The 115,861-nt window shown below is 27.4% G+C and overlaps 6 protein-coding genes across 19 annotated transcripts; 1 reads left to right on the top strand and 5 right to left on the bottom strand.

Annotated features, from left to right (window-relative positions):
• Positions 1–7,703: 7,703 nt before the first annotated feature.
• LOC113555033 (nose resistant to fluoxetine protein 6-like) lies at positions 7,704–20,835 on the bottom strand. The gene is made up of 13 exons (XM_026959320.1): positions 20,342–20,835; positions 19,379–19,605; positions 18,146–18,363; positions 17,040–17,131; positions 16,696–16,889; positions 16,291–16,460; positions 15,993–16,161; positions 9,913–10,106; positions 9,421–9,562; positions 9,140–9,329; positions 8,873–9,015; positions 8,585–8,694; positions 7,704–8,362 (listed from the first exon to the last, which is right to left on the bottom strand). Exons 1-12 carry the CDS (start codon positions 20,616–20,618, stop codon positions 8,626–8,628), a joined length of 2,085 nt encoding a protein of 694 aa, XP_026815121.1. The 5' UTR covers positions 20,619–20,835; the 3' UTR covers positions 7,704–8,362; positions 8,585–8,625.
• A 4,664-nt stretch (positions 20,836–25,499) lies between these two features.
• LOC113555034 (nose resistant to fluoxetine protein 6-like) lies at positions 25,500–41,230 on the bottom strand. Of its 2 annotated transcripts, none has more exons than XM_026959321.1 (13): positions 40,800–41,230; positions 40,454–40,699; positions 34,006–34,226; positions 32,578–32,795; positions 31,647–31,738; positions 31,345–31,538; positions 29,759–29,928; positions 29,061–29,229; positions 28,683–28,876; positions 27,157–27,298; positions 26,884–27,073; positions 26,043–26,185; positions 25,500–25,627 (listed from the first exon to the last, which is right to left on the bottom strand). In XM_026959321.1, exons 2-13 carry the CDS (start codon positions 40,689–40,691, stop codon positions 25,523–25,525), a joined length of 2,076 nt encoding a protein of 691 aa, XP_026815122.1. In that variant the 5' UTR covers positions 40,692–40,699; positions 40,800–41,230; the 3' UTR covers positions 25,500–25,522. The 2 variants fall into 2 exon arrangements, with proteins under 2 accessions (XP_026815122.1, XP_026815123.1); XM_026959322.1 differs by having other exon boundaries at positions 40,819–41,230.
• Positions 41,231–43,480: 2,250 nt separating this feature from the next.
• On the bottom strand, positions 43,481–58,107 carry LOC113555032 (nose resistant to fluoxetine protein 6-like). Of its 5 annotated transcripts, none has more exons than XM_026959318.1 (16): positions 57,954–58,057; positions 57,491–57,613; positions 55,488–55,605; positions 54,674–55,410; positions 51,424–51,644; positions 50,242–50,459; positions 49,881–49,981; positions 49,573–49,766; positions 47,997–48,160; positions 46,538–46,706; positions 46,074–46,267; positions 45,565–45,706; positions 45,287–45,476; positions 44,229–44,371; positions 44,029–44,138; positions 43,809–43,947 (listed from the first exon to the last, which is right to left on the bottom strand). In XM_026959318.1, exons 4-16 carry the CDS (start codon positions 55,083–55,085, stop codon positions 43,911–43,913), a joined length of 2,295 nt encoding a protein of 764 aa, XP_026815119.1. In that variant the 5' UTR covers positions 55,086–55,410; positions 55,488–55,605; positions 57,491–57,613; positions 57,954–58,057; the 3' UTR covers positions 43,809–43,910. The 5 variants fall into 5 exon arrangements, with proteins under 5 accessions (XP_026815116.1, XP_026815119.1, XP_026815118.1 ...); XM_026959317.1 differs by having other exon boundaries at positions 57,491–57,598; positions 57,954–58,041; XM_026959315.1 differs by lacking the exons at positions 43,809–43,947; positions 55,488–55,605 and adding an exon at positions 43,481–43,655 and having other exon boundaries at positions 54,674–55,201; positions 57,491–57,804; positions 57,954–58,107.
• A 4,821-nt stretch (positions 58,108–62,928) lies between these two features.
• LOC113551257 (acyl-CoA synthetase family member 2, mitochondrial-like) lies at positions 62,929–75,182 on the bottom strand. Of its 4 annotated transcripts, none has more exons than XM_026953390.1 (15): positions 74,964–75,182; positions 74,834–74,907; positions 74,644–74,740; positions 73,401–73,590; positions 73,083–73,211; positions 71,852–72,075; positions 69,934–70,036; positions 69,298–69,402; positions 69,042–69,196; positions 68,580–68,754; positions 68,359–68,466; positions 67,893–68,041; positions 66,092–66,233; positions 63,404–63,514; positions 63,197–63,325 (listed from the first exon to the last, which is right to left on the bottom strand). In XM_026953390.1, exons 3-15 carry the CDS (start codon positions 74,712–74,714, stop codon positions 63,197–63,199), a joined length of 1,791 nt encoding a protein of 596 aa, XP_026809191.1. In that variant the 5' UTR covers positions 74,715–74,740; positions 74,834–74,907; positions 74,964–75,182. The 4 variants fall into 4 exon arrangements, with proteins under 4 accessions (XP_026809194.1, XP_026809193.1, XP_026809191.1 ...); XM_026953391.1 differs by having other exon boundaries at positions 74,978–75,182; XM_026953393.1 differs by having other exon boundaries at positions 62,929–63,325; positions 63,400–63,514; positions 74,834–75,181.
• Positions 75,183–80,176: 4,994 nt separating this feature from the next.
• Positions 80,177–98,064, bottom strand: LOC113551258 (acyl-CoA synthetase family member 2, mitochondrial-like). 5 transcript variants are annotated; one of them, XM_026953396.1, is made up of 16 exons: positions 97,912–98,047; positions 95,797–95,958; positions 89,273–89,345; positions 89,103–89,193; positions 87,509–87,698; positions 86,053–86,181; positions 85,204–85,427; positions 85,031–85,133; positions 84,176–84,280; positions 83,932–84,086; positions 83,470–83,644; positions 83,229–83,336; positions 82,763–82,911; positions 82,063–82,204; positions 81,088–81,198; positions 80,881–81,009 (listed from the first exon to the last, which is right to left on the bottom strand). In XM_026953396.1, the coding sequence occupies exons 4-16, from the start codon at positions 89,168–89,170 to the stop codon at positions 80,881–80,883; spliced, it is 1,788 nt and encodes a 595-aa protein (XP_026809197.1). In that variant the 5' UTR covers positions 89,171–89,193; positions 89,273–89,345; positions 95,797–95,958; positions 97,912–98,047. The 5 variants fall into 5 exon arrangements, with proteins under 5 accessions (XP_026809196.1, XP_026809197.1, XP_026809198.1 ...); XM_026953397.1 differs by having other exon boundaries at positions 95,877–95,958; XM_026953395.1 differs by lacking the exons at positions 95,797–95,958; positions 97,912–98,047 and adding an exon at positions 92,633–92,788 and having other exon boundaries at positions 80,177–81,009.
• A 4,146-nt stretch (positions 98,065–102,210) lies between these two features.
• On the top strand, positions 102,211–115,520 carry LOC113550940 (serine/threonine-protein phosphatase 6 regulatory ankyrin repeat subunit A). 2 transcript variants are annotated; one of them, XM_026952905.1, is made up of 27 exons: positions 102,211–102,358; positions 104,428–104,615; positions 106,061–106,162; positions 106,517–106,618; positions 106,702–106,818; positions 106,909–107,109; positions 107,204–107,309; positions 107,485–107,780; positions 107,879–107,972; positions 108,104–108,312; positions 108,419–108,682; positions 109,802–110,065; positions 110,141–110,247; positions 110,325–110,571; positions 110,648–110,854; positions 110,927–111,071; positions 111,148–111,347; positions 111,457–111,654; positions 111,727–111,933; positions 112,007–112,138; positions 113,426–113,632; positions 113,695–113,955; positions 114,023–114,431; positions 114,512–114,726; positions 114,846–114,981; positions 115,048–115,176; positions 115,258–115,520. In XM_026952905.1, exons 1-27 carry the CDS (start codon positions 102,211–102,213, stop codon positions 115,518–115,520), a joined length of 5,154 nt encoding a protein of 1,717 aa, XP_026808706.1. The 2 variants fall into 2 exon arrangements, with proteins under 2 accessions (XP_026808706.1, XP_026808705.1); XM_026952904.1 differs by having other exon boundaries at positions 114,846–115,176.
• Positions 115,521–115,861: the final 341 nt, after the last annotated feature.

Genomic DNA, 115,861 nt, shown 5'->3' with positions numbered 1-115,861 from the left:
GCACAAATTACTTCCGGTATAAAATTTGTAAACCATGAATTGTTACATACTATACTTATGTGCACTTGTTTTTTATAATTGTTTTTCTTGTTCAGTAACAGCTTGTGTTTAATGATGGTATACGTAGCGTATCTATAGGGAATAGGCGAACAGGTGCTGAATTCGCAGAACAGATGGAATCCTTTGGGCTTCCAGTTAATAATTTAGTCACACACTCACATCGATGTTTAAATTTATATACGAGTAAATGTTTATGTTTTGGTTCTACGATTCAACTTAGTGAAATGGGACCCACTCACTGCAGTGATCAGAATGAACGAACAGCTGACGAGAACATAAACGTAAATATTTTCATACTTGCCTAAGATAATATATGATAGCTTACAAATGTATTAGGTTTATTGAAATAAATAAATAATTATTTAATATATTTAATAAATGCTTATTTAATGTTTTAATATGTACGGTGTATAGCACAAGGGCGTCTCTGGCCCTGTTTTCAGGGGGGGGGGGGGCGACTTTTACACAATTTAAAAAAAAAAAAAACAATAATATAAGTATAATCAATTTATTAAATTCTAATTTATAAGTGAACATAGTAATTAGTAACTTATTGCTGGTCAAGTCATTTTGATCTGCAAATTTCATTCTTACAAATTATTTATAGGTAAAAAAAAGATACAAATATGTAACCTTTAGTTAATAATCATAATAATAATAAAAAAATCTAATTATAATATTTTAATTAAGCCCCCAAGTAATTATTTATTTTTATTCTATAAAACAAATTCTTTAAAGCGTTTGTGTTCTGCAAACCGATCTATTATTTTCCATGCATCTAATTCTATATCGCGATGTACATGCAACAGTGCAACTGTTTTCGTTTATTCATTTTAAAAACGTACCTATATTATTGGCATTCACAAAAAACTTATTAGTCTATATAATATTAACCAATAACTACATTGTAATACACAACCGTCAACAGCGTTAACCAGATGATAAACGAAAAATATAAACTGTATGATAAATTGATAACCACTAATCACAATTACAATCACGATATTTCTAACCGTCATAGACCAGCTTCTGTTAACCATAGACTTCTCACTGTCTAGAGCGATAAACAAAATTTAAAATTATTTAACTATATATTCTGTGTACATTTTGTGTATCATAATTCATAAGTCGTCATATTATTACGAAAATATTAAAATAATAAAAAGAAAAAAACAGAGGCTCAGGGGGGGGGGCGATCGCCTCATCGCCCCCCCCCCCAAAAAAAAAATACGCCCTTGGTATAGCATTTCTTTTATGTAATTAACAATTATATAAAGCATAAGTAAAAACTTAATACTTACTCTTATATATAGTTATATTATATAACTCATATAATATATAAAGGAGAAAATGTATCATTAGGTATATATTGTATTCATTAGCAGCTTCCTTAAAATGTATTTACTTTTATGAAAAATATTCTTTTTTGCATAAGTACAATGAATACATAATCTAAACATAATTTTGAAAAAAAAAATATATTGTTTATTGTTCTTTTTTAATTTTCTACTGTTTTAACTTTTAGATGGTAGCATACTTTATAAGTAATAAAATGTTTGATGAGCGTAAAGTGGAGTGCCCAGAGACGAGTAGTATGATTATATGGTGAGTAGGCATCTAACAAGATGTTGGTATTCCAATAACTCCACTCGACTAAACTTTTAAAATAATAATCATTCAAAATTCAATTTGTGTACCTATAGATAATAGATATCGAAGTTCTATAAAAATGCATCGGAATATTAAAACAAAATGTATGTATTACACATTATCTATTATCATTCAAAAAAGTAATAATAACCTAGAAATTAGGAATAACAATAGGTAAATTATAATAAAATATATTATATAACCTATGATAAACTTTTTTCAATTCATATAATAATAATCAGTAATTATTCGGTCCAGATATTATTTTCCGGGATATAAGTTCCGTTAAAATATACAATATTTTGATTTCAGTTAAATACGATCTGGATAAATAGGTACGTTCCGTGATTAAACGGTCCGGACAAATACTTTCCGGAGTAATATCGTAAGAAATTGTAGTTATGTCAATATTTATTTTGTTTTAAAAATTTAAAAAATTGAATAAACATTCTCTTAAATAAAAAAAAATATATAGTAAAATCCTAACATGATCATTATCGTCAACAAATGAGAAGAATTTTCTTAAATAAAAGTATTTTACTGTATTCATTCGACTGGGAGCGGCGGCGCGCTCCTGTAATCCGGCTGCTCGGAGGTCGGATTGCGTGGATGGTTTGAGGTGGGGACAACTGTGGCAGGTCGATCCGCGTTGAACGGACGTCCGCGCTAAGCTTGTCGTCAATATGGGTCTAGCGGGGTAGCCCGCTGGACCCAGGTTAGCTAAGGAGAGGCGGACCGGGCCAGGGGGGAAACCCAGCAGCCAAAAGTCTCCGCGGTGAGCAGTAGTGGGATAGCGTCTGCGAGTAGAACACCTGTTTGGCAGCCCCGTTATACAATCAGACCGCAATCTAAATTTTTTGCATTTTTTTTACGGTTATTTTTTTTGCATTTTTGCGCTTCTTTTTCTTTCTAATTTATTAATAATAAATACAAAAAATATTAAAAACCGGTGAATTTTCATTGTGTAAATAAATTAGTAAATACTAAACGAATTAACAATATTAGCTGTACAATGATTCATCATATTTTTATAAGAAATTTATATAAATTTAATACCTAATAAAATTAAACATATTATTATTTACGTCTATAGTAATATAGTACCACGTATAGTTATTATTAATTTATTGTTGAATTTGCTTCCAATAATAATTATAGTTTTATAAATAGTATATTATGATTCTATAATACTTTAATATTTATCTACAAAAAATGTTTAATACATCCACTATTGCTCGTGGAGCCATTATTTAAAATTCAATAGCTTATTATCATAATAATGATAAGGAGTTAGTAAGTTAATAACAATATTTTAAATCAATTATAAAACTGTACTAATTCGAAGTGAAATGAGTGTTCATTACAAATATATAATATGTTTTTCAAACACTAACAGTGTTAAATTTGCAATATATTTATAATTGTAGATAGATAGAGATAGATACATAGCTTATTAATTTTTATGGTAATTTCTACCATATGAAAAACCATTATATGTAAAACTAGTGAAAAATTGTTAAATCTATAAAGACCTAGGTATACTATATAGTTTTAAAAATAAATTAAAATTTAACACATCCATTACAGCAGTGACCTAATAAATAATTGAAAAGAAATAAAAGAAAACAACACCAAGTACAATTCCAATAATGATGAATAAAAAATACATGACGTTTGGTGTATCACTCAGCATCTGAAAATGCTTGTATGGTGAAAACTATCTGAATAACTTAAAATGAACTGTTAAATAAACAATAATAAAAGGCAATTGTTTATTTTATCCATAGATACCTACCAATATACCATAGGGCATAGAGATTAATTTACTACCCTTAGAAGATAATTTAAATTTACATACCTATTTAAAAAGGGTGGGCAAGTGGGTATCGCTCTGCTGTATAATAGACACGGAGAGTAGGTTACTCTCCCTGTAACCTGTAAATGTGTTAAATTTGAATGCAATAACAGGTATCATTGTATACAAAAAACGATTCTGAACGGAAATGATTTGTCCGTCTAGGATAATTAGTAGGATATATTATATTATTAGTAATAATTTATTACCTATATATTTAAATTGTAACATATCGTTATTTTACGCGATTCCGTAAAAAATTAAATTTCATACGCTCATAAAATTTTTCTATAATGACGCTAGAATTTTCTTTTACAGTTATTCGAAGGAAAATTTATGAATAGCCTTGCGTTAGGATTTTTAACCTTAGGTATAAATTATAAAAAATGTTATAAATAAACTTCAAAATTCCTTGCAAATTTTCGCGATTTTGACATACATTTGAACATTAAATGCTTATCAACAAAAATTGTGACCTAACGATTTTTCATTTTTTTTATTACGATAAGTACAACTTATAATAAATCTTGTGTTAAATTTTAAAGATTTTTTGGATTGCCAAATTTTTTTTATCGGCATTTCGAAATATTTTGAAAATTTAATCTTTAATAGATAACGCTAATATAATTTGGTGAAAATTTCAAGTATTTACAATGGTTCGTTTTTGAGTTACAGAAAAATAAAAAAATCGATTTTGTCGAAAACTGGTTGCGTAGAAGTTTCCGTTTTTTTCGTTACTTTTTTAGGGTTGTTCCTAACGCTTTTGAAAACAACTGGTCAACTGGGAATTTTTTACTTATGACCCCTACTTAAGTACCAACTAGATGAATTTTAATTTTTAAACAGAGGCTGAAATTAAAAATCAAAGCACTATTACTACTTCAAAACGTGATGACATACACAAAAATAAAAAAATAAAAAATAAACACACATCATTATAAAATCAATACATTTTTTACTCCGTTGAAAATCTAAAATTATATTTTTTATTGTTCATGCATTTTTGTACACAATCAAGTACCTATAAAATAAATATAAGTATCAAAACATAATAAATTAATAATAATAAAAAAAATAACGGTTTAACAACAACATATTCCATGCATAATATCTCATTACTACTAAAGGAGTATAAGCGGTAATTATGAGTATTTAAAAAAGTAATAAATAGTAAAAGTGTCTGTCAGTACGCGTTAAACTTTGATTTTAAAGTTGATATATACCTAATGATTTATTATAAAATCGACATGAGCATGTTTTTGTAACACTAGTATGTATGTATGGGAAGGAGAGCGTTTATGAGTCCATACATAAGGTTCCTGGAAAAATAAAAATAAAAAAATAGAATGGTTTTATTTATGATGATGAAAATGTCTACGGGAATAATGATTACGCGTGGTAAAAGCTTTTACAGTATGATAAATTTCACAACAGCCATAATTTGATGTGTTTTATATAGGTATATATATATATATATATATATATATATATATATATATATGTATATAAATATAAAATAATGTATAATATGTGTGATGACGATGCGGCGGTCAGACACGCGTGTCTATTATTATTAATATTATTGTTAGGTTTAATTACGTTGTGCATGCACTACACCAATAGCAGTGCAGTAAATACTATATTTACTATGTACATAATATTATAATATATTGTCTAGGAACCTACCGAGTAGAAAAAAAATTGTAGTCACGCGCGTCAATGTAATCCGTATAAAGCATTTTTACCGCGCGCACACCATTATACACATAAACATGTTATTATCGAAAAAAGGTTAACTTGATTTATGATTTTTTTTTTAGGTTTTCAACACGAAAATGAAACGCGCTTCAAAAAACACAACCACACTTTAAGGGGATTAGAAGCGGCTTTTCTGTTTTTGTTTAACACACGTGCTGTATAGCAATTTAGAAATGTTCTATTTTAAACATACATATCGCTGTAGTGCAGCATATCTCAAACAGTGGAACGTAAATTAAAAATACTATTTACTACCTACATATAGTTATTATATTAGATAAAATAATATAATAATTCTTATGAATTTATAAGATATTATATCTAGCGCGAAGCTAAGTAAAAAAATAAGAACGTAGCTGCCACAATCAAGTATAAAAACAAGAGTCAGCGTGTCCCATTGCAAAACCGTATTAGTTTCGCATGCTCACGAATTGCATCCCGAAATTCCTTATCTATCATATGAATTGCATCCCGGCAATATTTAAAGACTATACGAATTTCGTTCCACCATAAAAACGTATTTTATACAGACTTAATACTGTTAATAGCAAATTATGACTATCGGTAGGTTAAAAATATTGATTTTTGTCATTTTTATACAATTAGAAATAAGTAAAAAAAAAAATGTGTAAATTTGAATTATAGGAGTGTAATATAATAATTGAAATAATAAAATAGTTATAAATATAAAATTAAAAAATTAAAAATCTAGTAAAAATTTGAGTGGAAAACTTAACATTTTTTTTTATTCTTGATTCACACTCAATCCAACCGTTTGAATTTTCCCACACCAACTTTGACCTAAATGAAATCTATATCTTTTCATTCCAATTGTTGGTCACACGATTAATAATGATGAGTGAATTGCTTTTTCAAAATCGGTAAATAGGTATTATTTTAAGTGAAAATTTATATTATTTTTTATTTAATTCAGATTTGAGATTTGTAAATGGTTTAGTATAAGTATCTATATTTTTACTATGAAGTAAAAAAAATACTAATGGTACCTATATAATTATTATTTTTCAAACCATTGTAAAAAATTGTGTAAATAATTTTGGACAACTTTTAATGGACGCAATTTATATAGTCAATAAGATAAAGCGAGACGCAATTCGTGTAAACACTTATCAATTTTTTTATTTCGGGATGCAATTCGCGTGTAGCCGTTAATCTTTGTTAAATCATTGATCAGCTTTAAAAGCGGAAGTGGTAAATTGAGTCCCAAATAATAATATTTTCCGAAAGAATAATTTATAAATAACGACGATATACCTACTTCAAAATAAAGTCTCTACATTCAATGAGTACTGTATATTGACTAAAGTTACAAATTAGTCATTATCGATTACCGATTTGCTTACTTAAATACATTTAAATAGATATATTATACATAAAAATATGTGAAAAGAGGTAGATAATTAAATTGAAAAAAATAACAATAGAAAACAATTTTTTTTGAGACAAGAAATGTTGAAATATTAAAATAAAAATATTTCAATGTTTGAATTTGTTAAGAATATATCAAATAAACTTTTTCCATGTATATAATAACAATAAATAGTAATGAATAAAAAAAAAATTTAACTTGAATTTGTATATTATATATTTAATTAATTGTAATCTTAATGTACAACTCGATGTGAATTATATTAGATATTAAAAGCAAAAAAGCATATTTTGTTAAATACTATGCCAGTTATGTTAACATAACAGATAGTACTTTAAGGCTGTAAAAGTGAGAAGGAAAATGTGCTGTTTTAAAAACTAAACCTATTATAACCAGGAACTCAGTTTACCTTATACCTTTTTAAATCCGGGACTCAGTTTACCACAAAAACAGTATTTCGGACTCAATTTCCCTAGCCCCTTTAAAAGGCTAACGACTGAACATTATATATAGGTTATATGAGGTAATATAAATCAATCACAAATATTGTGCAAATGGGAATAAATGACTCCGTGAGCAGATTGGTTGGTAACTTAGAAATAACAGCTTACAAGTTAACAACCATAAATATTCAATAACTTTTATATATATATATATATATGACGTAGATAAATAATCCTCACCCCACCATACCTTATATATCTTCAATTATTACTCAAATTGTTGCAGTGGTGGTAACAGTGTACGAAGAGTGACGACGCGTTATATAGATGCGACGACCGATAAACGATGACCACAGCGACCAACCATTTAGTTATTTACTTACAAACTGTTAATCTAAATATTTATGTCGTTGTAAAAAATACGTTGTAAAACCTAGAATGTGACTAATGTTATTGTTTATGTTTAGCGTTTGTCATTGTTTTGACATTAAATTAATATAATGCAACGGCGTTAAGCCTTTAACTTATAAAAAAAAAAAATTCAGTATGAAATTAAGTGTACTTTATTGAAAATATATAATGATAAAAAAGATTTAACAAAAAAAACTTACAATAATAAGTTTAGGGGCTAAATAAAAGTAGGATTACAAAAACAAATACATATTTCCGTGTGTTAATGTGTTATATTAAATAGTTTATGTATCATAGCTATAACAAAAAAATTAACAACAAGTGTTAAGTATAAATACTATAAAGAAAAACCCGTTAAAAGATGCGATGTACCCATTATATGAAAACTAAGTAGAATGCCATTTTGTAATATTACAAACACTAATAACGACAAATAAGATTATTTTTAAAGTTAAACACTGACAATATATTTCTTACATGACAAGAAGTGTATAGACAAATATATACCAGTAACTATCAGAATAAATGCAACTTTTATGATTTTTTTCTTTATTTTCCGCCCTTGCACCTGTTAGGTTATTTTTATATTTTAATTTCTAAGGAAGTTATGATCAATATGGTACTGCTATGTGTCAGTAATATAGATATAATACAGGTATAACGCTTTCATAATAATTAATTCAATCCACTACCTATTGTAAGTAAGATTAATCTTCTTTAACAGTATTACTGTTGCTGATAGTTGTTGGTTTTCCAATCGGTGATCCAAAATTGATCGACGAGTTTTTATTTTTCCTAGAGTATATCAAAAGAAAAAGAAAAATTTTAATATTTTATTACTTACTCTAAATAATATAATATTGTAGTTATACTAAAAATGATGGTTTATCACATTATTATAACAAACAATCGTTCATTGGTCATAGGACACAATCATCTAATATAGTATTGATTTAACGGTCTAAATCATTTTAACGACCAATTACAAAGTTTTTAAAATCACTAATAATAATTTACCTTTGAGAAAAAAGTCTTTTAGTCAATTTCACAAACGGTTCTTAAACTATCAAATATATGATAATGGCCACCACATAACATTTGAATAAATCATAGAGCCAAGCTTCAAACTAAAATACCATAAAATCAAAGATTATATACTTTCATAATAATAAATATAATATTTATTCGTCGAGAGTTTTCAACAAGAGACGTGACAATTACAATAAATTTTAATTTTTTACAATGGACATTGTTGTGATGTTTATCATGTACGTGGAGTATAATATTACTAATATTAGTGTTTACCAAATATTTTGCCGACATATGAATGGGTAACCTTTGTGAACTTTGAGATGTATGTATAACAGTGATGTTCAACAACATAACGGTATACGTGAGTTTCCCCATAAATACAGTGAATCTATTGTTAAATACATTATTGAGAAAACCTGTATAAAAATGAAATAGCCATACATTAATAAAGCCCCATTGATGTCTATCATTGGGATAATTAATATTTAAATTGGTTATGCTGAGACATGTGAATTGTGATACCTTATCCGATTTACTCACCGTAACCAGATGTGAAATAGCTTAATGTCATCCAAATACCTTTTACTGCCCACGTACAATGACAGAGAGTCGAATACAAGGCATGTTCCAGTGGATAATAAGGTCTGTTTCTCGTATAGAATACAGCACCGTAAAACTGAACCCAAAAACCAAACGTCCAAATAGCAAACAATCCACTGTGGACTACTATCTATACACGATACATAAACAATACATAACAATTCTATATTTCAATAAAAATACCATTAAATTAAATTTATAAAATACACAATAACACTTACTTGTGAGAATTTAACATTTTTTCTTTTGAATTTTTCGACTACTATGCTCGTAGCTAAGCCACTGAAAAATGGTGTTGCCCTCATGTAACTTGGTCGGTACGACTTGTTTAACGATAGAATATTTCTCATGTACAGTAGATATCTATAAACGTTATATTATTATTATGTTATATACAAATAATATACACATCCACACACACAAATATATATATATATATATTATATTATGAATATGTCGTATTTTTATTATTTATTATTGAAAATTTTATAATTAAATAATAAAAGGCGTTTTAGCTAAGCCAAAGATTGTCATTACTAATAATTATAATAATTTGTGTCCTCGATCATTTATAAATTAAACTTGTAAAAAAGCACTCAAAATGTTGGACTTTATCAAGAGAATAGGTACTAAATAAAGATTTTTTTGGTCATTCGATTTTTTGAACTATTCTATTAAACGTTTGAATTGTCATTTTCAAATTCTTAACTTACTGTACTGGAAATTTATGTATTCCATCTCGTCCTGTCAAAAGCGTGATTATGAACGGCACGGATATCGACAGACCAATTATAGTGCCCAGCAATGCAATTCCTTTTTTTTGATTCTTCGTTAAAATGTAAACGACGATAACTCCGATTATAAAAAACTGCATATCACACGACAAGTGCCAACTCATATATAGGCACTACAATAGCAATAAATATAAAGTTAGTCAACAAAAAATTGGAATTTTATCAATCATATTATTGATGTATAATTATTAATTATTTATAGTTATAATTTTATTCATACATAGTGGTGTATATATTAGTTGAAATTATGGTGTTAAAAATTTACGTGCATGAAATGTATCATATCGAAATAAAAAACAAAAATATGTAACAATGCAAATGTGTATAATAATTTTAAATATAGTTTTATTACACATCTAGCGATAGCAGTTGTTCGATATACGCGTTTTTGCGCTCTTATTAATTAATGATCTCGCTAATTAATTTTAAAATCTATTATAAAATAGCACGAGCTATATCATGGTACGTATGATCGAAATTCGAATTGTTGTGTATGTTAAAATAACATAACAATCAGTATTCCTCAAGCTTCTACGAATCGAAGTGAAAGGATCACACCAGTGTAATTTTTTTTTCTTTTTTCAAAAATTATTACTACTACCAACACATCTGGCGTAATCGATACGTCGTTCCTATCGCTGCCGCCAAAATAAGCCTAATTACTTGTGTACGCTATCGCGTATTAACGTCTGTTAAGAAATCCAATAGCAAAAGAAATCACTCTACCTCTTCTGAACCACCAACTTCACCAACTATTTAACCAAAAAGTCAAAAAAATAAAAATAAATGTTTGCATCGCAAAATCGTTATGGAGTTCTTAGACAAGATAAAAATCTACCTACAAATTCCTCCACACTCCTTACATAACAAATTGACATTGACACTGACTCTAACATCCAGAAAAAAACCACTTCCTCCAATTTTTGTAAAAGGAGTTGAGGACTTTTCTGAACTATGCGCTAGGCTAATTGAAATAATTGGTATGGATAACTTTATCTGTAAATCTCCTGCAGATAGACTAAAAATACAAATTTTAAACTCGGAATCACACAGAACTCTAATTCGTTTCTTTAAGGACGAATACGAGGTTAGGTTAGGACGAAAACGCGGAATATAATACTTATCAGCTTAGAGAGAATAAACCTTTAAGAATTGTTATACGTAACTTACATTATTCCACACCAATTAAAAATATCAAAGAAGAACTGGAGTTTAGACTATTTAAGGTTAGACAAGTAACCAATGTACTTTTCACAAAGTAAACAAAAATCCTCTTCCTTCATCTTACTTCTTACTTATCAAACACAAATCTCACAGATAGCTCAATTAAAATATGCTATGGATCTGCCACGTCTGAAATATCAAGTATAAATGCCGGAGTTATTCAAGGTGGTATTTTTTCTCCATTACTCTTTAATATCTTCGTCCCTGATCAACTCACATCACCAAACACCTCAGTTGTAGACTATGCTGATGATAAAGCGATTATCTCGATTAATCAAGACCCATTCTTGGCCTCTTTATATTTGCAAACTCATCTGGAGCTAATGGAAAACTGGTATATTAAATGGAAATTTAAAGTTAATCAAAGTTAATCAGTACACACTACTTTCACACTTAAGCAAACCCTTAGTCCAAATGTACTACTCTACGGTACCCCTATCCCTTCATTGTCCACAGTAAAATACCTTGGTATAACGCTTGATAAATGTTTAACTTGGGCCCAACACATACGTGAAAAAAGACTATCCCTAAACAATAGGCTACGTATGCTTAAATATTTAATTGGTAACAAGGTCACCCCTGTCAATATTAAACTTCTTACGTACAAATCCTTATTAAAACCCATGTGGACATACGGGCTCCAGCTATGGGGAAATGCTAAAAAGTCCAATCTAAATAAGATACAACTTTTCAAAACATGACATTAAGAAAAATAGTAAATGCTTTTCCATATATATCATACTTTACTCTACACATAGATTGTAACCAAAAAACTATTCATGACGAAGCCAAACGTTTCTATAGACAATTTCATCACCGTCTTTCTACTCATTCAAATGCTCTCATCAAGAATTTATCATCCCTCACAATCCCAGGTGGCTCTCCAAGGTAACTTAAACGTAATTGGTGTAGAAACCTATTACGATAAAATAAAAAAAAACAATTAATGAAACTAAATAAATTCTTCAGGATTTAATTCAAACTGAAAGTGTCATCACTGGGTGGCTTCTTTCCCCAAATTATGTACTTCATGCTCTATTATTTTTTTTCTCTTTATATCTTATAGCACATATATTTATTATATCCACGTCATGATGTAGATTGTATATTTTCTTGCAAAAAAAAATAAATAAAAAAAAAATAGTTTTATTACGAATGGAAAGATATAGTTTAGTTAAATGGAGATGAACAAAAATTTAGATTTAGACAAAAACATTTTGAAGTAAAAAGAAAAAGGTACACGATATTGCGATATAATTAGTTATAATTATCTATGAACACTATAGTTCATATAATGAAGTTACAGTGCTATAGATATTTTTGTATGAACATACATTATTTCAATCGATTAAATTTTGCGACACAAACATTGACCACCCCCAACTATTAAATTTTAATTTCTGTTGAGCTTATATGTATATGTTACGGGAAAAAGTCGAAATCGGGCAAACCTCAGAAATGCTCGAGCAAAACGCGAATTGCCCACAATCCTTGGGCAAAATGTCATATTTCGGCTTTTGATCGGGCAAACCTAGTTATGACCAACCTCATTTGGGAAAATCCGCCAAAACCGTAGAGTTTTAAATACGTTCGCTAATATTATATACAAATAATTATAAAATAAATATTATTATACAAATATAATTGAATTAACTTAATTAATACATTTAAATCTCACTTGAGCCAAACTGTAGCGTTTTAAATAACCACTAATATTAAATACAAAAAAATAATAATCATAAAATATTATACAGATATAATTGAATACACTTAAATAATAATAAAAATATAATGATATTAAGCACTCGTATAAAAATAAACATATAATAATATTAGGTACTCTTATAATGTTAAAATAAATAATTAATAAAAAATATTGTACAGATATAATTGAATATAATAATAAAAATATAATATTTTTGTTTATTTGTTTCTATACATATTAGAACCATGGCATTTAGAACTACACAAAATATTTTGTTGTTTACATTTGCATCGTCTCGTAGTGCACTTAGTTTTGCAAGAACAAAAAATAAACCCTTGTCCTCCAGTTAATGAATTTGAGTACTAGCAGTCCTCAGTGGTATTTCGATATTCGGTACATAATTTCTACTAATAAATTGTTCCTTGCATTGAAATATTTGGATTCTGGCATAAAGTGATTACAAAATTCTATTTTTGGTTCCTATTTTATAGAATCCATCATCAGTAACACTTAATATAACACCTAACACATTATTTGCATCGAATTTTCCTCTATCAACACAAGGCACTGGAATTTTTACTGTCGTTTCGACTGTTAGAGGTGGAAATTGATTTTCACTCAGTAATTTCATTTTTTTTGCTTGCGCAACTAAATCCATCAGTAGCCTTTTTCCGTGCTTTTTTAAAATTTGGTTTTTGTTCAGATAGGTTGACTAAAATTTTTTCATTTTCATTTAAAACCTCCACTTCATTTTCATTTTCAATTAATACCTCCATTTCATTTTCATTTTCATTTTCTACAAATTACTGTAAGTCATTTTCGTCATTTACATTATTAATTATATCATTGGGTAAAAATGACATTTTTAATTCAAGACCAACTTTTTTTCCAAACAGCTTCATATGGAGGTTGTTTGATGCCAGCATGATAAGCATTATTTTTGGCAAATTGACAAAATCTCAATCCTTCACTCCACTTTCTAGACTGATTTTCTTCCATCCAAGCATAAATGATTTTTTCGATATCCTGGTTAGCTCGCTCAACACTCCACTGACTTTGCGAATGACGTGGCTTCCTATATACAATTTTTAAACCATTCTACATTAGAACTAAATCATTTATAATATGATTCACAAACTCTCTACCATCGTCTGATTGTAGTATGCACGGAACTCCAAATATACAAAAAATATCTATAAGATTGTATGCAACTTTACTTACAGTTTTTGCATTCACTTTTTGTAATTTTTTTAAGTTTTAATTCAAATTTAGTTTTAAAATCAGACACACACATTTCGTTAGCTATTGCTAAAGACGTACTAATATAAGCTCACAAAAATACGAACTACAGTACAATATTGTACCATTTAGATAAGGTGTATATTGTGTACCTTTAATATAACGAGTTGATAAAATACAATAACAGCGATAAATTAATAAGATACGCGTGGTCATCTATAATCTTAATAAAATCGTACGATAAAAATTACTATTTGTATTTAATACATTTGTACGGTTTTACCCTTACGATAAAAGTCAGTATACGGTTTTGAGGTTTAAATGTATTAATTTTTTTCATTTTTTATTTTAACATTATAAGAGTACCTAATATTATTATATTATGTTTATTTTTTTTATTGTTTAAGTTTATTCAATTATATTTGTACAATAATACTTATTTTATAATTTTTAAATTTGTATATAATATTAGCGAACGTATTTAAAACTCTACGGTTTTATTTTTACGATAAAAGTCACTGACTTACTTACTTGATACGGTTTTGGCGGTTTTGCCCGAATGAGGTTGGTTGTAACTAGGTTTGCCCGGTCAAAAGCCGAAATATGACATTTTGCCCGAGGATTGTGGAAAATTTACGTTTTACCCGGGTATTTCTGAGGTTTGCCCGATTTCGGCTTTTGACCGTAACATATATATAACATTTTGAAAAATGGTCATGAAGACATTGACATGTAGTAATTTCAGCCAACATCACACTTTTATAAGATTTTGATTGTTAATAGTTGTGTTTTTTTATTTATCACTTTATCCGTAGGTAATAACATGCTGGGATATTTAGCACCTCCCCCCCGCAAAAAAAAAAATACGCCACTACCTATCACGATTTAACACATCATATTCAAATGCTATATATTCAAAACAGAGAGACGAACAGTAAGAATATCCAACATTATTTTTGAAGGTCTACACCTAGACTACTTAGAATAAATGATAACTGTTATTAATTTATTATTAAGTTTAAGTTTATTTATTAATTTTAACTGGTATGTATACAATGTAATTCAAGATCAAGTTCATCAAGTGTAAACATATTATGTAATTTATTTTTGCCAAAGGCTACACTTGCCGAGGCTTTATCTAATAATAAAAAAAATGTTAACAGGGCGATTCTTTTATCATGAACCGCTCATTATTTCAAAAAGTATTCATGTTTTTGAAAATATTTTTTACATTGTTTTAAGTTGTTAAAAAAATCAACATTTTTTTTAAAAAAAATTATATTTTTAAATATTTTTTACCCTTAGTTTGTTTTAAGTTTCTTACTTTTTTGAATGACAACATAGTTTTAGTTTCATATTCCAAGGAAGAATATTTTTCTGAATATTTTGATACATACAAATCAAATATAGGGTAAGTAGTTGATGAGTTATAAGTATTTAAAGTTTTGATGCATGGAGTTGAATGGTACGGAGATACCCCGCAAAATGTTTGACCACTACTCCGCTTGTCTAAACTTTAAATACGTATAACTCATAAACTACTTGCCCTAAATTATTCTGCTTTGGAATATGAAATCAAAACTATGTTATCATTCAAAAAAGTAAAAAACTTAAAAAAATATAAGGATAAAAAATATTTAAAAAAATATTTTTTTAATAAAAACGTTAATTTTTCAACAACTTGAAACTATGTAAAAAAATGTTTTCGAAAATATGAATACTTTTTGAAATAATGAGTGGTTCATGATAAAAGAATCACCCCGTATATATAATATAATTTTAGCTTATAAAAAAAAACCGTATTATTTTAGAATATAATAAATCGTATTACCTGATACTTGATGTCAACATAATTGCTTATAAACAACAGGTTCGTCCACCAATAGTTTTTACATATTTCTGCTTCCTCCCAGGTCTTTAACGGCCACAAAGGGCCGTCTCCGAGATGGGGTATTATATGTGCCGTTATTGCCATTATCGTGCAATAAGCCGGTAATAATCTATAACGATATGAGAGTTATTAAAAGTTTATTATATAGTGCTTCTTATAGTATATCTTATAAAATATAAATAATTATGGAAATTTAGAAAAATTATTTATACAAATATAAATATAATTTGAAAAAAACCTGAGAATTCGCTCAATGATTGGCATTAGAAGTGTTTTCCAAACCGATTCGTCCTTTGGTTTTCGAAATTTTCGAGAAAGGTTAATATACATGATAAAACCACTTATGAAAAAAAATGGATCAACGGCGTTAAAACTGGTCAAAATTATAGCTGGCCCGTTGAGATATATCTGTAATTTTTAACATAATTTAGTTAATTAAAGCATACAAAGGATTAAGTTGTAATTTTATTTATTTTAATTGGATGTGTACAAAATAGGTTTTTATACCAAGAGCATAAAGTAATCTAAGACACACTTTGCAAAAAAAAGTAAAAATAAGATTAGTATCTATTGCTAGTATGAAGTAAATTAAGCCAGGACATAATATATTATATTTTTATTAGCAATATATTTCTCAACTTACATTTTCCAAAAACTTAGAGTTACTAAAAGGATTTGACAACAAAAAAATGAATTTATGTGCATACACAACACAGAACGTCGTTATTGTTTTTGAGGTATAAAAATAATTTAATTCGTTATCTTTCTCGAATTTCAACAATGATTTGATTGATACAATAAATGAAAAATCGTATAAAAATGAATTAGGAACTTCACCTAAAAATAGATTTTAACAATTGTCAAATATCATAAATACTGCTATTTAATTTATGCCATTTGTACATATTATAAAAAATAAATAAATAGATTAAAATATAGAATAGAATAAACAATATATTATACGTAAATTATTCGTTTACTGCTCACCGTTTTTGTTTTTATTCTGTTGGTAAGATATTCTTATAAAATGATGCAACGTTACACCGCAACAAATCACAACGAGTAGTGAAAATATCCATCTAAAAATTTTTACCTACATGAAGTATTTTAAAACAAATATTTACATAAAATGTTCAATTAAGACTACTTTATATTATTCATATGAACATTTTACTAATAACGTGATTATCAGTATCACACAATACGAATTATTAGCTATAGAAATCACTATACTAAACAGGATGTAACGGATAGAACTGACTTTTGGAATAAATTTTGTTCTAATAAATGTATAATTTAATATTTTTTTATGTTTATTTTTTAGTACTGAAAATTAAAAATTAAATTTTGATTTACATTTTTTTGGATAAATTTATAATAGCCAATTTGTGAATCTGATGATAAGAACAATTTTTATTATAAAAAGATTTATTTAAGTCAAATTATTTATTTTTTAGAATTTTTTTAAAATATCAATATTTTTTGATTAAATTAATTTGGAACATAATAACTTATTTAAAAATATGATTTTTGATAATTTACTGACATAAGTATATTTCTTTAAATTTTTACCTACTCATCACATATAATATTAACAATTTTTGTCATACTTTAAAATGGCATAATTTTTATTTTGTGCCAAGTCTATCTATTCCACTCTGTGTATTATTTATATGAACATTTTGCTAATGACGTGGTTATCTGCAGTATAAAATAATATGAATTATTAAAATTACCTATATTACACTACAGTATAGCTATATATAAATCACTTATCTTAATGGATGTTGTGTGTTTAGGTGCTACGGTAGACTGTGTAATGTTATTTTCACCAGAAAAATAAAAAAGTGTATATCTATTATAGAAGGATCACAATTTTTATTTCATATACTATTGATAAATGATATTGAACGATGGAAATGTATTCGTTATTTAAAATACATATAAGGCAATGTCATGTAAAAGTTTTTACTGTTAACTTTGTAGTAAAATTTAATGGAGTTTAAATATAAAATAATTTTCTCCAACATTAGAATTTGACTACATTTATGATTAGTGACGGCATAAAATACAACAATAATAATATTTCTTACATGGTAACATAATACGATGTATCGTACGGAAACATATCTTCACGGACCCTACACATTATCGGGTCTACTTTGACGATAGTTTTGAAATGTTCGGGGTGAAACGCCTCATCAAATTCACTTTGTAGTGATGTCTGTAAATCTAATGCCGAACAAGTGTCTGGTATGCACATTCCCAATTTCAAAACGTTTCGTTGTATTTGATCCTGATAATCACCCCACTGCAATTTTTACCATACTATATAACTTAAAATATGTGTGAAAGTTTGATGTATAATTATTGAACTATAACAATTGACAATGGATAGAGTTATCTGGTTAAAAAGTCCAAGCTTAGTTTTTTAACTTAACTAATTAGTTAATTTTCTATTTTATTTAATAACTTAACCAATAAAAAAATCTTTAGTACAATTTTCAACAATTTTTTCATTGAAATTTAAACTTCATAGGTATTTGAAACAATATTTTTAGATTATTGTTAGAATATTTTTGACATTTCACGAATAACTTATAAAAATTCTTGTAAAATATTTTTAAGATTGTTGACTGAACATTATAACATTGTATATTTACAGAAAAGAAAACTATGATGAGATATTTTGGGTTAAATTTGTTAGTCTGAGGTGGGTATTAAAACTAGAAATACACTGCATTTTTAACTACGAAATAATTTTAAAATTTTCGTGATTTTGACGATATTCATAGAAATGTAAGCTCAATCACTTATAAAAAGTTGAATATGTATTTTAAACGTTACCAAAACATTAAACAGTTTCTACTCAGAAATGTTTTTTTTCATACATAATAATTTATTATTATTGAATTTTAATTTAAAACATCCATTACTGGTTATGGTAGTAACCTAATGGAAACTTTTTTTAAATTAAATTTAAAAGATAAACTATAAAAAAAAATGTATATATTTTAAAGAACTATTAGTTTATACATAATAACAAAAAAAAAAAATAATAATAATAAAACATTGTATAAGCCGATTAAATGATTTTTGTTAATGTTGTTGGTAATAATAAAGCAATAAAATATTTAAAAATATGCAAAACGAAATTACGTGTAATTAATGATTAATGTAAACAAATTCTATTCTTTTTATAATATAAGTTTCAATGAAACCCTACACTATCTAAAAAAATGGACAACAGTAAATAATAACTGATAAATAACCATGGTTTATTTTATGTAGACATATAGATAGGTTTTAAAACAACAATAACTTACTCCTAGAACGGTTTTCCAAGCATGGTTGATACCGAAATCGTCTAAATCTTCCGTTCTCTCGAAGCTGTAATTTCTGCCTGTCGGTGGAATTAGTTTTATTTCAGACAAACAGTACTGTCCTTTCACTGGATAACGTACTCCTAAATCAACACATTCGTCGTAGTCACCCATTTGATATGTGTTACCCACAAGTATGCCGACTGGATATCGGTTCCAGGATTCTCGCACTAAAATAAAAATAGATTTGTTGTTATGACCTGACACACTAAAATAAATCAATAATTTAAAGTTATTTAATACGAACTTTTTTCAAGGTTAAAAAAAATATAATATAAGATATCAAATAGTTATCAAATTTTTTTTAACACTATATGTCATAATGCCACTTCCCATATTAAGTACACTTTTTAAATGGTTCACTGGTAAATCTAAACATTTTATATTATGGTTCATAAGTGTACTTAAAATTTCGAAAATTCTGAATTTAAATATAATGTATTATATTATTATTATTATTGTTATTATTGAAAGATTGAATGGCGTAAGCATTCTTTTCAAATCACATCCACAATAATATCATAATATTATGTTATATTATATTCAAATCGGACGATCATAATGATTGCGTCGTCGGTCTTTGTCGTGTGTTACTCTACGAGCAGAGTTGAGCTTCATTCGAGTATAGTTTTGAAATTCGATTAATCATCTAGATAATATTTTATCCAATTCCGTGTATGAGATAGAGGCGTATTTACGTTGGACAGAGTATAGATAATTATTCGAAAACAATATTACTCGAATAAAAAATTATTCGTATGATTTTTTTTATAACCATCTAAATAAAATTATACTCGAATGAAGCTCAATTCGTCTCGTAGAATAACACACGACAAGGACTGACGATGCAATCATTATGGTCGTCCGATTTGAATATAGTATAACATAGTATTATGATAAACTCACTTCTGACGGCCCAACTGGTGTGATTGCGTAAATGTGTCTCGTACACTGCGGATTGGCGGCGACAATCCGTGCCAGGCGCTCGCCGCAAGGTGAAGTTGGCCAGTGCCCGGTAAAACATATCGGACACCCAAACATCGGGTATGAGATCGTCAACATTCTCCTCCGAGATAATATACTCACCGACGTTGGTTCTCGACTTACCTTCGGACGACTGCACCAGAACGATGTGCAATGCCGACACTAAGATAGCGATGGCTCGTATTGACAGCTCTGACATATTGTATAATATTCTATGAAAATACTCGACCGGACGATTTCAGAAAAGAAAACCAAATTATACATTACACACAAAATTACGATAGGGCACCGTTTTATCCTTGTTGTAGCACTTCAAAAAATGTGACGTATCAAAGAGGATCATTGGGTGGGACTGAAATTCTCGATATGAATATATGGTATGCATTATTTATAATATCACAAATCACAATCGTGATCTCGCGTCATAATATAATGCAAATTATTAGGAGGAATATGTTAGGTACTTATATTGACAATATTATGTTAATTACTGTTATAATGTAATATACATTATAATACAATGCATCACAGAACTAATTAAAACTCTGTATATGATTTGAATACAAACTTTTGTATAATTCAGTAAAATTAATTATAAATTTAATTGATGTTGTTTAAGTATTAAACATTTTTTTGTATTATTTGGGCTTACTTCAATTTGGTTTTAAATAACCTTAAAAACATAACAATTGTATAGTAGTCTTAAGTTCAATATAATATTTTGAAAGATTTGTTAAATGTTTACACATTATAAAAATTCGTATCGCGGAGTATGGACTATGTTTTCAATGAGGATTATTACATTTTTTTAATATTAATGATTTTTATTTTATGCACAGATTTAGTCTAAAATAGATTAAAGACCAATGTTAAATGCCAAAAATGTATAGACAATATTTTAATAATTACTTAAATATTTATACTTTTTGTTTTGTATAATCCATTGTTCTCTTCGTAATTTTTGTACAAAAATCTCAAAGTGCAATCATAATACATGCTTTTGATAGGTAAGTGTTCATACATGACCTCACTGTTATCTATTTTTTACAATATTTGATTATTGTGCTTCGTGTATCCTTTAAATATTTTTGGTAAGTAGATAACTATTTCTCCTCAAGCAATTGTTGATATGTTGTTTTTTATATGAAAACAAATAACTAAGTAAAAATGATTGAAAAATTAATATAACGCTTCTGATACGTTATTCATTTTCAATTATAAAATATCAAAAATCGATATTATTATAATGTTTTTTGTAAACGTTTAAATATACAGTTTTGATAAAATTCATATATTTTTTGTTTTTCAAACTAAAATTTAAAAATCTAATACAATGTTCATAATTAGTTTTTCAACCTATTTAAATATAAAAAAATATCTACTGAAAAGCCAAATTTATGGTAATTTAAAGAAATTTAAATTTAAACAAAATTACGTATTCTAACGACAAATAACGAAGATAATTAATAATTATTTTGTTATAAAAGTAAAATATTATTCACGAAGATTTAAACTTTTACATAGGTGTATCATTATATTTAATACACACGATGTTATTTTCAAATGTAATGTTTTTCCAAAAATAAATCTACTCTAATATTACTAATAGTAAAATAAATTACTTTCTTAATTAGAAATATGAAAAACATAACATGAAATGTTATTAGCGATTTAGGCTGATAAACTGTTTTCGTGTTTAATCGTTATTTGTACACAACAAAATATCATTGAGTAGGTACATCATAACGGTACACACTTGCTTACCTCTTTTTATTTTTAAATTATTTTATAATAATTACCAATATTGCTTAGTATTATTTTTAAATTGTATGTATTTTTATATCTATTGCATAGAACTATCATTTATAAATGATTAAATCAGAGCATATTTAAACATATAAAGTAGGTGGCATGAGTGCCACATTATGGTTAATGTATGTGCCTTGTGTCCATGCGGTCATGCCCCAATCCCGGAAGCACATAAATATTATTATTACTTCTTTATGGCTTATAGTGCTACATATTATTTTTCAATTGTGTGTATTTTTATATCTATTGCATAGATCTATCATTAATAAATGATTAAAACAGAGCATATTTAAACATATAAAGTAGGTGGCATGAGGGCCACCTTATGGTTAATGTATGTGCCTTGTGTCCATGCGGTCATGCCCCAATCCCGGGAGCACATAAATATTATTATTAGTTCTTTGTGGCTTATAGTGCTACCTAGTAAACACTTATTAAAATATAAATAGATATAGGAATAAATAGATCATAGACAAGTAGAAAATTTAGGTAGGTGCTGTATAATGAATGACGTATAATTTTACACGACGAATAATAAAAATTCTGAGCGAAGATAGTCTTTTAACTTTTACCAAGGTAAGAAGGTAACCAAACAATTATTTTTAATAATAATATTAAAATGTTAATGAGTTAACGAAATTTTTATTAGTTTTTCCCGATTATAAAAAAAAAATATTAATCATTTTAGTTGTCGACTTCCCAGAGGCCAAAAGTACTAATTAGATCCAATTTCACACAATAAACCTCCATCGACATTGATGATCTAAGCATTTTGTCTTTTAAAAAAGTGTTTCATACAAAAAATAAAAACAACACACATCATTTTCAAATCAATGATAATAAAAATTAACATTTGTTACTATAATTTTAATTTAAAATTACATTGATATTGAATAATAACTATTGCTGTATACTGAATATATTTATTTAAACATAATCACCTGCCGAATTTACTGTCTGCAGAATATACCATGTTTGGAATACATTCACTAATTAGTATGCAGCTATTGAATAATTGGTCATGGACCAATTGCTCTTCTTATATTTTAGGGTCAGTATACCAATTGTGCTTCTTATATTTTAGGAAAAGTTGTAAGAGTTTGGGTTTTTTAATGCCCAAAAACTACCTACGAACCAAGAGGAACACTTGATTCGTGACCTATAAGCCGTAACGCGTAAGGTCAAGTTGGTGGAACTTATATATATATAAAATATAAAATCCAAATTGTCCAGACATTGTTATAGAATGACCGGTCATAGTAAACAATTATTACTAACTGATTACTTTACCCGAAATTGATGGGTACTGTGCACAATGCCCGACTACCCCACTTTACCCGTAACATACACACACGAATATATATATATATACATATACATTTTATGTACGTACACCTGTACGATATATATAAGTTTATAGATTATTGTTAAATAAGAGAAAGAAAAACGTAGTAAGATTGTGAAAAAACGGGAAATTGTGATCATTTTATTGACAGAAACGGGGAGGGGGACAAAGTCGAGTATACATTACAAATATGACGACGACAGTGCAAGTGATGAATATGAGGTGTTGGCTACTTCGACCGCTACGGTCTCATACGGGTGTGCTTAGCTCATCATGCTATTGTGGTACATCAGCGAAAGTTGTGTGTTAGCAAAATAACCAAAATGTTTGAACAGATATTGCATAACAATTATGTTTATCATAATAATATTGAATTCACGAGTGTACGATAACATAGATTAATTATATATTGGATTTGGGAGGTTTGATAATATTTTAATAAAATAGCCTAAAATTCCGTGACGTTACAAAGTATAGCAATTGCACTCGTATAACACATAAATACTTGAAAACTAAAATTTATTTATTGATCAATTGATTACTGGTTAAAGTAACTGGGTATAATACATCGGGAAATCGGGAATTTTATGAAACGAACTATAATGTAATGTAACTGGTATTTAATTTTGAATAATTGACGATCAAAAGATAGGTAACTTTTACAATGCGAAAAAAATTATTTATTTATTTCTATTATATTATGTATTAACACTCACAAAAAAATCGGTAAATGATTTAATTTATTATATTATAAATAATAATTATTTCAAATAACTAATACATTTTCCTTCTGTATTGTAAATTGTTTTGAGTGCAATTGGTCGATCGATCCTAAAATGTTTAGAGCGCAATTAGTATATAAACAATTAATTTTAGTTTTTTTTGGTAAAGTGACTGATGAATAGTTCATCCCTCATCCCAAACAACCCTAAATCTATTTCAGCTTAGGTGTAATAGTGACTTGAAATTTTATTGAAAGGTTGATACTCGTGACACACGAATGCTTCGCTATTTCTTATTATCTATCATTATTTATTCCTATTCAATTTAGGTAGGTATTATCATGTATTAGTTATCTACATTTTTAAAAATGTTATCATTTTGTGATTTAAAAGTGATATAAAAAATTGGTAATTGGTAGTCACATATTTTATATTTTTTGCATGTGTGATTATTGAAGACATTTTAAAATTTTAATTTCAAGTCTACTAATAATGCAAAATGAGCTTGTATACAGAGAATGTGTACATAATATGTGTCATATACTTTATGATCAATTTTTATTATACATATTATATGATAATGTATTTAAATTAATGATAGAAAGCAAAATATTTTAAATAAAATAAAATTATACAAATAATAGTTTAGGTCAAACCAACTTAAAAAAGTGGTTAACAAAAAAATAAATAAACATGCAGTGTACAATGTAAACACTAGCTGTAAGTAATCAATTATTTTTTTTAATAACACTTAACTACAGTTGTTATAAATTAAATGTATATTTTTTCTTCAAAGGTTCAGTATTTATGATGAGATTTTCAATGTAGTGCTCCATTGAAACTGCGGTCATAGGTACTCTTCTAAATCTAAACAAATTTAGAAATGAAATACATATATTTTAATTATAATATAGATTATGTATTAAAATTAATTATTTTTTTTAATATAATGTAAAATAAAAATAAAATATATAGATGAAAAAAATATAAATAAAACAATTTTTAATGTATAGCAGGAATAATATTATTATAATACCTAGTACCAAGCAAATCGTGGGGATGGTCACTTTTATTCAAACAAATAAATATTTTTTACAAGAAATGGTCAATATCGACCGTTTTAGATTATTCAATTGATTTCAATGTATTTAAATTTTCAAACATTTTTGTACTTACCACGAACTAATTTATTTAAACATTATAAAACGATTATAATGTTTATTCTTGTTAAATCCATGGTTTAATCAGTTTAGCAAACGGCACTTCAACAACCAAGTGTAACGCTAAGCCCATCAGATAACTCTTAACTGTATCATATATCCAAGCATCGATCTAAAAATGAATGAATTTCATACCATAATATTGTAATAAGATACTTTTAATTAGTATTTAGATATAGATACAAATATATTTTTTAGACAGTATTTAAATACAGTTACAAATATCTTGGCCATGCGCCCCCCTTGGATACGCTACTGATTTAAATATAATAAGTAAATAATAATAGCTATGCATTTCATAACACATCAAGTTTAATAAAATGTATTTATTTTATTAAATAAATACATTTGAAAAAAATATAAGTTAATAAAAAAAAGTGTACTAGGTTTAATTTGTAAATATAAAATAAGCAATATCCTATGGATATTATGTATTATCCACCTTGTCACCCGTCAACAGCTAATAAACCTATAGTCAATAAATCATAATAGATAATAATAAAATCAACTCAACAATTTCAACTTACCACTGATTTTGTTGAGAAGTAAACAGGCAATCTTTGTGAACTTTGTGACATCATCATGACAGTGAGATTCACCAAAAAAACAGAGTACGAGAGTCTTCCCAAAATCACAGTTAGTTTATTGTTAAATAAGATTGTAAGGGGTCCTGTAAAAAATAAATAAATTGCCGGATATAAAGAATTTTAATGGTTAGCGAAGTATTGTATATTGATTTTACAACGATGTGTACTTTTATATTATTTTTGTGTCTTAAGACACTTTTTACAATAGAAAAATGCTCCAATTTTCAATTTCAAGAGAGATTTCTGAACTACTGGTATTAAATTGGATCTATAAAATTTGTACTTTTCGTTTCGTTTGGGATTTATTATGATCATATAATTACACTATAAAATAATACCAATACAACATTATTTAAAGACTTAAAGTATTTCATAAAGTTTATGTTATTTAGATGGTTTCTCCAAGTTATCATAGATGATGTAAACATAGAACTGTTATAACATTATAATAATATCAAATCTAAATTTTCATTGTGATTTTTTAATACTATGAGGCAAAAATTAAAGTTAATTAACATAATTATATATAACAAATAAAATAAATTATTCGTTTATAAAACAAGCTCACTCCTAACGAAAAATTTCCAAACTATTTTTGTTTTTTTGAGAATTTTCTAAAGAAAATACAAGTGATTATGACGAGGGGTAATATGGTTACGTAGGCGACAAACGAAATACCCGGAAGCTTTATTACCGAAAATAATAACCGAATTATTAAAATATTAGTCATATTAAATATTAAACTATCTAAAACCTATTTGTTTAATAAAGTTTATATTACCATATCCAGACGTAAAGTGGCAAACGGCAACCCAAATACTTGGTACCGTCCACGTACAATGACTGACAATTGAGTACAGAGCATGTTCCAATGGATAATAAGGTATCTGTCGAGTGTAGAATCTGGCACCGTAAAGCTGAACACAAATACAAATCATGAAAACAACGAATGTTCCGGAGTATACTGTCATCTATAAAAAAATCAATGAAATTCGATACACTTTATATCAAGAATCATAATGCGAACGCTTGTAAAGTAATTATATGATCTTACTTGTGAAAATTTAAACTTATTTTTCCTCAACTTGTCCACGATAAAGCCCGTGGCTAAACCACAGAAAAAAGGAGTTGCTCGCATGTAACTCAATCTATATGACTTATTTAAAGATATGAAAATTCTTAAATTTTCTAAAAATCTGAAATAAGTTTAATATTTAACAAATTAGTTACTACCTATTATATTAATTATAATTAAAACCAAAATACATTGGAACGTCTTGTTTTTAGTAATGTCTATATAAGATACAAATTTTTTTTAAACTGTTTTAAATTTAGTTTTGACAATAATAGTTCATTATATTAGTTATGACTTATAACATAAGTAATTTGTAAAATAAAATACATTTATTAATTATTAATTTAGAGTCATCAAACAACTAACCTAACAAACGATACTTTAAATTATATTTTATATTTGGTTTGTTATTTATATAGTTCCAGGTACAAATAAGAATTCTGTAGTTATTATTCTACAACGACAGCTAAATATATTTTTTTAATTTCAAGTGTTAGGTCTAAAATCCTAAATGATCTTAACTCTTAAACACATGTGCATGGAAAAAGAAATCCATGATTTCTAAATATTATACTTAATATTAAAAAATAATTTATATGATAGCACAAAGATATTGTTGTGAAGTTGTATATATAACGAAATATTATTTTGTACGGAGTGAGAGTCAATAAATGCTGATTCAACCGAAAATTAATAATGAAATTGTCGACGGCGATGACAAGAACGAAGCGATCGGACGACAGTCGTGGTGTGTTAATTTTAACATCTTTTAATTATTGTTTTCGTTGTGCTATTACATATTTATTTTGTTTCGATTAATAACTATTTGTTTTTTTTCTCATATCGAAGTATGCACGATGCACCAAAGCGTTTATGGCGAAGAAATACTTAAGTAAAAAATAGTAAGACACTATAATACTTTATTTCTCTACTAGTACTCATTATCGTGGTCAGTTGAGAAATAGTACGATTTTGTCAAGGTTAACGAGATCACGATTGTTGAGTAGGTAAGCGCTTACTGCTGGTATCAAACTACTTGTTTGACGATTTGGACCGAGATTCTTGAACTAAACGTCAAGCTATTGCATGATGTATAGAACAATGGGCGCTTGTATATTGCGCCCACATTGAACAGGTAGTAAAAAAACTATAGTAAATTGTGCCTTGGATTTTTTGGTTTCTAAAATAGGTATAGTAAATTTCGTCTATAGTTTAGAAATTATTTAACAATACAATGAAAACACTATTACTAGGGCTGAGTATGTGAAGATGATATCTCATTACTCATTACTATGCAGATAACTTGTAACTGTATTTTTTATTATTATTTACTATACAAATTAACCTAACAAAAAATATTTAAAACAACTGTTGTTAATCTCATAATATTTATATTTTTTTAAATTTTTATTAACTAATTTAATACGACAATACTATTAGTATTTATTTATAATTTCATGGAGTATTAAGTACCTATAATATTAATGATTGTAAATTTGACTTACGGAAGCTGCATTTTATCTATTCCGTCTATTTTTGATAAAATCGTTACTAGAAACGGTATGGTTATCGATAAACCCAGTATTGTACCTAGTAATCCGATTCCGTATTTGGTATTCTTCGTGTAAACGTAAAGGATTATGACTCCAATTATAAAAAACTGAACGTCACATAACACGTACCAGCTTACTATGAGGCACTGAATAATTATATTTAAACATATAAGTTAGAAATAAAGTACGAGTGCATAGAAATATAATAAATAAAACATAGGTAATATTATTAGTATTATACAAAAATGTCCGATTTATAATTTTCTTATTATTAAATATGTTAGTTCTATAGTCTATAATCGATTAAAGTAAATAATATGGTCGTCTTACTTCATATTTTATATCGACTAAATTGCTTATGAACAACAGATTGGTCCACCAATAATTTTTGCAAATTTCTGCTTCGTTCCATGTTTTCTGTGGCCACAGCGGTCCATCTCCAAGGTGGGGTACGATATGCGCAGTGATTGCCATCATTGCACAATACGCCGGTAACATTCTACAGAATGATTCAAGAATATTAATTTACAATATGTCAACTTAGCATTTTTAATAAGTAGATCTCGTACTATTCCCGGCCAATATATGAACAGTTCGAGTATTAAAATTATCATTAATAAAAATGCTCAAAATGTTGGGACATTGTGCACAGTGCCCGGGCATTGTATAATTTGTACAATTATGCTGTTATTTACACAAAATTATATGGTTTTCTTATTAAAATACACAGGCGTTCCTTTTTGAAGAAAAAAAATTATGATCACGTTATGTATAACAATATCCGGATTTCCTATTTTGCCCGTAACATGTACAGTATATAATATTATATATTATGTATATTATTATCTTATTAACGTTTTAGTAGGTTATTGGGTGATCTATTGAGTATAAAGAATGGTTTCTACAGTTTATTATATTCCACTAACTGCGCTCTATGTGTCACAAAAAAAAGTGATAATTTTGATTGTATGATTTTAGAACTACCTCATGTTATTTTTCTCCCATTTAAATTCATTATTGTTACTTACTTGGAAACTCGGTGGATAATAGGCGATGTGATTTTTTTCAAAATCGATCCGGATTTTACTTTTTGATATGACTTATAACAAGTTAGCTGCATTAGGACACCACTCATGAAAAAAAATGGGTCAACCAAATTCGTACTAGTCAATATAATATTTGGCCCGCTGAGATATATCTGTAATTTTTGAAATGATAAATTAATTATTTAATACGTTTATTTAAAATGTATTTACCAATTGTTTATTATAAAATATTTATTCGTGATCATATTTTATTTTTTTAATTAGTTTACGTCTAAGGATAATACGCTAAAATGTATTTATTTGAAAAATTATTATAGTATGCAATTTGGTGACAGAAATACCAGTTTAATTCATATTGAGAGAATTGTATTATTTAGATAATGTTTACATAAAAACTTTAAATGTATTACAGCGGCGATAGTGATGAAGAAAAAATCTGGGTAGATGTACGTAATAAATATCGTAAATTATATATATAGGCAGTACCTATGTCCTACATATTATTATGAAATAGACAAACATGGGAAAATATTTTAGTTGAACATGCAATGGAGTCGGCAGATAAAAATCTTTCTAACTGTAGATTACTTAATTGGTCAACGGACAACGGGGAGAATTCTTTTGCAGAATGATTAAATGTAATGATGTTTCTAATTTTCTATAAGTTACGGCAAAAATAGACTATCGGTTAATGTGATACGTTGTTAGTTATTACTTTTAATAATAATATACCTAATATTATTGTGGGATATGGCATATTTTAAGATAACTATTGTACAATTATCACATTATCACAATTCATGATCATACATGATATATAAGGTGTTAGTACTAATAACGAGGACACAGGTATGTTAGATGTAATTGCACTTTAAAACGCTCAAATAATAAATGTAAATGTAAGGTGACAGGGAAAAAATGTAATTATAAATGTTATTCCAATAATAATTGTACTAAAATAATTTTTAAATGTAATCATGATAAATGTTTAGTAGTGACACTTAAAAATTTTCTTTATTAATAATAACTATTTTATGTTCTTAATTTATTATAGTATTTATATTAATTAATGATCAAATTTTATAGAATTGCCCAATTATAATATAACTTAGGTGAAGTAGCAAAATAACTTCTGTGGCTTACATTTCCAAGATACACTAGGCTATTCTATATAATTCGGGCAATGTATAATTTTGTCTACATTGCTCATTAAAATAGGACTGTACCACAATGCAGATTGTCCGATAGTTCACTTTTCCGTAACATATATGTAATGTAAGTAAGACGTTCATCAAAATAATAATACGTAATGAATACTCCAAAATCCTTGTATAAAATAATTTGTTAATGTAGTAAAAATTATTTCGAATAACTCTCTTTGAAGATGCAGTTATTTAATTATAAAGTTCTTATGTTGGGACTACCATCGCCGGTTGGAACTTATACTGAAAAAGGTGATTAACTTTAACGAGGGCTCGTTGATTTCGGATTCAAATATGCCACGTAAATTTAATTCTAACATATTAATTTCTATTTAATTTTAATACATAAATAATTTTGTGACTTACGCTTTCAACAAGTTTGGGGTTACTCATAGGATTACCTAACAAATAAAATAATCTGTGACCCAATAAAACGGCCAACATCGTTAAAACTTTAAAACCATAAATTACGTTCAGTTCGTTGTCTTTATCGTATTTTAACAATGCTTTGATTGATTCAATAAAAGAAAATATTTTGCAAAATGAATTTAAACCTTCACCTGTTGATATAATAAAATAAATTACACACAATATGTACATTTTGTAAAAATAAACAAATAGTCAAACTAAAAATAAAAACAAATCAAATTGCAATTACGATCACTCACTGGTTTCTTTTGAATTTGTACAGTTTAATATTCTTATGAAATGATAGAAGGTTGTGCCGCAACAAATCAAAAATATCAGTAAAAACAACGTGCTGAAACAATATATTATTAATAACAAACAGTTTTAATCTTTTTAGTTTGTACGTATTAGTAATAAGCGGGAAGAGGAATAGTGGTTATTGTATATTTTGTTTAAAATTTGTTGTCATTCATTTTTATAATTTAATTACAAAACACATTGTTCTTATCTATTTCAAATTAAATATTTCTATGAGATCGGATAAAATTCGAAACGCGTTGTTCATTGTAGCATTCTGCGACGTGTAAATCAAATAACATTGTATATTATTAATTTACATATTAAAATTTACATTTTATGTTTATTTTATTATTATCGTTATGTGGTCAATTGTACGATACCGAACTTGATCATAGAGATCACCCATCACTAACTACATACATAAACATGTATAAACTGTTTTCTTCCGCTTTTAAGTGTCTCTCTTTTAAATTCTAGTTAGTTTATCTTCATTTCAGTCGCGTGGTTTATATATTTCGTAATAAGGATGTAAAATATGATTGCCTCGGGGCTTAAAATAATTTGGATATTTCATTAGAAGCACTAAATAATGGTTATCAATGATAACTTATCATAGTACTACAAATACATGGATGTTGGATGAGTGATTCAATTTTAACTTAACCACTAACCAGATTTGATTTTATTATACGCGGTTGCTAAAATTACTTTAAATATCAGCTATATTATTTAACATATTTTAAGAGAAAAATGATTAACTTAAAATTCAAATTTATAACATTAATATGAATTATAAATATCAAAATGTAAAACAGCATAATATGCATAATATTATTATACCTAAATAGCGAACTAAAATAAAATATGATATTATTAATATTGATGAATGACCTGGTCAAGTAGAACGGCGTGTCGTGAGGATACATGTCTCCTTTGACAGTGCACAGTATCGGATCTACTCTTACGACGGTTTTGAATTCCTCTGGCGCAAATACTGCGTCCAGTTTATTTTGCAACGATATTTGTAGATCTAATGCCGAACAAGAATTTGGAATACATATTCCTAAATTCAAACTGTTTCGTTGCACTTGGTCAGGATAATTGCCCCACTGAAATAGTAAAATAACCAAGTAATATGTAGGTATATTATATTTTCATATTTTAAATTAATATATTTAATTTATTAATTAATATTAATAATAAACAGGACATATTTATGCCTTTATGGTCTGCGTGAATAATTAATTTTCTAATATGACAACTATTATATTAGAGATCCAAAATTAAAATTATAAGTAACAAAAATAAAAAGTATTTCTTAGTCTACCTACAGTTTATCAAAATAAAAAATTAATTCGTTATTTTCTTATCTCTTAAAAAATGGAAATATTGAAATGTTCAATATTTTATTGGTATACGTTTAATATCTTATGGTAAAAGAACAAAGTGCATTGGTAAAATTTAAGTTCTATTGACTATCGCTAGTAAAGTAAAGTCCAATATTGGTAATAAAAATATATATAAAAAAACAAAATGCTCTAATTAAATTTAATGAAATAAATATTTATAAATCATTTTATTTTATTAATAAATAAAACTGTCTTAATAATTTGAAAAAACAAAAAACCAAATAAAAATTAAGGAAAAACTGGAATTTTTACACAAAATCAATTGTATTATTTTGTTCTAATTTAAAAACGAATAACTATGGATTATTGACTTCTCACCAAACACTTATAATAACATTTTCTATATTCATAATATAATTTTTGAAATATTTGATACATTTTGAGCAATCTATAGACAGTACATAAATTAAGTAATTTAAAGACATCGCAAGTAAAAATTATTGTTTAAAAAATAATATTAACATTTTAATAAATGTTTGTATTTTTTTTCCACCAATTATTTTTGAAAATAAATGATAATTAGTTTTGTTTTTTTAAATATGTTTATTATACTTTTTATTCATATAATATTTTAAATCCCGGTGCTTGTAATTAATTTTAATGTCTATATACAACACACTATTCGATGTAATAAATCGGTCAGTAATATATATCAATATTTTGCCATAAAACATTTGAAAGACCCTGTTGTGTCTAGTGTATTATATGATTTGGCTAGGCTATATTAGACGAATAACTAATATTATTTATGTAGGTACTATTCTATATATTTTATATTGATAGTATTAAAATCATATAATAGGTATATAAGGTGTAACAAGACTATTTAACAAATTTCCATTACAAATGTTACTATGTTTGTTAAATAGTCCTGATACACCCTATGTAATATTTTATTAGGTATACGTACTCCGAGTACTGTTTTCCACGCATTTTTGTTGCCGAAATCGTCTAGATCTTCCGTTCTGTTGAAATTGTAATCTCTACCCGTCGGAGGTATTAATTTTATTTCAGACAAACAATATTGTCCAATCACTGGATAACGTACGTCCACGCATTCGTCGTAATTTCCCATGTGGTATGTGTTGCCTGCTAGTATGCCGGTCGGATATCGGTTCCAGGACTCTGCCACTGTAAAATAACGGTTCACACTTCAAACACATGTATAATGTATATATATATACTATATTGGTAATATGATAGATTACGAGATAACTTAAAAGTTATTATATACATCATACGATGTTATTAATATAATAATGTTATGCAAATATAAGTGTCATAAACAGAAATTTTGTGAAATTGCTAAGAGTGGGGGGATTGAGCATTATATACTCATTATTATATCTTCCTATGGTTAGGTACTACTGTAATAGAGCTGCTTGCAAATATTAATTTACCTTAAAAATTTTAAAAGTATTTCTATTTTATTAGGTTATTAAATTAATTGAATTATAATCAATTTAATATCTGTTTAAACAAAAAAATCCAGATATATAACATAATCAGAATAAGATTATAAGACAGTGCCGTATTACCGCTTAGGCTGTTTAGGCTAAAGCCTAGGGCGGCAATTTTAATGGTCAAAACGAAATAGCTTCTTTTTTTTTTTGTGGTAAATTTATTTCAGCCTTTGGGCGGCAAAATCCTTAATCCGGCCCTGACATCAGACCAGAAAAAGAGAGCTTCACTTGAGGCCGAAATTATTGATAAAGTTAAGGCCGTCTAACTGTAGGTCAAGAATGCTGTAAGTAACAATTTCTGATATAATACGATAATTTATAAATTATTTTATATATCTATAAGGCTATAATTATTTGATACAATATAATATTTAAAAGCATAATATTATATTTTGTAAAAGTAAATTTAAAAAGAAAATTTATAATTTTTTTCAAAAAATATTGACCATATTTGAAGGCAAACCTGGTCCAAAATACTAAAATAAAATAATGCTAACTTCAACAATAGTATATTGTGCATTTATGCCTTTTACTTATTTTTAATTATCCTATAATTTTATGTAAAGGAAAATTATATGTGTATGTTTGTAAAAGTCTTATATTTCTAAAATCTCGAGAAATTTTTTTTTTTTATTTTTATTACTATCTATAACCGAAATATATCAACATATTACATAATGCTACGATAAATTTCAGAAATTTGTTTACAATTATTAAATTAATGTGTTATGAATTCACGGAAGATATGATGTGTGTTATGGTGTGGGAATGATGGGGAGTGAGACTTTGTTAATTAAAGAAGTTTGGGCAATCAGAAGGGGTTAAGGATAGGTTTTAATTCGTCGAGGAATTTGTTGATTATGTGAAGTGGTTGATCAGGTAATGCTGTGCTAGCTATGGTTTCGGCGTATGACGGTTTTTATTTTGAATTTGAGCTGGAGACTTAGTTTCGCTTTTTCGAGGTCTATCTTTGGTCTATTCTTTTGACACGGATTAATATGCCTTTGAAGGTTTTGTATCCTTAATAGTTGGCTATGTGATTTCGAATATATTTTGTACATTTTACGGGTTCCTACCGTTTTTAAATCAGTTGTCTGTGGCATGTTCTGATTCGCATTTCACGTAACGTCGATAATGGTGACAATAGTTTAGTATGTTTTTGAGCTGGTCTGATGTTAAAAAAAAAGGAAGTGGCAATTTGTTTATACGGTATGATATTTTTGAAATAATTATAACTTCATGCCCAAGATTACTTAGGCATTTTACGATTTCCACGTTTCGAGCGGAATAGTGGAGGTAGCATTAGAATGATTGGTAAGAACAGAGGAAATATAAATTATATTTGATATTTGTAAATTACGTCTACTAGATAAAATTTAACGGCCATGAACTTGGCTCGTGTGTTTGCCCGTACGATAAAATTAGCTCTATTCGTTTTGCATGTGATACCCTCTTGGCTCACCTGGCGAGTTAGATCTTGTTGAGTGTAACAAAATCGATTACGTTTTTTAAGACTATGTTTGGAAGTTTGTCATTACTTGGTTTTGATGAGATCTCGTTAGATATCGATGGTGATACGAGGTAAGTTTTAGTTTTGACAAAGACGCTGTTTTGTTCTTCCGTTGCTAATAGCTTAGAAAAAAGTTATAGGTTAGGTACTGTATATCCCGGCAATAAATTCGTAAAAAGTGACTGACAATTTTTAAAAATAATGTAAAATGCATTTAATAACTCTAAACGTTGTTTGAATTATTTAACATTGTATACCAAGAATAATAGGTACATAAGGGTATAATACCATAACAATATAGGTTAAAAGGATTAGAGGGTTACAATGATTTGAAAATATTTTATACAATTATTTTAAATCTATCATTTTATGATTAATAAAAACTTAGTGTACAATATATACTTACTAGATCCAATAATATGTTTTCTATAGTCTTATAAACCATTTTTAAGGACTATTATCCTTAGTAAATTATGTACATTTTAATAACCCAAAATTAACAGTTCGCGTTTTAATTAAGATTCATCAACATTTTCAAAAAAATCATCTACTTAACAATTTATAGTAAAAACAGTTGATTCAAACTTCCAACTCATTTAAAAAATATAAGTTTATATCGCCACAGGAAACTCTTAAAATGATATAAAAAGTCTAAATAGTTAAAAATATGGTATCAGTTTATAAGTATATACATTATATATATATAATTACCAGAATTCGAATGTATTCATTATTAAAAAAAAAAATAGTAATAATAAGCATGCTAAGTCATTGTAAAAAAGTGGTGTATTTACCAACTGAAAAATTATACACTGGAATTATATCAAACTGGTTTTACAGTATAAAAACAATCAAATTAATATACACATTTGCGTAGTGATCGGTGAATTTTTATGAATTACCAAGGACCATCGACCAACATGCAATTATGCACACGTCTAACGTTACATTAAAATCATAAAAAAAAGTATGAACTTTTTAACCTACGATTAAATTAAAAAATTAATTTCGATAATATATTATTATTTAAATTAAAACGCGATGAATCCAATCATCGTAATTTATTTTTCTATAATTTATTACACCGAAGAATTCTAATATATTTATTATTTATTTTATATTTATAATATTTATAATATGGGTACGGTAATCCCTTATTGTTCGCGGGGGTTACGTTCCAGCAAAGTTGCGCAGATACCGAAACCGCGGATCACGAGACTATATCGTTCAATCAGTTGGTTTGCCAAAGAAAAAACCTCATTAATAGATATCTATCTATCTGTGCATACAGTACATATAAACATAATTGTTTAATTATTCCTAACGATGTAATAACAATTATTTATAATTTTCTAAAATAAATTATCTACGGGGTTCGTAAAATAACAATAAAATGTCACCGTATTAATACAATTTTATCGCTGACTCTTCTGTATTTTATTTTCAATTTATTATATTGCATAATATTTCAAGCATGAAAATTGTATATTATAACTTGAGTGAGATCGTGAACCTATTTTCGGATTATAGAAAGTGATTGATTAGCCAAAAATATATATAGATACTGGATATATATTTTTGTTTTATAAGGTATTTAGTGTTTACAAATTTACAATATATTCACACGTAGAATAATAAACAAATGTGAAGAGAGCAGTTCGATTGCTGCTGGATATTATGTTCAATTTGAATTCAATGATAAATCATTATAGATATACATAAAAAAAAACACGATTTAAATTAAAAGAGAAAAATTTCCGAGAATAATTTGTTTTATTATTAGTTTTATAGTAATAGTTATATTCTTAATTTATATAATTTAATAGGTTGAATTTCTAATATTTCTAATATTATATTATTATATAAATTATAAGTCAATACCAACATGATTTTCCGTAGAATGGTGTTGTATATGTCATATAATTATAATAAATCTAAATACATATTCAGAAAATCATTCTGGTTAATAAAGTCCCATAAAATTCCAAAAAATGTTAAGTCCTCACCGTTTATATTCACTGAATTACAAAGTAACTAACATTTTTCGAAGACAAAATTATTATTTTTTGTTTAAATAAATACCAAATGAATACACAGAAAAGATAACTTTTTTGCAGTATAGTATAAATGTTGATTTTCCCTCATCATTGAATAAGTCAGTGTAATGCATCTGTTAAATTTTAATTAAATAATAAATCATTGCAAGGAAAACGATTCTGAACGAAGATGGAGATCTGTGAATCTTGTTATATTACCTACTAAGAAAGTAGGAGTAACTATGGCTATTATAATAATTTATTTTATTTCTAGTAATACGGTAAGTTGAATTTTCACAGAAAATATTGCATTTATTATATTAATTTATATTTACATCATTATGTACACATTCTAAGTATATTATATTTTATTATTATATACCTAAGTTTTGAGTAATACTACCAGACAACAGCAGGTACGATATGAATGAGTTCGTGTTATAAATAGATAATAGTATAAAATTAATCAAATATTTTTAATTTTTTTGATCGAGAAGAACATGTTTTATCAGCCTAAATAAATTTTAAAAAAAAACTAATCCAAAATTTAAAATGTCTATAAATATCCCAAAAAGCCCTAAAATAAGTTAATACAATGTATAAATTTAATATACAACATTAATATCATAGAAAAATATAGAAATGACACTCGATCAGCTAATCAGTTGTTTACTGAAGTTACGGAAACGTACTGCCGTAGCGTTAAGGCCATAATCGCCTAATTCGGCCAGACCACGCAGTGTCGTAAGCCTAATACATGCTATTAAATAAAATCTGCAAAGTTGTCATACTATTTTTGATTAAACTATTCACGGATGTATTTACTTTACGAATGTCAACAGCAACGAGTTTTAATGATCGAATACATTATACGATTCATATATTGTCCATTTTCTTACCAGGTGGTAGGTACCAAAAAAGTAATAAATACAGAAAATAGATTGCAGTGTTTTGAATTTTATATCACAAATATAACATAAAACGAATCCAAAATAAATATGACTTACAGTTAAAGAGAAAAAATAATCATTTTATAGTTATTATTACTAGCGGAAATCGATTTAGGATAACCGAATTAATTGATCGAAGACTAGCTGTTACGTATCGATCTAAGACCGTATAAAGGGCCCTCACGAATTGTCTCTCATCTGACCCTCAAATTTCCTTCCGTGAATTTTTTTAATAAGTTTACACGAATGACTTCCCGGTTTCTAAAATACCATTCCCTTTATACCATTGCTTCCTATGTTAGGCAGTGACCACCTTATAATGGAATCGCCTCCGATAACTTTAATTAATCGATTTAAATATAGGTTGTCTTACATATTATGGGAAATACTTATAAATTAAATAAACTAATAAACCGAGAAAATTGAGTCGATTGATTTAATGTCATTTAAGATTCCCTAAATGTTAATAAATTATAATAATATTTTATTAAATAGACCGACTCAGCAGTAATAATTAACAATAATAAAAATAATAAATAATCAATGCATAAAATAATTTAGATGAAATATTATTCAGTTTTACAGTCAAAAACGTAAGTTTGTAAAAATGATGGACTATAATCTTTAACTGATAATCAGTGATCGACAAGATTGTTGCATTCAACAATTTAATCGGTCTGGGAAATACTGTATATCTTAAAAATAATATTTTTGAACTTTACGAAAATCGATAGTACATGTAGCCGGAGGCAATTCAAATAAAAAAAGGTTACCTATTAAATTTGGGAGGTAATTCGAGTGTCGCCATACTAAATGAGTTGAGTCAGGTTAAAGAAGGTATTATTAGTAAAAAAATGTCATATATCGTCCTAAATAATATGGAATATACATAACACTTTTGATTTGAATGTTGTTATTTTAACAGTAATCAATAAAAATTGTATGAAATAGCTTTTAAAAAAAAAATCTTTAACATTCAATTTTTAAAATTTATCATAAATATTATCTAATACATATTTAGTAACAATTTACTAAGTTGGAACAGGTCTTTTTGTTGATATTTGTAAGAATGTCATATATTTTTGTTATCAAAAATAATATTTATTTGGTACCAACATTTGAAAAAAACAATTTTTTGGAATTTCGATAGACGAATTATTAATTAGTTTTTTTATACTTATATAACTTATTAAAAAAGCTCTAAAAACTATTAATAACTACAAAAATATCCATCCTACAAGTTACAACGTGATTGGTTGGTGATCTATTTTAGGTTTTTGCTAACTTAATATCGTTATTTTTAAACACGAAAAACATTTCAGGTTGGTAAAATTTTATTTAATTTGAATATGATTCACTTTAAGTTGAATAATAATGTAACCAGAGCGTTTATACTCACTTCTGACCGCCCAACTGGTGTGGTTCCGCAAATGTCTGTCGTACAAGTCAGATTGGATTCGACAAGCGGAGCTGCCGACGTTCCGAACCGTAAAGTTGGCGAGTGCCTGGTAAAACAGCTCGGATATCCACGGTCCCGGCAGACCATCAGCGACAGCCGCTGCGGGTTCGAATTGCCCATCGGATGATCGAATGGCCAACAGTATCGCGAGCAATACGACGGAGATCGTAATCGACATTCTAATTTCTATAATCGGTATATTATTAATTATTTGTTCTCGGCACCTTCAACGACCGTTCCTTTGGATTATATTTTACGCGGTTGTATTTAAATAATGTATGTATACCGCCAAGGAATTTCCTTACGTCAGGGTGCCAGCCGGTGAGAATAAACACCGATATTGTATACGGCGAACGATGCCCGGTTATATGAAATTAAATACTCGTACACTACCAAAAATTGCGTCTACTGATTTACTGTATTGAAAATTCTGGACGATTCAAATAAGACCACATTGGGCGTTCGGATCAAAAAATAAATAAATCGTCGAAAATCTACTAGCGCTTTAAAATGTATGACACTCACGATAATATTATTATGGACTTGTCATCATATGCGCGGTCGTAATATATATGATAGAATACATGATGCGTAAATAAGTGAATCTGTTGATACAAGCTCGTCTACGGTCATAGGTAGGTGGGCGGAGTTCAGCGCATAATCCTGGGTTGAATTGCTCTGACGCTGATGATAAGTCGATACGATTGCTCGAGGAGTTAATTTTGCCAAGTTTGCCGAGACATTTCACGCCAGCGTAGGAAATACGTAGTTACCTACGTAAGAAATTTCGCGGTAAACCCAAATTACCCAGACAGTAATACGTTTTGAAAACCTATTAAATAAATGCGGCTATATCTTAAATTACCTGTTATAAAATGAAAATTTGTATGTATATATAAAAAAAAAGGTGTGTTATTTTGGAATAGTAATTTGAAACTTAACTATGATTTTAATAATAGAAACAATAAATTGTTTTTCACGCGTAACCTTCGCATCACATTTTTTACAAAACTATATATTCCCATCCGAAGAAAATATATTTTCAGATATATTGTAGAGCTCTTGAGTCTTGATAGCTCTTAATATGACTAGTTTTTGAAGTTTTTACTTTGGGCATATAAAAAAAGTTAATTAAAATCATAAAAATACTAAAACCGGTCGTTTTAATGCACCGCTCCAGTAAAACCACTATACGTATAACTGAAATCAAATCAAAGTCGTATACCTACGTAGAAACGATAATAACACTTTAATATTATATCGATATATTCTATCTACTTGATGAATTAGTACCAATAGTACCTGAATCTAGGAAAAAAGCCCCGTGAAAACTAAATACACAATACATTTTTTAGTGTACATACTATATTTGCATATATTTTTAATAATATTTAATAAAATAATATACCTATCATTGTTTTTTGAATTAATTATTAAATTATTTTACCATATTATATTACATTATTATGCACCTAATTTATTATACTAGGTACCTACTAAATTAATTTTATTAAGAAGGTATCTATAAAAAAAAAAAAAAATGATATATAATTATATATAGTTGATGTACAATAAATAATAATAAGATTTAAAAGACAAATTGAATAGACATCTATATGAATTTAAATAATAACTAATTTTATCTAAGTTAAAATAGTATAATATTATATTTATGGTTATATAGCCATATAATAGATATCATGTTTTGAAGTGTTACATAATTATTGAAATATAGGTCTATTGTTAAAAAATTTAAAATAAAATAAAATATTATGTATTTAGTTGGTACGGGGCATTTTTTTCGTATTTTTATATCAGTGCTTTTTTCCTGGGACTTTTTTCTGAATACCTAGTACCGATATCTGCTACAGCTAATAATAATATTAATATTATTATTTTATTAATGTTTCATAGCTACAGCTAGTGCACATACGTTAAACTTACAGGAAAACAATACACCTCCATAATAATATAGTCAAGTATAGTCACCTGCATCCATATATTATAAATTTATAATAAGATTTGGATTATGAACATAAACACACTATATGACGTTTTGATTCTTTGCTACAGATATCAAACATTGAGTTAATGCTAATACGGTTTTACCTTGAAAAAAAACTGTCTAAGCATCTAAACATTATAGGTATACCTACTAATTAACGATACATATAATTAGAAAAAATAATATCCCAGTAACGAAAATTATTTATTAATCTTGTACATCGTCTACAAAATATTATTATCAAAATAAGAATATATTTAAATAAATCGTAAATCACTTTTTATAAACACTATAATCATAACAAATATTATTATATGTTGCACTCCGAAAATCCGTATCACAGAAGAAATGGAACGATTTCTAATTGAGATTTATACTTGGATTACTATGATAAATATATTTATTTTAACATTCCAATTTTTAATCAATACCTAGGAGTAACAAAATAGAATATTCAAATATATTTCATTAAATTCGCTGGAAGTGGTTGCTTAATAATACTGTTTGATAGATCCAATGAAAAATAAATAAAACTGATATTATGAAAATAAACTAAGATTTTACAGTTACGTACATGAAATATGAACAATAAGGTTTAAGTATGCGGTGTGATCCATTTAACTCATCATTTCAGAAAACACAAATGTTTTTGAAAATATTTCTTTAAGATAATTTAAAGTCATTTCAAAAGAACTTTTTTATCGTTTTCGTTTTTTGTTTAATTTTTTAAACGACAACATGTATTTATAGTTTCTTAAATAAGTTTTCTATCCATAAATTTAAAGTAGTTCACAAAATAATAAAAATGTAGGGTGACTGAATATAATATTTATGTTTTGTGATACAATAAAGTTTTATTAATGTATTAAAATAAGTAAAAAAATTATACTAAAAATAAATATATATTAGTTCATACATTATGAAGTACAATACAAATTATTAAAAGTTACATACTCGAGTAAGTTGTGTATTTATTTATTAATTGTATTTTATTTAATAGACTGGATTCCTTAGACAGTAAGTAGTAGGTAGGTACAATCAAAAGAAAAAAATGCAAACATTTCAATATAACATTGTTGAACATTAATGAATAAGCAGCATAAAAACTTTTCAATTTATGCAGTTTTTTTTCTTTACCTATAAAAAACATTCAACTAAATATTAAAATATTAATTATAAACTAATTACTCTGAACTATTGAACTACAGTGTTTAAACATATACAATTTAAAATAACAATGAATTCTCGTACATAATTATTATCTATAGGTACAAATTAATTTAAATTTTAATATTTTTCAAATGTAAGATAAAATAAAATATATTATATAGTTTATAAAGTTAATTTAGTAAAAATAATAGTATAATATTGTTGAATCTCTTCATTCCCAAATCAGCCATTTAAAATATATTCAATTAATCCCAAGGTGCTTAACATATTTACATAATTTTTTTTTAAATTTACTATAAAAACATATTATTTCATACGGAATAGAATAATTATTATTTACCTTCGTCTAATCCATCGTTTAATGATTTTATCGAAAGGTGCTTCGACCACTAAGTATAATGCTAAGGCCAACAGATAACACTTAAATGTATCAGATATCCAAGTATCAATCTAAAAACACATAAGATGTACCAATAAATTGCATGTCATATAAACCGTCAATTCGTTATCCAATAACGAGGAATGGAATATGGATCTTACCAGAGAATTTATCGAATGGTAAGACGGCAATCTTAGTGAACTGTTAGACATCATAAGAACAGTGATGTTTACTATAAATACAGAAAACGAAAGTCTTCCCAAAACCACAACAAGTTTGTTGTTAAGTACGTATGAAAAGAGGCCTATACAACAATATAAGGTTTAAATAATATTATGATATTACCTATCACTCATTAATAATTATAAATTATTACGATAGTACAATATTATGTAATAGGTATATACGCATCGTTCGAATTTAATTCGTTCGTGATGTATAATAATACATTAATACGTAAGCGTTAAATAATTAAATAGTTGAATGTTATTTTATAAAATAATGTGCATTTTGTAAATTGAATTTTCTAACATAATACAACCGATAAAATATTAGTTATTACAATTTGACCAGGTAGGTATTTTATAAATTTTTTTTTTCGTTATACATTTATAGATTATAGGCCGTTAGAGCGTGATAAAATAAAGTAAAATACAGTGATCTTTTGTATAATTTAATATTAATATAGTATATTGCAGTAGGTCACTTGAAGATTTTTTAAAAACTATAGCTCAAAATATTAAGTTAAAGTTTAAAGTTGTATTTAAAATATTTCAATTTGTACTTTTTTTCCCCCGAGATTTTTTTTCTGTTCCCCGTTTTTGACACAGTTTGTACTTGAATACTTTTTAAAAATATTTTTCTCTACACTTTATAAATGTATAGCATTGCTATGAGTAGCTGTGAACCAATTACAAATTATACAGTTGACAGTCGGTATACTGTACTATTACAATCACTAGTAATAACAATTTATTAATACGATGATAATTATATTTTATTATTATTCGATCATAATAAATAACAAACAACTCTGCAATGTTTGTAATGTTTGTATATTTCTAATAGAATCATAAGTAATGTATAAGAGTCGATATATTTTTCACTATATCTGGGCAACGTATTATCCAGTTTTACACATTACCTATAACATTAATGAAACACGTCATAAACTACCTACTACCTATACGACTTATTTTTATCATCTAATTTATATTACCATATCCAGACGTGAAAAGGCAAATGGAACACCACATGCACCATACCGTCCAAACACAATTATTAACAACTTTGTACAAAGCATGTTCTAAAGGATAATAAGGTCTCTGCCAAGTGTAGAATTTGGCACCGTAAAGTTGGGCACGAATACAAATTACGGAAACAATCAAAGTTCCACCGTAGACTGTGATCTAAACATACAATTAATAAAGTTCATTTTTTTTTTTAAATTTATTAATTTATCACGATCGTTTGTAAATAATATAAATAAGTACTTACACGAGAGAATTTTGTTTTTTTTTCTTTCAATTTTTCAACGATAATGCTCGTGGTTAAACCGCCAAGGAACGGCATGGCTCGCATGTAACTTAATCTATACGACTTATTTAACGATATGTAAATCCTGATGTTTTCTAAATAACTGAAGTAAGTTTTACATTTAATAATTTAGTTATTTTCTATAAATAATAACTATATAAACACGACAAAAATATATGAAAATGTCTCAATTTTAGTAACTAAATAAAATTTAATAATTTGATTAGTAAAATCTGGCTAAAATCATCAATATCATTGGCAACGATGGCTTAATCATTAAACTAGAATTTTTGTTATTAGTGTAGGTCTAAAATCTTCCTTCGACACATTAAACTAGTAATATTCAATTTCTAAAAATTTCTCATGCTTAAATACACTAAAGTACTATTATAGTGGTTTTAGTTTACCATTTCTTAGGTAATTAAGTACCTATTATTAATAATATTATAATTATATAATATTTAACTTACGGAAGATAAAATATATCTATTCCAAATCTTTTTGTCAAAATTGTGACTAGGAACGGCAGGAATGCTGATAAACTTAATATCGTAGCGAGTAATCTGATCCCATATTTGGTGTTTTTCGTGTAAACATAAATAATTATGCCTCCGACAACAAAAAACTGAACGTCACACGATACGTAATAGTTTATTACGAGGCACTGTAATATCAAATTTAGGCATATAAAATAGACATAAAATATTTTAAAATATTCATACTCAGCCAATTTATTATATCTGCAGACATGAATGATAAACATTCACGTTGGTTTTAGTCTATAATATTATAATATTTAATCTAAACTCTACAAATTATACTCATATAATCACTAAAATTACTCATGATATTTACGCGAAAAGGTCAACAAAAAATAATGTGTTATATAATATAATAATTGATTAAAATAAAATAATATTTAGTTATGCCTTACTCCATATTTGACATCAATAAAATTGCTTATAAAAAACAAATTGGTCCACCAATAATTTTTACAAATTTCAGCTTCTTCCCATATTACTTTTGGCCAAAGTGGTCCGTCTCCAAGATGTGGTACTATATGCGCCGTGATTGCCATCATCGCACAATACGCCGGTAACATTCTACAAATCGATTCAACTACATATCAATACATATAACGTATATATTATAATATAATAAATTGTGGATATAGAATTTAAATACTTGTCCAGCATTTTGTCTATCACACATTTGGTATTAAATATATTATCAACAAAAATTATTAAAAAGTTTTCCTGACAAAGTTATTTAACTTATTGATTACAGTTTTTTTTTTTTTTTGCAACTTAACAATAATTGATAATGAAAATTATTTGCAAACATTTACATAAATATATATAATAAATTATAAGTACATAGAATAGGATATAATAGATAATATAAATTATAAATATATACATATTTTTTTTATTATTGTTGTTGTTATGCGAGCATCATGTGGACGTCCACCCTTGAGCGAACGGAGAGTAGGCTTGTCACTTAGTTTGAAATAGTTTGTGTACTTTTTGTGTGTTTAAGTTGGTTAAAAATGTTGGTAGATTAATTTTGTATGGGGGAATATTGTGGGGGTATATTTTGAAGTCTGTGTGGAGTGCTTCATTTCTAACAAACCCTGGCGCGTTTGAGATTGTTCGTAGTATTTTTAACTGGAAAACTTGAATTTTGTTTAAATAGGTTTTGGCACAGTAGCTCCAGTATATGGGGGCAGTATAGAATACTAAAGACCGCAGAATTTTTTTGTTAAGAAATAGGGAGCATTTCCAACTTACGCCAGTTTGACGATTGATTAAGGGGTAAAGTATTTTTAGTCGTTGGTCTAGTTGTATTTTCATAGAAATGTGCAGGTTCAAAATTAGTTTATATCTAGGATAACATCTAGATAATTTATAAATGGAGACCAAGAGATGTTATGAGCATTAATTTCTAGAGTGGGTGATGGAGTGGGTCGACGAAGTGTGAATAAAACTACTATAATTTTTGAGAGCTTAAAATAATTTTCCATATTTTCATTCAGCACTCTATTTTGTTTAGGTGACTTATCGATATCTATTCATTTTATCAAATTGTATTAAACTTTATTATTTTGAAATAAAGAATAACCAGTGTTTGTCAGTCATTTGTCATTCAAAATAAAAACGTGTGTAAAAAATAAATACTTGAAATATTACCTATGAAACAGTCCTATACTAAAAAATTAAAAACGAAATAATTTTAAAGTTTTGAATTAAAAGAGTAAAATACGTTTTTAAAAATAATAAAAACGAATTTGGTAGGAAATATCCCATTCAATACCTCTTCCCCTATGACGAACATTAGCCTAGTCTGGAAACTTACACTATGAATCCAATTTTAAATTAGCCGTTTCAACTTACCTCAACATTCGATTAATAATTAGCGAAGTGATTTTTTTGTATCCGGCTTCAACTTTTTGAAATGATCGAGAAATGTTCAAATACATGAGGAAACCGCTTACAAAAAAAAATGGGTCGACTAAATTTCCTATAGTCAACAAACTATCTGGTCCATTAAAAATTATCTGTAATTGTTACAAAGCTAAATAATTATGTGTACTTTTTTAATTCAGTTTTATTTAGATTCAGAGTAGAGTCATGATGAATTTATGGGTTTTATAATAATTTTTTTTGACTTTTTGCTAAAGTAAAAATACATCGATCTTCAACTTCAATATCATTGCTGGGATTTAAGTTAATCTTGTTCATACTTTGAGAAATCAAGAATAAATTATTCTCACTAAATACAATTATTACAAAACTAAACCAAGCCAGTTTCAACAAAATTGATTTCTTTATTTTTTATTTTGTAATTTAAAAACCAACAACCGTAGATACTTGCAATTTTCACCAAACGTTTATAATATTATTTATATTGTAAATTCTATACATAGTATAGTTTTCAAAATATTTTTACTCTTTTTGAAGTATTTACAGACATGTGCAATTTTCGATTTTTTTTATTAGTTTTTACCTATAAATATCAATAAAAATGTTACACTCCATCAAAATGATTAAACTTTTAATATAAGATCCCATATAAGTTATTTTTATTAGAAATCATAGGTATTAAATTTTTAAATTTTAAGTATAATAAGAAAGTTGCTTATAAATTTCTAACTACAATATTTTCGAGATTTACAAATATTGTCGAAATTCTAAATTTAAACATTTCAAAATTCATCAAAAACAATACATTTTTAATATTTTTTAATTGGTAGATCTATAAGGTATGAAAAACTTTGTATTCAATTTATAAACTTTTACCCAGTAAATAATTATTTAACGATGTTTATAATAAATAGCTTAAAAAGGGTTAAATTTTTCAAATCATATTAAGTTCATTATCAAAATAATATTTTGTGAACATTTTAAGTATCTGTGGATATTATTTTTCAAGTTATACACCTACCAGAATTAATTTTGTCAAAAACTGAATTTGCGTAAAAATTACCGCTTTTTCTTAATGTTTTTTTATTTTATGTTTTGCTGGTTGTTTTGAAAAATATTGAGGATTTTTAATTTTGACCTCTCTAAACTAAATCCAATTTTCTACCTGAAACCTCCTCCAAAGTCAAAAATTTAATAATTTTTTTTCAAGTACTTATTGTGTACACACACATAATATTTTAAAATAAATACATTCATCGGAGCTACTCAGAATCTAAAATAGTAAAAATCTACATCAATTAATTGTTAGCATTTTATGTTAGAAATATAGAGATTTAAATTTCTAATTAAAAATCTTAAGTATTACTGTAAACTATGTAAACATACTAATTAAATAAAAAAAATAAAGCCTATATATTATGAAGTAATTTACCATTTTTAGGTAAACAGAATCTTTTTTCTTGTATAACGTAATATATTTTGCTTGTTGCTTTAAAATTTAAAGATATACGCAACTATCTTATATTTTTAAGATTTATTGACTTACACTTTCTACAAATTTCGGATTACTTATATGATTTCCAAATGAATAAAATAATCTGTGACCTAATAAAATGGCCATCATCATTAACACTTTAAAACCATACAGTGAATTCAATTCATTATCTTTATCGAATTTTAATAATGCTTTGCTGGAATCAATAATTGAAAACGTTTCGCAAAATAAACCGACACTTTTATCTGTGGATAATACAAAATATATTGTAATATATGGCATAATATAATGCTCATGAAAATTTGACAATTGTGTACAGAATAAACAAAATTTGTTACTATTAAATCATATTCACTCACAGTCACAAGTAGTTTCTTTTGGATTTTTATTGTATGATATTCTTATGAAATGATACAACGTTGTCCCGCAACAAATCAAAACAAGCACTAAAAAAGTTATACTGAAAAAATATAACAACAAACAAATTAATATATTTGTATTACTATTATACGTATACGGACTAGTTATAAGTTATATTTTATCATGGCTTTATTATTATTTCGATCAATTTGTATTCATCGTTGTACCCATTATAATTATATCCATAAACATAAACTTGGAAAAAATCGTTGGCTTTACATATTTATCGTCAATGCAAATGTATTAGACATATAGTATATCAATAATTAAATAATAATCGTAATATTAATATTGAATGACCTGGTTAAGTAGAACGATGTATCGTAGGGATACATGTCTCCACTGACTGTGCACATTATTGGATCCACTTTGACAATGGCCTTCAACATTTCTGGCATGAACACCCTGTCCAGTTCGTTTTGCAATGCAGTTTGTAGGTCCAACGCCGAACACGAATTTGGAATGCATATTCCTAAAAGCAATCTGTTTCGTTGCACTTTATCCATGTAATCGCCCCACTGAAACGATACAATCTTTAGTAAGTAATAAATAGTCAATACTTACGCAAGTAGTTTGAGTAGATAGTAAGTATGTTTGAAATTAATATTATTTATGGTCGACAGTCTTATTAACAATGATAACGGTCTTGTTTCTAAAATAATTACGGTCACAATATCAAGAGAGATCCGCAATTTTTTTTTATCTATTTAAATATCTTGAATACAAAATAAATATAATTAAGTAGTTCTAGTCGTATTTAATACAGAGTTCCTCTAAAAGAATGTTTTTTTAAATTAACTAAAAAACATTTAATTTTTCAAAAAATTACAAAAAAAAAAGGATTTGTACGGTTTCAGTATAATATTCGGTTAATGCATGAAAAATAATATTATTTGATTTTCCTCCACTAACTTGTTGACAAGCGGAAGTGCGGTCGAGAAAATTAATAATAACAGCCTCTCATTCTCTCTTTTCTCTGGTAAGTTTCACCTTAACCTAACCGGGGCTTTTGAGATCAATAACAATTGAACCATATTTGACATTTGGTCCCTGGTGATTGGTGACACTTGGCAAAAACTGTTTACAAAAAAACAAACCGAAATGATAGCAGATTAAAAAAAATGATGAGAACAATGTAGTGAATCTAAAAACAAAAAAATGGCAACCAATTAAAAAAAAAAAAACGAAACACTTTTTTAAAATTAGACATTTATGAATACGTAATACATATACGGTATACCTAATATATATTATGATTATATTTAAATTATATATTTATTATAAATTGTAAGAACACCTTTACCTATATTATATTATTACTCCTCGTCAGTATGGGAATTTTGTCATAAACAAAAGACCAAGCTGTAAGATATTATGTAGGTGGCCGTAAATACTATATATTATTATTAATATACCATTTATATAACTTAATTTGTTTTTAAAAAAAACCCCGATCAATAGTAGGTATTTGAATTAACATACCCCGAGTACTGTTTTCCAGGCATTTATATTTCCGAAATCATCTAGATCTTCTGTTCTGTTGAAACTGTAATCTTTACCCGCCAATGGGATTAGTTTGATATCAGACAAGCAATACTGCCCTATCACCGGATGACGCACGTCCACGCATTCGTCGTAAATTCCCATTTGGTATGTGTTGCCCGCTAGTAGGCCGATCGGATATCTGTTCCATGATTCTGACACTAAAAATTAAGCAAGGTTCAACCAGGCAGTCCAGACACATATAATTCTTATGAATCTGCGCAGCCATATAATAATATAGTATATATAACTAGTAAATACACGGCAGTGTTAGAAATCGGAATCCTGTTTTTTGTTTGTTCACGAATTAAAAATTAGTCCAAATGTTTATACAATTATTTTACTCGACGATTTTTTGTATACTTGTTCAATACATTATTATTGGTATCGACAGTCATACGTACTGCGATAATACTCGCGTAAAAAAATATATAGCTAACTAATTAGAGGGTGTGCAGAAAGCTCTGTTGTGGTCAGCTCGGTATTAAAACTTTAAGCAACTACTGAAATGCCTGTAACGAATCATTGATAATATTATTACCTACAAACTGTAATCGGACTACCAGTATCTAGCATCAATATTTTTATTTTATTTAAATAAAAATTTAAAACGGTTAAATATATTTTAGTGTTAATTTAATATTAACTTTAGGTACTCTAAGTATATGAGTACTTATAAATTCCGTAAGATATTTAACTGTCTATGATTCTATATTAACAGTGCTACTATTATTTTGCAGTGATTAACTAATTCAAATATTATTGGTTGTTGAGCTTAGACCATAATAGAGCTATATAGAATGAATCTAACCAGTACGGCCAATACAGGTTAAATTATATTTACGAGGTACCAAATATTCAATAAATGTCGAAATATCGAATGCTCAACATGTTTAGCACCTGTACCTATAATACCTATGTGATAGCTTTTGTTTTGTAACTATGCCATTAGAATATATTTCTAGAGAGGTTAGATTACCTCAAATTAAGAATTTGGATAGAAATCTGTTTTCCTAAATCATGTTTTCTGATTATTCATAAACAATAGACATAATATCAAGATGCATTAAGTGTATCTTGCATATAATTATTTCTATGTATAACGACATTAAATTCTAATATATATATATATGTATATATATAATTCGGTTTCTGTAAGTTATTGTAATATTAATAATATGTAATATTTAAAGTATTTTTTATTGATTTTTTTTTTTTTGTTTTATTTATAAGGAAATTTGTACTATGAACCTACAATAGTTAACTATATTTTTAATTGCTATAATTGACCTATTTCTTAAGATTATAGTACACAATGTTATGTTAATTAAATAATCCACACACCAACCATTATTTATATACAGCAATTAAATATTCATTATTAATCAATAAATTAATATAAAGTGATAAAATTAATTATATTAAATAAATTTAAATAAAATAACCTATTTAAATGTCTAAAATTATACATATATACTTTATTACACTCCAACACATCCACATGATTTACCAGTACCTTCCTTAGACAAGATGTTGATGAATAAAAAATATTATTGTATGATGAAATAAATTAGTATGATTAATTAAAAGAATAAAAAAAAAAAAAAATTTTTTTTTAGATATTTTTCGCTAATAGAATCATATAATTATTTCATTGGAAAAACGATACTATTTATAATAATGATGCGTAGTCAAAATAAAAATCACCAAAAAAAAATAAAATTGTCAATAAATTAAATTATTAATTCATATAATTAATTATTGAAATAATTTCAATTTATATTTAATTTGCTCAATTCCATGATTTAAAAAAATATACAAAAAACGTGTTTTTTAATTAGCGACAAACCTTTACATAATGGTGACGAAACTCAATTGTATTTATTTTTACAGAATTGCTCATACTATTATATTAAAAATAAAAATGGTAATATAAAATATAAAAGTACCTAAATTAAATTGTATTCAATGTTTATTTATACTTCCTTATCTTATAATTGCGAGGTCAGATTTTATAATTCTAATTTACAAAATCTAAATGATTAATCGGTGATTTAGTGACAAAATGATTCTAATTGGAAACGATATATCAGCGTATAATTCTAAGGATATTTATTAAAATATAATTATATAAATATATATTAATAATTTATTTTTCTATTAGCAATTCGGGGTTAGTCCAGTGGTTTTCAATCTGTGCGTCGCGACTTCCAGGGGCGTCATCGGTTATTATTAAGTGAGCTATGTTGCAGTAGAAACTAAAAATTTAAATAATAAAAACTTGATAGAATCTGTCAAATTTTTATTCAAAGAACACTTATCACAACTTATTGTTTAATTCCAAAATTATTTTTCTTAGCACGATCTGGAAATTGGGAAATGAAATCGCGATTTAAATATGTACGCCATTATTTGATAATTTTATGCTACAAAACAAATACAGCCGTCCCACTAAATATTAAAATTATTATTTTTGTTTAAAAATGTTTCCTATTATCAATAATTACGTATTTATTTCATCATTAAATAAAGTTAGATTAAATAATGTAAATTTGATTATTTTAAATATTCATATGGGAGCTGTATATTTTATATCAAAATCAAAAGGAGCTATGGACCCAAAAAGGTTGAAAACCACTGGGTTAGACAAAGAGCCCCGTCATTTTATTAGTTTAATTTTGCATAAAAAATAATTGCGCATCTTTAATATTTTTATAATTTTGTAAATCTCATGGGGAAATGTATACTAAATTTAAAAGCTTTTTGACTGAGAAACAAAAATTGTATCAACATAAATCGGAAAAAAATAGAAAACTCTAAATATATGTATGAAAAGCTAAAAAAAAAACAAAATATTTTGAAAAAAATGTAAATTGTATCATGTATAGAAAATTTAAATATAGGTAAATATTTGATGAAATTTTAATATTCTACGATTATTTAATTATCAATTATTAGCACAACAATAAATATCGATTTTGACGCATGATGGTATCGCGTTAATATTTCCATTTTCGACTAAAGTTTTTATTAGTTTTTAGGATTTTTCTCAATAATAATAAAAATTGCCGCGACTTATTTATATTTGGACATTTGGTTATAGGTTATAGTATAGGTACTATAATATTATAATACGCAGTAGGTTTATATATACAATATATTATGCGGGAAAATCGGGACCGATACTCACTTCTGACCGCCCAACTGGTGTAGTTCCGCAAATGTCTGTCGTACATGTCGGATTGGGTCCGACAAGCGGTGCTGCCGACATTTTTAACTGAGAAATCGGAGAGTGCTCGGTAAAACAGATCGGGTATCCACGGGTCCGGCAGACCATCCGCGATCTCCGTCGCGGGAATTTTGTCGACTTGATAATCCGTGTCTGACACTGCGGGAATTTGGCAAATCCAATCGTCCACGATTTTCACATCGGGTGTCCGGTCGACTTGAAAGTCGGTGACCACCGTCGTGGAAATACGGTCGACTGGACGACAGTGCTCGATCGCCACCTCGGAAATTTGATCGACTTGATCATCGGATGGTCGGGCGGCCAACGATAGCGCGAGCAATCCGACGACGAACGCGGACGACATATTGATCATTTTAAAACTGTTTAGTATACAATTATTTTTTCTCCGCAGCCGATGAACTCGTATATCTGCCACTGGGGAACTGTTATAAATTTTCTTCTGCGCACTACATATATACCGGTGATGCACTGTAGAATATTATATAACGATTTTTATCCGTACGACTTTTCGTGAAAAAAATATAAGTGGTCGCAAAATACATAAGCATATAATATGCGTTAAGCATTTAATTTTAACACTGCTACCATGTGTCATGGGTATAATAGATTGGTAAAGTTCACCGGAACAGGCCTCTTTTGCAATCGAATGATGGTTGCATTTATGCTGACATCGGAAGCTGATATAACATTTACATAAACTTATAATATTACAGAATTATTATTATCTTATATTATTATAATATATTAATATTACACAATCAGAAAAAGTGATCATCAAAGTATTCGAAACCGTTATCTCCAATCACGTAGATGGCTTATAATTGAGATAATAACACCAATTGCCAACCGGAACTTATACTTCGTCGCAGTTCCTAGGAATAGTGATGAAATTCCATGATTTAACAAACTATTGTTAGTCAAGATTTTTCGGTGTTAACTTTGTGAATTTACGTGAACCAATTTAAAATCGATACAGAGTCAATGGCAAAGGTCATTATCATGTCAATATTGTATATTTTATATTTGATTGAACATATGTTATAATACAAACATAAAATAATATTTAAAATGCATTAATAATTTAATATAATATGCATTATTTATTTCGTGAAAATTACTTTACTATTTAAGCATTATAAATTCCCTAAACCAGATCGAATAGATAGCGCCACGAATATATTTTCAATTTTACCGCTCAGTTTTCCGGGTGTGGTTGTAATGATTAATGCCGGGTTGCATAAACAATCATTAAACATTTATAAACATGATTGAGTAGACCGTAATTGGAATATAAAATTTTTTTGAATGATTAAATCTATCAACCCGGTACTAATATTATAATATATTATATTATTCTAATAATATGCTAATAAGTTATATGTCCGAACACAGGAGTTGGAAGGTCAGTCATATAACAAACTAATACTGAAACTAAAATACTGTCTAAAATATATTAGTGTTTTACACTATTATAGAAGTAAAGATTTTGTAGCGCAATTATAAGTATCACCGACAAAATATCGTGAAACCAATGTATTACTTGGAATAAATATCGTTAGTACACATATCGCCAGTATGAAATATAGCAATAATTTAATTATAAATAAATAATAATGATTATTGATTGATATTTTATAATAGTTATAAATCTAACTAGGTATTTAAATGTGAAATGAAAATCTTTGTATAGGGTAAATTCTAAAACTACTTATCAGATCTTCTTGATTTTTTTTTTTAACGAAAGAGTGTATCACGGAGAAGGTTTCTATTGCAATATCATTTGTCTAAATTAAAAACACCTATAAGTTATCTACTAATTTAAATAGACATGTACATTGTATAAATTGTATAACTATAAATATACATATATACGTACATGTTTTCGATGCATTCCGAAACTACTCAACCGATTTTGATGAAATTATGATCAATGTGTGTTATTTTATCTCCGTCACAAGATAGGATAGTTTTTATCCCGGCTATGCGATTATTTATCGATTATTCGAATAATTTATTATTTTTAACGAATGATACATAATTGGTGAATCAATAGAAAAAATACAACTCTAGGCGGGACAGTTATGTAAAATTGATATGTCAGAGATACCATTTATATACCAAATCAGAAAACCAAAAATAGTTTTTATCTTTACGTTAAATGTTAGCATTGTTAGCATTATAGGCAACCAAACTTAACACGGGTGCATTTTGTACGGGCGACGAAGTGCACGGAGACAGCTAGTAATTATATATAATTCGAGCACATAATATTGTTGTATCCTCCTACAGCCCAATGTTCATTATAATTGACAATTATTATAACTGCTTTAGCGCCCAAGCTTAATTTAATTTTTGTATTTTTATAAACTTGTTGTCCACTAAAGTGGACACTTTCTCTTATCCCCACAAGAGCCCGCCAATTGTTTTTGCTTATATTATACGTATGTCAATATAACCTTAAAATAGTGATAATTTTGAAAGATAAACATGTGTTTGATATGTCCATTGAAATACACATTGGGCTTGTGGTACTACACAATTTAAATACGTGTTAGGCCTGAGGAGGATATAAATATATAGAAAAATTGATAAAAATGATATAAATATGTATAATTGAATAAAATTGATATAAGTATTAAAAAAAATGATATAAATATGTATAATTGAATAAAATTGATATAAGTATTAAAAAAAATAAATAAATAATAAAATATATATATTAATTAATGGAAGTATATAATATATTAAATGAAATACCTTGAAGATAATTTTCAAACTCTCGATTATGATAATCTGCTACTACTTTCTTTGCCCGTTCAGTCCCACTGTCTATCTTGTTCTTTTTAATTGGTGTATTTGGATTTCCTATTATATTTTGATCTATTTTAATTTCCGTTAGGTTTTGTTGACGTTTCAAACCATTTATAAAATTATAGATTGAAGGATGTTGAGCAGAAAGTAAATGAGCAAATCCATTGTTAAATCTTTCACTAATGTTGTTTGTTTTATCCCAGTCACTTTGTATTTTCTCATATACATTCCATAAAGGTATAGGAAATAACGGAGGATATCTTCGTCATTGTTAATGATAATAATCAGGGAAAAAATTAATTAGAAACAATATAATCATAATATATATAATATAATACACAAAGCTCAAATAAAAATGGACTAAAAACAAAATCATAGGATGTTATAAACAGTAAGTTATTTATCTTACCTTGAAATCAGCACCATCTTTTTCTTTTGAAAAAGTATATCTGCTGCATGTGAACTAATAATTTTTTGCTTTTTTCTGTTTTAGAAAATTAAATTCCATTTTTAACTAAGATAAACAACAACAAAAAAAATTAGTCACTGTAAAAGTTTCATTCACAGTGACAGTACAATCAAAGTATTACTATTTACAAATTATAAAATGAAAAACCAGTATACCTAAATGGCTAAATGTATTGCTAGGTAAAAGGTGAATACCATTAAATAAGATAAAGTTAAATGCAATCTATGCAGACCCGATAATAATTTATGGCAGTATTATTTCTTTATACAATTTATTAGTTTCGCGACATTTTTATTGCTTTATTTTGTCGGGGTATCAATTATAATAGGTACACTGCAACATTACATAAGTACCATCGTGGCTTGCTTGGAAAATATCGTGTAAAACAAGTATTTTCTGCAGAGCCACTCACCCTCCCACATTCATCGTCAAAGCAGTAAGATCACCTTCAATTCGATGTTTTAAGTATACCCTAATACAGTGGTGACCAAATACGGCCCACGATAATTAATTAACTGGCCCGTCAAAGTAATTAAAATTTAAAAAAATATGTATTCTAAAAATGTAACGTTTGTAAAATATTTCTTATGTCTTATCGTATTATCGTCAATATTACATATATTTATACTTAATTTTTATATTGGATTTTATAACAAGCAATATATAATAAATAATTAAATTTATTAATATATCTATATCATGATGTGCCTAAAATAAAATATAACATTCATTTCAAAGAAAAAGTATAAATTCTTGGCCCGCCGAGAATTTTTTTATGTTTTTATGGCTCTCGTTAAAAAAAAGGTTGTTATAGATACAATAATTTTTTTATTCATTCGCAAAATTTCAACAACAATTACGATGTACTCCTGGAAGGGATTACAACAATTTTGAGTTAACCTTTTAGGTCTTTTTTAGAACCTTTTAAGGTAAAAAGGAATCGAGCTTTAGAGCCGTATTATAAATTAATATGAAATCACATACCTATGTATTATTTTTACTTCGTTAAAAATGTATATTCTTTAAGTTTTTTTTTAAAATAAAAATGTAAAAATATAAACCAACAAACGGCAATTTATTAAGTCATCTTAATGTATAAAAAAATGTGTTGTATAAATATAAAATTAAAAAAATACAAGTTTTAATTATAGGATCTTGCACCAAAACAATATAATTGGTGACTGCAGTCGTATAATCAATAAACTATAACGTGTTAATAGAATAGATCGTCAAATCACGGTATATGGTACGATTTTACCTTGAAGACGGCATGTTATCGAACAACTAAACATTACACTATACTAATGAACAATAAATAAATAACTTTGCATGCATCATACGCGTCGTTCCCATGTTTGATTAGACCGTATAACATTTATTGAAATATTTTATTGCGATAAGTAAACAAATAAACAATAATGAACTTTCATTACTTTACCTTTATGTCACTCGCAGCCCATTAAATTGTTAAACGGTAATGAGATACTGAAAATTGTTCGACAACATCCAAATTAACAATATAATCTTTTAGGAACAGGATTTTTGTCACAGGATGTTATTGTAAGTTATTATTTAATAATATAGCTATTATTTAAATTTCTAAGTAGTTTAAATTATGTATTTACTCAAATATATTATATCATTTAAAATATTTATCATTCAAATTTGTATATGATTTATAAGACATTATGAATAATCTAAATAATTTTAATTTTAATAAATATACCTAATAGGTTAGGTTAGGTATTACTTATTGCATTAATTCGTATAGAGTTGCAATTTCACAAAAGTATAAACATTAAATTGATTGATAACCCCAATTAAAAACAAAAACAATCGAAAATACTATGCTGAAACCTCTCTATTATAATGAATAATCAAATATACTTATTAATATATGATTACTTGGTATGATTAATTATTGTTTATTATTATAAAAGGACGTACTGTGGTGGTACAATGATGATGTGTAAAAAATCATGATATTTATAATAACTTTTAATTGATAATATTTTTAGATTCTGAGTGGAGCAATGATGTATTGAATTTACAGTCTACAATGATCAGTATTTTTTTTAATTTGTACTTGTTATCATCTGTAGAGACAGTAAAAATGCTTAAATTTTCAACTTTGGTGGTGGTTTCTAATAAATTGGATCTAGTTGGTATCTACTTTGAAGGTTAAAAGTAAAAAATTCCCAATACTTCATTGAAAAACCTTTAAACTTTTAGTTTAACGTTTCATATAGTTATAAAAGTTGTAATATACCTAGTTAATGGTGAGACCGGGGCTATTTATTACAATGTTAGCAACTCTAAAACTAGCTCATAGTATTTATGACCATTTTATAATATACTCACTATACATTAACACAATGAAAATAATCATTTTTAGCTTGACTAGGATAATTTAATGATACATTTTTAAATGGTAAAACTGAAATTTAAACCTGTGATAATTTTTCCCGTAGATACATTTACATTTTTACAGTTTGCTATTTTTATATTATAGATAACATTTTAATAATTGTTTAATTCATAAATAACTAATGTATTAAAGTATATTTTTAATTTTTATATTCTCAACAATTACAAAAACGTACAGTAAACCAACGATACTACAGAAAACCGTAAGTCAAAAGTCCAGTTGTCACAACAGCATTACGTCGGCAGATCAGACACCGATGTTACCACTTCGTTAGCTAGTCCTTAGCTAGCGCCTTGCACAATACGAATAAGTATATGATAACGTCAATCATCCTCTCCTTAATAATTACAGCATGGCAAATATCAGAGGTATTAAATCGTTATCTCCTCATTACAGTACTTGTGTGGGTTGCAGACTTTGTAACAGCCGTATTGACGCCTTCGCGAGTACCTTTCCAGTGTTAAGCTAATATATACTCTCCGGTAGAATACTCGCGTACAGTGCCGCAACTTGGTATATATTGGTGGTTGTGCAAGCAAATATTATAGGGCCCATTTAACCAAGGACCTAAATACGTAATAGATCCTTAAAAAATATAACTTTCTGTTTGTAGCTTTAAACATTATTGTACACAGTACACAGATGGATGAGGAGCAAAATGACCAGCAGCTCCTAAAACAGTCTATTGGCTTTACAATTACATTAGGATAAAATTGGGAAACATCAATAATGTTTTGTATAAAACTATTAATATTAAAATATGTTTCTTGTACCATTACTTTTTTGTGCTTATTGTATTGTTGTTACTTGTTGTAAATGTCACAACACAAGGTGATTTTTCAAACATGCTTACCCCATTTTTATGCTTAAATTATGCATGTATTCAAATTCTGATTTTTTTTTTTAAATTTTTTAATGTAATTATAGACGATATTTTCGAGTACTTATATTTTTCACAACATTTAAGAAGTATTCTATATTCCTGTGGCGATACCAACTTTATTTTTTTATATGAGAACATATATGTTGGCGTATAGAAATTTGACCGAAAACTTTCGGAGTTATTTATTATACTTTAAACACTAAAGAATGAGGATAATAGTCCATGTTTTTAAAACTGCCAGGTGCAATATTAATCCATAAGCATTTAGCATTTAGTAATAAGTAGTAATTATTAACGAATAGTGTATATTGCATACCGAATTATAATTATCGAGCTCGTATCCATTTACAAATTATTTTTGTATAATAGATTATTATCCTTAATTCTTAGTATTTAAAGTAGAATAACTCCGGAAGTATTCATTCAAATTTCGATTATCTATAATACGTCAACATTTTCAGAAAAATTACTTGATTCGCATTTTGTTTTAAAACATTATTCTCATTTGAAAAACCAATGTTATGCCACAGGATACTTCTGAAATGTTGTGAAAAATTTAAGTACTCATAACTATCGTCTTTAATTACATTTAAAAATTCCAAAACTCAGAATTTGAATGTGTACATAATTTAAACATAAAAATGGGGCGAGCATGCTTAAGAAGTTACCTTATAATATATAGTATATTTATACGAAACTTGTGGTGGGTGGCGCGGTGCGATAAACTATTTGGCATACATTAATTCTATACAAAATCCTTCTATTTTTAGATAATAAAAAAATAATTTAATTTCTAAATACACAGAATTGTTATTATCAGCATTATTGAATAATATTGAATAAAAATGTTCCTATAGTCTTAACATTTTTCATTCTGATCAGATATATAATAAATTGTAACCATAATAATATTTAGAAAAAAAAGTTAGTTTTAAAAATTTAGGGCCCAGCCGCCCGGGGCCCAGGGGTTGTGTGCACCCCTAAAACCCCCGGTAGTTGCGGTACTGCTCGTGTATATTTTTTCGACAAACTTATTATAAATACTCAATACATTTTCTATTTAATTTAAAAGTTCAATAAATAGTTTAATCTAATGAACTACGTTGACCTTATCCAACGTACCAAGTAGTAGAACTATAGACAAGTTACTACAAACATTTTGGAGAGTAATAAAAGTAATTTCTCCGTGCTATTTTCTGCATGATTAACGCTAAATATTATCATAAAATTGATTTACGCAAATAAATAATATAAAAAAAAGGTTTTCCGAAGTCTCGATTATGAAAATGTGGCAAAAAAGGATTATAATATTCATATAAATCATTATGAATAGATTTTTAATTATTAAATTATGAAAATGTAAAAATATTGTAGTTAGTCTTTTTTTATTAAGGACAAAATTAGTGTACAACGTGTTTTTCACGTAATATTAATGTAAAAAATATGTTTTTGAGACAGAATTCAGATGCAACCAGAAATAAAATAGTATATCTAAACTGATATTATAATTTATTGACCAAGGTATGTAATTATGTTAATTCAATAAAATAATCAAATGTTAATCAATGAATAATAAATATGTTTAATGAATAATAAGTTAATAATGTCACAAGCGATTAGAATTTAATAAATAAATAATACATTTGTTTAGCAATAAACCTATTGAACTTTTTAAAAGTAATAACATCACTTCCTGTTTACATAGCTTTAGCATGGTAATGTTATGATTAAATACAGCATCGGTGTTATAGTTACAAAAACACATCAATCGCCACGGAGTTCACATAGAATGCATACAAAGATAATTTGAATACGAATAAATAATTATTATACATAAATTATCGGTAGATTTTGCACTATAAAATAACTAGATTAGGTTAAGCTTGAAATCCGTTGGATCGCCATTTCTCTTAATCTATACTTCTGCACTTTGCCCGATGCCGTCATCGGAAACGCGTCCTTTTCGATGAATATGTACTTGGGAATCTTAAAATGGGCTATCTAAAAAATACGATAAACAGACACAACCGTTGTGTATTATCTCGGTGAATTAAAAAACAAGCTGCATCACAAACCTACCTTTCCTTTGCTGTACGCTTTTATGTCTGCCTCGGTAACCGTAGCCCCTTCTTTGAGAATGACGCTGGCACACACTTCTTCGCCCATCCGCTCATCGGGTATACCGTATACCTGTGATAGACAGAGTATCGTTGTAGTGTGCGTGTAAGATATTATGTTTTAAAAGAATATGATTAGGACAAAATAATAGTAATAGTACGCATTCATAGGGTGTAGTTTTTAGCATATGAGTAACGACTAACGAGTATATACACAAGCACACAACAGTTACAACCATGTATATCGTAAAAAATTAAAAATCAAAATGCTCAAATTGTATTCCTACGGTTCGAATTATATTTTGAAAGTATTAAATAAGCATAGCCAGGTGAAAACACTTTAATTAATAGAATAGATTCCTGATTTATGTATAGTTTACTAATATTTTATTTATTGCTACTCATTTAATCTTGAATTTGTTAAGCGGTAAGTAATAAAATAATACTAATCTAATAAAGATTATTGATATAAATAAAATTAATCGAAATCAAATATTTTAAAAACTAGTTCGTGAATTTAATTTTAATCCATTACTGAACATGATAAATTCTGTTTTTAGAGCTATTCATTATTTTGTATTATTAATTTTAAAATAATATATAGAATCTCGGTAATCCAGCCGTTCGATAATCCGATACGTCCAGTAATCCGGCTATATTAACCTATGCGTACCAATATGTATTTGTATGTAAAGTTACTATTGTAAACGATAAAACGTTAGATAAAACTAAGTAACAAACAAATTAAATCTGAATAAAGCTATAGATATTTTATTTTTATTCAATTAACGTTGAAGTACAATAAAGTTATTCATTTTTTAATAATTAATAAATAATTTTTTAATTTTTCAATAAGCAAAAATGCGATTTATGTGAACCCTCATTAATCCACCGTTTTTGTTAATCCGGTAGTAGCGTGGTCTGATAGCTGTCGGATTACAGAGATTCTACAAATTATTCACAATTATTTATTGTTAAATTAAATAACAAAGATATTGTAATATTCGTCAAATGTATATGTATTTTATTGAAATTTACAAATTTTAAATGTATACTGATACTGGTAATGACTAAAAAACTATAGCATAATATATATAATAAAGTATTTTGGTGACATACAGAGATTACGTGTATGACGAGTAGATAAATAATTTATTAAAATAAAGACTTTTAAAACTAATTAATCATGACATTATTAATGTTGCATTGAAAAAAGCAAATGAGAATTGAAGCCAAAACTATGTCTTTATTACAAAAATTTGTTAATTAATAAACTTAATTAACTAATATTTGTTAAAAAAATTACTGGAACATTATTTTTTTATTGATAATTATTATTTGAACTATAACAATATTTAAAATAAGACAAAAAAATGTTATTCTAGCACAGTGCTGTGAACTGGGGAAAAATAATTCAGCAGGGAAAGGGTTAAATAGTGTAGGTATATGAAGTAAAAATAAAACGCTAAATGAAACTCATGAATCGAGATCACAGTAATATTACCTACAGAATTCATTATATATAATTTTAATAAATCTATATTACTATTTCCTAATAGTTGTTAATGTTAAAATATGTTCATGACTAATTATTAAGTTAAAATGTTTTAAGTGCTCTGCTGTACAGTTTGTGCAGAAGCGAAAATCTATGGGATCAATGAGGGACAAACGTTTATTGTTCATTGATATTGTTATTAGTTTATTACTTACTAATGTAATTTATTTTAATATTAAAATACTTTAAATTGAATTTTTTGTTACCGGAAACATTGCATTGCATTTATTATATTATTTATTTTTATAATAGTATATACTCATCATGTAGTATCATGTATTATTGTTATTAAGTTTTGATTCAATACCGACACATCATAAAACAGTGTGAACAAATCCGTGACATAAATAGACAATAGTACAAAAACATCTAAATGTTTGAAAATGTCTTTATGTTTATAAAATATAATAACTAATAATATAATGTAATGTTTCAAGTCCCCGTGAATAGCGAATATAGTATTTTTGAATTATAAAAAAATAACTGAAATTCTTCTTAGTATCAAATTTCATCAAAATGTGAACTATAAATGTCTATTAAAAAAAGTTGTGCTTATATTAGATTTTTAGGTTTTTAGTTTTAGGATAACCTACATTTAAGGAACCTTGTAAAACGTGGTAGTTAAAATTCAAAAGTAAATAATTCCCAGTACCTTTAAGCTACTTGCATAATATAATAAGAGCCTATGTTTTATTTTTTATTTTTGCTCGATCTTGCAACTCCTATCAAATTATTCATAGTATAAGTATGAATTTATTTGACGACGATCAATATTAGTTTTGATTTATTAATTGTCCAAATCAATACATTTTAATCAGATAGTATAATAAAATATACATAATGTAAGTCAATACTCTATTATTGGAAATTTTAGTATAGTATGATTATAATAATACTTATATAATATACACAACACACGTATATTAATATACGCGTGCCTATATATAATAATAGTACATAATGTAACTCTAAATACTAGTGGTACTGATGGACGATGATAACTGAAAGTCTGAAAGTAATTGATTATCGGAATTTTTCACTGACTTAATACTTTGTACATAATATATATTTAATACACATAAATTGTATAATTACTTGAACTTGTGAAATCAACGGATGAGATTCCAAAAAGTATTCTATCTCTTTAGGAAATAAGTTTTCACCACCGCGGATAATCATTTCTTTTAATCTGCCAACGTGATTACCATATCCATCTTCGAACAAAACGAATTGATCTCTAAATACAATCGTAAAACAATATAAACATCACGGTATTATATAATATTGAGCTAATAACACATACAGGTATACAATTGATGGATTAAACGCATACTTTAAATACAGATGGATTCTTTTATTAGAATTGAGACCATTAACTGATATCCCATTTTATAAAACTGACAATAGCACAATACTCATATTGTTCACTTCGTGTAATTATTATTTTAAGTTATTTAAATTATACTTGTAACGTATATTTTGTTTTATGAACAAAAATATAATAACTGATTAAGGATATAACATTATTCTTTATTTTATTTTTAATTAATAATTTATGCTCCGTGTTCTTTTCGTCTTTACTTATATACTACGTCATGTTTGTTTTTTACATTTTGAATGCCGTTAAATACAAAAAAGTGCGCGTGTAGACTGGTGTCGATTTTCAGTCAGTCTGCTCAAAATTTAACACCTTCGAGGAAAGTTTAGTATTTTGTGTTTACGACGTGAAGAGGTAATATTATAATACTTAAACTCCTTATCTACGGCTAAATAGGATTGCCGATTGTACTGTGGAGCCCGCTCATTTCATTTTATAACGGTACATATAAAGGCACCCTTTTTGTTGTTATGTACACTCTTTACTAATCAGTTTACCTACCCATATCGGCCTTACCACCAGAGGTGTCTACTATTAACCAACTATAAGCATATAATTCTCCGAACTGATGTATTAACAACCTTGTTCACTTATGTATTTTGTGCTGCATCGCTTAAACCTTGAGGAGTATTATCCAATTTGGTTGCACATCCGACTTGCAAGTAGTTATTTTGTTTGACGCTTCCAATCATGGATAAATCACCAACTAAAATCAGATCAAAAAGTTTTTCATCTTCATCTACTTTATCTTCTACCACTCCTAAAATTTCTCAACAACCATCTATAATAACATTACGAAAACTATCACAATGTTCACAGTAAACAAATCTCAACCTTATATCTTCATGTCAAACCCTAAAATGTCAAAGTTACAACTTCACAATTCCCTGAGATTAAGAAGAACTTATGTTAATATTAGTGAACAACGTGGATTTCGACTAGGTAAATCAACCACCACTGATAGTGTTATTTTTATGACATACATTTCTGAAAACCTTGATGCTCTGCCAGGTCGATGTGACGATGTCGTTATTAAATCGATTTTTTTTTTATTAAGATATTCGGTGTGTGACGAAAATCTTCTCAATTGAAGGAATTTTATATAAGATTAGGCCATGAATAGGTAATGTGAAAGTTGGTTTAGTAATTAAAAGAAATTAAAATAAATGTATAATTATTTTCAGTCTTATATATAAATAATAATACACGCATTAAAAATAAAATATTATATTATATTATATTTTAGTTAATAAAGCGATATAAGCGAATTAAGTTATAACACATAATTATTTGTATTACAATAATTACCCAGAGTGTTCAATTTAGGTATTGTCATTTTATAAAATAAACATCACACTATTTAAATTTTAAATGAATAACCAACAAATGAAATTTTCGTTAAAGTATGCTATCTGGACTTTCAATTCATTAAAATTAAAAGATTGATACCACTAAGTATATGTGATATAAATACCCGATAAAATAATCACACTCTGTGATAAAAGACTATATATTTACCCCGTGTGTAGCCATCCATTCGAATCAATCGTTTCTTTTGTTTTTTCTTCGTCATTGAAGTAACCATTCATTTTCAAGTATCCGCGAATCAACAATTCTCCGGGTGTCCCGAATGGTACCATATTGCCATTGGTATCGATCACTTTCGCCTAGAAATTGACAAAACACTCATATGTCATGGGTAGTAATATTTTTCACGTAATACCAACGATCCACTACAGTCTATAATTAATAATATATTAAAGTTATTCACTGTAACTTTAATTTTGCAACATATACGTATAGTATGTAAAGGCATTGAGTGGGGGCGAAGAGACTGTAGACTGCTAACTTAAATGTTTAAAAAAAAGCTTTCCTGAACACTTTGTAATATGGTAATTAATATTGTAAGTTATACCACCCATTCTATCACCAATTTATATCATATGAATAATTAATATTGTTAGGTTCCATACTAACGACTGACCTCTACGTGATCTTGTATGAAACCCATCGTCGACATTATCCGTTCATCTGAATCGTTTGAGAAATTTTGAAACGTACAGGGACTGGTTTCTGTCATCCCGAACAAAGACTAAAATTATAATTATAATTTTAATTATACTGTTTCAATTATCAAGACTATTTAAAACTAAATTGGCACGAAAAATTATGAAGAAAAATTTATCATAACCAGTTTCAAAATACCAATATTTTAGCGCGTGGGAACATGTTCTTAAACTTAATCATTAAATTCGGAGAACAGGGGGCACCACCGGATATTGCGATCTTCATATTGTTCTTTTGTTGTTCTGGTGGAAGTTTTTCGAAAACGGACATGGTATCCACATATACTGTTGGTGTACCAAATATAAATGTGCATCTATAAGTAATAATAACACTTTTTAATTATATTATGGTCACTTATATTATATTATCATATTTAAAAAACTATTTAGTATTTAGTATTTACTCTTTATTTCTTTTTTTTCAGATAATGTTTTATACAAATACCTATATTTATATTTTATACAAATATTAATAATACATGTAATTATTAATATTTATTATTATATTTGTAATTATACATTTTATACCATGTTCTGTCATAATGTAAATTGTATCATCGTCATAAAAAATACTACCGTTGATTTGAATACATTAACTCACTTTTCTTTCGTGAGAACCTCAACCGTCGCTTTTGGATCAAAATGGGCTGACGGTAAATAAACTGTTGATTTGGTAACCATAGGTGCAACGACAGCGATGGATAAAGCAAAAGCATGAAATAAAGGCATTGGACAGCAGAATTTATGTAATTTACCCTAAAAATATACAATACTCATAACATCAGATAGTAAATAAGAATATAATATAATTTCACAAATACACAACCAAAGTTTGTAGTAAAATATCCAATAATTACTTCTTTGGTATCATCGTAGATCTCTAAACGCTTCATGATAAAATAAGCGTTGTTTATTAACGCAAAGTGATTCAATAATGCTGCTTTTGGTTTACCAGTGGTACCCTATAAATAATTTCATAGATGAATTTTCAAATGCATTTTATTTCACGAATAGTTTACAGACAGTGTTATAGTGTTATTTTATAATTAATTGCATTAATATTTGATTTATAGTTTATATAATCTAGAAATTTAAAATGCATTGATAATAAAAAAGCTAAATATTTTATTATATTATACGAGTATGTTAGGAATTATTAATTATAATATTTATAATTGTGCATGATTATGAAAGTGATGAATTTATATTATATTTTATAACATTATATTTATATGCAAACAATTTTAAGGGCAATGTTTGATTTTAAAATGTAATAAATGTATTGATGTAAAATTAAAACGTGCTGATTATTAAAAAAGAAAACTTTCGATCATTGCACAAAAAAGTTCCATTTCAAACACTTACTAAAAGGAAATTCTAATTTCGGAAGTCCTATGGTTGCTTAGAAATTCATAGATCAATAAGATAATAGTTATACGAAAAAAATATAACATAATATAATAAAAATCTAAATGGTTCATTTTTTTACTCACTGAAGTAAACTGAATATTACATCCTTCGTCTGGTTGAATTTTAGGAATATTATAATCTGTATTGAAACCCAGGTCCAAGAACGTTTGTAAATTATAGGCACCGCTATAATATTAGTTATGATACTATAAATTATTGCAGTTATTGAAAAAAAAATATGAAATGTAAAACTATATAATAATATTATAATATGTACACAGAGCTGGATTAAGGTTTGGGGCTAACGAGCTATAATTAGCCCAAGGCACACCAAATAAGGGGCCCCCAAAAATATTATGGCTTGCAAATTTTTTACAATTATAAATATACATTTAAAAAAAAAAATTATTTTAATAATATCTATTTAAAGATACATCATATTAATCATTTGAAATAATTGTCTTTAAGTTACAGAAAACTGGGTTAGATTTATTGTCTGATTGTGACCTAATTCTTTATTTACGACAATTTATATTTCACGAAAAAAATAACAATGAAAAGTATGATCATTTGTAAGTACAAAAATTATAGACAACTATGAAAACGTTGGTAAAAGAAAACAAAGACGATGTGAAAATCAATCTATTTTAAGTGAGAAAAAAAAAAGTTTTAAGTCGATACTTTCTTTGTTATTATAGGCAAATTAATTTATGAACTTGACAGAAGACAATATTATTATTAAATAATAATGAAATATTAATTAATTGTTTTTATAATTTTTTTCTTTCTCAATTCAGATTTTAAGTTAACTTTAAAACTGAAAATGAACCAGTTTTACCATAACAATCTTGATGATAATTTGAAAACAGAAATTTATCATTTTAATCATTATACAAAACAGTTACTTCAGATATTTAAAATTTTAGTATATTATAAAAAAAAATTCTTTATAAACGAAATGTTAATAACGTTATTGATGGTTTTTTAATATATATATATATTGCAATGAGATTGTACATTTATACTTTAGAATATCGTTAACAAACTGTGATGCATTCATTATCAAAGTTGACTCTAATTAAAAATTGACTAAAATCTACACTGATTGATGCAGGCTTTATTATTAAGGTGATGTACACATTAATAGTTCAGTAGAAAATATAAAATATGCTGTTGACTAAACGAAAATGTGCACTTGAGAAATGTGTAAAATAATAAGAAGTAACTTTGTTGTATTAGACCTATTTGCTACAATGATTGTAAAAACCAAGTATCTCTAAAATAAGAATAAACTTTTGGGTATAAAAATTTGTATTCAATATTATATCAAATATAGACTATTATAGTAATAGTTGGTATAAGTATACTTCATAAGTCAGTTTATTTAAAATCCATAGTAACAAGTCATAACTTGGAAATAAAAATAGAGTATAGTTTACTATTTGGAATAGTAAACCCTTTAAATAATTAATTTAAAGATATATTTTTATATATGTATTTTTTTTGGGGGGAGCAAAGTTGTGAAATACCCTTTTAAGTCACTACAACGTCAATTTATTATTTGTACAGCTGAAAAAAATCCTTACAATAAAGCCTGGATTGAAGATAATAAGTTGAACGCATTAACAATTTTATTTTTATTATTACAATTAAAATTGATAAATTATGTAAAAAAAATCTCATCTGATGACGTTTTAGATACTTTTGCATCAAGTAAATTTAGAAAAAATATTTTAAATACATTTGCTTGTAGTTTTGTATTTTTTATTTATTACCATGTATTACAATTTTAACACTTAATTAAGTTATATTTTTTAATAAATTAACTATCTAATGTAAACTTTCTCTAAGAGGAAAACTATTTTTCTTATTTAATTAATAAATATCAATTGACATATTATTATAAAAACACTTTTTGTAAAATATTAGGGCCATCAAAAATAAATTAGCTCATGCAGGGTCACTAATTTCATTAATCCGGCTCTGTATGTAAATACTAACTTTATACGGTTTTCAGAGTAAAAAATAACCGATTCCAACGTGGGTAAGATTTTCGACTTAACCGGCGTATTGGGTGGTCGCTTCCAAATGTCCGGATCGACCTTCTCCAATATTTCGGGATAGTTTTGAGTCTTGAACTTCTCTATGGTCACCAGACACTTCACTTCAGCTAGCGTTAAACTGTGTTTTAGTTCGTCACTCTGATATGCTGGGTTAACGTTTACCTGAAATCATCATAAAAACGTCGACTATAAGCAATATAATATCATTGAAATTGTATCGACTCTAACTATAGTGCGGTTATGAATGTTATGATATAATAGTTTCCAGCAGTTACGAATAACGAAATAATACTAATACACTGTTAAATGTCAATACGTCCTGAGACCGACGAGTGTATTAGTGCATACCTTCTCAAACTGAGGCCGTGGCTATATGGTATGCCGTGAAAAATAATAAAATATATATCTAATCTAATCCTGGTAAGCCATAAAATATTGAATGATTTTGATTAAGAGGGCCTTGACAGTTTCATATTGAATTTAGGAGGGCTCACATGACAAAAAAGTTTGAGAAGCACTATATTAGTGTATCTATATTATAGGATATCAAAATTATTAAAATAGTTTTAAATGCCTACTTCAATAAATAATATCTACACCTACTTATAAACAATGTTCCAGTGTCAAAACCTTAAAATCCTTACAACTTAAAAAACTGTTGGAATTAATGGACATTAAAAAAAATTATTCGTAAATTAGTTCTTAAACCAATCACATGACATAGGTTAAAGATTGGCGACATCATTATTATAATGATACTACGAGTATGTGGATTGTATGTGCATTTATGACATTTTTTTTAATCAATCAATATCTATAACTTCAGTATGTTAAATTGTATACTATTATCACCAAATATATGACTTAATAGTAGAAGAATATGTCCAAGATGAGTAAGACGTGCTATAACACGTAAGTATCCTAAATGGTAACCGAGAGAAAAACGCATAATTTTTTTTTAAATATTATGTTTTTGCGTGAATAATAACAATTAATTTATACAAAATTAAAAATATATAAAATACATTAAGACTTTGTAGAAGTACTTAGCAGAGAAGAAGTTATCACAATCACCACGTGTTTCTAAAATAAATTCTTAAATATTAATATTATACATTTTGATTTTTGATTTTATATTAATAAAATCAAAAAAATGAATTAATATCTACCAATATCAGTCCCAAGCGAGCTGTCGCGATAATCGCCAAATAGTAAAACGCACAATTGGGCATCCATATTCCTACTCGGTCCCCGTGCTTAAGACCAATGGCATTAAAGCTCTTGCAAAGCTTATCCACCTGCAAAAAAAAAATATATAAATCAATTAACATGCACGTTTGCAGTATACGAGTAGGTACGTATTTTTCTGCGTGTTGCGTGTCGTAATTGTGTATAACGGGTGTAAAGATAATAATAAATAGGACAAATCATTACTGTCGCTTTCGACGAAACGAATCATAGTATTTTATTATTTAGTTTTAGCTAACCTCGGAATCCATGGCGGCGAACGTGAATCGTTTATTCTCGTGACAGCTAACCAGGAAATCTCGGTCTGGAGTCTGTTGCACGGCGTCATTGAAAATTCCTCCGATTGTATAAGGTTTGAGTGGTTCGCTCGAAGTCCCGCACACATAGCTGTATTTCGACCAGTGATTATTTCTCGAAAAAGTATGATAACTACAGAAAAACGCAAATTTGACTAAATTAGGATAAATTTTTGTACAATAACACTATACACCTAATACACTAATAAGTGATGTAATATTAAGAGAAATTTTCTTACTCTTTTCTAAAATATTGCAATAAATTGTACTTACAAACTGTACAGTGTAGGCTACGAATATATTTAACATATTATAAGTAATAGAATATTGTACTTCTAAGTTTTTAACGACACTATAGCTCATACAAACAATGCATATTGGTTAATACGTTATGCACTTAAATGTAAGGACTAAAAATAGTCATTATTTTTAATCTTATTTGTATAATTTGGATAGGTATGATTGTTATTCCGAATTTTATAACGTACTGATTATGTGTAATACAACCTAGCCTAACCTGACATTGGTGCGGCTTATTTAACCGTTTAAAAATCAAAATTGTTTTCATTCATTATACTATACTATCGCGTGGAATAGGTTGTATGCCGTGGACTAGAAGCCTGTAGGTCATGACTCACGGCCATTCGTGTGAAAATGACCTAGTTTCGTGGTAAGCCTAGTGTATGTTATATATATATATATATGTGTGTGTGTGTGTGTGTGTGTGTATGTATATATTTATGTAGTCCTTACTTCTCCAGGTGTTTAGCTAAATAAAATGGCTAAGGGGCTAAAAAAACCGGAGGGCGAATGCGTGACAAGTGACTTACCCTCTGCATTGTGTATTAAATTTTAACATTGAAACTTGATATTAATTTTTGTATGGACTACAGGCAATTAAAAAAGAAAAACACGACATGATCAGTTAAACTTCTAGTACCTATGTGTCTACGATGTAATGCTTAAAAAAATCTATTGCTAATTGAGAACTTTTTGTGTTAAACCATATTTTTTACTAATAATGCAACAGCACTGTCTGAATTGATATTGTAATTACATAAAACATATATATTTATATACTGAACAATAAATTATAAAAAATTACATCCACAATAATAATTATAATTTATTATTATGATATATATATATAGTTATATACTATATACGTAATTGCAATAATACTTACATTATATTATGTCCATTAAGAGCACGTAGTCCTTTCAGATTCGTTATTCTAAACAGCGAACTGTTGGTCATTTTATTAATTCTAGTTACCTAGTTCACTTCATCAAAAAAATCATTTAAACAGTATAATGATTGTAGTTGTTTTATAAATTAAAAAAATTTAAAAATTAGATTCCTAATTAATATATTACCTATACTGTTTTTGTTTGTATAATATACTAGACGTTTCGAAGTTAATTAACAACTGTCAGCAACATTTAAGATTCTGAAAATAATATATATGTTATTGTATTATCAGTGTTATTGAAAATATATATGCACAATAAATGTTTTACGATTCAACACTATATACGCAAAGAAAGTACGAATTTGACCGTGAGAGAGGGACGTATTCGTTAAATGTTTTACGATTGGTTATCTGAAAATTATATAATATTTTATTAAACGAGATACTTTGGTAAAAGTACACTTCAAGATGTTTGTTTGATACAGCAACAATAAAAACTAAAACTAAAAACAATTTATACAGTTCTGACCGAATTTTAGACACACACAACTGTAAAATGAAGTATTATAAATTTTAAATTTATTTCTTAACAATGGTAAACGAAAGTAGAATTACATGATCCGACTAATGTAAGTCACAATTTAATTTTGCAGTTAAATTGAATAATTCATTAAGACTTATTGGATTGTAATTTGTCGACCCTTCCCTTCCCATTATCCCAAATGAGGTATATGAATATTTATATAGCGTGTGTCAAGTGTGTACAAAACCAGAGCCAATTCTATTAACATTTTTATCTAGTTTGAAAAAAAAAATAGAGTTGATATTAGGGATGAGCAATTCCCGGGAACATGTCGGATTTCACGGAAATTATACAAAAAATACGAAATAAATTACAGTAAGTTAATAAAAGACTAAATAGTGGCGTAGGTATATATTATCACTTAAATATTCAAGTTCTACTAAATTACAATAATTAATTAAAGCGCTAATCTTAAGTAAAAACTAGGTTTCAATAAGGATAAATATATAAATATTACGTCATATACTCATATATATTATGTACATACTACATACATATACCGGCGGAACTAATTATGTATTGGTGGAATAGATGGGTTTGTATAACTAACTATAGATAGTAATCTATATTAACCAGCAAACAAATACAAATATACAATTGATTGAGAGGGAGAGCTTTATATAATATAATAGGTGTACGTCATATGAATATTTTGTTGGCGTTTCTACTGTTGTGATAACTATGAAAAATGAGCAAAATATTTATTTTAACTTTTCTTTTCTTTTCTTTTTTTTTAATTTTTTTCTCATTCTTTTCAACATTTAAAAACTATTTATAAATGATTTCATCAGTTGTCAAATAGTATATAATATCTTATAATATATAAAAATATCGTGTCATAGTGTTTGTCCGGGATAAATTCCGAAACTACTGGACCGATCTTGATGACATTTTTTACACTGTGCGTTATTTGGTCCTAATTCAAATATAAGATAGTTTTTTATCTCGATTAAGGCCCTCAATATTTTTGCGTTGCAATAATTGTGAAAAAAAAAGTTATAGAATTATTCAATTGTCAATTATAGTTAATATTTCTCAAAAATGATTAAGTAAATAGTGTATATTTTGGATATTATTTTACATTCTAATATACAACAAAAATAATTATAAAAATTTAAAATAGTCTCAATCTATAAAATTATGTATCTAATATAAAATATAAATAAATCTATAAGTGTATAATATGGTTGAACTATTATCGAAAATAATTATAAATTAAAATTACTCAATCCAACAAATAATATATTAACTATATTATAAATCTAACTATATAAATTTGAAAAGAAAATCTTTGTATAGAGTAATTTTATAAATTGTATACCTATAAATGTACAGGTTACATATATACATATGTTCTTGATGCATTCCAAAACTACTCAACCGATTTTGATGAAATTATGATCAATGTGTGTTATTTTATCCCCGTCATAAGATAGGATATTTTTTATCCCGGTTAATGACCTCAATATATTACCTCTTTATTATGTTTAGGGCTGTGCGGTTATTTAATCGATTATTCGAATAATATATTTTTTTTTAAAAATGATACATAATCGGTTAATCGATTGAAAAAATGCCACTCTAGAGGGACAGTTATGTAAAATTGATATGTAAAAGATATCATACATACACCAAATCAGAAAACCAAAAATAGTTTTTATCCTTACACTCAATGTTAGCATTGTTAGCATTATAGGCAACTAAACTTAACACGGGTGCATTTTGTACGGGCAACGAAGTGCACGGAGACAGCTAGTTATATTATATAACCATAATTATGTAAAAAAAATAAATATTTAATTATTCTGAACAAAATTACTCTTTTTTTCTGCTAAAAATATTAACTGCGCTTTTTGAGGAATAATTCTATCCTATATTTTTGCTGGATAATATTAATAATATATATTTTGAAATAAATTATTATTTTATATAAAATAATAGAGTAGTTATACTCGTATAAAATATACATAAATAAAAAGACAACTGTCTATAAAAACAAAAATTGTATTTTATAGTTTTTGGTATTCCGGGAAATTCCCAGGACAGTAATAATCAAATTTTCAGGAGTACCAACCTTAGCTGGTACAGTTTAGTTTGATGGAATACTAGAGCGGATGTGCTACATTTATGTACAAATATATATTTCTATATCTAGCTCAGTTTATATAACAATTTCCTAGTTGTTTCTAGACAATTAATTATTATTAATAATATTAGTGTAATATGCAGTAATTTTTCTTTTCACGGCTCAGAATTTAAATAAATCGCTAAAAAAAAAATTTCATTTACGTAATCTAAAAGTACTCGAGAATATAGTACAAATTCATTTGGCGATAACTGAGTTCATAATAATTAGCAATATATCTCTAAATTACATATACCTACAATATAATAATAAAAACTTAAGAATAAATATAATATAATCATTGAGCACTAAACCAATATAATAAATAAATACTTGTGTTTTTATCTTAACAGTTTTTATAAAATGTTATTTTATTATACTTTCATACTGCGTGACTTTAACTTAAACATTAATTTAATAAAAAAGTAATATCCTCATTAAGTTATTTTTTTACAATTTTTATTTATTACGAAATAACATTTTTAACAGTAATCGTTTTTATTTTTACTTTTTTGAAAGAATTAGGTACTTTCATATTCCCGAGAAAAATGTTTTTCCAAAATAAAAAAAAAAAATTAAATCCATCAAAAGAAAGTATAGTAAATTAGTTCTAAATTCTACATTCTAAGATAATTAGTTTATAATTATTCAAAGTTTTTATAAGCAAAGTTGTGGTTATTACAACTATTAAAAAACACTTGTAGTCTTACATTTTGTAAGAACCCATTTGCCCTCTACTCTACTAACCTATACAACGATTTAAATATGTAATATCAAATTAACTACTCGTTAAAAATTCTATTTTTATTTTAGATATATCAATATTCTTAGAAACAATTATTTGCTTAGGAATATAAAATCTAAGATTTATGTGATTTTTCATAAAAGTAAAAAGCTTAAAAACATAATATTTTTTTTTTAAATTTTATTTAATAATGACTATTATTCTAATGATACAAAAAATATTTTTAAAAACGTAAATATATTTTGAGGTAGTGTGAATTTGTTATTAAGCAAATCACTCTGTATATAAACTGAAGAATACGGCATAAAAGTTATAACTTTTAAACGGTTAATTACCTACCAAATACTATTTTATAGTAGCTACACTTGACTAAATTTTACGCTGTAGGGTAATATTTATATTTTTATACAATGTAATATGTTACGTAAAATTATGCTTGTACCATATTTTATTATCGGCATTAAAACTTTAAGCAACTTCTGAAATACCTGTAAAAAATCATTAAAAATTATTACCTAGAAACTGTAATCGGACTACCAGTATACTACAGTATCTAGTATCAATATTTTTATTTTATTTAAATAAAAATGTAAAACGGTTAAATGTATTATAATAATATAACCTATGCGATGGCTTTTATTTTGTGACTATGCCATTAAAAAATATTTCCAGAGAGGTTAGTTACCTCAAATTATCAAGATGCATTGAGTGTACCTTGCATATAATTATTTCTATATAAAACGACATTAAATTTTAATATGTATAAATAATCCGGTTTCTGTAAGTTATTGTAATATTAATAATATGTAATATTTAGCGCAGATTGTTTTTATAATTTATCTAAAGTATTTTTTATTGATTTTTTTTGTTTTAATTATAAGGAAATTTGTACTATGAACCTAAAATTGTTTACTATATTTTTAATTACTATAATTGACCTATTTTTTAAGATTATAGTACACAATGTTATGTTAATTAAATAATCCATACACCAACCATTATTTATATACAACAATTAAATATTCATTATTAATCAATAAATTAATATAAAGTGATAACATTAATTATATTAAATAAATTTAAATAAAATAACCTATTCAAATGTCTAAAATTATACATATATACTTTATTTATTACTTTAAATAAAAATTATTGAAAGTCAGTAGATAGTTTAAAAATCAGTACTTACTAGAAACCTATTTCATTAAAATGGTACTTATAACATATATTTGACTAAATTTAAAAACCGTTGAATGTATTATTTTTAACTATATTGTTATATAAAATATATACATAAGTAAAATAAAGTTTATATAATTAAATGTATTTTAGATCTTACACTCCAACATATCCACATGATTCACCGGTACCTTCCTTAGACAAGATGTTAATAATTAAAAAACATTATTTATATGACGAAATAAATTAGTATGATTAATTTAAAAAATAAATATATACCAAATAAAAATGCGTACTTTTAGCACTTTTATAGTTACTCGTTAACTTTATTAATAAGTAATTAAAATTAAATTAATAATTAATTTAATTATTCAATAAAAATATTATTTTTAGATATTTTTTGCTAATAGAATCATAATTATTTCATTTGAAAAACAATACTATTTACAATACTGATGCGTAGTCAAAATAAAAATTGCCAAGAAAAAAATAAATGTGTCGATAAATTAAATCATTAAATCATATAATTAATTATTAAAATAATTTCAACATATCTATATTTCACTTACTCGATTCCATGGTTTAAAAATACTATACAAAAAAGCGGTTTTAAATTAGTGACAAACCTTTACACATAATACCTGTATAGTGACGAAACTCAATTATATTTATTTTTACAGGATTGCTCATATTATTATTATAAAAATAAAATTGGTAATATAAAATTATAAAATATAAAAGTACCTAAATTAATTTATTCAATGTTTATTTATAAAATTAAATATTCTAAATTTTTATTAATAATGATTGTTTAAAATTTGATCATACTATATTTTAACTTTTAATAATTGTATACATCGATCTTATACAATAATTAATTAAATAAATGCAATTAAAAATAATAATATTGTATTAATATTTTGTTCAAAGTTTTAAATAGTGCCTATATTAAGTGTATTATGTATTTATGTGATGTGGGCGGGAAGTGAGCTATTCAGTCGTTGTCGTTGTGTGTAGCACTAGACTGAAATTTCCTTCTTGCATGAGTTACACATATTTGATTGCAGTTCTATTAATTTATCTACATAAATTATCATTAAAATATTAACACAATGCAATAATCAATCCGTACAACAATATAAAAATAAGATACCGAAATATTTTTGAGTAAGTACCTAACTACTACAAATGTGTATTAATAGAAAAATAAATAAAATTATTGATACTAATACTATATTATTATAATTATTAATTTATAGCGACAGATCGTAATACTGCGGCAATACATAATTATTAATCCAATCAAATAAATCGATTTGTAAAATAATAAAGTAACAATACACACAATTAACGTAAAATAAATAATTAAAATACGATTATTTAGCCTATTTACATAATGAACTTTGTAAACATTACGGCACGACTTCCTGTTTACATATAATTATATAGGTGCCGTATTTATGTATGGTAATATATTACGATAAAACATAGCTCAGCTAATAAAGTTTTAAAAATTAGCAATCGCCATAGTAACACATAAGATTGTGTTGATATGTGTTGACGGGGGCTTATGTAATACGTCGTATTATCATAACTATATTAGGTTGGGCTCGAAATCCGCGTAATCGCTATTTCGCTTAATTTGTTCTTCTGCACTTTGCCCGATGCCGTCATCGGGAACCCGTCCTTTTCGATGAATATGTATTTGGGGATCTTAAAATGGGCTATCTGAAAAATACGATAACAGACACAACCGCTGTGTATTATCTCCGTAGATTAAAAAAACAAGTTGCATCACAAACCAACCTTTCCTTTGCTGTACGCTTTTATGTCTGCCTCGGTGACCGTAGCCCCTTCTTTGAGAATGACGCTGGCACACACTTCTTCACCCATCCGCTCATCGGGTACACCGTATACCTGTGATAGACAGAGAGTATCGTTATAGTGTGCATGTAAGATTAGATTAGAAGAATATTATTGGGACAAAATAATAGTAATAGAGCGCATTCTTAGGGTGTGGTTTTTAGCATACAATTATATGAATAACGACTAACAAGTATACAACAGTTACGACCATTTATTGTAAAGAATTAAATCACAAAACGTTCAAATTGTATTCCTGTGGGTCGCATTATATTTTGAAAGTATTAAGCATAGCTGGGCGAAAACATTTTAATTAATAGAATAGATTCATGTATTATAGTTTAAAAAGATTTTATATTTATAAATACACTTACTTGATTTCAAATTAATTTACTTTTACATATATTATATTTGGTGATAGATTAAAACGGATACTAATTATTATTTTTAAAGGGATTTAATTTAACACTAAACATTTGACAAACATTTTATATTTTAGGTTTATTGATTTACATACTTCATCAAAAGAATAAAAATATTAAGTATTAATTATTATTATTTATTATATTAACCTATGTAAGATTTATAAATTCAATAAATTTATATTTATTGAAATTTATGCCGATACAGGAATCAATAAAATAGATCTATACAAACTAAAATATAATAACAGTGTTTGTGCAAAAAACTACGCTTGTCAAATAAAACTGCGTGTACAACGAGTGCTTGATAATCATATTAAATTTTTATTTTATTTTACATTAATATTAAGTACAATTGACATACCAAATATTATATTACCTACGATAGACGTAAAATACCAATATTGAATTATTAAATATTTTATCAATTTTATAGGTACCTACTTAATATTTACATACCATACAAAGTCTATACTTAAAGTTTGCATATAATTACTTGGACTTGTGAAATCATGGGGTGAGACTCCAAAAAGTATTCTATCTCTTTAGGAAATAAGTTTTCGCCGCCGCGAATAATCATTTCTTTTAATCTGCCAACGTGATTTCCATATCCGTCTTCGTATAAAACGAATTGATCTCTAAATATAATCATATAATCATATAATAATATAAACTCGCGATATCATATATACTGAGTTAATAACATATAAAAGTATAAGTACAATTAAATTGCATGTGTATATAGCAGGGGCGGCTAAACAGTCGATCGCAGACAATTTCAAAGTTTATCATACAATGTCACATTTATTCAAAAAATTAATATGTTAATTAGACGTTAGTAATTAGATTAGAAATTATTATTTATTATCATATTATTAGTAGTAATTAGTAATTACTTTATAATACTTCTATATGTTTATATACACAATAATCTTTATGCAAGTATGTTTCTTAATAATTATAGACTATAGAGTTATTCAATAATAAAAAAATATTTTATGCAAGTCGATCCTCAAATGTGAAGTATATTTTTAGTAGATCGTGACCAAAATAAATTTGGCCACCCCTGCCTCCTGCTGTATAGGATGATTCTTTTATCAAGAACCATAAATATTATCTTAGGGTAAAAGATAAAAATTATAAAATCTTAGACACGATAAAAAAAACCAATCTGTAATAAAATACAATATATTTACCCTGTGTGTAGCCATCCGTTCGAATCAATCGTTTCTTTTGTCTTTTCTTCGTCATTGAAGTAACCATTCATTTTTAAGTATCCATGAATCAACAATTCTCCGGGTGTCCCGAATGGTACCATATTGCCATTGGTATCGACCACTTTCGCCTAGAAATTGACAAAACACTCATATGTCATGGGTAGTAATATTTTTCACGTAATATCAACGATCCACTACAGTCTATAATTAATAATATATTAAAGTTATTCACTGTAACTTTAATTTTGCAACATATACGTATAGTATGTAAAGGCATTGAGTGGGGGCGAAGAGACTGTAGACTGCTAACTTAAATGTTTAAAAAAAAGCTTTCCTGAACACTTTGTAATATGGTAATTAATATTGTAAGTTATACCACCCATTCTATCACCAATTTATATCATATGAATAATTAATATTGTTAGGTTCCATACTAACGACTGACCTCTACGTGATCTTGTATGAAACCCATCGTCGACATTATCCGTTCATCTGAATCGTTTGAGAAATTTTGAAACGTACAGGGACTGGTTTCTGTCATCCCGAACAAAGACTAAAATTATTGAATAATTCGAAAATTATAATTATAATATTAATTACACTGTTTCAATTATCAAGATTATTGAAGACTTAATTGCTACGAAAAATTATGAAGAAAAAAGTTTTTATAATCAGTTTCAAAATACCAATATTTTAGCGCGTGGAAACATGTTCTTAAACTTAATCATCAAATTCGGAGAACAAGTGGCACCACCTGTCATTGCCTTCTTAATGTGGTTATGTTGTTGTTCTGGCGGAAGTTTTTCGAAAATGGACATGGTATCCATGAATATCGTCGGCGTACCAAATAAAATTGTACATCTATAATATTAATGCGATTATTCGTATTAATAGTTACTTATTTATATATCTAAAAATGAGTCAATACAAATTTGTATTGATACTCCAGAAAATTCAAAACGCTATAGAGTATCGTTGTATCGATATATTTTAGAACAACAATTTTGGTAATAAAAATAATATTATGTATCAGTAATTAGTACATATCATAATATTTATTATATATCATAAATAATACAAACAATTATTAATAAACATATTAGAATTAACTGTTTTTAAAACAAAATCAAATAAACGCATTTACTAACTTTTCTTTCGTGAGGACATCGACCGTAACTTTCGGATCAAAATGACCAGACGGTAAAAAAATGGTTGATTTGGTAACCATAGGTCCAAGAGCACCAATGGATAAACCCGAAGCATGAAATAAAGGCATTGGACAGCAGAATTTGTGTAATTTTCCCTAAACATAAGTAGTATTCATATCATTAGATAGATAGGCTAGTATGTTATAACTACATTATTTTTAAAATATTTCTTTTAACTACATACTTCACTAATGTCATCTATGATTCCTAAACGCTTCATAATAGAGTATGCGTTGTTCATTAGAGCAAAGTGGTTCAATAGCGCTGCTTTTGGCTTACCAGTGGTACCCTAAAAATATTACCAATTGATAAAACAAAAAATTGTATTATATAGAATTTAATACATTTAGGTATGTGCACAATTAATACCAATCAGATAAATATACTTGAGATCTATACCATACAAAAAATCATTTAGAAAGTTTATCTTTACGATACTGAAAAATAATTTTTTATTTATATAAATAACATTTGTTAACATAACATTGATGGAAATACTCAATGTAATTCAAAACATATAATTTTAAAATGCTGCAGGTAATAAATATTATATATTACAATATTATATTATTTGTTTTTTCAACAACCATATAGTATCATAATTTTACAAGCTGCAGTTTTATTTTATTAAAATAAGGTAAATACGTAATTCCTGATTTACATAGTTTATAATCAGTAATTGATATTACAATATTAATATAATAATTATTATACAAATTTTATGTTATACTCGTATTCTATAATACTAAGCAATAGTCATTATTAAATGTATTAACTGTAGATGACTACTAAGATAATCATTGAAATGTTATATTTTATAATATTATTATACTTATAAACATCCTTACGATCAGTATTTGACTATGGTATCTATGTACGTATGTTATTTATGAAAATGAGATGATAAGTAAAAAAAAAAAGATTGCATACGTAAATAAAACGGTATTAATCGATTATTTGTATAAAAAATAGTATTTCATCACAATATCATATCATAATACAATACATAATACGCTTAAAAATTTACTCTCTGACTTACTGAAGTAAACTGAATAATGCATCCTTCGTCTGGTTGAACATTAGGAATACTATAATTTGAATTAAAACCCAGGTCCAAGAATGTTTGTAAATTATAAGCACCACTGTAACAAATATTAGGATATCAAATGTAAAACTAATGCATATATAATGAAATTATTTGCAAACGCTAACTTTATACTGTTTTCCGAATCAAAAATTACTGATTCTAGCATAGGTATCGTTTTAGATTTAATTGGCGTATTAGACGGTCGCTTCCAAATGTCTGAATCAATCTTCTCCAATATTTCAGGATAGTTTTGAGTTCTAAACTTCTCTAAGGTTAATAGACACTTTACTTCAGCCAGAATTAAAGTGTGTTTTAGTTCGTCACTCTGATACGCTGGATTAATGTTTACCTAAAATCATCACATACATAAAGACACCGACTAAATCCAATTTAATATCAATACATTATTTTTACTGGTTAAAACTATATACTGTTATAAATGTTATGATATAAATTAACAGTTACAAATAACGATTTATCATACACTATCAATATGGATCTGAATGACCTGATAATATAAATATAATATAAAAAAAGCATTAAATCTCACAATAAGTAATATAGTACTAACAATAAGATCCTTGAATAAAACTACTGTCATTTTACACACCAACAAACAAATTACAAAATTAATTTTTATCAATTAAAATGGTATTCACATCTCATAGATTAAGCCAATGTCAATATCATTGCTATCAGCAAAGTATAGGTTGGATATACATTTATCAATTTATTTCTTACTTTTTTTTAATCAAAAAGGTGCACTTTGTTTGCATTTTATCATTACATCAAACTCACTAACACATATCATAGATGACATAGAAGAATATCAAAAATTTACCACAATGCGTACAATGTAAAAGATAAACAAAAAAATGGTATTTTTTTCCAAAACAAAATTCATATAAAATGTAAACTTTATTATTTTTTATTAGCAAATAATAATAAAAAATTAACAAATAATGAAATAATACCAAAATCAGTCCCAGGCGAGCTGTCGCGATAATCGCCGTATAGTATAATACACAATTAGGCATCCATATTCCAACCCGGTCTCCGTGTTTGAGGCCAATGGCATTAAAGCTCCTACACAACTTATCCACCTGCCAAAATGAATGTCAATCAATTAAAATGCTCATTTAAAGTATACAAGTACATATTTTTCTATGTGTTGTGTGTCGTAATTGTATAAAGATAATAATATAATAGCAACGGTATCCAACTTTTTTAGCTGTACGGGGAACCGATTTTTAAAAAAAATCTTTGAGACCCATTAACCCTTTTACTGCTATGGACGCACATATGTAAACGACTTTGGTGTGCTATGGACGCACATTTTAAAAATCAACAAAAGCTGGTACCGATAATGTGATAATATCGTAAAATGGTAAATAATTAGACGAATCCAAAGAGACAGTAAAAAAATATATATGATAAATAATAAAAAAGTTATAAGCAAAATAATTGTTTTGATTTTCTAGAGTTCTCAAATTGTTATTATTTGATAAACTGAAATAATAGTTCATTATCGACTATTTGGGAACCAATCACTAACTTAATTAACTAATATCTGCTAAAAAAATTACTAAAACATTTTTTTTTTTTTTATTGATAGTTATTATTTGAACTATAAAAATATTCAAAACAAGACGAAAAAAAATATTTAAAAATAAAATTTTATCCCAGCACAGTGCTGTGAACTGGGAAAAAATAATTCAGCAGGAAAGGGTTAATGACCAACAGTACACCTATAATATATTTATGTATATAGTATATATGTATACAGTAGCGTTGCGGTAATTTGAAGGGCAAATTGAGGAAAAGAGTCGTTCGGATTACCTATGACTTTGTTACAAAATTGTCTTGCAATTTAAACTTAAAATTTTTTTTATTAATTTGTGTATAAACTATTTGATCACAATAAATATAATAATTGATTAATTTTTTTTTAAATTAATTAAAATTATTATTATTATTTTAAACTATATACATACTCATTTATTATTACATTATTATTATATTATTCGTTAATGACGTATAGAATTTTAATTTAATGTGCTTTTTAACATTACTTGTCTCCTATGAAAGAGACAATTTCTGGATTAAAACTGGATAATGGATAGTCTTAGCCTTAAAATTAATCCCTCTCAACATTCAGTTAGTTATTTTTATATATTTATTTATTTAATAATTTTGTAGTACATTGTAGTTATTGTTAATTAAATATTATTATAACTAAAAATATAATTAGGTATATAATAATATTATTTTCAATTTATACGTTAGTAATGTTAATAATATATTATGACCCGAAACCCAGTTCCGCGCTCTCCACGGCCCATGAGTTGGGAACCGCTGAGATATAGGACAAATCATTATTATCGCTTTCGATAAAACGAAACATAATTTTATTATTTAATTTTTGCTGACCTCGGAATCCATGGTGGCGAACGTGTGTCGTTTGTTCTCGTGTTGGCTAACCAGGCACTCTCGATCCGGAGTCTGTTGTACGGCGTCATTGAAAACTCCTCCGATTGTATAAGGTTTAAGAGGATCACTCGAAGCCCCATATAAATAACTATACTTTGACCAGTGATTATTTCTCGAAAATCTTCGATGACTGTAAAAAAAAAGTTGTGTATCTAAAATGTACATGTTTATATTAATTTAGGTATCAATGATACCAATACACTATCAAATATTCGAAAACTCTATACACTCTAGTACTAACAAAATCTTCAGGCAAATCACCAAATTTATCTTCTACGTATTCAATAATAGCCTACATCCTTACGTTACTCGATATGAATAATATCTAAAAACCCCTCTCGCCACCAACGTACTAAGTAATAAGACAAATAGATAAGTACTTAATTAAAAATGTCATGTGTTTTACCTACCAATTCTCAGTAGGTAATTTCTCACTTCCGCGTTATCACTCCATCTTATAATTATTAATTATCAATTAGTTAATTGCAATCAAATTACAGGTTTTAAAAATTATGAAAAAGAAAAAACTATTTTCAAATAATTAAATTCCAGGAACTTCTTGACATACCTTTTTAGAATTTTTTTTTTAAAAATTTAACTTTTGACGTTAAACGACACTACAGTTCACAGAAATGGCAGATTATTTTATAACTATTTACCTTTATGTGTACTAATAATGTCACAAAATAATTATTATTCTGCATTCAGCATTATCTATAACGCATTTTACAAAGGCCCCATAAGAATGTTCCTAAAAGATGTAATAAACCTAACGTTAGTTCAGTTTATTTTTTATAAGAGACATTTACAATCTGTTTACATAGAAAAACAATAAGTAAATTAGATAAAATAAATGACTAGATATGACAACGTGAGGGAAGGGAGCGTCCAGTGACACTACTTCCAAAGTTCGGTTTATTTAATCGTTTAAAAATCAAGATTATTTTCATTCATTATATAATGGTGTGCGGAAATGTCGTAGACTTAAAGCTTTGTAGGTCATAGCTATTCATGCGAAAATGACCCAGTTGCGTGGTAAACATGGTACATTTAACCGAAAAAAATATCTAATGGTCTAGAAAACTAGAGGGCGGACGTGTGACATGTACCCTCTGAATTTTATAATATATTTTAATACTACAGTTTGTTATTCGTCTTTAGGCGGTTTTCACACAATTAAAATAAAAAAACACAACATGCCCTATTAATACTCACTCATGCCGTAATGCGTGAGATTTTTCGTATAAGCCAGATTTTGAAAATGTATACTTTTTAGGTAAATTATATTATTATTATAATGTTGAATTGTCCAAATATGTAGAAATTATTATATAAAACGTTTAAATATATACCATACAATAGATTATAACGTATTTCATTTACAATAATAATAATAATAAGTATAATAAATGTTTTGAGATTTTTAAAACGCTAAAACGTATACTGTACTAAATACACAGTATATATACGTATATCGAATATAGATGATTATAATATTAAAAAATATGTAAAACTCTTTTCATTAAATACTTACATTTGACATCTATTAATATCACGTAATCCTTTTAGATTTGTTACTTTAAATACCGAAGATTTAGTCATTTTATTAATAACTCAATAGTCACCTGACATAAAAAAAATCGTTTAAACAGTATACCAGTAATAATTTTGTTTATTAAATCTTAAACATAAATTCGTATTTACCTCTTATTGTTCCATTCAATATACTAGACGACGTTCTGGAATTGATTAACAAATATCAGTATTATTTTAAAATCTGAAAATAATATGATATTATGTTATTTATTAGTGTTATTAAAAAAATTATGTATACACATATATAATATAATATATAAAATGAACCATCGCTATAAGTATACTCATATAAGAACAAAATTAATTTGACTGTAGACACTTGACAGTGACTGAAAATATAGTAAGAGTAAAGTGAAAGTATTGTAATTGGTTGATTATTACAGTAGTATTTAATTAAACTGGATACTTGAATATACTTATAATAATAAAAAAAAACCTTTAAATGTTTATACGATACAGACAACAGTTTTGTTTTAACGAAAACATAAACGAAAAAATGTATACAGTTCTGACCGAGTTTTACTTTTTATACTTTCATGTTCGCGATTACATCGAAAAGAGCATACGCGTATTCAACTGTAAAATAAAGTGTTTTACTTTCAAGATTTATTTTTTATCAACGGAAAACGAAAGCAAAATAAATTTCATTTATTCAATGAAAAACCAAAACTATGCATAATAATTTTAATCATAATATTAGAAGATTAAATTAAATAGGTAATTAATTTAGCTTATTAAAATGTAGTTTGTTTCCCTGTGAGGTATATTATAAATATTTATATAATGTATGTATGTATGTATGTATGTATAGTTCAAATTAAATTAACATTTTTCCGAGTTTAACTAAAATATATATAATTTTCTTGTATAATAAAAATGCTGATACACTGCGTATAGTTTGGAGAACCACTGGTGTGAATGTGTCATTTATATTTGTATCACGATTTAAGTAAAAAAAAATAAAAAATCGGTAGATTTAACAAACGATTGCCAAGCTCAATATCCAGGTAAAATAATGAATTCCTAGTTATTTTTTATTTATTGAATATTTTTACTTATTCAAATGTACCTACAAAAGTTTATTTACAATTATCAGAATTTAAATAAACTGCTCAGAAAAAACAAATTACACGTAACCTGTAAGTGCTCATGAGTATTACACAAATTGAATTGCATATACCCGATTTCAAAAGTTACAAATACAAAATAATAATGAAACACGTACACGTAAAAAAAAATTATTATAATATGAGTAAAATAACTGAACACTACGATAATAAATAATACATTTTAATTATAATCAACAAAATATAATTAAATGATTAGTATAATTTATGATACTTTATTACTAATTTTAACAAGTAATTAAGTAATTATATAGCTGATGGCCTTTGCCATCGAGTTGTTATCAAGATCAATAAAAAAAAAAAACTAATTAGTAATGAATACTTATTTTTTATTTTATATCCTAAGAGTAGTTATTTTTGAATAAATCTTAAATTTTTTTATTTTATCATCATAATATGTAATATTATCAAATAACATATTTGAAAACTTCTTCTAACATTAAATACCTACTCCATATCCATAAAAAATGAATTTTAAACAAGTAATAATTTTATTTTATAAATTTAAAAATATTTTAAGTTTTGATAAGCTAGATAGACCAACATTTTGCAGAGATCATGCATTGTTGGCACTCCACTCCACTTAACCACACCTTATACTTTATAGCATGATAATATTTTAATAGGTACGATAAAAAAGCCGTCTGATTTATAACCGTTCCGTAATATGCACCGGCTCTAAAGTGTAAATATTAAAAAGTCTTATATCTTATTAACCACTAGTTTAAACTTCAATTTCATACATAAAACTTCTCAGAAGAATATAATTCTAAGGAATAAAGTTTAAATATGCATGTTATTCAAAAAAGTAAAACACAAAAAATAATTATCAAAAATATTTAAAAAACAATATTATAAAACAAAATTATATAATTTCAATAACGTTAACAATTTTCAAGAGTTTACTTGATTACCTATTTAGCATACTAAATTAAAAACCCCTACCCTATATATAACCTGAAGAATATGTAGCTTATAAGTTAAAGACTAACCTAATCATTTTTTTTTTTTTTTTTTTATTATAAAATGTATCTAACAATATTTACTATCTGTATTCTGTGTAACAGAGGGTCTGGTTGTAGCACTTATATTGCATGCATTGGTAGATGATAGATTTTTATTCTGTAGAATTCCTTAAGTTTAAATTATTAAATGATGCAAGTATGATAGATCGAAAATTTCCGAGTTTATTAGCTCGGGTAACATTTTAATAAAGATAAATTGTAGAAGAACCTTAGCATATAGAGTATAGACATTTAAATTATTTCTGGTTAGGTTTATTTTATCTTTTTTTTTTAGTTCACTTCAGAAACGTGTTTTATAGGCCTTTATTATTAACAGCATAAACCGTAATGATTAACATTGTAATTTTACTTGATAATAATCGATAGACAGTCCCCACCAATCGTAATATAATACTGCTGATTATATATAAATACAAAGTGTAATATAATGTAATACAAATGCTGAATATGCAACATTATCTATCTTTTTTAAATCGTTATGAGGGTATTAAAACATAATTTTTTTCTTTAGGGTGTATGACTACTATACTGTGTAGACTGTAGAATCTAAGAGTGCATTATTTCGACTATACATATAACAAATGTAAGTAGTAGATAGGGTTTTTACTAATTTGTATATTATTAATTGGGATTTGGGATTCATTTGAAGAAATCATAGTCTTTCGCTAATTCTATACTCTATTAAAAATGAGAAAAATATTTAGCGGTGACCAGTTTTTGTCAAGCGGAGGTTAAACAACACGCGTATTTTGTCCTCTCCACTGAGTCAACATTTATATTTATTATACTTGCTGTGTAGTTTAGCCACATCCTTGCGCAATGCGCATTGATCGGATGCCGACTACATATCTTATCTTGAACAGAAAATAGTCCTATATTCTTTTACAGTAGTTTCAATTAGCCAATGAGGTGTATAATTTACAGATATGAAAATGTTAGAATCCTTTTTATATTACGGTGAGATATAAATATTAGATAAGCAAAGCCGTTTGTTACAATCGTTTGCCTGTAATATTCAATATCAAAGAAGTCAGAGGATGAACTTAAATTGTCAGTCAGATTATACGATTTGGTGATAACTGATAACAGCGATAACCAACGGTGGGACCGTTTTCTTGGTTGTATTCACAGTAGTGTTTAGTAAGAGACGATTTGGGACACTTATTATGATAAGAGACAAGAAGGCCGACTTAGGACTGCATGACAATCGCACAGGTAGCGGGGGCTGGCCTAAGGTAACTATTATTCATGTATATAGTGTTTAAATCAACTAAAAATAAGTTCAATGTTATAAAAGTATAGGTTTTGACATTTACCTTACGTGTAGAGTAGAAATGTACTTCAAGCTTTTTTAGTGTTATTTAATATGTGTTCGAAAATATGTTAATAAGTGAAAAGAAAAAGATGAATAATTGTATGAGCGAAAAAACCATAGAATAGAAGTGAGCACTACAACAGTAATAACGCAACTGCGATAAACTAGGCATTATGTAATACACTTGACTGTAATATAATATATATTATTATAAACAATTTTAAATCACTCTATTTTTTTTCCTACTTTTGATGAACCATATCTATACGTGTGAAAATCCATTATTAGCATAAAGATAAATATCATGAGTATTATAATAATAACATTCAATATAATATGATAAATAAAATAATATATTTTTTATTTTATTAATAATTCTCATTATAAAAACAACCATGGAAATCACTCTACTGTACCTATAGTTCATTACGAACATATTGTATCTCGTTATTTTAAATAAGTAAATTTTAATGAATGTGATAAAAATATAAAATTTTATTTAATAATATATCAATACGTATAAAAACAATTCTGAGCAAAGAAGGTGTGTCATTCTGTATTTCTAAGAATGTTTTACAAATAATTAATATAAAATAGGTACTCCGATAGGTACTATTAAATATAAATAGTATAGTATATTGATTTAATTTTTGCCAACAATTATTCCACGTGAATTATATAATTAATAATATTAATGGTTTAAACAAATTTGATAAATTTCGTAGTATTTGTAAGAACAAATTAATTATGATGAGGATTGTCTTAAGATTATGCCAAAAATAGGATAAAAACGAACTATGTAAATGTACAGAGTTTATTCATCAATTAGAAAAAAAATCATTTTGACGTAGTTCGTAGGTATTCCACAAAAATGCCAAATGCTATAGTAGTTGGTTTTATGGTGTGATAACTGTGATACAAAATTTACTGGTATTTTATTAATACCTAGTATACCTACTCGTATTTGCTTGAAATCGATCATCATAATTATTATAATAGTTTTTAGATGTAGACTTTTCAAAATTAATTTATCATGATAATACGAAGTAATATACTTAACGAAATTAAATCTTTACATTTTATTAGATTTTCAATATAAATAGCTTATTAACGAGTATCAATAAATTATTTATGCACTCACTTATCCGGATAACTTAAATACATTATTATTTTTTAGTTTTTACTTACCTAATACTTATTAGTAACTTCTTTAATGTCGTTACTCGTTTGGGTAAATTATTATTTAACGTATGTATTTGATAAAGGTTCAAAAATCATTAATGATGGTAAAAACTTGAAATGGTTATTAATTTATTATTTTACATACAATCAATGCTATTAATTATAATATTGATAATTAATGAATGTATAACATACATCCTGTATCAATGATAATAATATAAATCACACTGGATATTTGCTTACTAAAAATATAGTTAAACGAAGAACTATAAAGAGCTGATTAATATTCCGACTAAATTAACTTTTGTTTTGTTTATTACAAATATCGAAATAAATTCTTATCAAGAATACTACAAATTCATTAGATAAGAAACCTTAATTATATCATTAGGAATAAATGAATAATACTAATACAGCCATTAATAAATCATAGTAATAATAAATTATAATTCAAAAAGTTAATGAAGTATAATTTTATCATAAAAAAATACGCATAATATGTGTAATTAGAGGGAGGGATATCGAGCCCAAAATATTTTATTCTCAATTCTGGAGTCTTCTAAAAAGTACCTATCTATTACCGTACTACCATAACTCGCTGCAAGATATGTTTTCCAATTAAGATTAAATAATTAGATATATTATTATGTTTAAAAAAAATTTTTTTAATTAATATTTTTCTTTCTTAAATTACAACAAACAAACCCATCATTCATCAAATATTTTCTACCGTTGTTTTTGTTACAATATAATAAAAATTACGTTTCAATAAACCTAATATGTTTAAAATCATTAAAATTTAAATATTTTTAATACAAACTTTTATAGGCTTTTTATGTGGGTTACAAATAAGAGTAAAAACTAATAATTTATGAGGGCTCTATCACACAAATTTGATAGTTTCGAACTTTCGAATAACATTATTTTTATGATAATATTTAAAAAAATATGATCAATTTTATTGATATTTAGACTGTATTCAATTGTTTTATATTATATGACCTAAATATTATGTAATTTAATAATATTATGTGAAATACTGAAATGATTCTAAAAAATTTGATTTAACGGTTAAAATTAGTCGATTTTAAAATTTAAAATTGATTTGAACTTAAATATATTACTGAGCGTTTCATATCTATGATCAATATTGAAAATTATATTATGTTTTATGCATTAGTAGTTCTTTGTAAGGAACTAAAATATTTAAATAATTATATAAAATATAAACAAATTATAATTGGTCAAAATAATATCTTTAAGTATCATTCTGAAGTTAAGTTTTGTCAACATTCACTAAATTATTAATGAATATAACTATAAGCCTGCTATAGTATATTAGTATACAATATAATGTAATACTGTACAGTTTGGTATTATTATATGGAAATTCGAAATCGGTAGGTAAGCGGAACAGGTAAAATAATAACCACACTATAAACAATAAACAAAATACATTATACCTGATAATATTCGTGTTTCCTTACATAAAATCCTTCATCGCGCACGTGACGATATTGTACATAGTCATATATTATAATATCTACGTATATAAAATAATACAGCCGTTTTTCTACCGGGGTAAAAGTTGATCATTTTAAACAATAAAATAATAACAATGCTAAGTACGATGGTCGCTCAGACGCTTGTGGATCAAATAACAATAAAAGTAATAACTACCCTAAAAAAAACCTGTTCTATATAGACTATATATAGTCTATTGTAGTAATATTGCATTCAGTTTTAATGCATTTAAACTACATTTCAAACTATACCTATACCACCTATGCATTTCTGCGCTTTTTGCAGTTAACCGTAGAATACAAGGTCGATGTAATATTGTAAAAAGGTATATAGGAATTTGGCATTGTGAGAAATCAATGCAAAAACAATAAACAATAACAATATGCATAATATTATATCATTATTATAAGATATTACAATGATACGTATACAGCTGTATATATTATAGGTGATACATACTGACAAAAGGTATTGTGTTGAACGACAATTAACAATTAACTTATTGTTGTAATTATAATAATTGTATAATATGATGTAACCTTTTCGAGACGTTTTGCTCTATATTGTACAAACACACGTAGCGAGGAAAGGTGCAGGGTACAATATGAACACCGAACGTACCTAGGGCAAATATTACGCATTATTATATTTTATTTTTTATAAAACGTCAAGATTTTTAAGTAACACATTCACATACAATACGATATAACAACAGTAAAATATGTAAATATACGATGAGAATTGCGAGTGAACATAGATAATAATATACATATATGTTGTAATAATATACACACGAATACATAATATTATTATTATATAGTCTGATATTATTCGACGTACCGGCCGGGTAATCGTTTGTTTGAACGCACGAAACGCGAGAGGGTTGTCAAAGTTTAATTTCTTCGGGGGTGCCTTGTGCACACCACGTCGTTCGGGTGCATTCAAAGGGATACGTTGTGATATACATACATGTGCGTATATATTATAATAAATATATATACATTATACATATAAAAATGAGTGTGTGTGTGTTCAGTAATACGCATATACCAGCTACAACGACAACATTACAGAATGATATCAAGCTCGGATTATACTTGTAGCTGTCAAACATTGCATGCGTATCGAGGGACGGTTTCCGGTAATTGCATGTTATTAGGCCTTCGAAACAAAAATTATTGACAAAACAACACGTACATTTAAAACACTTTTGTATTTCCGGATGAATTCTCGGATAATAATAATATTGTTATTGTTAAAAAGTAATATAAATATTAAATATAATACGGCTGTACAGTTGCGGCACTCGGAAAGTTTTTTGCGACAGTATTTACCTATATTCTATCAATATAATATATTGCAGTTTAATGCGGATCGGTTGTCACTACGTGTTTATAATGGCAATGACTTATCCCGGGGAAAAGCATACGCATTTTTTTGGATTTTATTTTAGGTTCCAAATGAAGCAATGAATGCATTTGTTTTACATTTATGTATGTGGATTTTTAGGATATGCATTTTATTATAAAAAAAAATTAAGATTTTAAAATGGGAAATATTTGATATAGTTGATACTTTTTGTGGAATAAAAATGAAAAAAATTCCCTGTACTATTGAAAATAATAGGGAAAAACAAAAAGAAAGTTAAAGAAAACGGTAATTTTAATGTCAAACCGGTTTTTGAAAATATCGGTATTACGACTGTTATTTTTCTTATTCTAGAGAATAAAAATTTATTAACTTGATTTTTTTCTTTTATCAATGTCCATTGCAGTAACTTATACTTATACTGAATTACTAAGTACCTACACTTGACACATACGTATTATACAACAAAGCAATTGGCCAATACTTTTTTGGAGAACTGTGATTTCCAATAATATCATTATACCAATAAGCAACAAGAACAACAAGAATAATTAATTATTAATAAATAATAATCAAGTATTAATCGTAATCCATCCGAATTTCATATAGGGATATAAGTTTAAAGTTTTTATAATTTCCTTATATTAAAATAATATGTGCCACAAATATATAAAATAAAAACAATAAAATATCTACGAAAATTACTATAAAAGTTACAAAAATACTGAAAATAAATAATTTCATAAATTAAAAATATTTTTAGTTGATGAAAAAATTATTTATGAGTATTCATTGATATAAAAGTACCATAAAAGAAAAACACATCACGATTATTTTTCTACAGAAATGTTAAAACGTTTAATCTATTAAAAATTATTATACATTATAGTTTTTATTTATTAAATTTCAATTTATTTAAAAAATGTTTTGATTAACTTTTGTGATAATCTCAATTTTTATTTTTGTTTGTATTTAATGAAAAATATTGTTATACTTAATACTTATACTCTAGGTACCAATACTGGCTATGCTAATTCAGAGATGCAATGTGATATTATTATAATTAAGGTGGTGTAAGTTATTAATTCTATGACTAGACGTAACCCGACCGGTAGTAAATATTCATATGCATAATAGGTATACATGGAATGTTATAACATAATACTTATAAAGTTATAAATGCATTATACATAGGTAGGTACTTACCTTTATAGACCTGCAAACTATACAACACTTTGCATTCTATAAATTCCCGTCTATATTATTTCACAAAACATTATAGACCAACTGATATAATTGAAATGAACATACGAAAAATTATTGAACTACATATATATTATATAATCAATCTGAATCTGAAACCATTATAAATAATATTAAAAAAAAAAACTATTACTTTAATTATTGATACACGAAGTCATGAATAGCGTTTCTTAGTTGGGTACCTTTCCCGTGGTTATGTATATATTCAATTTTTATTAACTATACTGATTGTTTTCAGACTTCAGTCGTGATTTATCATAACGATGCACTTATATCAATATGTGTACAAATGTACATTGTACATTTTTAATCTGTGTAATAATATTGATTATAAATAATATAAAATAAAATGATTTAGTTTAATACTGTATATTATGGAGACTAATAAATATAAGAATAACAGTTCACTAACACCAAAGCCTAAAAGTATTATAAATTGATTTTAACTACTATATAGTTTCATCTGAGGACCATCTTCAATTATATAAATAATTAAAAATAAACAACTAAAAATTAACAAAAATATTAAAATTTATTCAAAATTACTAAAAATTATATGCGACATTATAATATCTGTATTAAATTATTATATTTTAATATTATAGATATTTATCTAAATTTTACCTATTCCAAGTCCAAAACTAGAGGATTAAATTATTTTCCACATTTGTGAGTTTTCATTTAAATTATTTTAGGTACACATGTTAATTATTCGTAACATGAATAATTATATTTATTATTTTAATTAATGATAATATTTATGTCTGAATTAATTTAACTATACAAATAATGATATAATCATAATTAACAATTTTTGAGTCTTGATATTTAATGAACTATATTTTTTCATATTGAAAAAACTTGAAAGACAGTACTTTTGTATGCTCATTTAAAATTAATAAAAGAGTATCTAATTGCATTTAGTCTAGTTTTATAAACCTGAATATAGTCTATATATAGTCTATACGCCTTGACTATATACTGTACTTTATGTCTTGATAATATACTATAATAATAATGATACAATTTTAAATTTTAACTTAATTATGACACGTAACATATTTAACACGTCTTCTTGCCGATCAGATACTCCAACTCATAATATCTTATCCGGTCCATTGTTTACTGTTTACACAGCTACAAGCCGGTGGTGATTTTATATTAGCTCATTATCCTAAGTTCAAGATCAAAAACATCTACACATCTTAGCAGCAATAACACTGTTGTGCATTCAATTAATTCTAAATCAACATTGAAATAATGCAAATAGTACATACTTAGTGCGAAGATCAATATTTTTTTGCCTAAAAAAATAAGTCTTTATTATTTATTGACTTCAATCTTGCCGAACTTATCAAGGAAATTGTATAATTAATCCACTTACTTTATATAAAATTAAAAGTCAAGAATCGCATAAACCAAATTAAACCTTCCAATGTCTTAGCTGCCAAGAATATTTTCACACTATAAATCTTACTATTCTCACTATTTACCCTTCCAAATTTGTTCAGTGTGCTAATTCTAACCAATCGCAATGCTTTATGTGAAGATCACCATCCGCTAGCTGTACAATATACTAAAATCTCAAACGTGTGTAGGTGTGTAATCAAGTACAATAAGTATCCACAAATAGTCTCAAAAAGAATATAAGTAAAATTTTGGATAATGAGAATTGAATCTCCAGTGTTAAGATTCTCACTAGCCCACTGAATATCCAAGACAAAAAAAAAAACACTTTTCCAAATATTACACAAAAACATACCCTTAAAATTACCATACTTAATAAATAAAATACTAAATATAATCCTCAAAACTACAGATTCGAATATCATCGCTTTCTTTATTTCTAATAGGATGTACACTATTAATCAACCCTCTAATCCAATCAATTATTCACTCACAACGGCAATATACAAAATAATTCTTAAAAATTACAAGTATCCAAATAAATATCAAACCTCTAAAAATTGCTTAATTAAATTAAAATAGTCTTAAGCAAAACGAATCAGAATCACTCAACCTACAAGAAAAAAAATTAGATAATGCCCTTAACCCGGAAAATCTTCCTTGCTCACCGAAGTTGATTTTGAGCGGTACTGGTTTGCGCACAAATATCAAAAAGACAACTTGTTTCGACACAAAACTGCCACTCGTTTGGAACAGTTGAGCCGTAACCCTACACATGGTTTGTAAACTTTTAGACTTTAATAGTTTGTTTATTGATAGGTAAATTATTACATATACTGTCCTTCCCCCTTAACATACTCAGGACTGTCTATGAATGTATTCATAGGTGTGGTTAAAAATGCATGTTAACACTTGCTTATTAATAATTGTTAATAAATAATATTTAATAATTGTTCAAGTTAAAAATGCATGTTAATGCATGTTAATTTTAATTTTCATATAATATTATTGATAAATATACATGTAGAATAATATACGTGTCTATTATTTTCCATAATAATAATAACAGTTTCCCATTATTTGTATATATTTAATTTGGTCAATTTCGGTAAATGTATATTTTGTCCATAAGTTTATGCGATGTTCAACTGATTCTGTTGACTAAGCGATTCAAAAACTTCACTAATTTCTAAATTCATATTCAGTAAATACAGGTTAGAGTCACAAATTCTATGTACACACACCATAAGTTCTCGAAACGTATTGTTTGTAAGGAATTTAAAAACATTTCCGTACTTTTTATCGATGATTATTAGTGCCTATCTGTAGCCACTGAGATTAAATATAATTATTTTCGTGTGCACAAACCAATTGTACATTTAATATAACTGTGTTCGCAAACAAGTTACAGCCTTGATTTTACCTAACCTAACTTTTTCTTTCGTAATTTTTTTCTTTTACATAATATTACAGCTTAAATTAAAATTAAAAAAAAATACATTAAAAAAAAAATCCTATAACCACTTATGAAAAATTTCAATTTACCAACTTACTGCAAACAGTTTATTTTACGAATCTAAATCATGAGTCATAATTACATTATAATTATGCAGTGTATTTATAGATTTTTTTTTATGAATGTCAATGCACACATTTGTATAATTCTATGATAAATCATACATGACAGATATTTTTTAAAGTCACAAAACATATAATATAATATATTTTATAAAATGATATCGATGTCTCTATGAAAGTTGTCTAACCTTATAGAATTGCAAATTAATATACACGAGATTTAATAGAATGACAATATTTTACCACAATGTAGTGTTATATACAGTTATAATATATATATACGCTATTATTGCTTATGTATTATTATAATAACGTGTGCTTAAATCAGCTGGTGACCACCGTTAAAATTATTCGAGTTAAGTATTAAACGGGTCGAATTACGCGCGCACACGGGGCAAAAAACTACAATATAATATTATGTAGGTATATGAAGTTAAAACAAAAAAAAGGGTGTACATTCACTCCTAACCCAAATTAAGTAGAGTTATGTGCCGCAGACGGAAGAAAGGCCGCGTGGATAGCACGCGGGTATATTAGAGTATATACAGGTATGGATCGTGCGGCGACGGTGACGGCGAAGAGCGATCGCGTGGGGGAGCGGTCGGGACCGCGGGGGCGGCGCTGATGGTGATCGGTCGCGGCGGGCGGACGAGCGGGGTGTCGTATAAAGGAGCACGTAAGCATGCGAACTTTCGTAGGTATACAGCAGGTACGCCACCACCTCTCCCGTCCCGGCAAGTTCGCTTTCATTGGTCTGCTGCGGGAGACATGCAAATCCCGAGAACACGCCGTAGCGCCCTGCCGTAATACGCGTACTACACCCGTAACAATTCGTAGTAGTATCGCACTGTGCACGGCGTCCGTACATTACACTGTGCACTGTGCATCGCTCATAATCGTGCAGAGTACCAGTTACGGAGCAACTCGGCGGGCCGAAGACAAAGCTCGCGGGCACCGAGACCCGTTGCGGATCGTCCGGATCGACGTGTAAACCACAATATATTATCATTATTCCTATATTATACGGGCGGTTACGTCGGCCATCAGGCGAAGTCCGCCGATTCCGACGACATATTTATAAATAATCACGCGGTCATGTCCGCCCGACCCATCTGCTATGGTTCCACCGCCGCCGGTGCGCGCGTGTTCGTGAAGAAATTCCGCGTGGACTTCTCGCGTACGGAGCCGCGGTCTGTTGAGATGTAGACTCGCGAGCGCATCGTCGTCGTCGTTGTTGTTGTATCGCCAGCAAAAAACATGATCGGCGGGTCCGGCAAAAGGGGTTCGGCGGCCGGCAACAGCAAGCCTCCGTCGTCCACAGCCACCGCCGCGGCAGCCGACGACAAGGCGGCTGCCTCGGCCGGTGGCACGTCGAAGACCGACGACAAAAAAGACGAGACCAAAGGTGAGTTTTCCCGTGACGTTACAGCATTTGAATTCAAAAGATTATATTGATGTTACACGCTGAATTTACGAATCACGATAAAATCACGAAAGGCTTGAGAAAGACATATTATATCAATATATCATCGATAAATACCATGAGTTTCATGTACCGCGACCGGTCCATAACGATATTATATTATTGGTTGTGGCGTGGGAAATCAAATCGGAGTATAAAATACGATTATGGCTACATTGTATATTAATGCATAAATATTATGAAACCACAAAATTCGGTGATCGTTTTTTGTCTTAATCGCATGGTTAAAACAATAATATATTATTATCGAACAGTAAAACCTTTATACATATTTTTTACGAAATCCGAGAAATCAAAATTTATTTAAATTACTTTCTATTTTTTATTAATCATATAGATTTTAATCTTCTAAATTTTGAATTAAAGATTCTAGGCAACGCACATAGTTATAACATATTTTTTACAAAAGTTGTTTACTATGCATTATGTTTTTCGAGAAATAATATTGAAACAATTGATTGTATAATATTATTTATTAAAACCAAATTATTGTTGTAATATTAAATATGATTGATAAAACAATCAAAAATTTATACATTTTTAAGGGGATTGGAAACGATGATTTCCTGTCTTTATTTAACACACACGCAACATATAGGATTATAGACGTATTCTATTTCCAACGAACCGTTTGATATGATGAAGCGATAAGAATTCTGAATACAGATTTGAATTCGTCATAAGGTCTACTGCGATCGACTTTCCCACATTTTTGATTTTATCCTCTCAAAATCCAAAAAACGTTATATTAAAAAAAAAGTAAATAAAAAATTGACATATTTAAATTTTTGGAGTAGTAAAAATCAAAAAAGTAAAAATGTGGAAAAGTCGATCTCGAGAAGACTTGATGATGAATTCAAATCTGTATTCAGAATTCTTATCGCTTCATCATATCAATCGGTACGTTGGAAAAGAACACGTCTATAATCTTATGTTGCGCGTGTGTTAGACAAAGACAGAAAATCATCGCTTCTAATCCCCGTAATATAGATAAAAAGGCTCTATGTGACCAATGCGTATCAAAGAATTATCATGGTTGACTTAGAATTTAACTAAATTACAGTCTGCACTCTATTTTAATACAAACAAGTTACCAACATATTAGTTAAAAAGTATACTGCAGGTACTTGAATTTTCACTTATATATTTATACTTGAATTTTGCATCTCAATACTTCTCATGTAGGGTTCTGTAAAAATCTTAAAAAATCTCCAAATTTATTATAGTTTATATATTTAGAAAATAGGTACTCCGCCCACTGCTTAAAGTTATAAATGAACAGCGATTATACCGATTAATCCACTTTAATAGGCCATTTAAAACAATAGCGTAATCCAACACGTGCAGTGAATAATGTTTGATGTGTGATGTGTAATCATTCAATAATATAACACATAGTTAACATTATGAGGAATTGTATCACTACTCAATAATTTCATCAATAAAAAATATTCCTATGTGTTTCATAATATAAAACTATTGTAAATGTAATTTAGTTTTCTTGAAACAGATAAACAGTAAATGTACAATTAAGTTTTTAATATTTGTATTAAATTAACATTATTGAAATAGATATAGGTAAAAATCTCAATGCTTTATATAAACAAGTTTTAATTCAATAAATTGTGTGAACGACTATTTACTATTCGTGACAATAATAATTTATTATTATACTACAATATCTGTTTATTATTTGATTTTTGTTAATTTATGTTTGCCGAGTATCAATAATTTCTGCCAATTAATTTCTATTTAAAATTTAAATAAAAAACTAAAAACTACACTTACAACTTGAAAAAATAAAAATGTAAGAATATTTTTAATTACAATGAATTAAACTTAGAAAAACCTTTCAAAAAATAAAATTAAATTCAGCAGTCCAAATAATACTAAAAACGCATATGTGGCTTTACATTGTCAAAAAATTTAAAATTATTAATAATTTAATCTATATTATGTTATTATTTTTTCAATTTTCGTTGTTATTGTAGATGGGGTATTACCAACGACTCTACCTAGTCCAGGCTCGTCCATTAGAGATGGAGCCCAGCGAATTTTACAATTATGCCAAAAGTCAGAATGGCCACCATTAGATCAGGCCTTAAAGGTGGTGGAAAAACTAGTAGCGGCTGGTGGCGAGGATGTGACGTCAACACCGTTAGCTGGTGTAGTGGATCAGGTATAGCTACTGGTTTTTTTTATGTTTTATTGGAATATTAAAGTTTTAATTGTACCCACGATGCGCAAATATATTTTTTATGGTTGAAAAAAAAATAGGGGTTGATGTCCATTCCAAAATACGCGTGGACGTTGGAAAACTAGCACAACCGGAAAAGCGTCATGGTCCGTCGACACGCGATTTACCCTAAAGGCCACAACTTGAACTTAACACATACATTACATGATTAAAGTAAATTGTCTAAATTGGGCTAAAAAAAGTTAACAAGGGAAATTTATTTGACCTCAATGTCCACAACGCGACGAAATTCCAACAATTATAATACATTATACTATCTAATATATTTTATTTTAATTATATTAGGTACATACAATCATTAATATTTTATATGTTTATTTAAGTATATAACGTAGGTATTCATCAATATACCTATCGATACAAATAAAATTAAAAATCATCAATCGTTTTTCTGATTTTAAGACAAACATAAAACCAAACCCATTTGAAGATAAAACTCAAAGTATAAATTATATATTAAAAGTTAAAATACAAATCATACTGAGTTGATTATGGCATTAAAGGTACATCAATATCTAAAATACAACGTTGATTCATGCAAACGCATCAAAATAATAACAGTTTACCTACCAACCGCACCTATTTTATCTTTTGCCAAAATAACGTTACATAGAAGTCAAAAACATCGTATTTTACTAGAGAGCAATAGTACAATATACTAAATTGCTATGTATTATGTAATAATTAAGAATTGATTAAAATAATTTATTGTTTATTTTTATAATATATTAATTAATAATTAATAATTTGTATTTACATAATTTAATATTCATGTAAAATTGTAAAAAGTAGCACTATTGTGAGCTTCTCTTTTCACCGCATCATCATTGTCAACCTTTAACTTTAAATTAAAGTTATCTTTTAGCTTTATTTTAAAAAAAAAACCTCGGCGTCTTACACTCCGAAATATTGTCACCTCTTTTAATTTTATAATATGTATATTAAAACAAAAATTGAGCGAGTTCTACTCAAACTGCATAAACACGTTTTGTAATGTCGTACGTGTGTAAGACGGAAAACAACACATGCGGGTGACACGTCCTCTTAAAAAAAATAAAATTTAATTAATGTGAATGTATATTATTAATTATTATTATTTAATTTTTTTTCTTTATAATTAGGGTGTGCCTTGGCATACCCGACACACCCCGTAGATTCGCCTATGGCTATGCAGTAGAGACTTTATTCTGTAATATTAAATAAAGTAGGTATAGTATGCACTATATGTAATGAAATCTCTTTGATTTGTTTGACTCGTTAATAAATTATAAATTATTATACTTATGAAATTAATTAATTAAAAAATAATTAAAATATTTCTTATAAAATTAAACCATTTTATATAGTATAATATTATATATTTACAGAGCAATGGAATGACGCCTTTAATGTATGCAGTCAAAGAAAGCAAAACTACGTTCCTAGAACGTTTAATAGACCTCGGAACTGATGTTACAATTAGAAATATGGTAAGCACTGGCCATATTATATATTATTATTTACCTATAATTGGTTAACGCATTTATTACCATAATTTTAAAACTATTTTTGTGTAACATTTACCAAAGCTTAACGGATGACTCACGAAAAAGAATTATTACCCAAAGCATAAAACTTATCATCAGGTTGCAAATTTATTAAGACTGTTGTGTAGATAGTATTTTTTATAAATATATTCCGGTCACGCGAAAATACTCGATCGTTCGTCTTCCATAAATTTAATATGACTTACGTTAATATGTATATAATAAACTACGCCCCTATTGCGGAGTATTCTATACTATTATTTGGATAGCAGTATATATTATATGTAAAATTTTCAGGAAAATTTTAATGCGTTACATTTGGCTTCAACGTATTCCAGAGAAGACGTAATAAAAGTATTACTGCCCAAAAAAGGCGTAGACGTCTACTGTCCAGGAGGTGTATGTTATTTGATTTTTATGACTTCATATTAAAATATTACATTAATTTAAAATGTTAACTCATCAAACATTTACGTTTAAAGCCAAAACAACAGACGGCCGTGCACATGGTGGCTAGTAGGCAGACGGGTACGGCGACGAGCATACTTCGAGTCCTCCTGGGGTCTTGCGGAAAAGACATTCGTACTATTGCCGACGGGGTAATTTTTACATAATTTATTGTTTTTTAAGCTATTATTCGAAACACAATAATTAATATTATAACGGCCATCAACTACGCGTTTGTATAGGACGGTAAAATTCCGCTGCTATTGGCCGTGGAAACTGGTAACCAGTCGATGTGCCGGGAACTGCTGTCGACCCAAGCAGCGGAACAGCTTAAGTATAAGACTAAATCCGGTGACATGGCCATTCATTTAGCAGCCAAACGAAAAGACATAGACATGATAAAAATACTAATTGACTACGGTGCTAGCGTAGACAGTCAAAACGTAGGTATATCAGTTGACATTTCGTTTGATGTTTAACTGTTTAATATAATATATAATGTATTTGTACTTACTACTTCACTCTTGGATTATATAGGGCCAAGGGCAGACAGCTCTTCATATAGCTTCGGCTGACGGAGACGAAAGTTTAGTTAAATATTTTTATGGCGTACGAGCTAGTGCTTCTATAACAGACAATCAAGGTAAACGTTATACTAGGTATATTATGTAGTAAATATTAGTATCTATAATACACTTACTAGTTAGGTAACCCAATAAATAGGCATTAGACAAGTAGTAATTCTCATATTGGGTGTAGCCGGTGTATATATAACCTGTGAATCGTTTTAATATTGGTTTTGATTTTCTATCATTTAGACCGAACCCCGATGCATTTGGCTGCTGAAAACGGCCATGCAAATATCATCGAGTTGTTAGTCGACAAGTTCAAGGCTTCCATATACGAAAGGACAAAGGACGGCAGCACTCTCATGCACATAGCGTCGTTAAACGGTCACGCGGATTGTGCAATGATGTTGTTCAAAAAGGGAGTATACCTTCACATGCCGAACAAAAGCGGCGCCCGGAGTATACACACAGCAGCCAGGTACGGGCACGTCGGCATTATCAACACGTTGTTACAGAAAGGAGAAAAAGTCGACGTCACGACGAACGTACGCGATTTATACGGCATAAGCCGGTTATAAACATTAATTATATTATATTAAAATGTCTCCGAGCTCACACATCTAGTATTATGTTTGACTTTCAGGACAACTATACTCCTCTCCATATAGCTGTCGAATCCGTTAAACCAGCGGTGATTGAAACGTTATTGGGATACGGAGCCGATGTTCACGTAAGAGGTTAGTTATGAATTATAATAAGTAGTACGTAGGTATATTATTATATAATAAATAGACAGATATCGTCTATCGTTTCCACTGGTACTACGCGTATTATTATTGTACCATCGGTAAATATATTTTTTTTATAGGTGGGAAATTACGGGAAACACCCTTACACATAGCCGCTAGAGTAAAAGACGGCGACCGCTGTGCTCTTATGTTGCTCAAGTCTGGAGCCGGTCCCAATCTGGCCATGGACGACGGACAAACGCCTGTGCATGTGGCCGCCCAGTACGGTAATCTAATAACGCTTCAGCTATTACTAGACGACGGTGGCGATCCTCTTTTCAAGAACAAAGTGAGTTATACATACAAATCATACAGTTGCAAAATTATACATTATCGTTATGTTATTTCTCTAATCCAACGTATATATATATATATATATAATCAACGGAATATAGGTGGGAGAAACGCCGTTGCATTTGGCTTGCAGAAGTTGTCAAGCCGATATTGTCGGACAACTCATCGATTTTGTCAAATCGAAACAAGGAGATGAAGTAGCCAATTCTTACGTAAACAGTGTGAACGAAGACGGTGCATCCGCGCTACACTATGCTGCCAATATAAAACAAACCGAAGTCAATGCGTCTAAACCGAACAACGACGCTAAAGTTATAAAATTACTTTTTGAAGCAGGAGCCGACATCAATTTACGGACAAAACAAGTAAGTTTCAATGTAACATATTTATTGTACTCAAATATACCTATTTTTTGTTTGTATGAAATTAAAGAAAGTATTATTAGTATAATTTGAATAATGATTCAACCTAATTCAGTAATATGACACCTAACTATGCTATTTAAATAAATGGTTTAATGGTAATCACTTTTTGCTAAATAATATCCTACTAACTACCGCATAATAACTTTTAAGTCAATTCATAAACGGTAAATTGCTTTAACATTTGTATAACACAATATTAAATCATTTACTTTATTTCTATATTAAGTTTTTACCTAGTTAACAATTTTAATTTAAATGAACAAATCATAATATTATCAAGATAATACTTGAAATTAAACATACATATTATTTAGGTATATTTTTTAGTAGTCATCACGTGGATTACTCGTATAATATATTATAATAATAAAATTTAATACTACTCCCTTACTACTATTGTTTATCTTTCTCAATATGTTCATGTAATAAAGATTAAGAAAAATGTATCTGCAATATATGATCGGTTTATTGTATTAGATATTTTGTGTTTTTATGTTTTAAATAAAATAAAGTAGTTAACTTTATGGATTCAGATACATTATCTATTAAAAGAATTAAACAGTTACATCACAGATAAATAGTTGTTATCTGTAAGTAGGTAATACAAAATTGGCTATTTTATTATAAGTACCTATTTATTTGATGGGGTTGGTAACTGGTAAGCGAAAAAAAATGGTTTCAAAATTATTTTATAATAACGCTACAATCAATAGTAGCACTGACACGAGGCCAAATGTAAATTACTTTGTGAATGTATTTTAAATGCTAAATTATTATTTTTCTTAAAAAATTATGTAAATTGTCTATTCAAAATCGTGTGTTCCATCAAGACTTTAACCAATAATCAAAATATATAGGGACAAAACCTATGTTTTTACAGAATATTTAATCAATACTTTAACGATAGGCGAGCATATAATATTTATTTTATAACTAATAATAGATAATAATTAATCCTGTTGGCAAATCAAAAGAAAATCGTAAAATTGTTATAAAAAATCATATTATTATGTATAACATATATTGCGATACCATATATATTATTATGTATTATTTTAGCACCACGAAACAGCTTTACACTTTTGTGCTGTAGCTGGTAACAACGATGTACTTACAGCAATGCTAAATGGTATGTCACCAACCGAAATACAACAGTCCATGAACCGTCAATCCAGCGTTGGTTGGACCCCTTTGTTGATTGCTTGTCATAGGGGTCATATGAGCTTAGTAAACACCATGTTAAACAATCATGCAAGAGTAGACGTATTTGATAACGAAGGACGATCTGCACTTCATCTAGCTGCCGAAAGGGGATACTTGAAAGTATGGAAATTAACAACATAAAATAATATACCTATCTATAATATATTATTAGCATTAAAAATGTCCATAATATAGGTATGTGATGCTCTACTAACTCATAAAGCATTCATAAACAGTAAGTCAAGAGTTGGCTGGACAGCGTTACATTTAGCGGCTATGAACGGCTTTGCTGATCTTTGCAGGTTAACTTTTGATTTTTTTTTTTTTTACATTAAATATAACTTACCTATAACAGTTGGAATTTATTTTTTTACTTAAGGTTTTTGATTCACGACCATAACGCTGTAATCGATATTCTCACTCTGAGAAAACAAACGCCTTTGCATTTAGCTGCATCTGCAGGTCAACTCGAAGTTTGTCGATTACTGTTAGATTTAGGCGCGAATATAGACGCTACAGACGACCAAGGACAAAAACCAATTCATATTGCAGCACAGAACAATTTTCCAGAAGTTGTCCACCTATTTTTGCAACAACATCCACAATTAGTTTTAGCTAGCACTAAAGTAAATATTATTTCCGTAGACCTTAGAACGTAGGTAGCTTAATTTACAATTAATTTTCTTCTTTTTTTTTTGTTAGGATGGAAATACGTGCGCTCACATAGCAGCAATGCAAGGATCAGTTACTGTGATTATTGAACTAATGAAATTCGACAAAAATGGTGTGATTTCGGCTCGAAATCGTATCACGGAGGCTACACCACTTCAATTAGCAGCCGAAGGAGGTCATGCACAAGTGGTTAAAGTTTTAGTCAGGGCAGGAGCATCGTGTTCGGACGAAAATAAGGTGATACTTACAAATCAATTATTTTATTTTTATTAATTATGTTTTACAAAATTTGAAAATTCATTGTTCCAGGCAGGATTTACAGCTGTCCACTTAGCTGCACAAAACGGTCATTTACCTGTATTAGAAGTATTACGTTCGTCCCAGTCGCTAAAAATTTCAAGCAAGAGGCTTGGTATGACGGCGCTTCATATGGCTGCATACTGTGGTCAAACAGGTACCCTATAAAAAAAGCAAATAATAAATGTAAATAAAATATTTCAATCGTTATATTATGTTATTGCTAATTTTAGATACGGTTCGAGAATTACTATCTCATATACCAGCAACGGTCAAGTCTGATCCTCCATCTGGAGTCAGTGTATTAGGTGTACTTGGTAACGAATCTGGAATGACACCGTTACATTTTGCTGCTTATAGTGGTAACGAAAACGTTGTCCGATTATTGCTCAATTCGGCCGGAGTTCAAGTCGACGCATCTACAGTTGAATCTGTACGTTGTTATTAAATAATTTAAGTTACTATATTATTATCATCATGTCTGTATATGTTTATGGGTACAAAATAAATATCAAATTATTAAATTATACCTATATTTTTAGGGTTACAATGCACTTCATTTGGCATGTTTTGGTGGTCATGTGACTGTAGTTGGGCTACTGTTATCAAGAGCAGCAGACTTATTACATAGTTCTGATCTCAATGGTAAAACGTGTCTGCATATTGCCGCCTCTTATGGCCATTACGCCATGGTTGAAGTTTTGCTAGGACAGGGTGCAGAAATTAACGCCACTGATAAAGTTTGTGTTAAAAAAAAAAAAATACTGTTCTGTTTTTCCGTGTTTACAATACAAATAAAATAAAATTAATAGAATGGGTGGACGGCGATGCACTGTGCTGCTCGTGCTGGATATTTAGACGTAGTAAAACTTTTAGTCGAATCCGGTGCCTCTCCAAAAGCTGAAACCAACTATGGGGCGTCGCCGATATGGTTTGCAGCTCAAGAGGGCCATAATGATGTGTTGGAATACTTGATGACAAAAGAACATGACACTTACGGTTTAATGGATGATAGAAGGGTACAAAAACCGAGATATAAACTATCTACTTAAAAACAAATCAATAAAAATTGAAAATTTTTTTTCGTTTTAGTTTGTCTACAATCTAATGATTTGCAGCAAAAATCATAACAACAAACCAATTGAAGAATTTATTTTAGTATCGCCCGCACCAGTAGACACTGCAGCAAAACTTTCCAGTATATATATAAACTTATCAAATAAGGTATATTTATATAATATAGATTTTATTCTTATAATTCGTGTATTTACAATAGAAAGTACTCAACATAAAATCAATTTATACTACTAAAATGTATTTAAATGTGTTAATTAAAATAAATAATAATAGATAGACTCAAGTTGTGAACGTTTTTTGTCCAAAAAAGTAATAAAAAAAAGTAAATTGTTTAATATATTTAATATTATCATGTGGTCCGCTTTAAATTATTAACTCCGATGTATATTAGTGTTGAAAAAAATCAAACAAACCCCCATATACGATTTCTAATGATATGTCATTATAATTTATAATCAAATATTTTTATCACGAAAACAAAAAAGGAAAAATTAGTAATAAATTAAAAAAAAAATTAATCAAATTAAAAAAATTAAACAACCATATAATATTTATTCTAACCATGCAGTATGAAAAACTTTACCTCACAAATACAAACATAAAATAAAATCATATTAGGTATCTATAAATATCTAATGTTCTATTAATCATTTTTATATTTTTAAATAATTTATAATTTTTATAAGCATTCACACAAATATATTATGTACATTTATACATATATTAAAACTGAAATTTACAAAGGTATAGGAACTCATAACTTTTAATTAATTTATCTACTCTGAACGAAAATCGTATATACACTTTAAATGAGTATATGACGTTTATGTATTTACGTATAAAAAAGATACCTACTTACGTTTTTACACGCATTATAATAATTTGGTGAATAGAATTTAGGTATATAATATATATCAATAGGTACTTTTTAACCACTTTTAAAATGATAAAGAAGATAAATTATTAAAGAATACAATTTTAAATAGGTATTATAAACATAAATACAATTAAACTCAGGGTGTAACTAATTATAAACAAAACTACAGATTTTTAATATTTCAGTGTGAATAGTTTAATGTTCATTTCAGTTTCATGTTTTTTCAGGACCTAAAATTACTAATTATTGAGTACAAAATTCAAAGTGTGTTGCAATTGCAACTATCTATTAGTAATTAATAATAAAGTATAGGTGAGAAAAATAGATATTTTTTAGAACAACTTGTGTTATACATTATATATGTACCTATATTATACATATAATGAAAATTTCTTGGTCAACATTTTTAACCTAACCTAAATTTATTTTACAAAATCAATAAATCATAAGTCGTTTTTGTATGATTAAGTATCTACATATTATAGGTATTATCTACTAAGATCAATTATTTAAAATATATTTTATTATTATATTAACTAATATTGTACGATAACTAGGAAAAAGAGAGAGCAAAAGACTTAATAGCTGCGGGAAAACAATGCGAAACCATGGCAACTGAACTTTTAGCATTAGCTGCTGGTCAAGATTCAGCAGGTCGCATCCTAACAGCTTCAGACAGACGAAATACTGAATTTTTAGACGTCCTTATTGAAAATGAGCAAAAAGAAGTAATCGCTCATACTGTTGTTCAAAGGTATCTACAGGTTAGTTCATTAATAATTGTAATATGTATGTATATTTCAATTTAATATGCGTTTAAATTTAGGAACTTTGGCAAGGAAGACTGAATTGGGCTGGATGGAAAACACTACTTATGTTCTTAGGATTTATCGCTTGTCCTCCATTATGGATAGTGTTTACTTTACCCCTTTGGCACAATTATAGTAAAGTTCCAATCATAAAGTTTATGTCGTACTTGACTTCTCATGTTTATTTAATGCTTCTATTACAAATGGTCGCCATCACGCCGTACTATAGAGCAGCGCGGCAAAATTTATTTCCATATTGGTATGAGTGGTTGCTCTTGGTAAGTCATCAATAACAAAATTATTTCATTTGTAATAATTTTTATGTGCCTATCAATTTATTATTAGGTTTGGTTAAGTGGTTTGCTACTATTTGAACTAACTAATCCAAGCGACAAAAGTGGACTGGGTTGGGTGAAGTTGGCTGTTCTCTTATGGAGTGTGATAGGAGTGGCATTTCATTTAGTCGGATTTTGTGGCCTCGTTTCCAACTCATATCTTCCTACAGTCATGTATCTTCGGAATCAAATGTTCGCTATATCATTTTTAATGGCGTGCGTTCAGATTCTGGATTTCTTATCATTCCATCATTTGTTTGGACCCTGGGCTATAATAATTGGTGATTTGATGAAAGATTTAGCAAGGTTTCTCGTAGTACTGAGCATTTTCGTATTCGGGTTTTCTATGCAAATTGTTGCAATGAACCATCCTATCGCTAAGAAATTAGAAAGAAAACAAACAGATTTTTTTGCAGAAGGTAAAACTAAAATATAAGCAAAACAATACATTTAAAAAATATATATGTACAGTTTAACGTAAATATTTTTTTTTTTATAGTACTAATGAGCCCAATAGATGCATTTGAATTACTTTTTTTTGCTGTATTTGGTATGGCAACACACAACGACTTGAGACAGGCTTCTAACACCGACCAACCTCCGTGGACGGTTTACTTATTTAAAGCTGTCTTTGGTATCTATATGTTAGTTTCAGTTGTCGTACTAATTAACTTGCTTATTGCTATGATGAGTGATACTTATCAAAGAATTCAGGTAAATTCAACATATTAACGTTGTTTAAACAAAAATAATGTAATTTATTTATATAAATTACCTGTTAAAGGTGTTAGGTGTATATGATATAATATATGTCTCATATTAAATAATTATAGGCACAATCTGATATCGAATGGAAGTTTGGATTGGCAAAATTGATTAGAAATATGCATAGAACAACTACAACGCCCTCGCCTTTGAACTTAATTACGACTTGGTTCATGTATTTACTAGAGATATGCAAGAAAAGAGGTAAAAATACGCGAAAGAAAAATATTCAGGAAACACTTACGAATTTTTCTAAACTGTTAAATACAGTTAAGCAAAAAAAGCGCCCAAGTTTATCACAGATGGTCGATATGAAAACAAAAGGACGAGTAAGTGCCAGGACTCGAATGGGTAATAAATGGCTATCAAAGGTGAAAAAGGCGCAAGTAGTTCCAAGAGGTAAGATAAAACGATTATATTAGTAAAATTAAATGGTAGGGCATATATTATATTATAATATTGATTTAACGTGCTGTGTAGAATCGATATCGGTTAGTGTCGTACATCTGAGTCCGTACGGATCCCAGATAAGCTTTGCGAGCTTGTCGAACCGTATCGAGACCGTCACAGACTGGGATTCTATCGCAAAAAAATATCGAGCACTGCAAGGGGCTAGCGAAAATGACGAGAGAGAAGACACGAAGGCTTCGAACGCATCAATGGAACGAATAACCAGGAGTAACAGTGAAGCTCAGTCAGACCCACAACCGGTATTGGCAAACAACATAAAGAACATCCCATAAAGAAAAATTAACAATACAAAACGTGTAAATAATTTCATAACAATTATTTTTACATTAATATAGGTAAATGTGTAATATGTAAAATGTAAAAATTATTCATGTACAGATAGTATAAAATATTATAATTATTATTGATAAATGGTTGATGAATATAATATATATTATATACCTACTAAACATAAACTAATGTACATAATAAAATAGGTAGGTACGCTAAAAACAAATACATTTATATTATTTTACAAAATATGTTTTGGGTTTTTTTTAATTTTGTTAATCAAACACAATCATTACAATATTACAGCATCTATTGCCTAGGTACCTAGGACACTTATTACTTA

The sequence above is a fragment of the Rhopalosiphum maidis genome, chromosome 2 (assembly GCF_003676215.2).
Source record: "Rhopalosiphum maidis isolate BTI-1 chromosome 2, ASM367621v3, whole genome shotgun sequence".
In the NCBI taxonomy this organism is placed as follows: Eukaryota; Metazoa; Arthropoda; class Insecta; order Hemiptera; family Aphididae; genus Rhopalosiphum; species Rhopalosiphum maidis.
The sequence above is the reverse complement of the archived record's forward strand: the minus strand, read 5'-3'. Positions and strand labels throughout refer to the sequence as shown.

Coding starts and splice junctions, on each gene's coding strand:
- LOC113555032 (XM_026959314.1), bottom strand. Junction 49,767..49,880: donor AAAAGAAACTACTTGTGACT/GTGAGTGAATAT, acceptor TATTATCCACAG/ATAAAAGTGTCGGTTTATTT. Junction 48,161..49,572: donor ATCCGAAATTTGTAGAAAGT/GTAAGTCAATAA, acceptor TAACAATTACAG/ATAATTTTTAATGGACCAGA.
- LOC113555034 (XM_026959321.1), bottom strand. CDS start 40,691: ATGTCGATTACGATCTCCGTCGTATTGCTCGCGATACTGTTGGCCATT. Junction 31,739..32,577: donor ACGCCGTTCTACTTGACCAG/GTCATTCATCAA, acceptor ATATTGTTTCAG/CACGTTGTTTTTACTGATAT. Junction 29,230..29,758: donor ATTATCCACCGAGTTTCCAA/GTAAGTAACAAT, acceptor ATCATTCTGTAG/AATGTTACCGGCGTATTGTG.
- LOC113551257 (XM_026953390.1), bottom strand. CDS start 74,714: ATGACCAACAGTTCGCTGTTTAGAATAACGAATCTGAAAGGACTACGT. Junction 68,755..69,041: donor GAGGTTCTCACGAAAGAAAA/GTGAGTTAATGT, acceptor TATTACTTATAG/ATGCACATTTATATTTGGTA. Junction 66,234..67,892: donor AATGGATGGCTACACACGGG/GTAAATATATAG, acceptor GATTGTATTTAG/AGATCAATTCGTTTTGTTCG.
- LOC113555033 (XM_026959320.1), bottom strand. CDS start 20,618: ATGTCAGAGCTGTCAATACGAGCCATCGCTATCTTAGTGTCGGCATTG. Junction 18,364..19,378: donor CTTGGAAAACCGTTCTAGGA/GTAAGTTATTGT, acceptor TAAAAATTGCAG/TGGGGTGATTATCAGGATCA. Junction 9,330..9,420: donor AAAATGTTAAATTCTCACAA/GTAAGTGTTATT, acceptor TATCGTGTATAG/ATAGTAGTCCACAGTGGATT.
- LOC113551258 (XM_026953394.1), bottom strand. CDS start 89,170: ATGACTAAATCTTCGGTATTTAAAGTAACAAATCTAAAAGGATTACGT. Junction 83,645..83,931: donor GATGTCCTCACGAAAGAAAA/GTTAGTAAATGC, acceptor TTAATATTATAG/ATGTACAATTTTATTTGGTA. Junction 81,199..82,062: donor CCATGATTTCACAAGTCCAA/GTAATTATATGC, acceptor TGTCTATCACAG/GTATACGGTGTACCCGATGA.
- LOC113550940 (XM_026952904.1), top strand. CDS start 102,211: ATGATCGGCGGGTCCGGCAAAAGGGGTTCGGCGGCCGGCAACAGCAAG. Junction 111,072..111,147: donor TGCATACTGTGGTCAAACAG/GTACCCTATAAA, acceptor TGCTAATTTTAG/ATACGGTTCGAGAATTACTA. Junction 115,177..115,257: donor GGCGCAAGTAGTTCCAAGAG/GTAAGATAAAAC, acceptor CGTGCTGTGTAG/AATCGATATCGGTTAGTGTC.